Below are 108,726 nucleotides of genomic sequence, written 5' to 3' on the forward strand. Positions count from 1 at the left end.
CTATATGCCACCTTCAGAACGAAACGTTGAGCACGTTCAGCAGCTATCATGAAACTAACTCCAGCACCGCCCCACACTACTATGCAATACGTTAAGATGGATTGAACTAAAGCAGTATACGTTAGCCTGATAAGGTCTTTGTTTGCTATCATTTTAAGTTGCTTGAAGCAGAAAGTAAGCTTTCGTATCCGTCCTCGCACTGCCTCAATTTGTTTGTCCCAGACGAGTCTATCATCCAGCACCACACCCAGGTATTTTAAGTAGGAGACTCTTTCTAGTTGAGGGCAATTGCAAGGCGATCCGGCTCTGTCGCGGCTACATTGGTGGATTTTAATTTTTATGGTTTTAGTAGGGGCTGTCCTCTCTGTTATGTGAAAAGCTAGGTATTTGGTCTTGGTGGCATTGAGTGTCAGCAGGTTACACTGAAGCCAAGTTGCAATCCGTCGCATACCCAATTCAGCCAAGGCAACGACATCTTCCCATGAGTGACTATGAAATATTACAGCCGTGTCGTCAGCAAATGAAAATGTTGTAGCATTGGGAAGACTGATTTGGTTGAGGTCGTTTATGTAGAGGAGGAAAAGAGTTGGACCTAGCACACTGCCCTGTGGCACTCCAAAACCTATCGTTTTAAGTTCGCTGAAGGTGCCACTTATCCCGATTCTTTGCTTCCTATCCGAGAGGTATGATCTGAACCAGTCCAGTGCTAAACCTTTAATTCCATATGATTCCATTTTTTTTAGTAGAATTGGTCGAGACACAGTGTCGAATGCCTTGGCGAGATCAAGGAAGACGCCGACGCACCTTTCACCTGAGTCCAGTTTCTTAGCGACATGATCTACTAGGTTGGCTACAGCGTCTTCCGTTGACCTTCCTCGACGGAACCCAAATTGGTGATCATGTAGGAGTGATTCTCCTTCTAGAAACTTCAGCAACTGGTTGTTAACGACTTTCTCGAGTATTTTAGACAAAGACGTAAGTAGAGAAATCGGCCTATAATTGGTCACATCATTTTTGTCTCCGGACTTATAAATTGGGCATACGTTGGCCATCTTTAAATTAGCAGGCACCACACCAGTAGAGATACTGAGGTTTATTATGAAAGCTATTGGTCTAGACAAATAACATGAACCAACTATACAATACAATATCACTATGTGTTGCAAAAATGTTAGAGTAAGCGCATAGGGGATGATTCAGGGGTCACTATAAACAACTGTATTAAAAAGAGATATCTCTGATGAATATAAAAAAAAATATTATGGCGATCTCCCTCAAAATTTATATGAGAACGTTAAATTGGAGACTGGAAGTGGACATGTGAGGGGAAATTTTAAACGGACATAAAAAAGTATATCGCGGGTTATGAATTATACCTCCGAACCTCCAGAATTGAGCTCCCCTATATTCAGGTTTCTAATAATCTTGTAACTTAAGATGTTTGCAACCCAGTTAAGGAGGCAAGGACGCAACCACTATCAGGCGTCACTAGCACCGTCCTGAAGGTTTCAGACGCTTTTAAAAAGCGATTGGGCGATAATTGGCATCCTAAACCGTTGTGAAATATGGCTAAGGACAGAGCCTCTATAGTCTATTTTTGACAAACGAGTATTAAACTAATAAACTAAACGAGTTCACTACGGTGCTATTGGTCCTAACAATGACCTATTATATATCACTCTGTCAATCTCGGAAATGTGCAAGAAAGCTGATACTCAGTAAGTTCTCGTTTGTTAAAAGTATATACAATAGTGCCCTTCTTGCAACATCCTGATTATAGGGATAGGGTTGACTGAAACTAGACTACCGCACAATGAGACCGCCGTGGGTTTAGTCTCGTGATGAGAACAAATGACTGCCTGGCCACGTGACCAAGTATCCTTGTCATTGACAGCTGGTGACGTCACAAACGATACTAACGTACTGGCCCTAGTCTAGACTAAAAATGCAATTGCAAAGGTTCTTCGATGATAACTTTTATTTTTGGCTAGTTGACTAAGTAAACTCTTTATGCAATTTGATTACACATACTTACAGCAAAGAATAGAATAAAGTACATTCTTTATAAACTTTACCTTATAAATCAAAATTTAAAAAATATATAACTCATTAAAGATAAAATTGTGAGTGATTACTAAAAATATAGGTGGGGTTGTGGACCTAGTAGGTCTCAAAGAAGAAAATAATACTCCTCACCTATCTCCAAACACCCTGTATATACTTATAAGAAACATATTAATTTACATAATATTTAAAAGCTTCGTCAGATATTGGTACTAACTCGAGGTTGCAAGTGAAACATATTGCCCGTGAACTTATCAATCCGCTTAGCTCACGTGGCGTTGGCCATCCCTAGGCCACGTGACCGACGACTACAAAGCTAAATATGGTTCCTAGTTACATACACAGTAACACAAACAAATTATGAAAATATAAATATGCCACTTATTGAGATCACACTTTGATGTATGGCGAACGTAATGGTAGAATAAAATCGATTTCTCGATTTTTTGAGTTGTGACACTACTGGAGCGTACCATCATCGTAGGCCTAAACTAGGTACAGTGCTCCAAAATTGATAATGCGCATAGAAATCTTTGACAGATCGGTAGTTTTCGATTATGTGACACATGATATTGACTCCTATTTCTTTCGAACAAGGTGCAAAATGCAAGTTTTTTTTAAAGGCTCTTACGATTTAATGATTCGGGTGTGAAGATCTGCATGTGCATTATTAATTTTGGACAAGTGTATGTACACGCACTCACGCCTTGTACTAATGTACTCCCTTGCGGGGTAGGCAGAGGTGCATTGCTGCACCCACTTTTCGCCAGAGTGTTATGTTGGTCCCAATGTAATAGGGGGCGGGCCTATTGCCATTTTACGGGCACATCCAAGACCCGAGAACAAATATCTGTGTTTAAACAAATATCTGCCCCAGCCGGGAATCGAACCCGGGACCATCGGCTCAGTAGTCAGGGTCACTAACCACTACGCCATTCGGTCGTCAGTGTATGTCAGTTTAGAATAAGCCTTAATTTTACATGTAGTGTACACCTATAATTACCAGTGCATTTAGTTTTAAGTCTAGTTTTAAAACAGCGATTGTATAATTTAACTGATGTTGGTGAACCTAATAAATAAATAAATAAACCTTTCCTTCACGCTGCACTAAGCTGGAGCAAGACCAAAAGTACAGCCGAAGATAGGCGGAAGTGGCGGACGTTAGTTGAGACCCTCTGCACCTCTGGGGTGCCATAGGACTGCAACAACAGGTCAATGTACCCGAAATTCTGAGCAATATGAATTAAAATAAGAGCTGCTCCAGTTAGAGCTTAATAATGATGATATTACCAATTATATCACCGAGATCTAAAAATAACGACAAAACAACTCATGTAAGAGTTACGCAATAAATAAATTGGTTTATTATTCATGTAAGAAGAGGAAAGATACTTGCAATCAGGGCAGCGTGTGGGCGACGAAAGTAATTCGTCTCTGATACAGTGTCTATTCTGGGCAGTCACATGGCCAGTCGATATGAGTGGGTGTCTCGCGCTTGTGAGGAAATTACTTATTCTTTGTTTAGCTTTTACGCTTTTTAACACCGAATATAATATGTGGAAATGGAGCCCAATTTTACTTTGAAAGTAAATATATACCTAAACAACGGTCGCCTCCAGGTACCTAGGTCCATACTTGTAGACCTAGGCACAAATTGCCATATAAAGATAAAATATCAAAAACACTCTTATAAAAATCTGTTTTGCAACCGAAATGCAGTATAAATTTGATGAAAAAGGAAAAACCAAATCTAGAAAATAGAAGCGTATAACAGATGAAAACACAAAAAGAGCTTGGCAGCGGTGGGATTCGAACCCACGCCTCCGAAGAGACTGGTGCCTTAAACCAGCGCCTTAGACCGCTCGGCCACGCTACCACTTGGTGACAAGTGTGAAATTTGATTACATGTACTACTGACCTATAAATGTAGGAGAGATAACAAAATTCTTCTTTGATTGGATATCGAACCTAGGTCACGTCGTCGTAGAAAAATGAATGTCGATGTCGTAACTATGACCTACGTAATGTGCTGATTTTTTTTTTAATTTATTTATTAGACGGTAAAAAAAATACTTAGGTAAGTAAGTATAACGTTCTTATTTTTTTTAATTTATTGCTTTCCTGCAACTTTACTAAAACATTATTTTTATAAAATGTTTTTATTTATTGGAAGGAGACCCGTGCCCCAGCAGTGGGGACGTAATGGGTCGTGATGGAAGTAGCAATTACATATTTCTAGCGCCATCCTTACAACGGTTTACAAAAACTATATGACAGATTTTAGTTAACCTAGGTACCTACTTATTCCATTTGCATGAACGTGTCCCACAGTGCCACTGCAGTTTTCCCTGGGTCTTCCACTCCTATTTCTTGCTAAAATGTATGGCTGAAGGTTATCCTGTCATCTTAGTACTTACCTAAGTACTTCTTTAGGACAATCTGGGCATACATCCATTGGGTGGCATTTTAACCTATCTCCCCATCTCTAAGTACTTAAGTATATCATAATATAAGTTACAGTTTTATTTCAGCAAAATGTGATATTCTACATAAGTTTCTGCATAACTTTTTTTTGCAAGTCCATACGCGTGCCACCTTGGTTCCTTCATTTTTCAAAGAGTTGAGTGCACGTGAAGGCTTTTCCCTTTTATAAAAGACCTAGGTAGCTAAGTAAGTACATTAATAATCTTCTTGTCGTTGCAAAAGGGAAACCTCACAAGCCAATAAGAAACAAAAAACAAAACACCTTTACGCTCCAGTTTTACGCTATACTTACTACACATTTCCATTTGTAACTGCGCATAGATACAAAGAAAATAATATGAAAACATCCCCTAGTCTCCTCTACACACACATACACAAGCCCCACTCACACATACACAGGCCAAGCCCAGACAGGACATCGAGCCGGCTGCGGGAGCGGGAAAGCACGCAACCGTCGAAAGTTAGAAAGGGATAGAGAAAGTGATATTGACCTTGCTCGCTATGACGTCATTGGCGACCTAGCTTGCAGCTTCCAGGTGTCCTCTGTATCTATGCGAAGTGTGTCTATGTGTGCGTGATCCAGACCCTGAAAATGTTCGCGCTTGCGTTCTGTATGTGTGTGTGTGTGGGTGAAGTGGTGTGTGTGTGCGTTTGTGTGGTATGCAACAGGCAGGGTGGGTGACATTGATTTCCGTTAGTAGGAAGTAACTGGCATTGTTAACTTTTGTTACATTGTAGCTTTATTTGTTATGTAAAATGTTAATTGGTTTTTGAGGATTAAGTAATCACTGTGCGTGGACTTAAAGTTCATTTTCATTTGGTACTTACCTACATCCCGGGAAATTAGAGAAAATTCAAATCTAGTGTGTCTGGGTTACCAATGGGTCACCGGGACGTCAGTGGTTAATATTTTAATAATTATAATGTATGTATCGTGTGATTCGTGTGTGTAAGTACCTATGTTGTATAGGTACCTACTATGATTTCGTACATACATTTCCACTTCATCTAACTTTGCTTTACAAATCTTGTAGTTTTATGGGGAATGGATATTATGTCTAATAATCTCTAAACGGCTCTAAGCTCTTACTAAGCTATCTAGACGAGTTTTTATTTTAATTAACGTATTTAACTAGAAAGTGTTCGAGAAGATTTACTATAATTGCATTAGTATCTATACAGGGTGTTGCAAAAAGGGTATGTGCAGCATGTTATTTCGGGCTCATAAATTTCGGGCTTAGATAATATATAACATGCTGAACATGCTAGTTTCGGCTTAATGCTTATATACCCTTTTTGCAACATTCTGTAGAAAAACGGTTTCAACGGAACAAAATCATTTTGGACATTCTCAAGTAAATGTTGGCGCGGAGCTAGTGTAGTGCATATACCGACCGCTAGGTGGCGACTCTACCGCGCCATATAAATTCACGTTTACTCGCCACTACACGACTCGAACGGTATAAAAACTCACACTCCCCATGCTGAAACTTTGGAAATCTTCTTTATGCAGTGACGAGGCTGAAGTAGGTACCTTAAGTAAAAATAACATGGACAACAAATATGTATAATAAAGATATTTTATTTAGGTTTAATACGCTAAAACAAATCAAATTAACTATTTACATACAAAACTTATAATAACTACATTCTAAGATAACTGACAAGTTGTAAGGTAAAAACAATATTTTAGGTTAAAATAATTATTTTTATTTTGTGATCAAGATTTTAGTTATCTAAATAAAGAAATTCTTTGTGTAGATAGGTATATCACATAAGTGTACGGATTTATTTCTGTTGCTAGATCAATATTAAATAAGTTTTGCTTCAGTGAAGTATCTACCTGTTTCCTATTTCATTTTAATTTTGTACTTAATACTTAATTAAGTACATACAAAACTTATAAAAATAAGTAGGTACCTAAATATAATATTTAACTTAAGCTAATCAAATATTGCAACTAATTTATGGCATTTTATGATGAAACTTAAGGCTAAATTATAAAATTAAGTAAATATTTAAGTATGCCAAAAAATTTGTACAAAATCGAGGGGGACGAACATCTTTAAGCTAAAAAAGCATTGAGCATGTTAGTAAAAATATTGGATTCTAATTGAGCTATCAGTTAAAATTTAAAGGTTCTTTTCTACGATGTGATATCTTCTATTCTCTATAGAAGGGAAACTATACTAATCCTATAAATGTCTAGATTACTTTTAATAACCACAATCTGAATTTTCCATTTTTTCCTGAGACATAGATCTATACTGATGATGATTTATCAAATCATGGTCAGGGCTATGTCAGATGCTAAAATTTTAGTAACCGTAAGTATACACTGTAAGTAAACTCATTATAATTTTCACATAAATGGTAGATACTGACCATAAGTGCTTAATGTTTGCTACGGATTTCGTAGAACTTGCAATATCATTTAAGTAAAATTGTAAATAAGTTAGTTACTAATAAAATTAGGTTTTCACAGTAAGTACACGCGACGTTTTCCAGTTGGTACATTTCTTTAACTAGGTTACGTCTAGATAAAAAACGTATGCTCTTCTTTTCTTGTGTCTTGTTCTCTTCTATCATTGTTTAAAATTCAGTTAATTTAAGATAAATAAGAAATTAATGTAATCTTTCAACCACAAAAAATTAACATGTTAAAAAAATATGAATTTTCGTATTAAAAGATAATAAGTATAAAAAGTAAATCTAATGCGAATCTAAAAGCTAGCGCCCAATTTATTTTTGAATATATCAAAAACATAAAGGAAAAGAAAATTGCTAAAATGATACCGCCCTAATTTCAATTTGGAAACTATTCCTAATTCAAAACGAAGAATTACTAATCCACCAACCCCTAAACTTCCTGCCAACGATTTTTCTTCTTTTCAATACAATACCGCAGATTTACGTTCCAAAACTCAGCAGCAGGCATCGCACCGTATCAGGCCGACTTCGTCGCAGTTCATGCATTTGAGAGCCACGAATTCCGCGGTGAAATGGTTCCTGTGCAGGCTCTTCTTCGACCCCTTGCAGATTCGGCACGGCAGCAGGCGGAACCCCCCGCATACTTGGCACGTGTTGCACGCGTCTAGACTCTGGAAGTTCAGAGAGAAGGTAGGTAATTATAGGTTAAAGGTACAAAAGCCTTTATGTTTTAATGTCTTTATGAAAAAAAAATAAAAAACCAAATACGAAAAATCTTAAAGTTATGAAGATGTATAAGCGATTTCAATTAATATGACAGTTACGGGAGGGTTTACCCTAATTAATTTAATAACGTAAAGATGGTAGAAATGTTTGTTTACAGTTTAGCGATCACGAACGATTTGAAACTCCATTCAAAGGTTCGTTTCGAATCCAACAAACGTCATGCGTATGAGTTATTTAGTGTCGCTACTGAACGCTAGGGGAGCTGAAATCGTATTTTCATACAAGCGATAGATTCAAGAAATTGTTAAAGGTAATAAGTTATTTAGGTTAATGCCTGCGCCACAGTCAAATTTTTCAATATTGCAGAAACTTAAATCCATGCAATTTATCGAAGAAGCTTAAAATCATACGGACATTAGAGTTTTTCCAACGGTTAAGAAGTGAAAGCTAAACACAAATTTATAATTACGTGACGTTTTCTCACATACAAAGTGGCGCCTCTAGCGAAAACTATCATGCAACTTTTGACAGATATTTTACATGACAGAAGAAAACCAAACTTTTTTCGTTTTCGTAACTTACAAAACCCGTACCGTAGGTCCATACTCTAAATATCACGTGGCAAACACGCGTACGTATTTACGACACAAGCACAACAATAGTATCATCGATGGAACGTCTAATAATAGAGCTGTCTGTTGGCGGAGCAGGAAGCCGGGTTCCGTTTGTGCCACAGAATGCGCGGGACAAGTGACAGCCCGAGTGTAGCTGGAGGACGGTGGATTGGCCAAATGGGTTTTAAAAAGATTTCCATTTGTTTTTTTTTTTTGTATTCTTATTACGAGCCATCACGTCTCCACTGCTGGGGCTCGGGTATCCATGCTGTCGGATGGGCATGTAAAGCAGTCGGTCCAGCGCCTAGCTCTCTCCAGTCGTGTCGGTCAATCCGTCCCATTGGGCTATGAGAGTGATGGAACAGAGAGTGCTCCTGTGTACTGCGCACACACTTGGGCACTATAATCTACTCCTGCGTAGATGGCTGATCTCAAACGAGATTGGCCGCCGTAGTCGAAATTCGGCTAGGAGGACATTATTACAATGAAGGAAGGGTTTTAAGCCAAGCCCAATGCGGTTTGGTGAACCTCAACACAATTGCTTGTGTTGGAAGAGTCGTAGGGTAAGTTGTCAACCCGACTGTCAGATCTTCTTAAGCTGGCCGAGATGGCCTCTCTGCGTCAGTATCGTCAAAGCCGCGCCGCTCGAAAGTGTACTCTTAAGCTTGCTTCAAGCCGTTATTCGGTATTTATAGGAATAACACAAAAAAAAACTTTTACTTAAATTATGCCAATACACCTCAAACATCTTTTAATCAGTGAAAACGAAGCAGGAAGGAAGGGAAAGACTTTTTGAAACGAACCGCGTTACATTGCTTGCAATATTCTCTTTTAACCCTTATTATGAGAGTCATAAAGACTATAAAAGACATTGCAGTTGACAAAGGCGAAATATATGTTTCAGTCTACACGCGTGACCCTTTCAGGCTTTTCGAGAGAGAACCTTGAGTTTTCAGTTACGTAATCAAAACGAGAAAAATAATTCATGATTAAAGTAAAATTAATGTGTCCTTTGCCGTCTGACATTCTTTTGACAATTAAATAAAGCTCGAGCAATTTTTAGGTTTTTCTCTATTTTATCAGGACAGATAGCTTTGAAATGGGCAAAAAGGGAACTTATTTTAGAGAAAAACTCTAGTACAAATTTTAAAATGTTCAACGCAGAGCTTTAAAACGAAATGCATTTCAAAGGCCGATATTTTAAACATTTTCAACCAACGTTGCCACATCTTCGGTATTAATAGTCTTTTCATTTCCCAAAGATGCGTGTCTTTCACCAAACCAGCATTTTATCCTTCACCTCTCCTGATTTCGCACACACTACCAGCTTTTCATAATCCTTGCCATTTAATATTTCCGGTCTTCACGGAAATCAAAGGCTATGGGATCGGATATAATATTCACATTCATTTCTGCGCATTCAAAGGCGTTGTGAGCGGCAGGGGTGCTCTTTGGGACCGACTAAAAAGAGACGTTGGACGAAAATTAATCTGAAACGCGCACTGGGTGAATTTGAAAGCGCTTCTTGTACTATTTGGCCAAAAAAGAGCTGAATATGAAGGGTGACTTGCACCAAACATTTAAGTAAACGAAATTAAATATATTATATTGCTTTTCTGCTTTGTTAGTAATAGGGAATATGCATAAAAAAAAATTATACTTTTATTGGATAGTTGTACCTACATCACTTTATTATAGTAAAAAAAAATTCAACGCCAAAATAAGCAATTTAAGGTATTTTAAAGAAAGTTAAAAAATTACAACCATCACGACCACTTTGAAATTCCCGTCCGGATGGCGGGCTGGTGTGACGTCATAATCTTTTAATTTCACGGCTCAGAATAATGAGTCCCGTCAGTCGGCATAGATTTTTTACCTAATCAAGTAATCACAGAGTACTTTTGTATTTTCAACAAACCAATGTTGTCATGGTAACAAACGAAAAAGGAAGTGTATAAAGTGTGATCAGTGGCTGTTTTGTAATGGTAATAAAGTGTGACCAGTGGCTGTTTTGTAATGGGAGCTCGTAAATAGCTACTAGTAGCTCTTTTGAAATGGGAGCGCGCAAACCAGAGGACCTTTGTACACAATATTACGCTATTATGGCAATATGAATATAAAGTAATATTTGTATTGTATGTAAGTACTTACTGTAACTTTGGTTCTCAGTAAGAGAGACTAGGGTTAGTTCTATTCTATTATCTATGGGGGTGTAAGAACCTGCACCTGGCTCTCTTGAATGGAACCATTGTGCATATCTCAAAGGTCTAAACCCCCTTCCTAAGCTTGGACCATTTCCCACCACGCTGGTCCACTGCGGATTGGTGGGTTCACATATCTAAATGTGCTTAATCTAAATATTGAGGTTTCCTCACGATGTTTTCTTTCACATGCTACATGATTATCCCCGAATTTAATTGTTCATGTCATAATACTTACAATACAAATTTAATTTTATTGTGTTGCAATATGGAGCATATTTGAGTGGCTCGTTGACTAGCGAATGGCTGTTTACGCCTCATTACAATAGAACAACTAGTGGCAGCCCATACTTTACCAACAAAAATATAAAAAGTCCTAAACTTTGCAAACAAACAAGCATATCAAACAAGAAGTGGAGAGGTTATAGGAGGCTAGGATCTATTGGAAGAATTTTTATCTGATCACAACGAGCATCACAAACACTCGGTGACATTAACATTTCTTTGTTTACATTTGACATTTATTTAACTTCCGCCGTAAACGCAAAGAAGTTATTATTCTGAGATTGATATATAAAGAATTTTGACGTCACATCCGCCCTAAGAAAATGGGTGACGTTTCTCTGAAGTTAGAATTTACTGAAGTTTTTTTGTACTTTTCAACTTCATTTACTTGCTCAAAAATAAATTATATTCAAAAATATTGATGGAGTCGTAGTTATGAAATAACAAAGTTTATTATTAATAATATTTGACCTTTATTTGAACCACTTGCATATTCCCTATTAGTGTACTGTCAAACCAAGAGAGCTTTAATAATTTTAATTTATAATTTCGTTTAATTGTTTGGTGCAAGTTACTCGATGTGCTTATGTTGGTTATCATTGATCAAAAGATCCATAGATCCGTATCAGATGATTAAAACTGTTTTTTACTATGAAGAACTGCCTATATTTTTTTATAAGGAGTTCGTCTTTTATCTTTTACCTACACTTTTGATTGACAAAGCTTTTGATGTGGCCGATCACTCCATCGTCACGGCCAAACTGGAGCACTATGGGGTCAGGGGACCTGCCCTCAATCTCCTTAGCGACTTCATGTCAGATAGACAACAAGTTGTGGTGGGAGAGAGAGGGCTGGTTAGGTCACTCGAGATGGGAACTGAGATCGGGGTTCCGCAAGGTTCGTCGGTCTCCAACATTATATTTTCCCTACTGATGAATGACCTACCTGATTCCATACCTGACGCTCACGTGACGATGTATGCTGACGACGTTGCAGCGACTGTCACTGGAAGCTCAGTCGAAGACCTGGAGGAGCGGCTGTGTGTAGTTGCCGGGCAGCTTGCTAAATGGTTTCGGATCAATGGCTTAGCCTTAAATCCGAAGAAAACTCACCTGCTGCACTTTAACCTGGCAGGTAGGCGCGGTCGCCCACTCCAGGTGACACTTGAGAACGAGACCTTGTCGCAAGTCAATGAGACCTGCTTTCTAGGGTTCAGACTGGACAGCGGCCTGTTCTGGGATGCGCACATCGACTGGCTGTGCGGCCGACTCGGGGGCGCGTGCTTCGCGTTGTCGCGGCTCGCAGCCACCGTCCCGAGTGAGGTGGTGAGATCGTGCTACTTTGCCACGATCCAGTCTCTCCTCACATATGGGATCGAGCTGTGGGGCCGCGCGGCTGACTGGCACAGGGTATTCGTCATGCAGAAAAGAGCAGTGCGTGCTATAGCCCGAGTTCGATGCGATGAGTCGGCACGTGACCATTTCATCGCGCTCAATCTGCTGACGGTACCCTCCTTGTACATACTGCAGGTAGCCTTGTTTGTCAGGAAAAATCTGCAGTTGTACAAGCAAAGCCAAAGAGCCAGACGCGCGGGGCAGCTGCTCGCCGTCCAGCACCGGCTGGCGAGGTGCGCGCAGTCCGTGCACGTGTGTGGCCCGGAGGTCTACAACGCTTTACCTACTGAGATCAAGGATGCGCCGTCACTGCCAGCTTTTAAACAATGTCTAAAAAGGTGGCTTGTCCAGCACGCCTTCTACACTGTGGGTGAATTCATTAACAGGAAGACTTAAATTATATTTGATTTTTTGTATTCTTTCTTATAACTACTGACATGTATATTCTTTTAAATTTTTTATTCCTGACATTTTATTATTGTATAATTTACCATTGACTATCTATTATATTATTTATCTTGACATTTTATTATTGTATAATTTACCATTGACTATCTATTAGTATTTGAATTTTTGTACTACTACGTACATTTAAATGTTATTTTAGTATTTAATTTTAGTTTAGGTATGACTTAATTTTTTATGTTATTATTATTTTATTTATTTTTTCCCTGACATGTAATGAATATTATGAATAATAAATACAATACAATACAATACAATACGATGTCTTGGGCGGATAAAGAGGGGCGGCGCTTCACTTCGGCCCTTTGCAAATACGACATATTAGCTCTATAAAACAAGGACGCTGCATGCAAAGGATACCCTCGAATGATCCACACACAGGAGCTTGAAGCATCCAAGAATAGCCCCCAATGTCTTACAGCCCCCGCCCCCGGTTGACGACGCCTGGAGGGTTACTCTATACTGACGAAAAACGAACGAACGAGAGCTGTCTTGCAAATGGCACGTTTAATACAAATAGAAAGGGTTGTGGGTCGCGCAGCGCCGCTCCAAAACTTAGGTTTTCGTGATATAGAGTGACCCCCTGGCCGAGGCCATTACCGCATCGATTAATCTTCATTAGGCCGCAAATAAATGCGTTATTAAAATGCAGCCTCTTTCTTTAGATCGTGAGGGTTTTATAGAGATCACTGGAGGATGTAAGTACAGTGGTGTAGTGCCAAAGAGCGTGTTTCGATTCCCGGCCGGGGAAAATGTTTAAAGGTCTTGAATGTTCTATGCACAGAAGGGCTATCTCAATGCTAGACAAAATAGAGAGTTTTGGAGAGTTACTACGCTGCAACGATTTTATCTCGTTGTGTTGAACGTAACTATTGCAGGACTAGATATAGTTTTATGGCAGAGTTACCACACCATATGGCATGATGATACTAATGGAAATGCCCCAAAGGTAGCTACATAAAATAAATCCGAAATTGCGTTTCCGAAATCGGAGGTAGTTTACCTAAAAAGTTAGCCAATCACAACCGCGTTGGCGGGACGAAGTAGAAAAAAAAAGGACTTGTCATTAACGAGGTAACTCTCCTTGTGTTTGTTTTAGAGTTACCGAGTTGTTCACTTCGCTAATTAGTTTAATTACTAGTCTTGCTTTGTGAAATGTCCTTTAGATATCCGAGGCGAGCTGCCTCAAGCACTGGCTAGGTTAGTTACATGTAAGTATAAGTAAATTAACTATTTTTGTACTACCGACTGAAAAAATAGTGTTGTTTTGTTATGAAATAGGTCTAAAATGCAGAATCGGATTTAGACATGTTTTTTGTAAGGCAGCTTTCATTATATTATCTATGTATCGTGTATATATATCACGTGAAGTTCACCCTTTTATTTTAAGTAATTCTTTTGTATCCGTGCATTTGCCTTGGTTACACTAAATATTAGGTTAATGGTTGCTAATAAATGCTTATACTATATACTTAACTAATTACTTTGCTTACGGGATCATAGGTACTCACTGAGGGCGAGCACAGGTGAGCGGTTAAACGTAAATCTATATTAGGTTCTCAAAATAATTATATAATACTAGCTGCTCCCACGAGCTTTGCTTCGCCTTAAAAAGTTTTTCCATGGGAATTCCGGGCAAAAAAGTAGCCTATGTTCTTTCCCAGGGTCTATACCGTATGTATACCAAATTTCATTCAAATCCGTTCAGTAGTTTAGGCGTGAAAGAGTAACAGACAGACAGACAGATGGATAGATAGACAGACACAATTACTTTCGCATTAGTTAGGATTAGGATTAGGATGTCTTACTTTGTAAGGTTTCAACATTTTCCGCAGGTCTCCGCTCTCGTTCAGTTTCTCCACCGTGTCTGCATCCTGAAAACGAGAAAAATACATTTAATTAACTTATAAAACTATCAACAGCTTTTGCAATATACTAAAAGGAATAAAATTCATACTTTCTGAAGCGTGACAGTCCCCGCGCAATATTAAATTCTCAATTTATTATGCAAAATGTTCAAATCGAAACAGGGAAAATAAGAAATTAAAACCAAATCTGGTTATATTGAAAGAAAAATAAATTATTTTGTGTATATTTCAGTGCGGCTACTGGCACTGTCAATCCAAGTTTTTTAAGTTAGAAATTAAAATTATTTTACAATATCCTTACGGATTCCGGCCATCTTAGCGATTGCACTGCGATACTGAATAACTTATGCATTAGGTAATAAGCGGGAAACTACTTTCATATTCAACATCAAAACACGAGCGATGGTGTACGGTCAGCTTCAAAAGTAGCTAGCTATACACTTGTGTACCTTGTCAAACTGACGAACCGCCAAAGTTTCAATGAATGAATGTAGGAGTAGGAACATAGAGTTGGTAATAGAAGTAGGTATTGACTATGGTCTGTTTCCTTTTATGAATGGTGCTCTTGTAAATATGGCGTGTAGCAGGAAAGATTGTTTTTTCATATTGGGTATAAATTGAATAAATAAAGATTGTTTAAGTGCATCGGCGGCTTTTATTTTCATCCCACAACTTTTGGGGGCTCGTCCGGGATGGAAATAGGCCAAAGGTGCTGAAGATGTATATAATGGTGTAAATAGTTGTAAATATGGGGTCCGTGTTGGTGAAGGAGTTCACACACGTCAAAGATGGCGGCGTACTAATGGTGAAAATTCTAAATTATTAAGGGGAAATAAACTAAAGGTGAAGAATGTGAAGGTGATACATTATAAGGTGATTTTTATTATAAAATAAAGACAACATGATGATGACGGCGGCGACAATCCCGACGTTTTCGGGAGCGGACCCGGCGTACCCGGCGGCAAGGTGGGTGGAGGACTTCAGCGACAATGCGGAAGTGTGCGGCTGGTCACCTCCACAAAAACTGCTGATAGCGCGACGTGTTCTGACTGGTGTGGCAGGTCTGTGGCTCCGCACGGAGAATAAATTCATGAGCTTTGAGGAACTGCAGCGGGCACTGCTGGAGGAATTTCCTGACAAGGTTGATACGAAGCACATTCACGAGCTGATGACGGACCGTAAAAAGAAGATGACAGCATTAGCTAAGGAGGAGACGATAGGCGAACGACCGACTTATGTGTCGGTAAAGCAGGATCCTGGTCAGCGACAGAGCAGAGGATACAGATGTCAGTCAGAGATGTCGGTAAAGCAGCACTCGATGTTCGGAGTCAGGACGGACGAGGCGAACGATTATTCGAAGGAAAAGGAAGTGACATCCATAAAGACTAAGGAGAATGAATACGAGAAATGTCAACGTCAACGTCAGACGGAAGTTGTTGTTTTACAGAATAAAAAGGAGGAACTATTCAAAGAGGCGCCAATCGAGCTGAATAGTATTAAGGAGATTTTTGAACCAAAAATTGAAGAGGTAAAGAGTCAGATAAAGATTGTGGAAGAAAAAGGTGAAAAGGTGGTTGAAAAAGAGCATTTATCAGGCGAGGTTCTTTGTGTGTTGAAGAAGAAGAAAAGGAGAAAAGTCGATAACAGGGTACTTAATAAGAAGGTGTATGAAAAAAGATGTTTAGAAGAATGTAGACAGAATCAAGATAGTTTGATAGAGAATCAAATATCTTACAAAGGAAATGAGGAGAACATTAAGAAGAAAGAAATCGCGAAGAGGGTACAAGAGAGTTGTAATTTCTCTGATAGGATTATGAAAGACGCAATGGAAAAAGACTATCACATTTTACGCTAAATACTTACATGAAGCCATTGCCTAGATTTATAGGACTCTGAAGAAGGTCTAGGTGATTTCTATGTTTTTATTTGATGATTAGGGTAAACTACCCTATTGTTGACACCCCTCCATTTATTGACACAGCGCGGAATAATTAAAGAAAACAAGACAACGCTTCGTTCTATTTAGTGATATTTATCTTTGAACGCAGCAGTAATAGTTATTCTGTAATAGTAACACTCGGCAGTCCTTTTTACAGCAATGGCTGACCAATAAAACATAGACAATTCGTGCCTCTCCGTTGCTTCTTCAAATTCCGCCATCTTGGATCGCTTTTTGCAAAGGACAGTGGCTACTTTAACAAGAAATTTGCTAGTATTTCTTTTAAAAAAATATAAATTTGTTATTTGGACTGAAAAGTGAACAAAATTCCTTTTCCATTTCTTACCTCAAAAACCACTTATTTTCGGTTATAACTTCGAATTTAGGTGGTGTCAATTATAGGTAGCACTTTCGCTATATTTTCCTAATATTGACATATTGGGTCAATAATTGGAAGGAATGTTTTTTGTTTTCATGTTAATATTTTTGCTTTTTCCGGTAGTATATCCTATAATGATCATGTTAACACTATTTAATCATTTATCCCACAAGAAATTCCAATTCATGACACAGTGTCAATACAGTGAAATCCAATTATCGACATAGTGTCAGTAATCTATTTCCCTATTATTGACATGTCTATATATAGGCAAAGTGTCAATAATTAGTCTCATAAACGATAAATATTTTTATGGGAGCTTACTATACTATGACACTCAAAAAATAACTTTTCCTGCTTCACTTCTCACTGCCTTCCTGCAACTGAAGTCGTCTGACTATCAGTGGCAGGTGGCCTGCCAACTGCTCTACGTCCACCTGTCATCATTTTGCCTGTCCAAAAGTGTCCTGCACACTTCCCACCCAGCTGAATCCACCTCGTAATCTATTAAAACTGGGATTCTGACCCGGCGGGTAAACAATGATCAAGATAGGTGTTAAGATTCACAAAATTGAATGATATCCAGCGGTATCGTTCGTTTCGATTGGGACACTGGACATTACCTTAGTCTTGAACATGTTTATCTACAGGCCAACCCTCAAGGATGCTACGTGTAGTTCTGCGAGCATAAACTGGAGATATCAGAGGCATATTCATGATTCATGATGTCTTCATCAATACAGATGTGACAAAGCTACACCACACTTTTTCTTTGGGCTTTCTCTTCCAGCAGCTACTTACCAGGTACATGTCTAAGATCAGCCTTGGTCCTGATGGCCAAAAGGCGTGCTATGTCACGCTTGCCTGTTCGTTACCTCCACTCGAGAACTCGATTACTCCAACTGTCTTTCTTCTTGGGTGGCTGGCCTATTGGCATCTCACATTGGTTCTCTGATGGATTGATTACCCCATTTCAGTCCGCATTACGACTTTATATCAGTGGACCTGTTAGCCCAGCCGTGACCACGTTTCTGAACCATATGGCATCAGCAGCAGGACGCACTAGCTGGAACCTTTGAGAAATGCCCAGGAGATCATGAGACGATGCAGCCTAACTCAGTGGGACTAGTCTGCTAGCATCAGTATTAGATGCAGTACATATGGTATGTCAGATAACTAGCTGACGACTTATGGTATGTGACACTTATGGTGTTTCAATATATCACCGTGATATAGGTTTAATTCCTGTTAAAAACGGTTTTTATTACCTAATATTAAGCATGTCAATAATTGGTACAGGAGGTGTCATAAATTGGAAAACGCGTGTCAATAATTGGGAAATAGGGGTTCTTTCAAATTTATAGCTGATAATAAAAAACTAAGACTATAGGGTCATTGTTTTGTCAAAAATATTATAAATGAATATACACCTGAAACCGCTACAGAAAAAAATACCACAATACTAATATTTTATGCGTATTTATGGCCAGTTTTGCAGACAACTCGTCTTAAAGTGTCAATAATTGGGTAGTTTACCCTATGATGAATGTGTGACGAAGAATGAGTGTGTTTTAATTACGGTGGCATTTTTATTTCAATAGGAGTTAAGTTGGTTGTGTATATTTGTTTGTTATAATAAGTTTATATTGTAGTTTTACTGTGTTACTAAATGATGTTTTAAGGCAGAGGCAGTAAAGTTTTATGTAATTTGTGTTTCATAGTCTGAGGGCAGACTATCTGCAGGATGGCCGGGTTGTAGGAGTAGGAACATAGAGTTGGTAATAGAAGTAGGTATTGACTATGGTCTGTTTCCTTTTATGAATGGTGCTCTTGTAAATATGGCGTGTAGCAGGAAAGATTGTTTTTTCATATTGGGTATAAATTGAATAAATAAAGATTGTTTAAGTGCATCGGCGGCTTTTATTTTCATCCCACATGAATAGGCATTTTGTGAATTTGACAAGTTACAAAGGTGTATACCTACTTATGCAGCTGACTGTACATTGTACAAGTATACAGTCAGCATAACTCATAGTATACCTATACACTTTTTACTTGGTTAACCTACTCACCATCGGCCAATCTATAAATTATTTTGAATGCATTTTTGTGTTACTTTATGACTATAACAAAAGTACACTCTAATACGATTTCAGATTCACATTAAAATCGCTGCATCGTTCAGAATAGAACACCCTCGTAAATGTATTTGTTCGTTGTTCTAACGAAGCTGCAACGAAAAGGAAACGCTTCCCTTTAGAAAAACCGGGGGAAAGTGAACACAACCGAACGCTATGTCTGTGTCTATGTGTCTGTCACTCGAGGCTGGGAACTGTTCACAATGAGACCATCCCTATTGTTCAAGATTTCCACTTGCACTTACTCCAGTAACATTTATCTGGGTAGCTTCTACAGTCCACAGTATAAAGGTCATAGTTGAATGGAAATGTAACGACTTTTACCGCCAGAAACGCGAGGAAAAACGCTGTGGCTTCGTTTGTGTCGGAAGATGTTATATTTCATTAATAGCAAAGGCAAAAAGCAGCCTTTTTTCTATTCATGGTATTGGCTGAAACTCATACAACTCGGCATTCTAAGCAACTTCATATTTCGTCATTATAAGGTCGTAGATGCAGGTAGGTACTTTGTAGGTAATGTCCAGCGTTTGAATAGGCAAGTTGGCTCGTAATAACCGAGACTTCTAGAGGCTTTTAGTGCTCCATTCAAAACTACGCGACCGGGACTAGTGTGCACATAGCCGAAGAATCTCACCGTGGAATCGGCTAAATATATGCAAATTTGACCTTAAGTAGGAACTAGATTATTATAATATAATAATAATAATATGTGGGGACATCTCACACACGGCCATCCGACCCCAAGCTAGGTAGAACCTGTGTTATGGGTGTCGGACAGCTGATATATCTACACAAATACATAGATAGATAGATACTAAATATAAATATCAACACCCAAGACCCGAGAACAAATATCTGTGTTTAAACAAATATCTGCCCCAGCCGGGAATCGAACCCGGGACCTTCGGCTCAGTAGTCAGGGTCACTAACCACTACGCCATTCGGTCGTCAATATTATTAAGAAAGGTTGTCTGGTAGAGATTGCTATAAGCAATAAGGCCGCCTTTTTGTACTGTTTAATTTTTTAAGTTTTGTTTGTTTTTTTGTGATTTTTGTTCTTGGTGCAAATAAAGTGTATTGTATTGTGTAATGTAGATTTACCACGGTGATGTCACATAAACGGGAGCGTTAAATATATTTTTTAGGTTTTTACTGAAAGGAGACTTTATTTCAGTTTTAAATACAATACAAACTGCATTCATTTGATCTAAAAGGCCCGGGAAATTAAACCCTCGAAATTTTAATTGAGAAAACGTTGTGATACATTTTTTTACTGTACCAAGCGATACAATTTATGATTTTTTTTTTACCATAATGGAGAGTTATTGAACCGTCAGCAGCCGCTGCACAGGTTCGCTATCGACGTAGATAAACGTCACTTTATCGCAAGTAGCTATAAATACGGCGCTCGTAGATAAACTAGTTTATCGAGGTCAATAAAGAACCCGTGTCTTGAATGAAGTGGCCTTTGGTAAATCCTAACTAATCCTAATCCTAACTAATATTATAAATGCGAAAGTAACTGTGTCTGTCTGTCTGTCTATCTGTCTGTCTGTCTGTTACTCTTTCACGCCAAAACTACTGAACGGATCTGAATGAAATTTGGTATACATACGGTCTAGACCCTGGGAAAGAACATAGGCTACTTTTTATCCCGGAATTCCCACGGGATAACTTTTTAAGGCGTAGCGAAGCTCGCGGGAACAGCTAGTTAAAAATAAATACAAGCCGAAATTTCCCCGCTCCAACATAGAACTCTAGTAGAAAGGCAGGGCAGAAATGACCGCTATATTCTGTCCAGACCAGAGTGACTCAAAACAGCAGAACCCGGAGGCATGTCAGAATTATACTGGCTTTCTACTCAACTAGCTTTTGAGTAAAATTCCCCCGCATTTCTCAAAGAAAAGCTTTGAGAACGTAAAATTAACAATTTATTTCTATTAGTTTTTTCTCTGATACGGTTTAAGATGAATAAACTGCTAACAGTGGGCGTCATTTTAAACTATTGAGGATTGCTGTATACGTAAGCCTAATTATATTGAACTAGCTGTTCCCGCGCGCTTCGCTTCGCCTTAAAAAGTTTTCCCGTGGGAATTCCGGGATAAAAAGTAGCCTATGTTCTTTCCCAGGGTCTAGACCGTATGTATACCAAATTTCATTCAAATCCGTTCAGTAGTTTTGGCGTGAAAGAGTAACAGACAGACAGACAGACAGACAGACAGACACAGTTACTTTCGCATTTATAATATTAGTTAGGAAGTTAGGATATGTTTTTTTCTAATAATTGTTAATGGTCGTTCTTATTGTAATTCCTAAGTTTTTGAGGTTTTTACTACTTTAATGTTTTAAGTTATATTTGGGACACCTGTATAACGACTTTTTATAGTGACTGTCGATATTTAAGTTGTAGTACTATGGGTGTGGAAATAAAAAATCACGAATGTTTCTCACATTACGCGCTTAGATTAATGTAGAATGTCCATTGTTTACGATATCATATTCGGAAAACTCTATGGTTTCATTAAGGTTGTTGCACAATACTTAGTAGTGTTGGATTTATTGTAAAACAAAGTATTAACATTTATTATTATATTATATTTGTTAACCAACATAGATTACAATTCATTTCATGATAAATTAAATTAAAAAAATCATAAACATCAATATTGTCTTTCTAATGATAAACGCATCTTCAAATTATAGGCAAATATTGGTATTGGTCCACCCACAAAGTGACTCACACATAGTCAAATACACACATCAAACTTATGACAGTTTTATTTTGCAATCGTGTTCAACACTTTTTGTAAATTAATGTATAAACGCCCTTACTAGATCGGAATCTTTGAAAGAGCTGTGTTGTATTGTTTGCTTTAAGTTGCCCCACTCAGCGCAATACTAAGAAAAACACTTTTCATCATCATCATGTTTCAAAGAAATACAAAAAAATGTCACGGCAATTTAGTCTGGCAATTAAATACGTTGTCTTGTCTCTGTTTTAACAAAAAGTACTATAGTACTTAATATGGCTCTTATAACAAAGAAATTTAGATTTTTTTCATTTGCGATAAATTTTGTATAATTTATAGTTTCTAAATGTAATGAATATACCTATTTGTCTCCGTAATATCAGATTTTAAGGCACATTTTGTTTCCTCTAGCTTAGTTGTTATACAAGAAATATGATTTCAGTATTTAAGGTCTATGTTCCTGGAAATTCAGTTGGGTCTAATTATTATCAAAAGATAGCAACTGAGGTAAGACTGTAAAGTGGTTTTAGTGAGAACAGAGAAAATTAATATTAATTTACAGCAATATTGTATTGATAGAAGATGTGAAAAACTTTTTCGCACAAATTATAATTCAAAGATAAGTTTTTTTTTGAGTATTATATCTTTTAGTAAGCAAAAAATATTAAATTAGTACCTACTTACCATCAATAAAACTGCTATTTTCCGAATAATGATACATTATTACAAATTGTATCTCAGTAGTTCAAGTTCAAACTTAATTTTAATGATAAGTAGATGAGAAAATTTAAAAATAACATAGATTTAAATAACTTTAAAACTTGTTATTAATATGTTATTACTTATTCGTTAAAGATGGGGGCTAACGTATTGGAGAGCTTAAGTTTCCAATTTAGAAAATTCCCAAAGAAATTGAAGTTGCCGACATTTACTTACATCAACTTTCAGGCTTCACAAAATGTGTATAAAAACACTCACCTACTTTCTTAAAGAAGTGCATATTACTCAAGAAAATTCTCGAAGAAAATTATGGTCCGGTTTTAAGCGATCTTCACCCTTACCTTATTGCCTTAGTGGCTGCTTTCGCGGGGCAAAAAAGTTAATGACAAAACACGTTAGTTTCATTTCTAGTGGGTCAACAGATAGTTATTATAAAGTGTTTAAATAGTCGGGGATATTAAGATAGAGGTTGTTAGTTGATTTTATTACATTTGAGCTGTCTTTGATACTAGGTATAGTTAATAATATAGGTACAGTGACCAGCAAAACTGGTTACCTATCATACATCGGCAAATTAGTTTTAGGTCGTTATGTAATGGGTAGGTATTTGTTAAAAAAATTGCTTACATAGTTTGTTGGTAACGTGATACTACCTACGTAAACGTTCTTGTTCAAGATGTCAAGATTTTTATAATAATTTTTTTCGTGACAACATAATATAAGTATTTATGTATATGATTTGACATCTCTTAACTTAAATTGTACCTAACATAAAGTTAATTCGTTTTATTTTAGAGCTTATGTATTACTTATTCAAACAATAAGCTGAAACATGAACTCGCGAGCAAAGTAAGCCAAAAGAAGATAGAAATTAGAAGTCATTAACACATTATGAAAGAGGATTTAAAGGTAACATATAGGTATCTTAAACGTCTTAGAATATATCCGAACTTTAAGATAAGAAACAGATTTTTAAGTCGGTACTATCGAGGAATTTAAAATAAGAGAGATATAATTTTACAACGGTAAATGCAATACTTTAAAACTATATGTATATTTTCTAGTTACGAATAGGTACTACTACCAAGAGTTTTTTTTAATGACAACAATCATTATTTTATTATAATTTTATAATCATTAACAATTGAACTGTTGCTGTCTTTCTTAACTAGCTACGCCTATTTATGGTTATGACATTACCAATGTATCAATCAGCAATTTCAAAAAACCTTACACACAACTCTTATACAATTTCCATGCTGACTGTACAATGACCAATGTCCAATTTCCATTGTACAATTTAAAATAACTTGCTAAAGTCGCGGCACGCTTTTGCAGCTAGTGCACTTTCGAAAGTGGCTGGCAATTATCGCCTTTATGTCTGAGGTCAAACAGCCGTATATCGAACAGCAGGTGGCAAGCACGTAAACATATTATATACATAGCTATTACATAACACGACCTTCGCACAGCAATCGATAAATAAAGACAAGTGTTCGTTGATTGGGTACACAAAAACTATTTTGTCATCAGTTTTTTTAAGAAATTTTGTCATAGTAATGTGAAAATTTGGTGACCTCAAAAATTTGGATGTGTGGCAGGTTAGCTTCGAATGAACGTGAATTTTTATATTGCCAACACAGCAGCCGTAGCATAAGGGTGCTTTTCCACCAGAGATGTGCTATGCTACGATGCTATGGATGCGTTTGATATCCACCAATCATATTATTGGTGCACATAGCTTAGCACTGGTGGAAACGGATTCAACTAAGATATGTTTTTTGTATGGAATGATGCGTGCTATGGATGTGTGCTATGGATGCGTGCTATGGATATGTGCTATGGACCATCGCGAGTGGTGTAGCTATGTATGTGCAGAGGAGACCTACAGTATGCCCGCGTTTTTCACTGAAAGTAGACATGCCATCGTGGAAGCAAATGCGCATCTTTCTCGCACAGCTACTTTGCGGCGGCGCATCTTCGTAGCGCATCTTCCTCGCACAGCTACCTAGCGTAGTATTGGTGGAAACGGTCACATATTTTCGTAGCGTAGATATCACATCTTCGCAGCATAGCTGCATAGCACATCTCTGGTGGAAAAGCACCCTAATTCGGTTCAAACAACTTGGTTGTGCTGAAGTTAATAATATGTAATAATATGTGGGGACATCTCTGACACGGCCAGTCGACCATCCGACCCCAAGCTAGGCAGAGCCTGTTTTATGGGTATCGGACAGCTGATATATCTACACAAATACATTTGCTAGCATCATGGGCACATTTTCGTCGGTTAAGTCTCGGGGCGGTTTATTGACTTAGTAGGTATGTAAGCTTAGTTAATTTTATTTTGCCTGTTAGTTTTAGTTTTGTTTTGTATTTATTAATTGTAAATTGTATGGAAATGATGAACAAATACATAGATAGATACATATTAAATATAAATATCAACACCCAAGACCCGAGTAGAAATATCTGTCTGTAAACAAATATCTACCCCAGCCGGGAATCGAACCCGGGACCTTCGGCATAGTAGTCAGGGCCACTAACCACTACGCCATTCGACCGTCAAAGTCAAAGTTGACAGCGAATGCAATTTTGTACCTTGTCAAACTAACAAACCGCCTATTCTTCATCTCATCATCTATTCATTTGTTCACAAATTGACAGTTGGTTAGTTTTGAAAAGCAAAGAAGTGTAATCGTAGCCAAATTCAGGAAGTGTTCAGGAACTATAAATTTGTTTTGACAGCAGGTCTAGTACAGGTTTGATAGTTTGTCGAAAACTATAAAAGTTTACGTTTTCTCGCAAACTAAGTGGCGCCTCTAATGGAAACTATCATGAAACTTTTGACAGATAATGTATGCAGATGACAGGAAAAAACGTAAACTTTTTTAGTTTTCATACATACCTTAATAGCAAAACCCGTACTAGAGGGTCTGAACTGAACTGGATAATACTGATTTGATCTTTAGCGGAGTAGGCAACAGGTGCCCATCAGCACCAAATAAATGCATAGGGATTAAGCTAGTGTTTCTTTTTCGAGAATATTCAAATTTTCATGAAAAACAAATTATCTCTATTACCTACATTAAAAAATGGGCGGCCCAGCCACAGGGCGATTCCCGAAATTTCTGAACTTTATTCAGTAAACAACCGTTGCTAAACTAAATGATACCTTACAGCGATCAAGTGGCTTACACTCTGTTTCACAATGTATGAATAAAAGTTACTTGAATGATAAACATAATGCTGTCTTTTTCATTAACACCATTTCAGAGACTTTCATGGTGATTTTTATCCCACAGATAACATATATCCTGGCATTGTGAAACGGGCTTTTGAATTCCACCAAAAATAAGGAACATGTGGAATTTCCAATGATTAAGCAATCTCCATTATCCAGTTGGTATTCTGGTTTGTTTCATCGAAATTCGAATTCAACCGAACACCGCAACAATTTGAATTTGCTACATCAAGTAAGCAAATTCTTAAATTTATATGATCCCTTTCATATAACACTCACTTGCAATGAAAAAGTTCCACTCAAATACTGACACCAAACCAAAAGACATAAATTTTTTCCAACATTTCATTTAAAATTTGAACAAAATATTACCGTTTTTAGTTGGTAATACCCCGATGCTCTGTTAAATGTACTTCAATATTGCAGAAGGCGTCATTAAGCTAGCCTTTTCAGTTTAGGAGTAATTTTGTGCTTTTCTCAGTGGAACCTTTTCATTGCCCGTGAGTGTATAATACGCAAGTACAGAATTTTATGTATTTTATCAACCTACTGTACCTACTCATCATTAAAATCTATTGTAATAGTCTCTGTGCAGGTGTAAGTACCTGCACCTGGTTCTCTCAAATGGAACGTTTCTGCGCCTCCCAAGGTCTAACTGCCTCCCTAAGCTTGGACTGATTATAAACAATAATTAAAAAAATTGCCTTAAAACTATTTATTTACAATGTGCATCGTATTACGTGCAATCAAACGAAAGTTATGCGATTCTATTCTGAAGTTAAAAAGTCGAACGTTCCAGAATCAGCCCCCAGACCCGGACGAGCCCATAGAATACAATACACGTGTATCAGGATGCAACAACGTCATACGAGAAGGCTCCATGAGTATTTAAATATTTTATTTAATTAAACTGTATTCGTTTTAATAAGTAGCTACCCTAATTATGTCTCTTTTAGCGAGCTATAAGACCGCCTTTTGTATACCCTATAAAATATAGAATGTAAAAAATATATATTTCTTGGTGTACAAATAAAAAGTTATCTATTGTAGTGGTTGAAAAAGCATGGTCAGATGTTACAACCATAAGTTATTGATAAAATGATGTAATTATAAATTCTAAGCAAAAGTCGGAAGTGAACATGTGAACGAAATATGATAAATGTATGCGGATCCAGCGAAAGTGTTGACGGAAAAGTAGATTATTGCTGTATAAAAAAATGTGATACGTACGTTTGACTGGTTTGGATTAGGTATTAAGATTAAAAGAAAGTAGCTCAGCTGTAATTTATTCATACCGTATCTACTTATTTATTACTATCGGTCGAAGATATTTTTACGACCGTAAATACATATACTTAACATTTGAACTTCCCTACATCTTTAACTAAGTATTAGTTAGGTAGAGTATTTTTTATTTAATGGATTTTAAAATATAATTTTAATAATTTTCCAAATATAAAATCAATCATGCCGCTTAATTAATTATACTCGTACCGATAGAAGGATACCAAAAGTAATTCAATAAAACAATGCATATCGGTGTGGTTCTAATTAAATACGATTCGCAGGTTTGTTTATATAAATGGCTGTTACAATCTCGCATACACTCATCCCTCATTCCCGATATCTAGCGAAGCCCAAGTAAATATGCTCGTAGTAGTCGCTGCATGAAAATGATCTACCGGGTAATTTGTAGTTGGCTATTCGGCGCCGGTTTCAGTGTGATGCGACTGAAACTTGCGATTTTGCGACCGAATATATTTGTCAGTTTAGCGGCGGTCGGTGCTGATGCAAACATAGGATATGACCTGTTAATTTTTTTCCGGAGCTGGGTTCCATCCCAAAACAGTAGTTTATTTTATATATAAATAAAAACCTTTCCTCTATACTATAATGTTTCTTACGAATACAGACAAATACTGCGATCTTATTTATTACTGCATACAGACTTATTATAATAATAATCCTTAATCTAGTTAATTATGTGTTTAAAGATATTACTACTCGCTTGTCCTGTGTGATCACTTGAAAATTTTAAATTACAACCAGTTTTATTAGCAGTTATTTAATACATTTTTATACTTGTGTCGCAAGTGTCTGAAGCCGACTGCAATGTACCAAACAGGGTGAAGCAGCGATGCACCGTCGTGTATGAGTAATACAGATGTGCTCCAAAGCTCCTTCACTGACGGCCGTCCACCGTAATGAAAAACCGGAAAGTAATAAAAAAACACAGTGTATTTTCAGGTCAGCTACGTTTTTTTAAAACCATGCGGAGAACCCGATGTAACTCTAATGTACTGTGATACTGTCAGCAAAAGAAATAAAAACATTTTTTTTTTCTCCGAGAGAAAATTCACAGGCCGACGAAAATACCGGATGATATTCAATCTATATTTGTATGCAGGTATAAGATACCTTGGGTCTTGATTATTTTGTTGACTGTACCATCGGGAAAATTCATGTTGTCTGGCTTTAAAATGTGTTTGTAGGGAACACGCAGGCAGTTTGAAGGTATACTGAGCTCTAGTTTAGGGACCTACCGATTCCCCGATAGTACCTACAATAAAACCAAAGCAAGATAATATTATGATGATACAATTTTGTGTCCCTATACGTATTGGTATGCTTAATGCTTACTATGGAAAATTGCGACGGCGAGTTCATGGCTGATCTAAAATAGAATCACACACTTTTTGCCACTCGTGTGGTGTTGCTATTTTGCTGATCATTGTACATTGATATAAGTATTTTACCACCTCAATTAACCAAATATACAAAAAACTAGCATTAGAAAAAATCGTTAAGTATAGGTATTTCAAAAACTGATATTATGTTTTTCTTATATTCCATAATTTTAAAAGCGATATCATTAATCCGTTCCGACAGAATAATTCGTAGTATTTATGTGTCTGTGTGACAGGTATGTTCAAATATTTAAATGGAAGAAGTATTTTTCGAAAGATGGTAAAGATAAGTTATCTGGAAACGAGTTAAGAGCCCGATTAAAGTTGATGAAAGTTTACGCAACCCCGCTCCGTCGGTGGTCCAAGAAAAAGTGAAAAACGGTTCAGTAATTACGTTTATGTAAGCTGAAAACTGGATTTTCCTTATTTATTTATTTAATAAGGCACATCAATAGTACCTACGTATTATCATTACAGACAATACATACAAAAATAAGTACACAGAGGCGATTTGAGTACCTCCCTTTGACCTCGTCATGAAGCTTAATGATCATGATTTTTGTACAGACAAAATGACATAGCTGCTCCAATTTTTTATTTAAAGCGTTGTATTAGTGCATAATTATTATTTTAAATCCGCTGAAATTATTAATCACTAATATCTATTTATTACCCACTTTTGCCAATTATTATATAAAAATAATACTTATAATACTTTGTAATATACCGACAAAGCTAACAGAAACATTATATACATAATTCAAAGAAAATTATTTAGTCATTCCGTGTTCTAGTCTAGATACATTCTCATTGGTTTTGAATCTTAGACCAACACCCAAAATAAGTGTCTCAAATATATCAGAGTTTGTCGAAATCGCTTTCTCCATGTCTTTTAATTTATTTTATCGTTTTCGTGTAACCCAGCTAGTTTTTGAACTTGTCACTTAATCTTTGATTCGTTTATTTATATGGGTATTTACTAACAAGTTTTATTTAAGTATGTAATATCTTTAAGTTATGAAATCACTATTTGGAACCTGTATTGACCACATAAAATTCTTGGATTAAGTAAACATAATGTATAATTACTACTACTACCTACCTACAATTTTAATATGGTTAAATCTGTAGCTATGTCGCTATCTCATCTTAATTCGTAGATATATTTATTCTCAGTTTTCAACTGAAATTTCAGAAAAGTTTTCTTCCTTACTGAAAATGTGAATTTATTACTGAAGATCAATCAATACGACATAGTCGGTGAAGAAAAACAATGGAAAAACATGCAGTTAGCAACAGAAAAGTTATTACACGAAACATTTACCGATATTAAACGCCACACAAATGTAACCCCTATTGACTCACACTGTTTACACTGTAAAGTGAGCTTATTGCGTCTGTGTGGGTGCTGTAGGGATAGAAGGAGATTCTGTCAATGTAAGGGTGAATAATATTTGTGCTAAGGTGGGGTTTGTTTGTATTTGTGCGTCGATTATAGCATGAAACGGAGTAGCGATGCCACTGCTTACATGTAAAGTTATTGTACTTAACATAAATATACAAATTCGCCTGGATTATGTTACTGAGGACAGACCACAACTCCTTTTAGAAATCACTTATTGGATAAAGTGAAAATAGAGTTGACATTATGTAGGCAGCTACACTGTTTTGCCAATGAATAATGATGAGCTACTTGCATTTTATGAATATTATTCAACATCCATGAGTCTTTTTTGTCTTTAACCATTGTCCTACAACAGCACACCATAACCTTACGTCCACCACACCAGCCTTCAATCTTCAATCAACAGACACCTACAACTAAAAACTGCCATCACTCCAATTCCCATTCCACCCACCCTTCCATCTATGTGTGCGTGTGCCATCCGTATCCCCACTACAATTACACCTTTAGTTAACGTCTCTGTGTGCGTGGAACGAGCCCCTGGCTGCGTGTGTGTGCGTGAGCGCGTGGCGGCCAACAGGTGGAGGGCCCGTTCGCTTATCGATTTGGGCCTTGGACGGGGCCGCGGCCGCAGTCGATTGCAGTGCAACAGATTCAGGGTCAAATGCTGCGGTGGAGATGGAGTTCGTGTATTGTAATGTGGGTTTTCAGCGGGACGGGAAGGGTTTGAAATTTTGGTACGTTTAGAAATTGCATTGATTGGGTGTGGAAAGCTGTAGTGTAGATGCAGTGAAGTGCTTTGGGGGTCCTACGTCCAGCAGTGGCCTGCTTTAGGCCGATGATGATGAGAACTTGCTGAGGAGGTTATAGCAAACCCTAGTTCAGCTGCCGACGCGCTAAGAAGAGGTTGTTTGATCAAACAATTCATACACCATCAAGCATACTAACAGTAGGTTCAGCAGCAATGCTATTTTGCCTTTTTTCAGCACTGATTTTAAGGCTTTATTCATAGTTTATTACCTACTATAACTTATGGATTAATCAGTCGTTATCGTAATCAGACTGTTACTATCCACTGTTAATATAAAGCACTTCACTGAAAATAAGCAATACCACATTAACAAAAAACCTAACTCCAGTATGATTCCAATACCTATCAGGCAAAATTACATACGTATTCGAAAAATTGGTGGGAATTCAACTCAACATTCCTCTCTAGGTCTTTTCCAATAGGTCCCAAATTGGCTAACATCCAACCTTCGATTGCACAGTTAGGTTTGAATTTTACGGCTCCAGTTTTAAGTGTGATTATTGAATGGCACGCGCGAGTAAGCTGTAAAAGGATGGCGTTCTGAGCGGATGTGTGTGGCTGCATTTTATGAGGTACCTTATTCTACTAACTTGTGGGAGATATACAGGGCCTTACCACAAAAACTTAGACAGTATTTAACAAGTGTTTAGCGCCTGTCAAACGCCTACAAAATCTGTCATATTTCGCTTTAAAAACTTGTTGAACAGTGTTTAAAAATTTTTGTGGTAGTACAGAGAGTGTCCACCAACCCGCACTAGGCCAGCGTGGTGAGCTAGGCCTAAAACATCATTTCATTGGAAGGAAACCCGTGCCTTATCAGTGGGGACGTGAAGGGTCGTGATGATGATGATGATGATGATACAGGGTGGTGCAAAAAGGGCCGTAGAGCTTAGTCGTCCATTTTCTTCTTATCTTATAGGTGAGAAACACAATAGATATACCAGTGTTTGTCACAGTGATGAAAGGATCGATCAGAAGGGCTAGTACGGCGGGGCGCATTTAAGACGTGACAAGAGTTTTGCATCGCGCTCACTCACAACGCGCAGCCTCAAGAGCGAGCGCGACGGAGAACTCTTGTCATGTCTTAGCGCCATGTGCTACAGGGCCAGAAAATAGCGTTAGTCGCTGACTGCCCAGGGTGCATCAGGTACAGTCGTTTTGACAACGGATTTCAGATTAAAAATGTATTGAATTTAACTCTAATTACTTCGTTAATCTTACTTCGTTTTGACTTCACGATAACCTAACAGAGTGACGTTACTCAAGGGGTCCTTTCGTGCACCCTGTGTATATTAACGAACGCTAAAAATCGTCAATGCTGACCTAATAATCACCTATTTCACTGCTCAATACTGTGGGGTTACCGCCACCTCAGCGTTGCTCGCTCGACAAATCTGACTAATTTCAGGCGAGCGGGACGCTGTTAGTTGGTCTATGCGCTGTTAGAAGGATTGTAACGGTTGTGGTACCACGGTGTTTGGCTCCATTCTATTTTTCCTATTTTCGTGCATACTCTATTTCTGTTGTAAATAAGTGAGTGGAATAGGCCCCGAGGTGTCCGCTAGTGGCACTCGACGGAATGTCGGTATGTGGTGTCCGTAACTATCCCGGCGTTATTACTACCTCCCTGCACTCCGCTATACAACGACTTTTGAGATAAAGAAGCGAAGAATTTTTACGCGTATGACTCGCATGGCCTGGAGGCCTATCGCGAAGTCATAACGAAGTAACATTTATGAAATGATTACTGTAAATTTTAAAACAATTTGAATCCGAAAATCTTTGTTAAAAAAAGTTCACGATAGATGAGCCTAACTATTTTCTTCGCAACAACATTCTTTCAGATGAAATACTCCCGATGTCTGTTAATAATTGTAAAATCCTGTCATCTTAAAAAAATATTGTTGCTGTGGTTTTAATGTAAAGAACTCACAGAAGAAGGTTATTTTCTGTGACCAAATAGGTAGGTTTTTCTATGCCGGTAGTCGTTGGATACTACCACAGCAAGGAGACACAAGTACCTCATATATAAAGTTTTGATGATACGCTCCCAACTTGCGTGCAAGTAGTAACATGGGGACTAACACAGGTAGATTTAGCAAAACAAATAAACGCACTATGGAGGAATCCCGAGATAAAGGAAAGTACCCAAAAGATAACATAAAGACTTATCAGAGGTTTAGCTGAACAGCACTGGTCCAACTGTAGCTACTATATACCCTCATACCTTAATTAGAGCTTAAAGATGCGAATTGGCCGCTAACACATATATACACCTCATTCCTTGACTGGACTAATAGGAATAATAACCGTGTTCTTTTCAAGAACAATTTTCTTTCTATTTAGGTACTTACCTACAAAAGGTAACGAATAACCGAAAATAGGTGTACTCCATAGTCCTTGGGTTTGCAAATATCACACAAACCTTGAACTTGGGTTGGATATCCGAAGTCCAAGCTTTGTAATATTTGCACTCTCAAGGAGTAAAATTCCCTGGTCGCCCCGGACAATCTTCAACAGAACTCAATATCAGAACCGAGACTTTATACATGGGAGGAGTAGACGGAATATTGAAGTTGTGCTTCCAAAGGGCCTCGGTGTAGGTTTTTCTAAACCGTTCGAGCAGTGAAAATCGACGTAAATTTGTATGGCGTGGTTCTAGTGCAGCGCGACTACCGCTGATGACTACTAGGTGACGACTCTCCCTCGCAATACAGATTCGCGTTTACTCGCCACTACTCGTATACATAATTGATAACATAGAAACTTGATTCGCAAAAGCACCTTAAAATATAGTGCTCTTTCAGTGACGGATAATTAAAATACTTACACAATTTAGCAAGTTATCGTTACCTTTGGGCTTTGACTTAGGTGACTTTGAATTTATCATTATGGCAATGGAATAACGCATCTTCAGTAATATCTACGGCTAGTTTCAATAAAATAGATGTTTACACAAGCAACTTGGAATTGAAATATCATGTTTGTTTGTACACAATGCCGATGAAATGAAATCCCAATTCACTATATAATAATATTCGAGGTCGGGTAAAAATTGCGAGCGGTATAGGTAGTTTCAATTTTGAAGCGTTAAAACAAAAGCAATATTCACAGACAGAATAGGTAGGTAGAGAAAGAACCCTGGATTGCCCACTACAATTTTTATGATGGAGCTATTTTATTCTATTCTATTCTGAGGAGACGTGAATCTCCTGTACGTCTCGAGTAAAACCTTTGTACATATCCACCTAATTTCAGCTCAGCTAGCTTAGCTCCCGAGTAAACTGGAGCAGCAAGCGTGGATGTTGCAAAAGCTCTGTAGGTCCGATAATAGATAATCTCGTTTCTGTAGTAGATGGACATACCATTCTATTATTTGTGGTAGTGTTTACTAACGGGCATGTTTCAAATAAATCTTTGTTAATTTGCTGTTACTTACTTATAAATTTTTCAATAAGTAAGTACTTACTTATATATGTGTGAACCCTATACTTTTTTGTACCTACAGAGCTAGGTTAAGTTTTTGGTACTTTTGGCGGTGAGTTGATATATTCATCGCATTCATAGGTATGTAGTCTCGATTTAAAATCAAATCTGGGACCCTCTAAGACCCATTAAGAATGACTAACTATAGCGCCATCTATTAATAGGACCTTTAACATTATCAACCCTCTATTTTCCAAAAATATAGAAACCCATTTCAGCGCCATCTAGTCATCATAACATGAACTATTCAGCGCCATCTAGCCGCCATAAACTAAAACAACAACTCACCCCAACATGCTGCCCGTCGATGAACAGTTGCGGCACAAGAATCTGGTCCGACTTCATCCTATCCCGGATCTCGTCCTGGTATTCTGTGCTCATGAAGACGTCCCTCTCTTCGTACTTGACCAGCAAGTTCCTCAGTATCTTCTTCACCAGGACACAGCGCTGGTATGTGGCCCGGACGATGCCCATGGTCGTCGTGTAGATTACCACTTTGCCCGCGTCTTTTTCTTTGTAGCTCTGTGGGAGATGAAAATTTTAGGTTGAGTCAGGTATTTTTTGTATTATGAAATCAAGGGAGCAGAATAATATTATTTTGCAAAAAAATTTACAACGCCATCTTTTATCAAGACTGTGAACTTCTAAAGGCCTTTAATCTCCTGAAAAAGAGTAACCCCCTTATTCATAGAAAAGTTACAAAACGTTTTAACTAATAAACTGTTTTGTCCCTCTCTGTCAAAGAACAAATTGTTCTTTGTTGGAGAGGGACAAAACAGTTTATTAGTTAAAACGTTTTGTAACTTTTCTATGAATAAGGGGGTAAGTTTCTGGGATAACAATTTAATCGTGAAACGATGCTGGTCATTTTTATCCGACTCATAATTGTCATTTTGAATTAAAAAGGCCAAGTACGAGTAGGACTCGTACACGAAGGGTTCCGTAGGCCGCAGCTCAACATTTCATACCTAATACCTACCTATTTATATTGTCTCTTAACTTTAACAGAGAAAAACGAACCTTCAGTCCATTTGTTTAAGGATCGTACACGTAGTAATCCAGCTGACCATCTAAATTGTGCCCTTTGACCTCTATAAAGCCTAGCACTTCCCAGGTCATCGCGAGTCATCCCTAGACCTAGCTTTCTAATTTTAGCTCTACGTGAAGACTGCATGTATTGTTAGATGAAGGCTTTATTAAGATTCTAGATTCCATCATTCACAGTGCTATGTACAGGCAAAAATTCTAATTGTAGCGCTGTCAAAACAATAAATTATTTGTTTATAATTCTACTCTTTTAATGATTTTGACAATATTATTTTCTACTGGAAAAATTGTCATCGCTAAAATGAAAATGTGTGCCTTCAGAATCGACATCATTGGCAGTTGTAAAAAAGAAAATATTTTCAAATCCATTCGTGGATTCGTAATAGAAACATCTTCTGACTTACAACAATACGCAATTAATGACACACCTAACTTGCAATAGCAAAACAAACAGGTTCACCAGATAGCCTTGGTACAGAAGATCAGGAGATGGCATCGCGACTTCAAGGTCATAGGTTCTATTCTCTAATAGCTAAGTAGGTATAACGTTTCCGTGACAAGATAACTTCATTATTGTATTCTTAATGACAAGTGTGAGACGTTTCTTTTGTACTGAGGGTCTAGTACAGGTTTGTTAAATTGTCGGAAACTATAAAAGTTTACGTTTTCTCACATACTAAGTCGCGCCTTTAGCGGAAACTATCATGCAACTTTTGACATATAATGTATGCAGATGACAGAAGAAAACGTAAACTTTTATAGTTTTAAAAATTGTTAAACCTGTACTAGACGTACTGAGACTCCATCGCGTTCGTATATTGTAAATCTAAGATGCAGTTACTTGAAATCTTTCTGGTCTGCGATGTTCGTACCGCTCCTACATTCCTGCGGCTGTATTTTGTAACACGCCGGCAGCCTGTGAGCTATGGCATGTTGTAAGGTTTTTTTTTTTCTGTGGGTAAGGACGGCCGAATGGCGTAGTGGTTAGTGACCCTGACTACTGAGCCGATGGTCCCGGGTTCGATTCCCGGCCGGGGCAGATATTTGTTTAAACACAGATATTTGTTCTCGGGTCTTGGATGTGCCCGTAAAATGGCAAAAGGCCCGCCCCCTATTACATTGGGACTAACATAACACTCTGGCGAAAAGTGGGTGCAGCAATGCACCTCTGCCTACCCCGCAAGGGAGTACATTAGTACAAGGCGTGAGTGCGTGTGTGTGTGTGTGTGTGTGTGTGTGTGTGTGTGTGTGTGTGTGTGTGGGTAAGGAGCAACGAAAAAGCTCCACTTACAAAATGCCTATACTAAATAACTTTATTTTTTTAAACATTTAATTTAGAATTTGAAAGCCATATTATTCTGATGCGCAGTCAAATGTACTTTTATATTGCTGCAGCGACATAATGATAACCTTTTCCGTTAGGATTAACACTCACGGGCAATGAAAAGGTTCCACTGAGAAAAGCACTAAATTACTTCTCAACTGAAAAAGGCTAGCTTAATGCTCCTATTTATCCTGATGCTCTGGTAAATGTACTTCAATCTTCTGCAACATTGAAGTACATTTACCAGAGCATCAGGATATTAAAATGGGTAATATTTTGTTCCAATTTTAAGTTAAATCTTTGAAAAAATTGTGGTCGTTTGTTGTCGGAATTTTGTGAGTGGAACTTTTTCATTGCTCGTGAGTAGGTATAAATAAAACTACCTATTTACATTCTTACATACTTCGAGTGCCCACCGCTCAATCCCTGGGTCATTGCGAAACTGACCGCAACTGGTTTCGGCTTTAACCTCTTTGCTGGAACCTGCTAACTACCTTCACAACCTTCGGCGATTTGCAGTGATTTCACATCATTATGGATGTACCGTCAGCAACACACACACACACACACACACACAATACTTACACTTTATTTGCACCAAGAACAAAAATTACAATAAATAAAACAGTAAGTACAAAGAGGCGGCCTTATTGCTTCTAGCAATCTCTACCAGACAACCTTTGGATGGAAGGGAGTGAGTCTATATGATTGTGAGGTAGTTGTGGTGCAAGTTATACATAAAAATATATATTACTTAAACAGTACGTTTACACTAAATAAATAAAACAACAAATAAATCCTAACTAATCCTAACTTAATACTATAAATGCGAAAGTAACTATGTCTCAAAACTACGGAACGGATTTGAACTAAATTTGGTATACATACGGTCTAGACCCTGGAAAAGAACATAGGCTACTTTTTATCCCGGAATTCCCACGGGAGAACTTTTTAAGGCGAAGCGAAGCGCGCGGGAACAGCTAGTATCTAATAACTATATATATCTAGATGAAATAGATATGTCTGCCACTCCATCGCAGACAGTGGGTGGGAGGTAGATGAATCAAATAATACATACGATCAATTAAAAAGACACCAAATTCCCAGATGTTCATCGTATAGGACTAATGTAGTGCTTTTCCACAGCTTTTTCACTGAAACTTTTTCATTTGTCATGACGTTAAGGTAGCAATTTGTCAACGTTAGCGAAAGGATAATTATAAGATGATTTTCATTTGTTTTCACTTGATTACAGCTGAAAACTGAAAACACAAAAACCTAAGCTTAATACATATTTTCATCCTTTTCTAAAAAACATTCAAGTACACTCGTTAGTATTAATTGGATAAATAAATAAAAAAATACAGTAAACTTAATAAGGCCATAAGATTAAAGGTTATGAATAGTGATACTTATATATCAAATATTTGGAAACATAATCACTTTAACCTTAAACGGGACTTTCTCACAAGCACAGTTTCTTATGTGATCTTACGAAATAAATTCAACATTCCTATGGATTAATAAATAAACTACATTTAATAAAATAGCCCTTACAGCGAATACGAATGAATACCAAATGTCTTGTTATTAATGGAAAAAAATACTTATTCGCGTCACAAACACGATTCTGTTGCGATAGTGTATCAACATAAAACAAGATATCTATACAATAATAAGTCTCGTTTAGTGATTGGACAATAAAATAACTACATACTTTTTACTTAAATGTCCCTTATATCATCTAGTCCAGTTGATAATAACGATTGATTTTATCATTTTTAATGTATTTTTTGGCGTTTCTTAGTCGCCTAAAATTTTCATATACCATACACCAAACTAAACTTAACAAGTAACAACATAACAGCGTCTACCGACCTACGCAGAATATTGACAGCTAGCACAAGCCAACAATTTGAATAACGGTATAAAAACGTACCGGTCTTTCTTTGCGGGTACCGGTTGTGAACCGGAACGTACTCTAACTGGACTGGCCGTGTAAACACGCTTATGATTAATTAGTAGTAGGTATCCATTGGAAATGGTCAGGTAACTTCAAAGAAAGGTTACGAAGTAGGTTAAGTACGAGAGAAACCGCCGCTATTTGAATATGGCGCCGTCAATAGGTAGCCATCAAAATAATTAGGTACGGATTGAATAAGTATAAATTCTTGAGGAAGACACAAGAAATGTAACATTCTAGAAAACTAGAGAGCTAAACAATTGTGAGCAATCAGGGGTCTCCATTTACTAAAACATGTTAAGTAATTGTTGCAAACAACGACTAATCCCAGAAACATAGCAATGATATAGGAAACAGCCGTATATCCCGGAAAATACAAGGAATACCTGTAATTAGCATTGCTCCTAACCTATTGTGTTCAAAACTTCTTTATCTATTGAAGCATGCAGTCGTTCCAACAAAGACTAGGAAGGAAATGCCGATCATGCGAAATAAAAAACGATTCTCATCGGCTCGTCTGGTGGATATGTTAAATAGGTAACACTTCCTAACAATTGCGTGTCAGCAACAAGTGGAACATAGTAGAGTGGTAGAAAGAGTGGCTAAATAGTAAAGGATGAGATTTTTGTGACTCGATCTTGTGGAATAGTCGGTTTTCGTCGAATAATTCTGTGTCTCTACCTCGTTTCAGCTAAGATGATTCCTGTGACAGTTCACAATTTTTCGTTTTATGCAGAGATACTACCCCGAAATTATGTGTCAATTAATTACATTTCATTGAATTTGTAAGGGATATAGAATTATGATATTTTTAAATAAGTTAAATGTTACCCAAATCAACAACTTAAGTCGTGTTTAATATCAATTTAGCAAATAACACCACTGTATGTCTTGGTTAAGTTCTGCATTGGCAGTGAAAATGAACAGTGAATATTATTACTATCTATCACAAGCCCACTTGAAGACTCAAATACATTATGCACCTAAACTAATTCATAGCTGATTATAGAAATTTATTACATTATGATTAGGTGGCTTTCTATAGCTGCATAATTAATTCGAAAACACACAATTTATTATATCTAGTAAAGATACACATTATTTGTCGATCTAATGGAAATGTAAAAGTGGGTCTCAGTAATTCACACGGATGTACTAAACAAATAAGAGTGAGCACACATATCAATCAAGTTTAATGAGTTGGGCGCTAAACATAGCTAGTTTAAGTCTTCTGTACTCTTTCTTACTAAAGTTAACCCTTAATTCACTTCCTGAGTCCCTGGGACTCACATAAAAATTTCAAAATTCAATAATTGTAACGTTTGAGCGGCTAGTTTCCCTCCCGTCTCAGTACCTTCCTGAAGGGTCACGGACTCCGCGGTGGCGAGAGGACGTGCGCCGGCGATGCGTATTTAGTAAGTTATTGCGTCGAGTGAGTCCCACGGACTCATACAAGTGAATTATGCTATATTTTTTTATTCAATTCAATTTTCGAATGTTGCTTATTTGTCGTTATTATTTATATAAATCATATTTTTTTATATGCTTATAAGATATATTTTTATGGATTGGCAAAATGAATCGAAAACCAGTTAATATTAATGAATCTAAGGACACGCTGCACATAACTCGTCTGCCACATAACGTTCGCTGCTCGATTTCATCTATCATGAAAAAAGACATTCCTGAAGATGCGAGCCACCCTGAATCTGAAGATATGTAATAAAATAAAGTACTGCTGTCTGATCCATTACAAAAAGACAGTATAAACTGCATTTCTATGTACCAAATGTACAAAACCCATATGTTTGGCCTGCTCAAAAAAGGTATGCTGACGTTGCCTGCAAGCAGTGGCAAAACCCATTGCACGTTTTTAATTTTTGTATTAGAGCATACTTTTCTGTTTTTTTATTTTTAGTTTGTATGTCTTTAAGAGTCAAAAAAACGTAAAAACATATATTTATTACGAATATTTGATATTTTTGTAGAGGTTTTAAAATACCTCTGTTTTTTTAGGCTCATAAAATTAGTTTCTTTAATTTTGGAGAGGATCTCAGAAGTCTGTCCAGTTTCGTTGCTTTTTTCTAGTGCATTAATAAGTACTGAATAAAATTATCACATATTTATTTGAAAAAAATATGTTTTATTTGAGTAACCCACGCTTACAAAATATATGAGTCCCAGGGACTCATACAAGTGAATTACGTTAGTAAATTTCACGAAGTGAATTAAGGGTTAAAATAAAACTGAATAAACGTGTAATGACGTAGAAAACGATCATTTTATGAACTGAAATCTTTATTTTGGTAGTAAAACCAATTCGATACATTTTGAATCCGAAAATCTTTATCAAAACAAGTTCACGATAAGTATCTACACTGGCCCTAAGAGTTCAGATAAAAAACCGCAGTCAAATTCATAGCGACTAACAGCACACACATAGGTCTTCACGGCCCTAAACCCGTTTGCCTCACAAGGTCGGGCAGCAGCTCGTGATCACCCATACAGTTATACCTTTAGCACTGTTTGTGTAGCTCTTCGGTACGTACGTTCTAGAAGACTGCGGATTCCTTCTGGTATGTAGGTAGCTTGATTCAGTATAGCGATTTGAGGAGGGATTTTACCAAACGCTAAATGTGTTTAATCGCCTGTCAAACGTTTGTTAGTTAGTACAAAATGTATTATAAAATAAGTAGTATGATTTTATTTAATATGTTTAGCATTTAATAAAATTTACCCTGTGTGTATCACGTGGACGTTGTAAACCGTCGCCTTTTCTAGATACTACCTACATTATAACAAAATAATACGTAAGTAATAAATCTAGTATTTTTGACTATAAAAAGTTGAAAATCGTGTTTCTTGCGTTAGACCTATGTAAGCTCTGTAAATACTGGTAATGATTCGACCTTAAAAGCTTTTGGGAAACTAAATAAAATACTTTATTAATAAAAAAAATACATTGGCAGAGCATCATAATCGTAAAATAACATGAACACATTGAATTCCATTACCAACAAATTATAGTTAATGAAGTAATGAAAATATACTATTTAATAACAGTGAATGCAAGGGCATATATAACACGTCACGTTACGAATACCGTTACCCAATTATACATGATACACTAAAAATTCAAAGTTAATACCAAGTTGATACTAAATACCAAGTTGATACTTTTGTAATAGTTTGTTTATGAAGGTCAAGTACGAAATTAATACCAAATGAAACTATACTATACTTATTAGTAATGTGATCTAGAAACCTGCCGACTAATATTATGGTGAGTTGTCGAATTTCCATTGTTGTGACTTGGGACATAATGTTAGATGCCTGAAAAAAACATTGAACAAAACTAAAATCGGTTCCGCCATTTGGTAGCATCACACAGACTCACAAAAACACACACACTTTAAACTCACAACGACCATCTTTTCCGTAATGGGTTAAAAATTGGGCACTTGGAACAACTTAGCAGTTGACCCTATCGCGTAGCTAGATTAAGCTAGCTGAGAGCTTGAAGATATTATTGTATTCCAATAATTTTGTCATGGTCGTTGCCGCAGACACCAGCATAGAATCGAAAGTGAAACATAATAAAACCAACTCAATCATTGTAGTAACTAATTATACAAATAGGTGACTTAAAGCCAATTGCATTCTCTGCCAATCAACTGTGAATTAATATTCAATTACTGATCGCGCAAATTGGTTTGTGCACGCACCATGCGTTGACTGCTGCGGAGCTGAGAGGGACAGGTTATATTTTATAATAATAATAATATCACATTATTTACTGTAGGATAATACCCATATTATGGTGTTACATTAACATTATTATGGTAGAACCTATACAGGTGTTGCAAAAAGGGTATACTAAGCCGAAACCTACATGTGCAGCATGTTATATCTAAGCCCAAAAATTAAATCAGAATTTAAAAATTCGGGATAAAAATATCATTTGGCATAGAAACTTTGTAAGTCACGTGACTTTTTACTATGCGAAATGTAATTTTTTTCGCGAATTATGAAATTCTGATTTTATTTCATTTGGATTTTGACCTTACTCTGGTAAAACATCGATCACAGACCTTCAAAGACTACGATGAGAAAGTAGTGATAGAACACGTAATTGAAACTTATACCTACTTTAGATCTACAGTGTTTTCATAACCACAAACCATAAAATCGATTTGAAAATCTAGATTTTCCATTACAGCGTTCTTTCCCAATCACAACAAGCGAATTTCATCAGAAACATTTAGACAGTTGCAGTAAAGAGCCGTTTTCACAAGTGAACAATTAAGAATCTAGCGAGTAGATTGACGTTTATAAAAGAAGACAATGGCTAAATGGCCTTCCCACGCTTTCGTGAGTGGAAATAGTATGAATTGCCACCGAGTGTACGCATGCGCGTGGCAGATTGAAGAACTGACGAATGGATTGTACTAGGAGCATAGGAAGAACCTAGATCGACATGTGTTCTTCTCAAGTATAAAGATAAAATACTCTTTATTGCACACAAACAGAAACATTTTCACAAACATAGAAAAGAAAAGAAATATGTAGTACAATCGGCGGCCTGATTACTAAAAGTAATCTCTTCCTGACAACCACATAGATTAGAAATAGACATAGCAGTGCTCTTAAACCTATATATATATATATATATATATATATATATATATATATATATATATATATATATATATATATATATATATATAGGTTTAAGAGCACTGCATATATTATTAAGAAATGTTATAAATAAATGAACAATAAACAAACAAAACAATATAGAATATAGATAGAATACGCTTTTTACATACATACTCACGACTGTAATCCCCGAAGAAGTAGTCAGAGGTGGCTCGTAAGTGAGCTACCTGCTTTTCGCTGTACATTTGTTCTCACTTGGTATATAAATGATTATTATTGTATAGGTCGCGAGTCAAATCGCCGTTAGTGAATGAGTAAAATGCACTTAGGGTACACATCTAATATGTGCAGGTTTCTTCACGGTGTTTTCCTTCACCGTCAAAGTACGAGGTATAATTATACTTAAATTCCTGGTTACTAAATAACTCATGGGTAAGTACATGGCAGGGTTCGAACCCACGGCTTTACGAATGAGAGCCGAGATATCCGTTACACCACCACGACTCCATAAGTCAAGTAATTACAATACCTACATTTGAAAACCAATTTAATATGTCTGTATTCGACAAATACTAAATTAGCTTCCAAATTCAAAATTGAAATGTCAAAACTGTTAAAACAAAAAGAGAACAAGGTTGTAACAATTTTACAAATTGCCTGTAAAGCGCAATCAATATCTCTATTGCGCATAATTAAAACCTGCTTACCAATACGAGACATTATGGCTGACTGTATGTCTCTATTTACCAATTGCAATTTAGCTTGAGGAAATAATCAATTGTCAGACTTTTCTTAATTAATGGATGAATAATATAAAATGAAAGAGCCCCTCATCCGAACGGAGAGTAGTTTGAAAAAAATTACGTTCATCAGAAAATTTTATATTTAGGTAAGTACCTATATGATGAATAAAAACATTTGACTTTGACTATAAATGATATTATGTTTTAAAAAGTAACGGGTTGTGCTAAACATTTTTTTTAATCATGTAACCTGTTAAGCTGTTTTGTATGTATTGTAGATATTTTTCATTAGGTATATTTGTTAACTCTATAAAAAATATGCAATTTAATAGGTAACGATATTAAATAATATATAACAGTTTTCAATATCCCAAAATCTATCATTATTCATATAAAAACATTGCCAGATATTAATATTTTCACTTTATATAAATGTTATTGCCACAAAAAGACCACTTAATAGGCGAATCTAACGGAACTGTCCATATTCTATTACAAAGGTTAAAAATAATAACGAATAATTAATCATTCGACCAAATAACCTGCTAGAACAATTTGACAGTCGGCGCAAAAAGTGAGACAAATTGGTGCGCTCGCGCCGCCGGTACCAACAGCAAAATAATTGATTGCTCGCAGCCACGTGAGGTTAAAATGAAAAATACATCAGAGTAAATACAAATAATGTAAAAAAATGCATAATTTGCAGAACATGAGTGTTTCTTTTTTAAAATTGTATTGAAAGAAAGAACACCCAGAGAATTATTATTGAAACACCCAGATATGATACTTTAAGATCAATGAAGCAACATATATTTGGAGTATAAAACAAGACAAAACACCGATCAGAGAAAGTAATTTTCCTTGCACTAAACTGTGGCAATTTTTATGCAAACGTGGGCTTTCGAATAATAAGTATGTTTAAAAAAAAAAAAAAAACACGCACTCACGCCTTGTACTAATGTACTCCCTTGCGGGGTAGGCAGAGGTGCATTGCTGCACCCACTTTTCGCCAGAGTGTATGTTAGTCCCAATGTAATAGGGGGCGGGCCTATTGCCATTTTACGGGCACATCCAAGACCCGAGAACAAATATCTGTGTTTAAACAAATATCTGCCCCAGCCGGGAATCGAACCCGGGACCATCGGCTCAGTAGTCAGGGTCACTAACCACTACGCCATTCGGTCGTATGTTTAAAACCAATAATAATTGACAGTTTGATCATTTTTAAATCCAAACACCTAGATTCATTTCAAGTAGCCCTTTTTATATCAAGAGTATTAATGATTCACTTTTTGTTTGCGTTTGTTGGTATCATTGTCTATGGACACAGTGATGGTAAGTGTAATCCTATTTGAGCTTCAATTAATTTTGCCACACGCGATCGCAATCTACTATAATAGAATTTAGAAGATCATTTGTAATAAGATATTGATTGGATGTTGATTCAGGGGGGCAATCTCCAATCACACTAAATTTCACACTGGTACACGACACGACATATATCGAAAATTAAGTGAAATATTGTGTATAGCCTTCGAGTTATGTCGAGTGTAGAGGTGATGTTGAAGGAGCAAAAATCTAGGGCCTGGCCAATGTCAAGTCATAGAAAATTGCCCCCCTGAAAGCACAAAATTTAAGTTTAATCATGTCCAACTATACATTACGTTACGTTAGTTTTGAGTTTATTTGTTACAAACAACATAAGTACATATATCAGACAACTGTTTTCTAACTTACATTATTAGGTATGTACTTACTGCATTGATCATTACATACGATCTGTACTGAAATCTATAATATTAACCTCGCAAGCATACAGCCAAGACATTCATTACTTTATATTACATGCCATCACGCTTCACTGCTTTATTTAAATGATCTGTCTTTTTTCTATTAATATTAAAAGTTGCATGTACAATATACAAAGACGAGTGCTCATAGATAAGTTTTTGTAATGTTTTTAATTATCAACTATGGAAGAAGATGATCATTATCATAGTGATATTAAAAAAATATAGAAAGATGTATATGGTGGGAGTAAAGAATAAAATAAAAACTACCTACTATCTGAACCTATTAAAAAAATATTTTATCTTGCAATGCTGCTTTATTTATTTATTAATACCTAATTTTATTGCATAAATTAAAAAAGTAGATGTACAATCACTGCACTTAAAGCTAAGGACATTCTCCACCAGTCAATCTGCAGCAGGTTCAGGAGCAGAAAGTATTCCTGACATCCCAGAACTTGCCACTATGTGAGCTGACCCACAATAGTATATGGAACTTCTTTAGGCTATATTTTATCCCAGAATTCTAAGAAAGTATTATGAAGCGACTTTATATTTATTTTTGGTCCGCACTCTAAGATAAGGACCACAGGATTTCCAATCGACTACAGTGGGCAAACTGTTCGCCCGTTACTAGGAAAATTGTAAACACTCAGCATACTAAACCGATAACTCATTCGGCAGCGAATAGTTTGCCTACTTTAGACGCAGCCTATCATAGAACTTCTATTTTCATTTTACAAGCGATCAGTCGGCCAAGGAGTTATTAGGTAATAAAGAAAAGATAAATCTCTCAGCTGCTCAGCTATTCCTTTACTGTCAGTTACGTCTCGTTACAGTCTCAATAAACCAAATTAAACCCTAAAGGTATCACTCTAAAGCCCTTTACAACTGCATTCTGAGAACTTTACGCTATGCAGGAATTTGCGGTGCGGTGTGAAGGAAAATAGGTATTATGTGGATGAGTTAGAGTTGCTATGGTTTGTTGTGGTAAATGTGCCAATATAAGTTATGTTGGACACGCGGTCTGCCTTGGCATCAGCCTACAACGCGCCTACAGGCCCGATTCGATCCACGTAGAGGATGTTTGAATGTGTTTTGGAGGAGGTAAATTGTGCTTAATTTGATGTCCTCAGTTGTGAAGCCGTATACGTATGCGAAAGTGTGAAGTTATAAGAAATAAGAGCATTGGTTTTTAAGTAACGATATAAAATAAAACTGCAGAATTGCAGGTTTGAACAATCATTCATGTAAATAAATTATACAGAATAATAATAAATATCACAGTTTAGTATACTCAGTAAATATTTTCACACGGTGGTTATACTTACTCATAATTTATTAGCGTATTATCTTCTACTGAATCGAAAGTAACCACAAATAGAATCATAATGTCAGACCTTGTGACACAGAGACAACCGCAGGTGCGTATCGGAGCCGCACTCACATTACCCAGACATATTGTCTAAGACATTACCTTATCCATTAAGCATCTAGGTTTTCCAACCTCAGCGGCTTTACAAAACAGGTGGTCTGAACGGAGTAAATCATGTTATCTATATCTAGTTCAATGGCATTCTTGTTGCTTTTCTCATCACAATTTTCACCTATCGAATTGAAGTTTCTTCTCCAGTGACAGAGCCTTGTGTAATGATGGTAGAGAATTATTATTACTGTCGACCACAGAACAGCAGACTGAAATTAGTAGGATGATTGCCAACCTTCGCTAGGAGACGACACTAGAAGAAGAAGAAGAATAGAACAACGCAGACTCGTTTGTACCCTCTACTCAATGCTATCGACAAAACATTGTAAAATTTTACGTCGAATAAACAACATTTCATTTTATTTGAATTGATTTATTGGGTATAAAGGAAATCATTACGCCACAATATCTGTAATAAGTACTTATTCAAAATCATTAAAATACAATTAAGTATATTTTTTACTAGATTTTGAAGACCCAATATTTAAAAACGTTTATATTGAGGTAATCTATGTATAATTTTCCTTTTAATTTCACTAACGAATTCCATAAATGGAACGTTTCTTAACTGTATTTAATGGGATTTTAATAAGGTATTTAATAAATACCACAAAAATTGTACATTCCTTAATTTATTTCTCTCAAGGCCGCGAGATGTGAGTGAGCGCAACGCAAAACTTTTGTCACGTCTTGAAGTGCGCGTCTTGCGCCCCATGCTAGGCTTCTGAAAGGCTTTTGCTGTAGGACCTTTAAAAGTTCATTATTATCAGTAGTTTAATTTAATACTTTAAACCACAGTGAACGTGTACAAAAGCGCATCTATCAGCTTTTGGTAGTTTGAAATGAAAATTTGAATTTACGTTTCATTTTAATTAAACCAATCAACCAAACTTTCTTTTATGTCCAAAACAGATCAAAGTTATGTTTAAAAAAAACCGACCAATCAGAAACTTTTATCGTTTGAAAGTTAACAACCAAATGTGGTAGGTACTTACGATAATAATAAACTGTTAATTTCACACACAGAGGCAATGTATGTACATTTTCGTATACCTACTACACTCACGAGCAATGAAAAAGCTCCAGTAACATAGAACCAAATTACTTACTGCTAAACGGAAAGAAAAAACTGATGATGTCCTCCTAGCCGAATTTCGACCACGGCGGCCAATCTCAATTGAGATCAGCCATCTACGCAGGAGTAGATTATAGTGCCCAAGTGTGTGCGCAGTACACAGGAGCACTCTCTGTTCCATCACCCTCATAACCCAATGGGACGGATTGACCGACACGACTGGAGAGAGCTAGGCGCAGGACCGACTGCTTTACATGCCCATCCGATAGCATGGATCGTTACACTGTTTCGGACATCAGGTGATCAGCCTTTCTATGTCCTAACCAAACTTAGAACCACAATTTAGAAACACAAATTGATGGTCCCACCCGGGAATCGAACCCGGGACCTCTGGGTCATGAAGCGAAGCTTCTACCACTAGACCACAGAGGCAGTTAAGCGTAATGCCGTCTGCAATATTGAACTATAGGTACTTCATATGTATAACAGCGCACCAGAATAGGGGGTCATTATCTAATTGTAAATGTGTTTTTTATGATTTATAAATACATTGAAACTAAACTGAAAACTGAATACCAACTAAAAACGTGAATATAATTTTAAAATTTTAAATTAAATAACCTGAATTTTTAAGACATTTAAAGTAAAAATAACAAACTCAACCAACAACAATCAAAGATCACCTTATGTAATTAACATGTTGCCGTTTAGGTAATAATTAACGCACATACTATAAGGTGCATTTTACCTTGACACTGGTGAACTAATTACCCACTGATTGTAAGCAGCAAACGTGTAGATATATGCTACTTATGTGCCACTGAGCAAGTAGGTTGCTGCCAAATAAAATGAATATTTTAATGTAACTCTTATGTAGCAAGAATTTAGAGTAACAAGTTAATCAAAGACTAAATTTGTTACTGTTAGGTACAGTCAGCAAAATATATATACAGAAATGGTATGGCAGAGATTGCTATAAGCAATAAGGCCGCCTCTTTTTACTGTTTTCTCTTATAATGTTTTGTTTTGTATTTAATTTTAGCTCTTGGTGCAAATATAGAATTGTATTGTATTGATATGTGAACAGATCGTTTGTAGGTATGTAGGTACCTATCGATAAAATAAAATATATTACACATTACTTTGATTGACCTCACTTACATTATGAGTTTGGACCAAACTGATTGCGCTGGGGTGGCATATATATACATATATTTATTTAACTGACTGTACCTACATATACCTACCTATATAATAAAATCTCAGTGAGAATAGTTCCAAAGGCATGTTAGTAGGTGAATGGAGTTATTATTATAATGTTATGATATCTCGAAGCTTTCAGTCTGTTAATTAAGAAAGTGGCCCACGGACCACAGTTCAAGCGAGATTTGAGTTTAGTATCTAAACTGACCTCGTTAGGGTTAGGCATTCGAGTGTACTCGCGAGCAATAAAAAAAATTCCAGTGACAATACCTCCTAACTATTCCTAAACGGAAAAGACTACCTTAATACTCCAATATTGAAGTATATTTAACAGTGCATCAGAACAGTCCCAACTAAAAACGCAAATATACACTCAGGGGTAATGAAAAAGTTCCACTCACAAAATACCAATCAACCCCAATTTTTTCGAAGACTTAATTTAAAATTTGAACAAAATATTAACGTTCTTACTTGGTAATATCCTGATGCTTTGTTAAATGTACTTCAATGTTATGCATAATTAAGCTAGTCAGAGGACTAAGGTTACCGACATAGCTGTCAAAATATGCAAGCTGAAGTGGCAGTGGGATGGTCATATCTGCCGAAGAACCGATAACCGTTGGGGTAGACGAGTTCTCGAGTGGAGACCACGAACAGGCAAACGCAGCGTGGGACGCCCTCCTGCCCGCTGGACTGACGACCTTAGGCGGGTGGCGGGTAGTGGTTGGATGAGGAAGGCCGAGGACCGAGTGTTGTGGCGCTCTTTGGGAGAGGCCTATGTCCAGCAGTGGATGATTATTGGCTGATGATGATGAAGCTAGCCTTTTCCGTATAGGAGTAATTTGGTTCGTTTCTCAATGGAACTGTTTCATTGCCCGTGAGTGTATTTTTTTTTGGCTATTCACTGACGGCATTTTGTGCGTGGACTTTTTCATTGCGCGAGAGTATAAGTATACCTGTTGCAGACTCTCACTGCATAAACGGACAGCCATTTTATATTGCGTTTAGTACTGTCAGCTGCATAAGTAGATGTATACTTTTGTACCTTGTCAAACCCAAAAAGTGCCTTTTAAAATAATTTTATCAGTTTGTTATGTAGCTAGATTGACAAGGAACAAAAGTGTATGGCTACTTATGCAGCTGACCGTACCTATTGCCGCGGCTTATACCTACTAAAGCTGAATTCATAAGAGTAATTTGCATTGACAAACTTGAAAGCCTATTTTTGATTATTGGTATGCGTGAAAAAGTCAAGGTTATCAACCTACCTTTTATTATTATGTAAAGTACCTACGTGTCATGTTAATTGAGTGTTCGGAGGTCGGCTCAATGGTAGTTGCCTACCCACTGAGGTAACAAAAATAGGTATGCTGCATACCGTATGCACCTATAAATATTAAACTACGCGGTAAGCTTTTATAGCGGGTAGGCAGACTCGAATTGTTGTACTCTCCTGGCAGGTAGGCAGGCGTTATTGATGTAATTATTTGCATATATTATTATTATGTTATGTTACTAATAACTTATTTTATTCTGTATGTGTTATGTAAAGAAGGATAAAAACTGAAAGTATTATGCATAGCATTGCATAGACATAAGAAGCGGTGAAATAGATTGGTGAGCATTATTTCATTTTGTTTTGTTCATGTTTCATTTTATTACATTATCCACTCAAAATGTTTCTCATAATACCCTACTTTGTTTTTTGGACCTAATTTATAAGTAACACAAATATAACTCTGATACCGATGCAGAATGTAACACCAGTGCAGATAACCTTTTAAGTCACACTAGTTAGTAAAACAATAATGTAAAGTATTAAATAAATAAAATAAATAAATCTCAGTAATTAGGGGAATTAGTCTTGTAAATAGGAGAAAATGCTGCTAGCATTTCAATTTCAATTTACTTTGTGCAATAAAGAATTTAATAAAAGTACTACTACTGTTATCGTATATCACAATCGTCCACTTATTGACATACAACCGGAACACTGCAACATACTAGCGCAGTTTTAGACCTAGAACGGTTAATTAACTATTCATACAAGGAAGCATATTTACAATGTAATTACAATTTCGTGTGATAACTTGTACTTAGTTACAAAACCGTCAATATACCGATCAACAATGTTAATTTAAAAAAAAAGTAAATGGATGAGGGTGTAAAATCCTGCGGAAGTTGGAAAAGTGAATGTACTAGTTAGTAATAAACTAATAACTCATTGGAAAGATGACAGTTATCATTATTTTATGCTGTAGTTATACCGAGCTTCAAAGGGTAATCCACAAAGCGTTTGCTTCCTGCATACCTAGCACGGGACGCAAGACCCGTACTTTTTTACGTCGTCACAATATTATAGATATGGTTTTTATGGTAGTGGAGACCCCGTGTCGGCAAACGGCGTGTCGGTCGCCCCCCAACCCGTTGGTCTGATGATCTGCGGAAGGTAGCGGGAAGCCGCTGGATGCAGATGGCGGGTGACCGTTTGGGGTGGCGATCGTTAGGAGAGGCCTATGTCCAACAGTGGACTACGGAAGGCTGAGAGAGAGAGAGAGGTTTTTATGGTTTAAAATATGTACTATGAATATAAGCCGTTTACCGACGAATAACAGTTCAAAGACTTCATAGGGGAAATAGAGGAAGACCTAAGGTGAATGAAAGTGTCACAACGGAATTATGTTTAATTATATTCCCACCGTGTCTCATCCATCGCTCAAGAACTCAGATCCACTTCCGAGACACATTTCTTAACGTGAGATAGAAACGAATGAATACAAAAAATGGGGAAGAGGATTATTAACCGCTTTCATTTCAATCTGTACTTTGTTATAAATCATGAGCCGTAGGACGTTTAGTTATTATTATTAAATTCTTTATTGCACAATAATAAATATGAACATAGGCGAACTTAATGCTAATAGCATTCTCTTCCAGCTAACCTTGGGTGTTATGGAGAAAGTGGTAGTGCAATAGACTCAGGGGAAAAACATAATTTATTGACAGATATATGTTTATGCCTGGTAAATAAAATTCGTTATCCATTGAAAACTACAAATGATATATTAAATGTATTGATTTCAAAGCTGTCTTATTAGTACTCATGATATACCTACTTTACAAGATATTACAGTACTTAACTCATGTATAGTGACAGTATTAGAATACGGGTGCGGATTGTTCAGTGTATTCTTGCACTTCCCCCATATTTCCTGTTCTAAACGTGGGACCTTTTCTACGGAAATAAGTTTTACTTTAATTGTGGGTGTAAATACAGACACTTAACATTATTCTGCTGAGAGTTAACTGCTGCCATTAATGACTGACCTATTCCGTGTTTAATTAGAAGTTAAACTTATAAATGACAGAGTTTGGTTTTATGGACTTTTGCTGGCATAGATAGATACAAAACTACTTAATGAATACTTAGATAGTTAAGTTTTTTTAATGATCATTCAAAGTACCTATGTCTATGAAACTAAACCTATAAAAATGTTTGTAAAGAAGTTCTTAACAATATTTTATTTACCTACCTACTAGAAGTTTTCGCCACCATGTTTTGTCATTCCCAACACGTAACGAAATCGTGACATTGTGTCAAAACTAATAACAATAACACCACCTCAACACTAGTTTATCTGTTACAAATAGGTAAATACTATTAGTTCGTTCACCATTTTGAATTTATAATAATAAAATTAGGAACGTAAATTTTAAAAGTTCTTCCGCTAACTAAAATCTATTGTTTTCACGAATCAACTGCCATGAAGGTTTAGTGGCTAATATAATGTATTCATTATGTCTGGCCTTCCGAATTCCACTCTACCACTTATTAGCACCTTTCATAGACTACATTCTATCATATTATTTTATTTTTTTTTATAATGTCAGTTTACATTTCGTATTATTAATAAAATTATTTTTTTCTTATTTTCTTAGTGTGGTTAGTATATTCGATCTGTTAAGATTGCAAGTAACATAATACACTTAGACATACCTATATGCAATAATATGCATGTGTAAATAAGTTGCAACATCAATTCAAAACATGCCGGCTAACCAACTACCTATGATATTCAAGTAACTTTTCCTCGTCACAACATTCTACCTACTTTGAATTCACGATAAGATACGTGCTCCCAAGTTTTACTTTCGAACACATTTAAAATGACCTCCAAAGCCGAGATCGTGTGTGACAAGTGAGTGGTGGCGTTGTCGCAAAGAAACCAAAAGTTTTCCTTAAAAAACCACCAGACGGTGACATTTAGATTGTGTGATATACGCGCTAATAAAAACAAAGTGGACCAGTTAATAAAACTAGAGTTTTTCCGACAATGTAGAGAGACACCTAAAATAAATATACCTACAGTAATATACAGAAGATATTTTAGCGTATACAATTATTATAATACATACCTTTGTTGTGCTCTGTATCTGCAAGAAGGTCGCGATTCCTGCGCGCACTCTGTTCTTGACCCCTCGAATGGTGCCCTTCGAACTCCTTATCGTCGAGGGAACCTCCTCACTCTTATAGTCTTTCACACCTGCAAAGTACTCCACTTCCTCCACACTAACACCTTTAGCACTCACACCACTGATACGTTTCACCGACTTCTCCTCATCAAACTGTTTCTCGTTCAAATGAAAGTCGTAATACTTGTCTGCGTCGAAGTAGTTGCTGCTATAACAGATTCGCTGCTGCCTCGCCTGATCTTTCTTGCGCTCTTCATACGTGCTCTCACTTATAATCGGCGATTTACTGCCATTAGTGGGCGAGGCGTCTGTGTGTCTCGTGTCGTTATTAAACTGCGTTACAAGACGAAATGAGGTGAGTTCAGCACTTTCTTTCGAAATATTAGCATTTGCATTAATATTCTGGTTCGCTTCCTCGACGCTTGCGTCGTCATTCTTCAAATCGCTTTCAGTTTCAACCGTATTGAGCTTGACCGAGCGGTCTCTAATGTCTTGCAGGAGACCTCGGGGTAGAAAGCTGCTGTCTACTGTGTCTGTGTCGTCGGAGTCAGCGGCGAACGCGGGCATGGCCGGCGCGGTCGGCGCGTCTTCCTCAATCTTTTCCTTTTTGTTGACTTCATCGCAATGACTTTCATCTGTGTGCACGCTTCCGTTTAATTCACTACTGTTTAGAGAGTCGCACGATATGTTTGAGTCGTTGTCTTCGAAATCCACTTCCCCATTCGAGGCGTTCCCATTTGTCGTGGGGCTAATTAGTGTTACAGTTACGGCCTTTTTGTTTGCACTTGATTTGGTGGTTTTCTTTTTTGGTAGCGGCGGCGGCGGCGTGCTGTCGAGGTCACTGCAGGTGCCGGAGTCCAGGGTGTCGCTCGGGGAGCACTGTCCACTCGACATCACCATATTCGCCATTGAGCTCAGAGAATACGAGTTGCAGTAAATGTACGGTGGCTTGTCCTTATCTGCTTTCTGCAGTTCATTGTGCTCGACGATTTTTGGCAGACTCTCGTCGACGTTCAGTCTGACTAAGCTGCTGTTTTTCTTGTTGAGCTCGTTGTATTTGAGGTCAAAGTCGGTTTCGCTTTTGAGGTGCACGCTGGAGATTTTGGGTGCGTTGGATTTCTGCGCGTCCGTGTTGATCCTGATGGTGACGACGTGGCGGGCCGGCGCGGCGGGCGCGGGCACTGGGGCCGCGTCCCTCTCGGCTTGCGTTGCCGCTACGAATACCGTTGTTGGCGACTTGGAATTAAGGACGAGCGGGTGCATCGAACTTAGACTGCGATCTAGACCATCGCTAAACCCGCTAATGTTCAACCTGGGGTCCGCATCGCTGCCTATGTGAGTGAACGTGGTCGAGCTCTTTTGTTTGATTTTCGGAGGCAGCGGCGGAGGCATGTACTCCACACTGGGTCGGTGCGCCACTTCTTCCATCATGGTGTCCTTTTGCACCGACTAATAAATAAGCATAATTACTCTATAACGGTTTTCGAGTTGCAATGCAAGTCGGGTACGGTTTAGATAGTGGTCGATGTATAAGGCATAATATATCCGGTGGCCGGTCGAGTGTGGGTCAGAAATCCGCAACGCGACAATGTTTTTCTATCGCTCGCTGTCGATACCTGTAAAGAAAACATTCCATCGTCAGTGGGTATAAATACAGCGGATATTACGATTTAAGGTATACAGTTTAACGATTTGGAAATGTTTACGTAAACCTCAAAATATTGAATAAAACCAGACCCGTGCTGGCATCCGTTCGAACGTAAAATTTTGAACGAGTGCCACATTTTGTTACACAACAAAACAAGGCAGTTTTCATCGAAGTTTCCCTTCGGTCGCCGCAATATCGGAAATGAAGTGAATGCGTTAACAGTGGAAATTATTGCCGTAAATAATTTCATGTTGCAAAATCTGTTACGGTCTATGTTTTATCAAAAATATCAGTTTTCGATTAATTTGTATGTATTATATATGTACATAAGTACCAAATTTGACGTTTTTCGGCTATTATTTAATTATTTTAAATGTAATTATTAGGCATATCGTAGAGCTGACTTTATAAATCCTGTAATTTTATTTATATTTTGTGTTTAAGTATTAAAAAATACTTATTACTAATATATAATTATGTCAATGCTTATTACATAATAGTAAATCACCGCGGAAGACGACAGTACGATAAATCACATACCAAATCAATTTACCGTCAACATTTTCTTTTCATAATTAGTTTTTAATCGATTTTGTCAAGCTAATTAAGCATTTAGCCACAAGCCTCGTAATCGAATACTTCAGAAATACGTAATAATAGATACAATCGAGCAAAATAGTTTAAAACACTTTCGCTTGGACAATCGAGACGAATCGAATTTTCTAGTGAATTCTTACAATGCGATGATACAAGTTACTAATTGTAGCTCTTGGCTGTGCGAATGTAATTTATTGGATATTGTTAAATAATCGAATAAAGTAGGCACTTATGTGATAACTTTTTGAACAGAAACTTTGATTATATTATTCAGATTTTGGGAAAAAGGTGTTAGATATGAACCAAAATCATTATTCAGCATTGGTACCTACTTACTTATTTTAAAAAACCTAAAGTACGTAAGTAAGTAGTAAAAAACATAGGATATGTTTGTGTGTATATGTTTTTTTAAATACTTATTTTATACAAAAAAAGACTAAACAATTGAGGACGCGTGACTTATGGTCAGTTTTTGGCCGTATTTACAGTTGCATAAAGACAATTAATTACATAACTAAACTATTAAGTTGTAAACGCGCCCAGCCGTAGCGTTATCGTTCACATTTAGGCACACTTCATGGCATTTAATTTTTAATAGTGGAACAATCACTGTTGGTTCCAATGAATGAACACTTCATGATTATACTGATTTACTTATTGAATATTATAGATATGTATTTCCTAAATAAAACGTGTTCTAGAGTGGAGACCGCGACTAGGCAAACGTAGTGTGGAAACGCCCTCCGGCTAGATGGGGTGACGACTTGCGAAAGGTGGCTAGTTATGATTGGATGCGGAAAGCTAAAGATCGCATCCAGTGGCGTGCTTTGGGAGAGGCCTTCGTCCAGCAGTGGACTGCTATAGGCTGATGATGATGATGATTTCCTAAATGATATTTCAAAGTTGTGATATATCCCATTTTCCAATAAAACTATTGCATTGAATTTGATAATCTGAGAATGGCGTATATTTGTAACGGTACGCTCGAGTTAACAAAGAATTAAGTAACAATGATTTATATTTTTCTTCAAGAATCGTTACAGAGTAACTGATCTATGATTGTTTGTAAGAATCTAGTAAATATTTTGACGCTCATCTTATTCAGTGGGTATCATTATTCATTTTTTTCTATTGTTTTAGTTGTAAATTACAGATAATGCTATATCTTACCATTTTATAATCATAATTCTATTTTGTTTTTTTCTTAGATTTTTGTAAATTACAAAGTTAATTACTTAGAAACGAAATTACAAGCACAGATAATTGAAAAATTAACCTTTTATGCCCAATCGTTGGCAATACTCTTGCTTCCGAGCTATACATGTTTATAATGTAGTGATACTATACAATAATAGATAATGTATATACCTAGTACTTATGTACCTAATGACTATATGTTTTCTATCTTCAAAAACTTTCGCGTTTCACAGTCAACAACGAATTTCTTTGCAGAAAACAATAGAATGGTCTCTCAATTATGCATTAGCAAACGAAACTACATACGAAATCCATTAGCTTGTGACAATCACTGGCAAGACGCTAGGTGGAAACACTACATGATGGCAAACTGATTCTGTTCTACAGGATGTTTAAAATACACACACACACACACACACACACACACACTCACGCCTTGTGCTAATGTACTCCCTTGCGGGGTAGGCAGAGGTGCATTGCTGCACCCACTTTTCGCCAGAGCGTTATGTTAGTCCCAATGTAATAGGGGGCGGGCCTATTGCCATTTTATGGGCACATCCAAGACCCGAGAACAAATATCTGTGTTTAAACAAATATCTGCCCCAGCCGGGAATCGAACCCGGGACCATCGGCTCAGTAGTCAGGGTCACTAACCAATACGCCATTCGGTCGTGTTTAAAAAAAAAATAAGACAAAAGAGGAAAAAAAAATTTAAATTGATGACAAGAACTTTTTCTTCTCCATAGTTTTTTTATGGTGAGTATTTTTTTCAAGACTTAATTTACTATTTCAACAGCCTGTATATTCACTCGGTAAATAAGTAATATGTCGGGTAAATTAACTGTCAATTGAAATAGCCAAATCAAAACGACATTAACTCTCAGCTAAATCAATTTGAATTTAAATCAAATATATTTTTGGCGTGAGTACCTATTCCTGCTTATGTACGTTTGTTTTCGGCCACAGATAATATGATGATGCGATATAATATACCATAACTCCACAATTTTGACCGTAATCCCCCGTAAATAATAAATATTAATAATATGTGGGGACGTCTTACACACGGCTATCCGACCCCAAACAAGGCAGATTTTGCAATATAATATGGGTCCTATCGGACAGCTGACATATCTATACAGATCTAAGAACCAAAAAAAATATCTATCTTTAAACAAATCTAATTAGCCCGGCCGGGAATCGAACCCGGGACCTATGGCAAAGTAGTCAGGTTCACTAACCACTACACCATTTGGTCGTCAAATTTTCCGCAAGTAGGCCTCACATACCGTCACGTGGGTCAACCACCGGTCTTTACCTTTTGAGGTCATCTGCCCAGGTGTAGCCGGCTCGTTATCCGATTTACGTAACGGATAACAATTCGCCGGACCGATGTTGACAAAAGTCACTTTCACTCTTGTCAGGTGTTGCTTTTGCGGCTTTAGGAGGTATTCTTTAACTGCTAAGCCGTTAGTAAGGCTCCGAAAACGGCGAACCTAGAAAACCCAAGAACCCAAGACTTAGGTCAGAGGTTTTTGGTTTTTCGTTTGTAACCCTTTTAGGTTCGCCGTTTTCGGTGGAACCCTAGCTTGCACCTTGAACATAATTATATGATACACCTGTTTACGGTAAAAGTGCTTGATTTTAGCATTCTTGAATTTTCGCTGCCTGGGCTCCGCGTAACATAAATAAGTTATAAGTAATCCGAAACCGCTGCTGTAGAGCTAGGCAAATAACACTTTTCCTAGGAAAAATATTAAAGGTACTTCGATAAATCTCTGCCCTACATAACATGTAGCGAGCGCTAAGCGGTACCACTTCATTAATTTATTGACATTTCCATTTTATTTATACACACTTGGAGTCGTAAAATGTCTACTTTATATTCAAATGGGAAAGTAAAATAAATTTGTCAGCGTTTCAAATACATACAGACAGAACACGCAACGTATAAACTATGTATTCAAGTCATGTTCAAATATACATATTGACGAGACTATAAAGTTGATGAGAGGAGTTTTAAAGGTGTAAATATTTACTCATAACCCCCTGCTTTTTAAATGTTAGATAGGCAAAAATCATTTTACTCACACTTAGGTACAATCCGTGTGTTAATTCTGAGATAATTATGAAAGCTAGTTAATTGAGTTAATTCTGAAATAATAATAATAATTATTATTATTATCCCTACATATGACCAAATCCAATCGGTGCAGCTATTAATAAGTAGTCCATATAGGGACTATGAACACAAATAAAAAAATTGCTCAATAGATATAAACCATATTATGTATTTTCAGGTTGCATAATTAGATCATGAATGTGCTTAAAGAAAAAAATGTAGAGTTTAAAATCTAAGTTAGGTAGGTATTTAATTTATTGCTGTATTTAAAGTACATTTTCTTTAATCACCGGATTAAGGTTATTTAGCAATTATTTGCTACTTTAGTCCATTCAACATTGCATAGCTTAGCTTTACTTAACCCTGTAAGCATGCATAAGTCTTAATACGATAGAGTTAAAGCATACATTAGCTTGCTATCCGTATGCAGTTGGTGTTTTAAAATAAATATATCTTCGTTGAATATGTGCTTCGAAGTACCTAATTCTAAGCGTTTTTCTCGTAATGATGTCATGTTGATGCAATATATCTGCAAACATTAGCATCTAAATACATAATACCTAACTGTATATTTTTTGTTAAATCCTCTTCTACACTGAGCTAGGTACGTGTATGTAGGCATAATAATATATTATGTATAAATAGTAAAGCTATAGAGGATTATTACTACACGAAGCGCTGTAAAATTATTATGGAAAATTTTCCATCATAAACGCATTAAATAGGAGAATAATATTTATATCGCCTATGGTTTATGATTGTGAAACTCCCTATTATAAACCAAAGAGATCCGCTGACTCAAACACATAATTCACATTTTATTTCTCTGTTCATTACTATAAGAGGATCGTCTAATTACTAGTTAAGTACATTAGCTATACTTAATAGCCATCTATCATTGATTCCTATTAAAACATTCCGACTCAGCATGTGATAATAAGGTTGAGAATAGGATTATTATGATATTATGAGGCCCTAATGGCTGAGGCCTTTCAAATTATAGTAGATCCGACATTTGCCGCGGGAACCAAAAGTCATTCTGTCAAGGATGCGCAGGCGCATCTACTAGCGGGGGTAATGCTAGCTTACGAATAACCTAAGGCATATTTTATCGAAATCGGTTTAGCCGTTCAAAAGTTATGCGACTTTTACTGTGCTACCACAAAATAATTTAAACACTGTTTAACTAGTGTTTAAAACTTTTAGCACATCTAGATATGTGAACCCACCAACCCGCAGTGGACCAGCGTGGTGGGAAATGGTCCAAGCTTGGGAAGGCAGTTTATACCTTGGGGATATGCACAAAGGTTCCACTCGAGAGAGCCAGGTGCAGGTACTAAACCCCTCCAGAGAATAAAATAGATTAGAATAGTGTTTTAAACAAAACTTGACAGATTTTGTAGGCGTTTCATAGCGCTAAATATCTGTTAAATACTGTCTAAGTTATTGTGTTAAGGCAATCAGTGTTGAATGGCGAAGGTTTTTACTTTGGTTAGGCAGTATACAAAAGACAGCTGTAAACTTATAAGCTGTATGTAGGATATCTCTTATTAGTTTTACGCAAAGATAGAAGCGTCCGTAGTCGAGCGGGCCTCAGTGATCGTAACTGATCACTGAGGTTAAGCAATAAGCCAGTCATTGGATGGGTGACCAATTTCAAGTGGTGCTTTTGTGGACGCTTCCATGCTTCGGACGGCACGTTAAGCCGTGGGTCCCGGTTGCTGCTTCGGCAGCAGTCGTTAAGCCTAGTCAGAGGCCTTCGGGCGGCTTGAAAACATCTGACAGTCGGGTTGCCCACTTACCCGACAACTCTCTCAGCACAAGCTAGCTTGTGTTGGGGTCCACCAACCCGCACTAGGCCAGCGTGGTGGACTAGGCCTAAAACCCTTCCTTCATTGGAAGTAGACCCGTGCCCCAGCAGTGGGGACGTGATGGGTCGTGATGATGAAAGATAACATGTAAAGATAGAGTAACCCATAGAACAACGACTCGGGTGTATCATACTCAATGGAGTAACCCCCCGCAGGCAAAAGACGCACCCGCACGAAGCAACAAGCAGTGACGTAAGTAATCTGTCTTTTATTATTATTATTAAATTCTTTCTTGCACATAAATCAATTTGTACATAGGCGAACTTAATGCTAAAAGTATTCTCTTCCAGTTAACCTTGGGCGTTGTGGAGAAAGTGATAGGTAGTGCGAAAGACAATGAGGACAGTTTAATTTTGTTTTAGATTTTATAAGATGAGATTACCGGTATGGTGATTTCTTGTATAGGTAATATTATGTTACCTATTCGCGATCTTCGTGCTTACACCTTTTAATAAAATAATAATTTACGTAATTAAAAATAGAGACCTTGTACTTAACTCTCAACATAAATAAACTATGCGTCGGATGGTTTTTTTTTTAAATTAATCTGATATCTACGATTATAATGCATCAGAACAGCATTTGTTTTTGGTAAGTGTTCCCTTAATAGCATTAGATAAAACAAAATGTCATTAAAAAGTAGGAATTTAAAAGTGCTGTTTAAGAGCACTTAGAAACCTTCGAAACTGTTATCGTACCGATTACTAAACGCACTATACAAAAACGGTCAAGTGAGAGTCGGACTCACGCAAGAATGGTACCGTATTGATATTTATAAATTGTACTACCAATGATATTCAGGAAAGCAACTGCTTTTTTACAGCCTCAAGGAGGAGTTTAGACCTTAATATAATACCTACATATGGTTTAAATAGGGTATTGACGGACAGATAGACATCAAACTTATTATTTAAAGGCTGGATGAGGAAGGCCGAGGACAGAGTGTTTTTGAGCTCCTTGGAAGAAGCCTATATGTCTGGCAGTGAACCATAAGGAGTTGATGATGTTGAATATAATAGGATCTAGTTTTTTATTTACTTGTACCAATGAATATTTGTGTATTTAAAATTATCAAAAGTAGCACACATAAATTAGTCAACTTAATGTGCAACATAAATATTAATAATACATTAATCTTTTTAATTAAAAATCAACACATGTTATGATTGAATATTCCACAGTCGTAAACATTTTATGTAACCAATTATTTGCATCAGTTGATACAAATTTCCATCAAATATGTCGCATCGCATTGCTTTTTAACTTCCTTTGAATAATTGTTTTCATTCTATATAATACAGTTATGTAACGTCCCGCAAACTGATCAATTAGTAAATCAATTCTTTACTACCTATCAAACATAATAATTAATTTATAATAATATTATGTTCTATGCTTCCGCTGTATCACATAATTAATTACTTTTGCGAAAAAAACAAGAGTAGGAACTAATAAATTTAGATTTTTGATAAGATGCATTCAAAATATATACTTACGTCTATCTCCCAGAGGGGTAGGCAGATACTATGGACCTCAACGTGCCACGATCCTGATACACTTTTTTCGATTTCTCTACATTCGCGCTCTTTTTAACAGACTTCGATAAAAGGAGGAGGTTAACAATGCGTCTATATGTTATTTTTAATAAGATAAAGATTCAAAATAGGATCTTACAGAATACTAGCACTAAGTATACGTATAGTTTATACATTTATATAGTGTTGATGTTGACACTAGACATACCAATGCATGTTTTCACTATATCCGATATCTTAGGGCGTGAGCACACCTGAACGTGTTTACATTGTTAAGGCGTGTGCGCATTGCGGTCAAAAGAAAGCTGATGGACTCGACTTGTCAATACAGATGACCAATTTACGATTGCTAGTGTGAAATGACCTTTATACACTTGTTATTTAAGGTTACGTCTTAAGTGTGGGGTTAAAATGTGGTTGTGAAGCAACCTTGGAAATTAAGAGTGATATAAGAACTTTATGGAGAGGTAAGGTCGTAAAGGAATGTCTATTGATATAATTACAACTGCTTTTTGACACATCTACAACTAGAACATAGAAAAACAAGGGAGCGGCCAATCAAGGCGGGCTTAATGGTCAAAGTGAGTTATTCCAGACAACATTCGAATCCTACGATTGCTCTTTCATGAGTAAATCAATACTCTATCCATTATATTATTGGTTTTTAGACATTCGAAATCCCATAAATATTTGACGACTGCAAAGGAAAACCAACTTTACTTACCAGACATAAGGAAACGTCAAAAATACAATAACATAGTGGAAGCTCTATAGGTGATACACGATACAGCACCTATAGGAATACCTAACCATAACAAAGCTATCAAATTTCAACTCTAAATAAATAAATATGGCCTACATTCTTACAGATAAGTTTAAAGTAAAGTAAACGAAATTGATTTCGTGGATGAGAATGATAAAGATAAGAACGAATATTCACATGGGTCTAAACGATAAAATTCTTAAAAAGAAACGTACATGATCATTACATATTTCTAACTTTTCAATTTTAGAGCTCCATTTTGCGGCAAATTGTATAATTATAAGCGAGTAACATTTGTGGAGACAGAACACATGGATGATGTTTTTTTAAGGTAAGCATAATGATAGTAGGCTATTAAATATTTTTTTCTTTAAGAGAGTAGTTTGAAAAAAATTGACGTTCATCAGAAAATTTTATATTTATACGATGAATAAAAACATTTGACTTTGACTTTAAGCCCAAAGCTTCTTCAACCGTTGCAGGGATAGTAAGTTTTTTATTTGGCCCCTATCGCCTATTATTGCCTACCTGTTGTTATGTGCAGGTGTGTTGCTTATACGACCCTGGGCAGTGAACTTAAGTTAATAACATTCGTTGAGGCCACGGGAGGGAGCAACGAGTTTTTTAATACCATTTCCCTGTATCAATCAATTAAAATGAAAACCTGTATAAATCTATGATTTTTTTGTATCTTTTTTTATAGCACCATGTGCGAAATGGACTCTAAGCAGTGCAAATCTCAGAATATATAGACACACAATAAATATACATTTTTGTGATTCTTTTTAGTTCAGATTCTACTTTAATAATGAATTTATTACTAATATAATGTCAGTGGCTACAAGGTTTCTATAACAGGCATGAATATTTTTATAAAACAAAAAAGAAACTTATGTTACGAGTACTGTTACTTTTATAATTCCCATTAATTATTATTATTATTATTATTAAATTCTTTATTGCACATAAATCAATTTGTACATAGGCGAACTTAATGCTAAAAGCATTCTCTTCCAGTTAACCTTGGGCGTTGTGGAGAAAGTGATAGAAAGTGCGAAAGACAATGAGGACAGTTTAATTTTGTTTAAAATATATAGTTAAACACTAGAATATTTATGAATACTTACTTATACATAATATAATAATATTAAGGGGTCCACTGCCTGAGTACGAACGGGCTACAGTCAGTGCACTTACAATGCGCGGCGGCAGGTAGCAGTTTCCGGTCTGCTGCCCACACAAAGGTATCAGGAAGTTGAAAAAGACAGCGCCTAGTGGAAGGGTCTCCAATGAATTGGCAAGTTTCTAATACTAATAGTAGTAGTAGGTACTACGGGGTATGCGGTATGAGGTGAAACTGACACTTGGATTAACAATATGCGAAAAAGATGAAGTGTGCAAAATAAACGTATTGATAAATAAAAATAACACCCCAGTTTCCAGATTTGTGACCTTATTCATTTCTAAAATGGTTAAGATTAAAACGGTTTGACAGTAAAATAAATGCGGACATATTTTTTTTGCTTTGTTTTTGACTTCTTTATGTGACGCACCAGACAATCACCTGTCCAAACAAGGGTTGAAATGGCAAGCGAAGGGGAAGAGAAGGCCGGGCCGCCCCCGTACCACCTGGAGGCGGTCAGTTGAAAAGGAGGCTGCATCAACTGGTCTCGGCTGGGACGACCTGGAAGCGGCCGCGCAGGATCGGGAGAAGTGGAAATCCTTTCTTCGAGCCCTATGTCCCTGATGAGGGATAAGAGGATTTCATCATCATCATCATCATCATGTGACGCTCCATCTTGTTCGTATATTGTGAATCTATGACTTTACCTGAGATTTCGACGAACGTGAGAATTTCGCAATATGGTTTTGTGTGTGTGGTAATCTTATAGTAAGTTAAGGGTTTTAATGGGTAGGTATCCCATAGTATCTATGGGATACCTACCCATAGCCTCTTTAGATAAAAAAAGCTTAAGCCATTAAAAATAATCTTGGTCTTAGACCAGGTATAGGATACCAATATGGTAGGTAGGTACTTAGGTAGGTATACGGTAAATTTAGATTATGCCATAATAGTTCACATATATGCGAATAGATTAAAACAATGGTTAACATCGTATAAAGAAATGCGAAGAACGTAAACGTTCTTACAAAATGAATTTACATGGAAAATAATGAAGTAAACATTAAATAAAGATCAAACCAAGGTAAATTTCGTCATTAGTAAAAAATAACTTGACAAACGAGACACGAAATCCATATTAAATACTAAGGTTACATTTACAATAGAAATCATTCGATATGATATTAATCGAGTGACCCACATATCAGTATATCGATTGCATGTTCCGTACCAATGAATCGAGAACTGAGAATCGACAGACACGGTACCCATAACACCTGTGTGAATACTTTCACCACAGAATATACGTCCGATGGTCATAACTTGTAAGTTTTCAGTTACACAATGATAGAATCAAAATCTAAATCGCTAAACTAGGGAATCTTTGGTATAAAATGGCAAGTTAAAAAGGTTATTCTGGAGAGGCGACCGCGAACAAACGTAGTGTAGGTCGCCCTCCGGCTAGATGGGGTGACGACTTGCAAAAGGTGCTTGGTAATGATTGGATGCGGAAAGCTATAGATCGCATCCAGTGGCGTACTTTGGGAGAGGGCTACGTCCAGCAGTGGACTGCTATATAGGCTGACAATGATGAGGATGAAAGGCGTCCGCAGCCAATTTGCGCCTTATGTTTTATTTATTTCCATTAAAATATGAGAATAGTTGACATTGTCCGCAATATGTGTCGGTATGTGAAAGCATTTAGCCGTAAATGGAAGGAATTCGTTTTTGTGCCATTTGTTTCGGCTCATTGGGCTTATTATACCTATTATGTATTTACAATATACATTAGCGATTTTAATGTGATTGAAGAAGATATATCTAAAAACCAAAGCAGGTAGGTACTAATACATTCATAAGCAATGAAAAAGTTCTATTTACAAAATAACGACACCAAATGGACCCTATTTTGAAAACATTTCTTTTAAAATTTGAACACGTTTTTAGTTGGTTATATTCTAACACACTGTTAAATATACTTCTATATTTCAGAGGTCGTCATAAAGCTAGCTTCTTCCGTTTAGGAATATACATTATACAATTTTTATTTATTTAAATTAATACGAATGGCCTTCTCAGATCGTGCATATACAAGTGACAGGTACGTGTTTACAAACAGACAAACTGACGGCCTTATTATTATTTTATATATGGATGGTGTCTACCGTTCGCTTGGTTTAATTTGCTATTGACTACCTAGTCCAAGGTATAATAATTATTATGCCTTTAATTAGTGTTATTAAGTTAGCTTAAGTACTTAAATTACTCAGTATTGTGACATTGGAATAAGAATGATACCTAAGAGATTCACTCGACTGTCCATTGTCCAACTACTATACCACAACCGCACATTAGAAAATCAACAAAAGCACAATTTTTAAGAATTTGATAGCTGTTTGAAAAAAAAGGGATGTTTTGACGGCTGTTTGACAGGTAAGCAAGGGTGCACCATGTGTGCACCTGAGTTCACGTTGTTCTATGCTGTTTGGAGTGTTGGATGAAATAAATGATTGAGTATTGATTCATTGCCAATGTGTCGGTGGTGGTAAGGCACCAGAAGAACCCAATGAAGTAGTTTTTGTGAACAAAATATTATGTATTGTATGATTGACTACATACTACACAGGCGTCATTATCGCATTGTATCACATGAGGTGATCTAAACGACAGTTACCTCATAATTAACTGCACATAGTCACCCAAGATATACCTACTTACGCAAATAATGACCAGGCAATGAAGACAGAAATGATTAGCTCTTACATCACACACACCGACTCGCAAACACATAACCCGTCTTCACATCAGCAGTTAACCGATTACGCGTAAATCATCAAGAAAGTCGATAATAAATCCATACTCGCGATGGCCACCGTCGTAGGGTCGGTGACCTCAGGTTGTGACGTCACATGAAAGTGAAATACTGTTCGCGAAATTCAGAATGCACATTCGTCGTTTTATATGCCCCGTTTTGGCAACATGTTTAAATTCGCGGTTTTTATAACGTCGCTTCGTCATAGCGGAGTTGGAAATATCCGGGATGGATACAGTCATTTTGAAGGCACCAAATTTTATATTATACCTATAGCAATCAAAACGTTGGATCATTTGTTCGAAATTTCACTTTACAATTATTGGCTGATTTGATAAACAATATTGGCTTCGTAAATGGAAAATCATTTTTCATATTCCAATTTTAATTATTGACAGGTAGGATTTTTTGTGCATTCAGAATCAGCTAATCGAGATCCTTTTACATTTTGTGATTATCAAATTATCAATTTATAGCCAAACCAGGAATATAAAACCCTGTATTTAGGACGCCACATTCGCGTTGAGGACTGCAACACTAAGTGAATAACTAATGTGAATTGGCCATGCTCAAACTTACGGACTTTTCACCCATAAAGTGGTGGGTGGACGTAAACCTTACAGATATTAATTTTAATGTACGATTTCCAAAGAAATGAAGAGTCTATCAACTCCTTTATCTTCAAAAATTGCCTACGGAATGTACCTAAGTAATTTATTTTACCTTTAGGATGTAAGCAGTCGTCAGCAAAATGCGAAATACCTATTTATATTTCCATAATTTTGTTTTTTTAATAGGTACAATAAGTTTTTTTGTGAATGTGGAAAAAATGTCTTCATTTAAAGTGGAACATGCATCTCATTTCGTTATGCATTTGAATAACATATTTTTATAGTTCATGAGTTTATTAATTATAACTTTAAAAAATATTTTAGGTTAATGTTTACTTATTTGCATCCGATCAACATACAAGTCAATTAGGTAGGTAAATGAATCAATTTTTTTTAAATATTATTTTGATGTGTACCTATAACTGTACAGTAGGTAATGTAAAACCTTGTCAAGGTATCGAAATTGTTTGTAGGGATGCCTGTACAGTGTACAATCTACATTCATACCTAAACCGTTTTTAACAATCTATACGAATGACAAACAAGTCAAAACACAATGGCACAAACATTTAAACAAGTCAAAAACAAAACAAATGTACAGTTCTAGTTTTACGCTAACTAACCGAGGAGACGTTTAAAATGACAAACCAGACACTTTCACTAAAGTAAGAACGACTGAATAAATAAAGTAAAAAGAAAGAAAACCGCTTATGTCCAGCCATGCGTACTCTTACGTAGTAGCTACCGACGGGTATATTTTTTCCTTGATCTATACTTTTTTAAACTAGACATATACGAGACTTAATACATTAGAAATATTATCCTTACGCTTAGTATAAATTATGATAGTCGCAGCGAATTATGAAAAGGGTTGTATTACCTACTTGAATAAATTATAATACTCATGTTTATTAAAAAAAACTTAAAAAACTTTGTTTTTAAACAAAAAGAAACGGACCCTGCCCAAATTGCAAAACTCACACACATCGATGACGTCACCCCCCATCTGATTGGTGGAAAGCCGAAGCAGGTATTCAGATGTTTCGTGAACAGGTTACAGGTTCCGAAAGGTCAATAAACGCAGGCCTTAGGTCTTTCAATGGACACCTTGGGCGTGGAAAGTTTCCAGTGACCGCTCTTTACCAATGTCATTGGGGTATAGTGGGGATCTGGGTATACGTTACAGTTTGGGTTTTATTAAGTGCTAGGTCTTCGTGGTCAGAGTTGAATTTGACTGCCAGTGCACATTTGCACATTTTGCCTTGTATTAACAGTACTTAGGCAAATACATACTTTTGATGAAAAAAAAATTGTTTAAAAAAGTACTTACGAGGCTTTGTGAAGGTCGGTTGAAAGATTACTATCTTAGAAGTTTATATATTTTCACTTAGAAGATAAGAGAAGCTCGATTCATGTATTTTATAACCGCAACAATAAAATAACAACTCCAAATAAATCTACAGTTAGGTATTTAGTCCATTGCCATACTAGGAATAGGAAATCCTAGACGGTCCTAGATACTAATAGTTACCTCCTTATATAATAATTAAGTAACTGCATGTGTGTCAAAACTTAACACATGCATGATATTTTGTCTCTACATTGACGTGATCACAAGGCAGTGATTTTAATTTGTAAATTAAAATCTAAATAATGCAGATTTTTATGATGACATGCGTGTAAATCTCCCATTCCATGTTCCAAATTTCAGTTTGGACAACGTGTAAACAGTGGTACCACGTGGTACATTCTGAATCAGCTCCAATTGCTTGTTGAACGAGTAGAATCAAGGCCCTGGGGGTTACTCTATATCTCTAAAAACTAAGCTTCTGTGCGTTGTTTTTCGAACCCGACAAACTTTACGGGTGGATTCTACGAGTAATTTCATCGAGAAAACAACCCCATATGTGGGGTCAACTCACAACATTCTAGAAATGGCGGCCATTTTAAAGTTGCTTTGAACTTTTCTTATGTAACTTTTAAACAGTTGTGGATATTTTTATTGGATAAAAACATTTTATTTCATGTCCGTACAGCGTTTAAATCTCAAGATATTATTTTCTATAGAGAAGAAAATCTAATTTAAGTTACTTAGACCCCCACATATGGCGGTTTTTTCTCGATGAAATTACTCGTAGAATCCACCCTTAAAGTTTGTCGGGTCCGAAAAACAACACACTGTAGAGTAAGAACGCTTTTTTGTCACTCACTCACGCATAAAAATCATCGACAATGTTCGAACCATGTCATAGTACGACAGTACACGACTGTATACAATGCTCGCGTATTGGGTAACACATTGTTAACAGTAATAACAGAAGTGGGTGTGACAAAGTACGAATTTCGACAATGATGTGCTTGATCGACTGAGACATGTTGAATGGTACATTTGAATCTACAAATATATGAGTACATTCACAAGCAGTAGGATGACTGTATAATTTTTTTTCGGTCTGATTCTTTCTGTAACTTGATAACATGTGCATTAAAGGTTAGGTGGTGTTTCTGAAATTGGCTTTGTCCTTGGCTGCCCAAGAGCGAGTCACAGGACCTGCCCAAGAACTGGTTCAGAAAGCCATAACTTTGAGAACCGACGCCGAAGATACGAAAATATGAATAAACTGGATGCGGCATACGTTATTATCATGAAGCCAATTATTCCACAGATCCTTACATTCTTCTCGCTATGTCTGCAGGCCTGGTACTTTAGGCATAGGGATTTTCAAAGTAAATGAGCTGCTCTCTTAATACTTTGGACTTTTTGTTTTATCTGCATGCCCAGTAATAGTAGATACCTTTATATGATGCGTTATACCTATATCTAAACAATTTACTTACTAATTGTTTTCTTTGTGTTTTATAAATAAATATATCAGTTCATCAACAGTTTCAAGTAATTGACTAAGGTATTTAAAAACCATCAATGGTCACGTTATAGAATAAAAGTAGCATGTTTTGATATGTTGCGTAATCAAATATATTACCCAGGATATATTAGCCAGCTGTAGTGCATCTATCTTCATTGTATTTTTGTAATAGTGAAGTAAGAGTATCTCGAAACTAAATATTTTTACCAATATCGTAAATAAAATGTACTAATCATCACACGATCACGTAACTTTCATAGAGAAAGAAAGTAGTTTTTTATAGCAATCAATTTCACTAAAACGGATGAGCAATGACCGACGACTTTGAATTTAAATGCAAATAATATTAACATTACATAAGATAACGTCAAATGCTTAAAACACATAATACGAGTGAATGATTCATTTAAACGGAAAACGTAATAAATTAAAACAGGTAATAGGTGTATTTAAGATGATAATGACGAAATATTATGGATGTTTTTACCATGTTATCGAATGATCAGAGTGGTTTTACTTGTAATTAGATATAAATTAGCTTTAGATCTTAGATTAATTACATTTTAATGCTGAACTGACAACACATCTAGAAAAAGTAGTCAAATAATGTAATCTGCCTAAAGCTGCGGCTCCACATTTTTATCATTTCCGTGTATCGTTTCATTTGTATAATTGCCGTTGATTGTATGGCCTCTTTGCGTATTATGATCGCAGGTATGGACAAAATGAGACAAATGTGGACCCAGCTTTATGTTTGCTAGGCAGAGAAGCGATGTTATATAATTATGTAACTATTTTACTCCTAAACCTGTATATTAAAGGTAAATAGAAGCCTAATATGCCATATCCATCGCCCAACCGCAATCAAGTGTGTGAAGGGCGGCGAAGCGAATCCTTTAGTTTTACTTTCTTTTTTAAATTTCTTATGAAACCGTACCTCGGGAGCTGGGAGCCGCGGTGCTATTGACCTTTTTTTAATTGGACTCCTTCGAAGAATGTAAGGAGGTTTGGTCCGGACTGGCCACTAAGACCACTTGACAGTTGATGGATTTTTTTTTTTTAATATGGAATCTTCCACCATTTTAAGTAAGTAAGTAGGTATGTTGATAAATTTAGTTTGTTAGGGTTAGCGTATAACAGAAAATATCAAAAAGTAAACGTATTGAGTATTACATTAACGCTACTAGTGTTCCAGTTTTAATACTTAAACAAATTAAATAATTAACATAAATTCACATTATAAATGCAGGAATAGACACGACAGAAACAAATACGCCTTGATTCCAAACAGGTTTTCGAAAAAGGAACAAATTATCTCCACAGAGGTCCAAATTCGAAGCAAGGTCGACGCACACATCCGCGTGTGACTGGCCACTAGCAACTCAGTAAAAAAATAAGACAAAATTATTCAAATCGCAGCCGTTAAGGCCACTTTCCAACATAACAAGTTTTTTTTTTAATAGCGGCCAGTTATAGAGAATTTCACACAGCATTTTTTACTTATTCAGGGCAGATTGACGTTTGAAAAAGAATTTTAAAAAACTTTTAATAAAGATCAACAAACATTTTTTTCGATATTTAATGTCCTAATAATAACTTTTACTATAATAGTAAACTAAGTACAATAAGGTCTGGTTATATTGTACACTACACTGTGCACTGTAACGAGAGTAAAGTAAAAATCACCTATGTCGTGGAAACCCTTGATTTTCATACAAAAATGGATTCCATAAAACAATTTCTAAACTATTCCCTATAAAAATAAACAAGGTATCTTTACCTTCAAAACCACAACACACAAACTACCACTGAAATATGATACTAATGATCTGCTACTGGTCACATTGATGGTTCTTTCTATTATATCAAGCTATACAGTATAAGTACCTTACCAGCTTGTCCCATTTATAAAGTTCCGTCTACTTTTGACGGTCGAATGGCGTAGTGGTTAGTGACCCTGACTGCTATGCCGAAGGTCCCGGGTTCGATTCCCGGCCGGGGCAGATATTTGTTTAAAGACAAATATTTGTACTCGGGTCTTGGGTGTTGATATTTATATTTAGTATGTATCTATCTATGTATTTGTGTAGATATATCAGCTGCCCGATACCCATAACACAGGCTCTGCCTAGCTTGGGGTCGGATGGCCGTGTGTGAGATGTCCCCACATATTATCATTATCATTATCACTTTTAGACCGAACTATATTTTAGACGCATTATTTTAGTTATTCCTTTAGAATTCTTTAGTATACTTGACCCCTCTTTAAAATCAAAATATCCTCCATCGAAAAAATCGCTTTAAGCGATAAGACCGCCATTGTTGTACTTTGTGTTAGTATTTAAGTTATGTACCTAAGTTTATTTTATGTGTGTGTACAAATAAAGAATATTCTATATAATCTATCTATATTTCGGATTCTAAATGCAGTTATGTAAGAAACTTATTATCAGAAAACAGGAATATATTGGGAATATAATGGCCACTTGACTCGCAGGGTTGTGGCGTGAGAGCATCTAGGTACATTTCCTCCAAATCGGTTCAGCAGTTGGCGTTGATAAATTATGAAATGTCTATGAATATAATTGCGTACTTATTCAATTGCGTAGCATAAAAGCATAAATACCTACATTTATTTAGCTAATCATAACATGACCGCAACTTAATTCGACGAATAAAATTAATCTTTGAAATAGCTGCAATGCCTTTCATAATTGTCTATTATATCATCCACATATTTGAGCGAAATTAGTGTCGGAATATTCCGCCAGTGTCCACTTTATTGCTATGTACTTATTGCATTTGAGTAGAGTCGAGATTCGCGTGTACAGTCAACGCTATTAACACGTACAGTTTATTATGTAGGTACCTTTTGAAGTATAAATTATTATTATTTTATTGGTTGTTTCTGAAGTTCGTTTTTGACAAGGTAAAAAAGTTAGAGAGGTGTGGGTGACTTAGCTCGTCATTTTGGTCAAATTTTGTTCTATGACATTTATTAGCATTACCTTACTATGGTTTTTGGTACCAAACTTTATAGTTTGATAGCGTTAAATAAGATTTTCTGCCTTCAGAATAACTACCAATGTCTATGTATAAACGCCATTTTTAAAAAGTTATTAGATTTATGCCCCCCTTTCTCACCTCAACCCGGCTTAATACATAAATCGACTTTTCATAGCACTCTATACATGTTAATGTAGTTGACTGTACCTGTTTTGTTTGATCATTTGTGCTGAGCTCACCTAAGTATAGTGTCAAGTGTGGACTTCTCAATATAAATCCAAACTGTACTTTGAACTTTGTCTCCACGTATGTTGTTTACTGTTATATTTAGTTAGATATAGTATTATTTGACTGTCAGCGGGAATGAGAGAAAGCCACAAAATCAGACTAGTTGTGTGTGTCTTGTATTAAATAGGTATAAGTGTAATAAATTTAATACACCATCAATTATTCCCTCTTTATAATAGTAGAATAATAAGATTGTTTAAAACTTAGTATGTAAAATCATCAAAGTACTTTTAATGAATAAAATCATCAATTGCCAAGTTATTTTTATATTCAACAATACAACCTGTAGCTGTCAATAACTCTAAAAGATTAAGGTCGCAGGTGGCATCTTAAAAACATTCCCATATTGGATCTTAAGATAAGAGAAATAGGATTCAACTTCGTAGCAGTGTCGGATTGGTATGTGATTTACCGTGGAGGTGAGAATGTAATTTGCTATTGAGATGACCTTAAGATAGGTTAATTTCCATTCTTGTTCTGTCGACGTCAATGTAAACATATTTATCGATATTATTAAGTAAGAACCTACATAGCTTAGCTTTTCAGCGCGGTATTCTGGTAACAGCTCTTTGGCACATGGATAGTTAAATATCTAATCCTAATCCTAACTAATATTATAAATGCGAAAGTAACTGTGTCTGTCTGTCTGTCTGTCTGTTACTCTTTCACGCAAAAAATACTGAACGGATTTGAATGAAATTTGGTATGCATACGGTCTAGACCCTGGGAAAGAACATAGGCTACTTTTTATCCCAGAATTCCCACGGGAAAACTTTATAAGGCGAAGCGAAGCGCGCGGGAACAGCTAGTATTTTATATGGCTATAAGATATTTCACACCTAATGATTTAGCTACAGTAACAAGACGACCTTCACGCAAAATTCCTATGAAATCTGTGACGGTAAAAAATACATGCAAGCAAAATAGCTCCTTACAAATAAAAATAGCACTAATTAACTGCACCATTGCAAAACTTACCAGAATACGTGAGAAAACATCCAACCTTCGAATAAACAAGATCTGGCAACACCACCGACTGTCATTAACAGCAGACAGTTATCAATGTCACAACACTGGCCGCACAAATTAGAACACACTATAACTGCAAAAAGTCGCTCGCGAAAAGAAATCAAACGCGCGATCGGACGTGATTGGCCGGCGCCGTTGAGAACGTTCGAAATCGAAATTCAAACCGACGAATGACGTGACACTCACGTGCGCAAGCACCGACGGACTGGCGTCGACTGGAGCGGTTTCTCAAATGACTGGTTGGAGAGCCTTCTCCATTCACATCAACAAGTTTATTACAAAATTGTACACGACAAGTTGCTACTTAATGCCTTCGTTACAAAGACGGTAGTCGTTTGCTCGTAAACGCTAGTTATGACGTTTGGTGAACAGCTGCGTTACTGCCACTTTAGCTGCGCACGAGTCGATTTTTTGCAGTGTCTTGTTTTATTTTCATACTTTTCCTGTTTTGTTATTAGCAGTTTTGAAAATGATATTTTTAAATCTATTTGGTACCTAGATGGCTATTGATGAAAGTGTCTTATATTTTTTTGATAGAACTTTCTTTTCTGGGCAACGCGTTGATGTCTAATACTCCAGAGTTTTGTATTTAACGGATTTAGCACAAATGCCCATACCATCAAACATAAAACATCGAAACCGTCGACCGAATGGCGTAGTGGTTAGTGACCCTGACTACTGAGCCGATGGTCCCGGGTTCGATTCCCGGCTGGGGCAGATATTTGTTTAAACACAGATATTTGTTCTCGGGTCTTGGATGTGCCCGTAAAATGGCAATAGGCCCGCCCCCTATTACATTGGGACTAACATAACACTCTGGCGAAAAGTGGGTGCAGCAATGCACCTCTGCCTACCCCGCAAGGGAGTACATTAGTACAAGGCGTGAGTGCGTGTGTATTGTATATTTTTATAAAACATCGAAAATCTATTTTAAAGTTAAATTTTATATCCTACATCTAGATCCTATGCATATGGGTATGCCTATTTTTTATTTATTTTTCGTTTATTATTATTTTATATTATTAATGAAGAAAAATTTGACACATTATTTATTCTCAGCCACTAAAGTACCTACATACCTCTATATCTAGCTAAGTATATATTACGTATCTTAACAACAAAATACTTATAATTAAAAGTTAAAAAGAAAAAAATCGGCGTGCAGGCATAATTTAAGATGAAAAAAAGTCAACAAAAGTATTAAAGAACAAGTTTTGGCCAAACAAGTTTCTGGGAAAAACACAGGTTTGCGATTATCATACGAATCCTTTTATCAATATTTATTCTTCATCCACATATCTTACAGTCTCCTGATTCGGTTTATTAAAATAATTATATTATAATCTAAAGATAATGTTAAAGACCTTTCTTTAAAGATAAAGACCTTTATATTTTACTAGCACGTGGGGATGTAGGGAAAAAGAGAGGTCAAAATTTAGTTTTGTAAATTCGAAAAGCCTCACTAGCCAAGACCACTAAGTGCAGTCTTACTTTTGGAAGTTCATCCAAAAGCGTCCATTTAACTTTATAAAAACAAACGGAGTTTCATAAATGTATAGAGAAAAGGCGTCGGCAATTCCGATGAAATGGACGCACTTATGTGAATTTCTACACAAAGAATACTGAATGCGATGCGTCCGTTGCGTGCGTTGCCGAAAGGTGGATGCTTACCTTAAGGGGCACGCCCGGACGACCTACCAAGCTATGTGGAGGTCACCCAACAACATTCCAAATTGATGATGAGTATTTTTAGTAATTTGCCAATTCCAACTCGAATCTCGAAGATAACTAAAGGGGTATAAAAACATATGAATGTTTGTATGTTCCACTTTCGTTGTTCTCAGGGACAGTTAAGTTAAATTAAAATAAAGTTACTTTTATCGACTTTATTTGTTACTCACATCTACACACTTCTTATAAATAATAACACGTATAGTTAACAAAACAAATAAGTCACTATCCACTCTTAGCGCAAACAAATTGATAGGTACTCTCAGTCTATCGCACTACCTAGTATCTAGATATTATGCTTCATTACATGTATTATGTTTATCACTCGTCAGTAGATCAAGGGGTGGATACGTGCTTATCTCTTTTGTTTACTGTACAAGAGACATCTTAAAAACGTAAACATCAATAGAAATCTTTGGTCAAATTAGGTAACGAGAGAATAAAATTATAACGATAAACAGTAGAGTAATAAACTAATAACTATACAATACAATATAACTTTAGAAACACATCAGATAATTTTGCAAGTAAGAGTAAGCACGACTGTGCTTACAATTACTATTATAATAAGCACATCAGGTATACAGCTATTTAATTATATACTATGATAAATTGATTTTGAAATATGATTTCAAGGCTCTTCACTTATTAAAAAACTAAAAAATACTAACAATACAATATGGATGAATAGCTATCCTACACACCGACTACATTGATATTTAAAGCTATTTTTGGAGACAAAATACATTACTTAGGTAAGTACCTGAGATAGGAAATTTATAGGCCTCACTACTATTTAAAATAAATATCAATACAATAAATTATTTCATTGGCCATAAAACTTTTTTAAATGTATTTTTACTAACAGCTCTACCATCTTGCTTTACTGAAGAAAATCTATGAAATTATTAAATAAACGGAGTTTTTTTTTGTGAATATACAGAATGTGTTTTTTTTTGTAAATACATATATAGGATGTGTTTGCTATAGTGAGCTAAAAATGGAAGCTCATTCAGAATAACTATTATAAATGACGAGTGGAATCTGTATAAATAAAACGTGTACCAAACATGAAATTACATGACAATATAATTACGTGATACTGATACAACATTCATAAAAGTGATTTTCATAATATTTAATTATGTTTGTAACTAAAGTAGGCAGATAATATTAACTAGTGGAGTGGAAACCGGGACTAGGCAAACGTACTGTAGGTTGCCCTACGGCATCTAGCCCGACTAGGATGACGACTTGCGCAAGATGGCTGGTAATTGGATGCGGAAACTACAGATTCTTATATCTCGTATAGCTACTATTATCCAGTACTGTGTTTTCAGAGAGGCCAACGTCCAGCAGTGGACTCCTATAGGCTGATGAAGATGGTCCTATGTGCCTGAAATGACTCGCCACTCTACTCGGTAGGTGTAATCAGGGCCCTGAGTGCGAGTTTTTCCATCGTTCTAGAAGCGGCGAGTAAACGTAATTTTTTATGGCGCGGGCGAAATGCCACCTAGCGGTAAGTATATGTACTAGCTCCTCTACAATTTTGCGTTAGGTGTCACTGCTCGTTCGGTATTGAAAAACTCACACTTGAGCTGCAGGGTATAAGAAGAGTCCACCAACCCACACTACCAGCAAGCGTGGTGGACTGGGCCTAAAACCTTTCCTTCATTGAAAGGAGACCCGTGCCCCAGCAGTGGGGACGTGATGGGTCGTGATGTTTATGAGAAGTGGTTTAAATCTTCTTCCTGGTGAGGAACCAGGTCTGCATCGGCTCCGCTTTTCCCTTCATGGAGACGTGGCCGCGGTACGTCAGCTCGAACTGAGGGTCGAAGTTGTCTTCAGTCATGAGACAGCTGGAATGGGAAAGTGGTAAAATTAATAAGTATATTTTTGACTAAGCGCAGTTTTGAGTCTGGGGTAAAGAAATCTGATCGCTCACGGATATCCCTAGATTATACATAAAGCACCTTTGCAGTGATATAGTACATACCTATCAAGTTAAATTAGTGAAATATTGTATGTAAAACGCAAGATAAGTCGTATGTTGATAAGGTGTCAGGAGAGCGACATTTTGATGCAAGGATCGAGTGTTTTGTAAAATCTGGTGCTGGGAGTCTAATTTGGGACCTTTGAGTGTTGAATCGAAGCATCTACCACTTGACCATTACCATTCGGTTTTATGTAGGTCTAGCTATATACTCGTAATAGACACAACCAAAAGGTGCAACAAAAATAGTTGTGGGGCTTCTTAAACCAACAGTAAGTAGATTATAGCACTTTGAGGCTTTCATATAGGCAAGTAGGGGGACGAAGTTAGTGATTTTCAACTATTGTAGTTTTAACTATCAAGGAGGCCACATGTAGATTACATTTTTGATTTGAAGTTTTAAAATACTCTGTGTAAAACTATCAATACAAAAAAATATATAAAAAATCAAACTTAAGGCTGTCACTAAAGCTGGAAGAAAATCAGAATCTGTCAAATCTAGTGAGGGGGGGTTGAGGTATGCGGGGCGTTCTACGGACAATGACATGAAATTTTAACATAGTACTCGAAAACATAAAAGTGAAGACATGCCACTTTGTTAAAAATATTATACTAAGTAAGTAATATTGTTTTGTGATACGAAAATATTTATTTTTATTTGAAAGTATTTTTAATATTTAATAATTAATTATATATAAAGTCGTACCCGTGCCGATATTTATACAGGTTGTTGCAAAAAGGGTTTAATACTATGCCGAAACCTACGTGTGCAGCATGTTATTGATGTTATTTCTAAGCCAGGAAATGAAATCAGAATGTAAAAAAATCGCGAAAATATTATCAGAGTTTAATAGTTCAGGGTGTTGTATTAAACTCTGCCCCCGTGTAATAAAAAAAGTATAGTTAGCCGAAAGGGCGTTACTCAGGCGTCACTCTGAAAAACTTTTATCCTACGTAATTTTTTATATTCATGAAAAACGCTTCTTCATATAATTTTTTTTTGGTCACGTGACCTTTTAGTTAGACGACCTGTTTTTTTTTGGTGTTTCAAAAGCAGAACAGTAGTTTGCAGAACTCAGCATATACAGGGTGTCACAAAAGGTTACGTAGCTGGCAAAGGGATATGGGGAGGTCACCAGAAAAATAATAACATGTAAGTACCCCCGCAAGGGAGTACATTAGTACAAGGCGAGAGTGTGTATTTTTTTTTAAGTACTTATGTGTATTTGGGATATGATAGAAATAATATTTTTGTTTCTTAAAAACAAAAAAATTTACACCTTGCTGCGCTCTTTTGCTCACTGTAAGTACACCTACAAATATTGCTGTATTAAAAAAAACGGTTTTGTTATAACGATTATAAAAAAAAAGTTATTTTCATGTCAAGGAGTCATTTACCTAATTACGATTTCACTCACAGCAGGTGAACTGAAAAAATAAGTTCTAGTTCTATCATCACTTTAGATCGCAAACATTGTAACTCCACTTTTCTCGGCGAAAAGTACTCTTTGGTGTCAATAGAAACGTTTTTTGAATTCACATGTTTTCCTCTTTATTCGAAAAAAAAAACTGTATTCCGCATTTTACCATTTGTTTTCCTCTAAACCCCAAACCGTGATTTTTAAACAAGAAAACTTAGTAATTATACCCTTTATTCTCATATACAACGTGCGATGTAGGCGAACGTGAACGAAAACTATGCAATAAGCCTTTGTTTTTATTACTACTTTAGTAAATTACAATAACATACTCAACAATGTTAATTTTTTTTTGAAATGTTATGTTGTTAAATTAAGATCTAATATTTTATTAACATGAAGTTACTTTCAACTTTTTTTTGCATCTATGCGTCGAATCACAGCATGACGGCTGCTGCAGCTTCCTGCTGTCCTGTCCTCCAACCAATCCCACCAGTACTGCAGGTTGCGTCGAATACGAGCCATTCTCTTCGACTTGACAAGACAGGTGCTCCCGGAAGGATCATAGATCGCACGGAACCCGTACCGTATAGAGGCAACGGACTCCTTTGCAACAGCCCCCCAGATTCGGAAGTAGCCCATGCACTGCATGGCGAGCACAGCTGCAGCAATTTTTTCGTAATGAATCATTGGGATGTCATCCCCGAAGGAGGCTCTCAGCCTACCTCACGACCTGTGTGACATTAGAAAAATGCACTGTGCTAACGCCGTTTGCGAGCTTGATTTGCAGGACCGCGTTGTATGCCAAGTTCCACAGCAGAGGGGTCCAAGACCTACCGCTGTGGAACTCCGCAACTGAACTTCTTCAGTGAAAACAAACCCTCTCTTTTCGCATCCTTAATGTACTTGTTAGACACGTATGACCTCTGTCAATTTTCTGCAGATAAGAAGACAAGTGATGGTATACAAGAGCCGCCCTAAAGGTTCGCCCTCTAGGGGATAGAGTTGAACGCGGTTACTATTTTTAAGCAAACAGCCAGCGCAACAACTCGCCCGTGGTTCTTATCCTGCTCCGACAGTGAACGAACGCAAAGTATTGTACCCACTATTCGAATCCGCATTTCGAATGCCAAACTGACTGTCCGAAAGGTCGAAACCGTACCACCACAGAGGTATGACTCGTTCGAAGAGCTTATCAGGCTCTTACAGCAATCAGATGTGTCGGTACACTGAAAGATAATCTACAGGCCTGCTTTATTTATTTAGGAGCACTAATGGCCTCCTTTCAGTCATTGAGTCACTGGCACTCAGGCTGCGGTTGAACAGGAAGATAGACTGTCTAAACAAATCATTTTTAGGCTAGTTAAAAAAAACTTTAGGTGGGTAGTATGCCAACTAGAACTACAAATAAAACAGTATTTTTGTCTCCTCTAAAATTTGGTCACGAGGAGTTACGATGATTACGATCTAAGGTGACGCTGACGATATTTTATACAAGGTATTGAAAAAAGGGTATAAAGCTTAGCCAAAAGTGGATTTAGGTGCCATTCTGATCCACTTTTCTTCTACAATTTTGAAAATTCACGTAACAAAACCTTTTACATAGAAACTTATTCGATCACGTGACTTTTTACTATAGAGACCGAATTTATTTTTCGAGAATTTCCAAAACTTGGAGAACAAAAGTTGTTCAGAATAACCCCTGAGTCAAACCCTTTCGGCACAGTATACCCTTTTTGCAACATCCTGTATAGGTAATATCAGGTTTATAAAAGACCTGGGCCTGTAGAGTGAGACTCGGCATGGGGAGTCATAATTTATAGATCTTTTAGGTTGCAGTGGCGAATGGGCACTGGTAGCCCTGCCCTTTTCTATAACTATAACTATAGGTAATTTTATGGCAATTTAAAAATGGTATAACATTTATCTATTTGAAAAAATCATTAAAAATATACATTACCTATCACCCTAATTTAAAAAAAAAATTCAGCCCTTACTTTAAACTTATAACACCCCTCTATTTCCTTCAGGGAAAAAACCTGTGTATTTAAAATTTTCTTATGAGTTTTTTTTTAAAAACTAGGCTCTTACATAGTTGTACATAATATTATGCGGTATTTTATTCCACTTGTAACGCATAAAATTCATAGCTACAGTAAACATTTCATTTTTTTCATGGCGAGATACAGTCGCACTTAACCGCTTTTTTGCAAAGCTTGTTAAATAGATTTAAAAAATTATGTAAATTTTAGATCTTCAATTTTTAAAAATACTTACTTATTTTTAACAACCTGTAGTGTACAGACTACCACATCTTAAAATATATATATTTTTAATTAACTACGGTTTTTGGTTTCAAATAAAACAAATTATGAACTTACTTTTCAACACCCTGTATATTGTGTAGCTTACCTACCATACACAACCGTTAAAAAAAAAAAAAATACCCCTCAGAATATAAACAGGCTCGCGCTTTGGCATACTGCATTGACCGTATAGTTCTTATTCGGAGAATCTAATAAGTGTCATTATGTGCAATGTTTACCTTTATCTATGCATCTGTAACTCTATAGTAAAAAATGTAAACAAATCGAAAAGGCGAAATGTTTTCTAAGAATTTTCGGCTTTTCTGCATCTAAAATGATTAGTAAATTAACTTTCCATAGCAAATGCATATGTATTATAATACTTGTAGTCATAATTTGTTGATTTAATCAGTTTTTGTGAAATATTTGATAAAAAATAAAATGGCGTGGGTATCGCTCCTAACAGGCCGCCACCAGGGCGACGACTGAAGAAATCTGAAATCTGTCACGGTGTCATCATTTTTAAACCGGAATTTATTAGTTTTTTGCAAAAAAAGTTGACTTCTGGTCCATTAAATCCAACTCTTTAAGGTAACTTTGTTAAGAATTTAATTACCTACACATACATATAAGATTCCATGAAAATGGGCCCTCTGATTTCGAGGGTTTTTTCATAATAAGTCAAAAAATGGCAAAAGACATGGTGTGTTTACAATTTTTTTTAACATACTTATTATAATCCTGCACCAATTTATAAGCAACTAACATGTTCAGTATACCCTCTGCTACAAAATATATTTTTATCAATGTGATAGAAGCCACAGTTTTTCCAATCTAATCAAGTATATCAAGCCGACTTTAGCATTTTAGCTTTAGGGATCCCCTTAAAAGTCAACATTAACAAACAACGTTGCTCAAAATTACGTGAAAATTTAGTTTATTTAAATTTCGAGTAAAAATTTACACCTGTGACAATGGATTCGTTCATGGAATATTATTTCGACGAAGTGTTCAATAATTTACAGAGGGATTGTTTGAGTGAAAGGTATAAGAGACGTGAACTAGTGCAATATTTCAGTACTGTTATAGCTGGATGTGCCAAAGGTTTGTTTTCTTTTCAGCCAGTGCTAAATGTGATGAATACCTAAACATAAACCCCATTTACAAACGCCTTATTTGCTAACGATTATAAAGGCCGTGTAAGTAAGTTGTAACTTAAAAATGTGGGCAAACTGTTAGCGGCGAGATACGAGTACTGAGATAGTCAGCGCGCGTGACGCTGCAAACTGCGTACTAAACTAGCAGACTGTGGACACTCCATTTGAAATATATGGAAGAGCGTACTAAATCGATACGCCGCAAACTACGTTGGTCGCTAACAGTTTGCCTACTGGGGACACGGTCTAAGTATTTAGATGAGTTTTCCTAATGCCTGATATTATTTTAGTATGTCAGTTAAATATGTAGGGATTAATAGCCAATCATAATGTTTTGTTTCTATTCGTTTTTTTTTTAAATTTCCTAGCTTGTACCATCCAACATGTAGTAGGTCTAGATGCCCACGATCACATTGTTTTCCTTTACTAAATAAGCTATGGTATTCCTAGTATGTACCTACATACATTCCAAAGAACTCATTGTTACAGTCACTGCAAGGTATTGAAATCACATATAGTTAACTAAGCTACCATCGCTTTAACACAAATGACTTCCTCACTTAAATCCAGACTAAAAATATGAGGCTCTATAAAACATCTCCTCATATTTTCCAGGCCACAACCTTTCAGACAACGTGACTTGCCGCCATTTTGTCCGCGCTACTCTCCGCTACCACAACTCTTGCAAGACCAAAAATGGAGACGTTTGCCTCATGGGGAAATACCACAACCTGCTCTATATATCCATGAAACTAGCCTTCGACTGGAGCCTTCAGGATAATGGGACTGTTGCCAGTTTGTTGGACGAACTGTACGCTTGTGAGAAGACCTTTGAACGGATATTTTTAGGTAAGAAGAATGGAATGATGTATAGAGTTAACAAAGTATCATAATAGAGAAGGAGATATAAATTAAGTGCACAATTGCGTCGTATAGAACTTATATAGGTACTTTTATTAAATTATCAGTGAATAAGCAATAAGCAGGCTGAGACTCCTTGTGAAAAAAAGTGATGTGTCGGTTCTATAACCGAAACTTATGCATCTCAGGAAATAATAACGTGCTCTAAATATGTTATTATTAACGTCTCAATTTTGCAAATGGTTTCAGGTGCAATCTTTGGAACATCAGCTCCCCATTTCCTGGCTGGTTGGAAGTCAGACTTTGCTGACAAAGAAGAAAATATTCACGCACTAGTTTTCTTCCTCGACCACGCAACAAATGCTAACCTCGAATATACTGACGGCATCAATACATACCGGTTCATTGACGTACCTCTAGAGAGCTGTGGGAAGGCATCTCCAGTCAGAGTCGTCATCCAAATGGGTGCAGCCGAAATGCTCATGATTTTGTTGAGATTCGGAGCCAGAATTACAATAGAATCAGCCTCAACCCATCCCATAGAGACAATACTGGACAGACTTAACGAATACAATAGAAAATATCCTTACGAGCTGGTATCTTGTCTGAAACTCATAATGAGAGCCGTCCCAAGCGTGATAATAAATGTAGATAAAAGCGCCTTCAAACATTTAGATTTGCCAGATGACTATAATTACCAAAGAAAAGTAGCACTTCAAAAGTACGGAGATATAATAGAAGATCATTTGATTCCGTCGACCCGATGTGGCTTAAGACCGGCGGAGTTGAAGCATCTTTGCCGATGTTCGATCAGAGAACGTCTTTGGATGAACTTTCAATTGCCGTTCGGAATACAAAAACTACCTATACCCGAGACATTGAAGAAGTATCTAGATTTGATGGAAGATTAATACCTACCTATTGTTCAATAAAAAACGATTCGAATTTGGTGTTTATTTTATTTGTGTATTCCATATATGTTCCATACCAATGTAAATTGTACCTTACTACGTCTAGCAAACCCTGAGCAGTCAGAAACTAACGACTAATTTGACTGGCTAATCCTTTCACCACGGTAACAAACGCAAGTGCATCTGTAGCGTTTGTAGTAGAAAGAGGTACGGATAAATAATGCTGACAACTCATTTGTATCCTCACTAACATTGATGATAGGTAATAATTGATGGTGCCACGGACGGAGGCCGTCACATCTAGTAGTAGTAGACATTATCCAATAGACAAACAGCTATTCTAATAAACATAATGACGACCACTCACCAACACGCACTAGGCGAGCGTGGTGGACTACGAGTAGGCCTAAAACCCTTCCTTCATTGTAAGGAGAGCCGTGCCCGTGCCACACAGCAGTGGGGATGCAAGGGGTTTAATGATGATGATGACTTACTTGTAAGTATCCTCGCTGACGTTGATAGTGCCAGGCACGCCAGTGGTCTCGCAGCGGCTGGTCAGGTTGACGGTGTTCCCGAACAGACAGTACCGCGGCATGCGGTGCCCGATCACGCCCGTCACCACCTCGCCTGAGTGTATGCCGATGGTTATACCCTGGAAAGGAGTTGTGCTCTTTATTCTTTGGGTTATTAGACAGAGGTGAGCAAGCTCTGTGGGTAGAAGGGGGAAGTCGTGACTCCGCAATATAAGATAATGGACGGGAGTGGCCAGCGTAGAACAGCTGTTGCGCTTGGCGAAGAAAAAAGAGGTGTATGCAGAACTGACCGCCAACCTAATTGAGAGGCACTACGGTAAGAAGAAGAATAATTCCTCGGATTGGACAATGAGAAGATGAGGTTTGAAAGATTAAATAGCCTTAATGTTGTGGGAACAGTAAATCAGGGTGCAGGATGTTTCCTCCGTTATATTATCTCAACCTTTGTTATGATGGAAAGGTAACGTTATTAGATCAAATAACAGACACATGAATCTGCATGTTACATAAATATTTCTAGCCATACTTATACCTATTGTGTGATCTTACCACGGGTTCGCCATCAACAGTGACAGTTTTGGACAGATCCATCATCTCCAGGGCCAACAGTGAGATATGCTTGGCGTGACCCACTTTGTACTCCGGCAAGCCTGACACCGCCATGTATTTGTCTCCAACTGTCTCCACCTGAAAATGGTCCATTTTCAAACATTCGTCGTCAATCACCACCGCTTCTTCATGTTCCGAGTGTTTTTTAAGGTCTTTTCAATTATATTTTATGTTATGATAAAAACCAGCAGACATGAACTTGTAGAATAAACGGCTTTACCGCTAAAAGCTATATCTTCAGACAACCCATACACATTTGACGTAAACAAAGACTTATTATCTTTATCTTATAACCACTTTACCTTATAAACATTCGGGTTCCGTTTCTGATCAGTCAACACGTCAAAAGCCGTGTAGATGTCGTTGAGCATCCTCACAATCTTCATAGCTCCCTTGTGGTCATTGTTCCTGGCACAATAGTTGGCAAAGCCCACAATTCCACTGAAGAGTAAGGTAACCGGGTCATACCGACGGGCCGGGACAGGGCGCTGGTGACGAAGCTCTGTAGCCACGCTTTCTGGCAACACTGAGTAGAGGAGCCTGGAATTGTGAAGAGGTTACGGTAGTGATGTCAAGTCTTGGAGAAGAGGTAGTGAGTGAAGGCATGATGATGTTGTAGTGGCACAGAATTCTGTCCTCAGCCTTCCCTTTTCTAACACTACCAGCTTTCTAAGGAATGCTGGAGGATATTCCACGCTTAACCACTCGATGACTCGTCTACTTTAATGATTATTCGGCAGCGGCGGAAAGCTATAGATCGCATCCGGTGACGTGCTTTTGGATACCTACGTCCAGCAGTGAACTGCTATAGGCTGATGATGACCGGCCCACTGCCACTTCAGGTTATATTATGTTAAGAGTTATGACGTTAACCTTAATTTTGTGATGAGTCACTTAATTTTAAATGGCATATTTAATGATACTAACTATATTTACTATTTTGCTTATGTAACTATGTACCTATCAGTCTTCTGCTTCTCCGAGTCCAGCTCGCGGAAGGTCTGCTGCAGCTTGTCAGTCAGCACCTCGAGGTTCTGCGTGAGCTTGTAGTCCGCCTCGAACTGCTCCGACATGAGCACCAGGTCGCGGGTGGCGTCGTGCAGCGGGATGTCCGAGATGCAGAGGCCTCGGCTGTGGGTGAGGAGGAATTGTGTAAAGGGGGGGATAGGCACATAGGTTCCACTCAAGTGTGTCAGGTTCAGAGGGGTCACTCTCTAAATAGACGTAAGAACAAGAATTGTAGCGCATACAGTTAAAGGTCCATATTTGTTGTTCCGAAGTTTCGGAGCGCTGCACTAATAGGCACGAACCACGGCTCTGTTCGTTTTAATTTTTAATTGAAATCGTGCTTAGGCACCAAAAAGGTAACTCCCGAAGGGGTAGTCAGGGATATAAAGTAAAAATAATTAAGATTAAGAAGAAGTAATTACCGAGTCAAGTCATCCAGATTAGTGACGCTGGGGTAGCACTGGAACACCACAACGTCTGTCTCCGGAATGTACAACATTTGGCCCTGGAAAAATAGGAAAAAGTACTTAGTTAGTACTCAAAATGCTATCGATCAATAGTCTCCCACAGAATGTATTGCTAAACATTGTGTTTAAGGCGCTATACAAAATTTTAAATGAGCTTGCTTCTCGTTGCAGTTTAATCGGGATAAATGGCATCTGGTTTGTGGTCTCCACTCGATAAACTCCTTGTTATTGTTATTTCCGCTTGCTTGTACCTAAGTTTTTAATTCTCCACTGCAAATATGTTGTAATTTCTAGCCTGTAGATACACGGTTTGTCATCGTCATGAAAGGATTTGCCAGTCAGGTTAGGGTAGATAATGTAGATATGGATAGTCATGAAGTGTCCGTATTCGAGCTAGCTTCAGTAACAGATCACCGAGGTTAAGCAAAACATGGCACGGTCAGCCATTTTATGCGTGACCTACTCACCCGTCAACTCTCAAGCTAGCTTGTGTTGGGGTCCACCAGGCCAGCATGGTGGACTAGGCCTAAAACCCTTCCTTCATTGGAAGGAGACCCGTGCCCCAGCAGTGGGGACGTATTGGACTATTGGACGACTGGTGAAGTGGTTAGTGAACATGACTGCTATGCCGAAGGTCCCGGGTTCGATTCAAATGTACCTTCAGCCGCAGCGGCGCGATGTCCTCGCTGGGGTCGGCGACGCTCATCTCCTCGGGCCGCGTCTTCAGCACGTACACCGTGTTGATGTGCGCCAGCACGTTCGCGAACGTCATCTCCAGGTGGGGACGCACCTTTAGAAATAGGACAAGTTGGTGTTAGTTGAAAGGAGGTAGATGTAAAGACTATTGAGCAGTGGCGGCGCATTATCTACAGGGTATTAATATTATTATTATTATTTATTTATTAAACAATGCAGTGTTATGAACATGAGGTGTAAGGGGAACACACGGCAGAACGCGGACGGACTGACCTTTCTTTTTTCTGCGACTTTTGGAAATTTCGCTATGTGTATACAGGATGTTGCAAAAAGGGTATACTATAAAACCACAAAGCAGAAAAAAACTCATTCTCCATAGTAAAAAGTCACGTGACCAACAAAGTTTCTATGGGAAATGTTTTTTTTTCGCTAGTTTTGAAATTCAGATTAGTATACCCTTTTTGCAACACCCTGTATATAAACTGTAAACTCACAGTATCAACAGCATCTACCTGTTTATAAACTCACAGTATCAACAGCATCACCCTGTATAAGAACTCAAAGTATCCAGCATTTAACAACAGCATCACCCTGTATGTAAACAGCATCAGTCTGTATAAGAACTTATGGTGTCCAGCATGTAACAACAGCACCACCCTGTACAAGAACTCACGGTGTCCAGCATGTAACAACAGCATCACCCTGTACAAGAACTCACGGTGTCCAGCATGTAACAACAGCACCACCCTGTACAAGAACTCACGGTGTCCAGCATGTAACAACGGCACCACCCTGTACAAGAACTCACGGTGTCCAGCACGTCGGTGATGCGGCACTTGGGCCGGGCGACGCGCGGCAGCAGCCGGGACACCGCGCGGCCCGCCTGGATGATGACCAGCTGCCGGTTGAACATCAGGTGGAAGGGGAACACGCGGCAGAAGGTAGAAGGGCTGACTTTTGGCTCTGGAATGGAATTTGTTTACTACTAGTTGAGACCCTGAAGGTCTAGTACGGAGCGTAAGACGAGCACGTTTCGATGTGACAGAAGCTTTCCGTCTCGCTCTCAAAGCCGCGCCATGGGAATGAGCGCGACGCTAAACTTTTGTCACGTCTTGGCGTGCGCAACTTGCGCCCTCTGCTAGTGCTAGGCATTCAGATTAACCTCAAAAAAAGTTATACAATTAGTAACGTTTAAGCAAGGGCACGAAAGAAGCCTGCCCGAGAGACTATCAACTGTTCCTTAGAATTACATCCAGCATACGTTGAACATGATCGAAAGCCGCTAAAAAACATTAACGCCGCAATGTAGGAATATGCAATATCAAATACAGTGCCATCTAGCGTCACAAACACAAACCTAGCGACAAAGTCTCGATCTCGGCGATCTCCGGTGCGGAAACTCTTCCTGAAGTGGAGGTTTCTGTGATGAGGAACTGGACGTGGTCGCACTCCTCCTTGGTCTTCAGGATTTCCACCTTCACCTCGGTGTTGTGGAGCTTGCTGGCCACCGTCTGGAAATTACATAACATTCAGGTGAACTTCATGAAGATTGTGAAGGTTTTAACAATAATAAACATACAATAAGTATCAGCTTTTTGATTGATGAAAGCGCCTCTTTCCTCACATCAAACGTTTTTTTTGTACATAGGTAGGTACTAATTCTTCTTCACTTCACAACCCATCACGCCCCCAATACTGCTGCTGCGGCATGGGTCCCCTTCAAAGGAAGGGTTTTTGGTCAAGTTGGCGGGTTGGTGGTTTGGCCAAGCAAGCTTGAGAGAGTTGTCGGGTAAGTGTCATAATGATTCTCTTCATATTCTTCAATCCCGCTATCTCCTCCGAGGAGTCTGGGGCTGACACCTGGCGCTTCCATCCTTCTCTGTCGTGGGCCAGCAAGTTGAGCTCTGGCCATGACTTCCCTTTCTCTTAGGCCTCGCTGAATATATAATAATAATATATGATTTGATTTGAGGTGATTTGAGGTGTTTTAATGTAGCTGTAAACCTCCCTGGGATTATTCTACATAATACTAGAGAAGTGTTTAGTATTATGATTACCTCGCAAACTGGGTACCTGTGTTTATTTAATATCACTGATAGATTGAAATTAGGCCCAGTCCGTATTACTATGTTTTTTTTAATAACGTTTCATATTTTATGCCTCAGGCAGGTAGCCATCAAATCCTTCCTATATTCAAGTGCTTATTCTAGTGTTAAACCATCTAATTTTAATGACTAATTTATCAATTTACCACCAAAACGCCCGAGGGCTACGAACCAAAACTGCTATTTTTAAACAGCAAGTGAGACTTAACGATTTTGATGTCATAACAATTACCGAATCTTGGTTGCTGGACTCAATATCCGACTATGAGCTGTTCGATGAGAGATACAGCGTGTGGCGCCGCGACCGTGACTACGCCGCCACCGGGCAGACCCGCGGCGGGGGCGTCATGATCGCGGTGAAGAGCGGGCTCCGCGCTCGCCGGCGCGCGGACTGGCAGTCCACCGCTGAGGACATCTGGCTCTCACTCACCTCTCAAGGACCGCGCGCGGGCCGTGCCGCCTCACTGCATATATGTACACTTTACTTGTGTAGTGACAACAAACTACTAACATTCGCGATGCAACTGCAAAATTTTATTAACAAAATATCTGACATTATAACTGACAGCAAAGATACCTACTTGATACTAGGGGACTTTAATATGAGCGCCATTACGTGGAGTCCTTCCACTGATTGTCTACTACCGAGTAATTTAACCAGCGACTACATGGTTGATTTTATCGACGCTCTTAACATATGTAATCTCCATCAATTTAATAATGTACCGAACCAGTACGGCCGTATACTCGACCTCATCCTGTGCACCGCGCCCGCCTCGGTGCGCGCGTGCCCCGACCCGCTCGTGCCCGAGGACCCGCACCACCCGGCGCTGCTCATTGACTTGGATGTTGCTAATTTCAAACCTCTCAGGCTGGCTCCGCAGAGGCGTTTCGCTTTTAACCGCGGCGATTATACATCGATAAAAAAATGCATCCGCGATACAAACTGGTGCACAATACTACGTGCTCACAACTTAAATGACTGCATCGAACGATTCTATAAAATTATTTATGAATTTCGGGATACTTTTATACCTATTCATAGCCCATCCACATTCAAATTTCCACCTTGGTATAACTCTTGTCTTGTCAAAATGATTAAAGAAAAAAACAAATATTTCCGGAAATACAAATTGTATGGTAATTTATCAGACAAATCTTCATTTATTTTGATTAGAGATCGGGTTTGTAAGGCAGAACGCCAATGCTATAATATATATATAAACCGTATTGAAAATAGTATTGCCAGTAACCCCAAAGCGTTTTGGAGTTTCGTTAAGAGTAGTAAGGGTAGGGGTAACTTTCCTGCAGAAATGTCCTACGCTGGACACTCGTCGGATACAGGTCAGGGCATAAGCGAACTTTTTTCCACTTATTTTCACTCCACTTTTTTGAATAATAGTAATACGACTACTATTCTCCCAAACGACACAGTTTCAGATCGTTCTAACTGCGATATTGGATCAATCGAGATTGACACAAAGGTAATCGAAAAGTTACTTAAATCACTTGACCTAAGCAAGTCCGCGGGGCCCGACTCCTTACCGGCCATCTTCCTCGTCAATTGTGCCGAGGAACTCAGTATACCACTTTCCATTTTATTTAAGCGCTGTGTTGACGAGGGAGTTATGCCTTCCATTTGGAAATCTGCTTACATTTCCCCGATCCACAAAAAGGGCCCTAAAGAATGTGTTGATAATTATAGACCAATATCCAAGCTCTGCTTAGTGTCCAAAATTTTAGAGCGAGTGGTTTACAATCAGCTCTATAACACACTTAGGCATACATTCAGTCCTGCTCAGCATGGCTTCCTTAAATGTCGGTCTACGGTATCAAACTTGCTGCTATTCAGCGACTTTATTTCAGACCACCTAGCTAGAGGGGACCAAGTTGATGCAATTTACACGGACTACAGCAAGGCGTTCGACCGTATCGACCATACTCTACTTCTGAAAAAACTACATATTCAGGGCATACGGGACAACCTTCTAAAGTGGTTTCACTCCTATTTATCAAATCGTTCTCAGGCTGTTGTCCTTAACGGGTTCACCTCGACCTGGAAAGACATTCCCTCTGGGGTGCCTCAGGGATCCCTGTTAGGGCCGCTACTCTTCATCGTTTTTATTGGTGACATAGACTCCTGCTTCGCGAATTCCTCCCATCTTCTATTTGCAGACGACATGAAGATCTACAAATCTGTCAACAATGCAGCGGACGCAACTTCACTTCAAGAAGATCTACTTAGATTGGACGCATATTGTGCTGTCAACAAACTAGACCTGAACGTATTCAAGTGCTTGATGATTTCATTTAGTAGGAAAAGGTCACCATACGAATTTGACTACCGAATCCGAAGTCAGAAATTAGCGAGGGTTTATTCAACCCGTGACCTTGGCGTAATTTTGGACAGCAGGTTAACTTTTGACGAGCACATTGATAGTGTGGTAGGTAAAGCATGTAAGGCACTTGGCTTTGTTATGCGATCGTCTAAGCCATTCAAGAGTATGAAAACGGTGAAGTTGCTCTTCTGTGCTTACGTGCGGAGTCACCTGGAATATGCCAGTCAGGTCTGGAACCCTCGATATGCAGTTTGCATCAACAGAATAGAGCGGATCCAGAGAAAATTTACACGGTATCTCGGTTTCAAGTTTAAGGTCCCCTATAGGCCCTATGAGCACCGGTGCGAGCGATTTCACCTTTTACCTCTTGAACTTCGGCGATCTGTGGCAGACGCTATATTTGTGCTTAAGGTCGCCAGAGGTGAAATAGACTGCCCCCAGTTGTTGCAGCTCATTAAACTTAGAGTTCCAGAGAGATTGACGCGTAAAAAAGACATCTTGCATGTGCTTCAATGCAGTACGAACTACAGGCAGAACTCTTTTGTAGTAAGGGCTAGTATCATGGTCAATAGGTTGTGCGAGTCCAACGATATCGATATCTTTCACAGCAGTTTCGAGGCTGTTAGGGCGGCATTCGTTCGTAATTTCGTGGCATCACTGGCTTAGTGGCAACGGTTATGGTAGAGGATATATCACAATGTTAAGGTTAAGTTAACTACGAAGCATTCTCTTAGTTTTTTAAATTATATAACTTAATTTAATTTTAGATGTAGGTATGTATTCTTATATTGGTCTGTTTCTTTGTGTTTATGTATGTGTAACTCCAAGACAAATTTATATTGTATTTTATTGTGTACTAGTGAAAACTTGTAATTGGCTCTCTGTTGTCTATTATAAATAAGTGTTTTTGTCAAAATAGCTGTAAGTTTTCCATTTAAAATAAAATAAAATAAATAAAATAAAATAAAATAAATAATATGGATCGCTTCCAGGTATGAGCTGGTCGACCGGGTCGCCTTGAATCGCCCTGGGGTTTCCATTGTAGGGCCACTTTCGGTATAAAATATGATCATAAGGTCTTCGCAGTGTGTGGCCCAGCCATCGCCATTTTCGCTCTTGGATGTCTATATTATGCAAAATACGTGTGTATTCCATAAACTGTATAAGTAAATAAACAAAAAATTCCTAACCACAAACATTCAATAAGCCACACAACCACCCCAAAAACAACAAAACACGAAGGTAAAATAGCAAAACTATCCTGGCGGGTTGCCAAAAAGCCACTTACCTTAACAATGCCAATCACGATATGCTCAAGGCCGGGTCTGTCCGAGTAGTAGTGCAGGACTAAAGCGCCATCTTCAGGCCGTTCGGTACACCTGAAGGACGGGGATCGCATCCCGGGGTATAGCGTCCCGAGGTGGTCGTGAAGACCATCGAGGTTCTGGAAAATAAGGATTAATGTTATGAGAAGACGGAATGGTAACCAACATTAGGGCTGGATTAGGGTTTGAAGCGTATGTAGTCGAACAAGCTTCAGTGATTGTAACTCATCATTGAAGTTAAGCACTACATATTGGCACGGTCAGTCATTGGATGGGTGACCGATTTTACCTAATTTCATGTGGCTTCTTTTCTGGGCGCTCCTAAGCGGAGATATTTTGTAATTCTCCGCCACAGAGTAAATAATACTAGTGTGTGCTGTTCTGCTCGTTCCGCCCTCTGGCATTGTAGAACGATATTTGGCACATAGACATAACTACAAGTATTATAATAATATACATACCTGTAAAAAGTCCCGTGGCGTAGCCCCAAGTACTTGCAAGATCTTGTCGTATCCAGAATCTTGACAAAATTCAAAGAAAGTCTTTCCAAACAACTCCAAAATAGCATCTGCCGGTATTTCTGAAAATAAACAGATTATTATGATACAAACACAGATATATGCATAATATTTATATAGGTAGACCGTACCTACTCTACCTACTATCCCTATATATATTTATAGATAAACTAAAACTTACGTTAACACAATAATCGCTGATGGTCCCGAAAAAAACCTGCGGCATACTCCACATGATGTAATACCTACATGTTACCAGTAGGTCAAAGATAAAGTAAAAGGTAAACTCACTGATTAAATTCCACCTATATTCGGGATATACATTTATAGCCTTTCAATTTTCCTTTGTATTAGGTAGGTACTATGCTATGACTCACGCAGTATCTCGACGGCAGCTGTGATGAGGTTGTAAGTTATTTCATCTTCGTATATCTGTCGGACCAGGAACGAACCCTCCATAGCAACATCTGCTTTTTTCCTAAAACATTGTTAAGTAAGTATTGAGTAAAGATCGTCAACTTTTGTCCAAAGATTTTGTTTTATTTATGAAATATGTATGGCACTTTTGATGACATTAAAAAAACGCATTTGAATTGATCAGACGGCGTGGACAGCTGTCTCACAAACTTCAACAATATAACTCCAGTAGTTTTTGGAATACATACATAAACATAAATTATTATTATGAAAACATTTTCACTTACTTGATTTTCTCCCATGTTTCTTCACCGTAAGTTTTAAGAACCAACAGTTCCAAGGCGTAGTTTACGAAGCCGTACTGTAAAATTAACGAAAATTTAACTGTTAGTAGGTACCTACACTAATGGCTACATAAATATTTTGTATGCACAATAATGTTGAATATTCATTTTGTTATTTTTCAACAGCAGAGTTACTAAACTCACCATGATTGGAGCTCAATAACTTTGGACCTGTAACAAAAACTAAGTTAGGTAGGTACTTATAATTATTATTTTTAACCGAATTCGAAAAAATGAGGTTCTGAATTCGTCTGTATGTTATTTAAATTTAAACGTATGTCCTTACATTTACACTAATATTTTACATGATCACCCGGCCGTACTTACAACTACTAAGCTACAAATTTATCATTACGACACCTGTTTTACAGCCCTTTAATAAAGGCACTTTACTTACTACAATGCTGCCTTCACAATTCACCACAAAGACATTTAAGTATTTATTTAACGGTGGCGTAGAAAAATTCATTTTCCTTTGTAAAGTAATCTCACAATCACTTTGCACTCAAGACAAAGGGGATTCCGAGCTTTTTTATTTTAATTTTCCTCTCGAGAGAGCTCTTCGGACGACTGAGGAAATATATTGTCAAGAAAACGAACAATACTCTGCAGCCCCACTATTATTATTTTATTACCAATAATGAATTAAACCGTCTATTCTATTCTCTGTGGAGGTGTAAGTTCTGAATTTAAACCAACTGAATACTTTTAACTTCAAAAAAGCTGTGAATAAATATTTGTTGTCCCTGGATTATGAGCAAACTGAATGTTTGTTAACAACTTTAAAATGAATAACTTTTTACATAAATAACTATATTGATCAACATGTATACTTACATAAAAACCACCTACAATGTTATATTAGTGTGATAATACACCTTATTTTAAGTTTAACTATTTTTATTGTTTACTCGTTTGTTAATTATAATGCATGTCTTAAAAAGCATTACCGCGGGTACGCAAACCTGCCGGCTACACACAATGTTCCAACATGTTCTTAATTAAATGTGTATTGATATTTTTTATCAAGAATGTTTGAGAGGAGGTCACTGATGCCTATCTTACAGGTTCTACCTAGTTTAGGTGTCAGAGGATTACCCTGTTATATAAACTCACACTATTAATGCATATTGCTCATTTGTTAGATTCTTATAATTATATAACTAAGCAACTTTATTATTGTACCTACTAAGTACTATTTTTTGGCAAATAAAGATGATTATTATTTATTTATTTAAGTACCTGCACCTGGCTCTCTCGGATGGAACCTTTATGCATATCACCAAGGTCTAAACTGCCTTCCTAAGCTTGGAAAATTACCCACCACGCTGGTCCACTGCGGGTTGGCGGCATTCGAATCTCTGGTGTGAGAAGCGGGTTCCTAATTTAGAATGACAAAGGCCAGCACCCGCCTTGGTGGTTTCGGGATAACGATTTCGGAGACGGAAGTTATGATTTTTTTAAACTGCCGGCGCTAGTTCTGCCTATAAAGTACAGTCAGCTGCATAAGTAGCTGTACACTTTTGTACCTTGTGGAACTCACAAACTGCCTATTAAAACATTTACAGTTTGTTATGTAGCTAGTTTGACAAGGAACAAAAGTGTATAGCTACTTATGCAGCTGACCGTACGATAAAATACAATAATGTTACAAAAAAATTGTCGGTTCATGTGCCGAACATCCTGTATTATCTGTGGTTGGGACTATGACTGACAGGGCCACCTTGTGTGTGGTCAAACGCCATCTATATTAGTTTTTGGTACTATTATAAATGCTGCTCGTCAGCAGATGGCGTTGAAACAGTTTATTTAAAATACAAACGTACAGCGTTACTACCCGTTAATAGATGGCACTACAATCGTTTTATTTATACTTTGATCTAATCTAATTTGTTTTTTGTATAGGAATGCAAGCTGGGTAACAAAACAGGTAATAACTAACTAGATCAATGTAAATAATTACCACTGTCAAATAGAAAATTATCTACTTACTACAAATATTAATTATAATTGTTATTAAAGTAAAAGTTTTAAGCAAAATATTTATAAAATTACACTGGATGTTACGGCTATAAATTTGAGCATAAATAGGTACTTAAATTTACTATAAAAATTAAATGTTGAAAATCAACGTTATTATTTGTTTGATTTACTATCTAACAAACTGGGATCCTAATAAGTATTGTGTAAAAAAATATATCAAACCCTGAAGCGGTGATTTTCGCAACTCTCACCTCTTTCTCAGGAAATTAGGTCGTTTTGTCGTTCCCAAACTCCACACACATGTCTCCACTACACGTATTTGTTCGGATTTATCACAATTCCACACAAATTCACCCTCCGTAGCACCACTCGGGCCAAGTTATTGGCGCACACTGACGCAAAAGGCGGAGAGCCGAGGCAACATTTTGTGTGAACGTACACAGTACAAAGAATATTACTTAGGTGCTGTCATAGAATTCACTCACTTTAAAAGATTCTTTATTATATTTTTGATTTGTTGCTGTTAGAATAAAAGTTTAATTTGTGAAATACAGCCATTTCACAAAATATTTTAGTAGAGTACTTATTTTCTGTGATTGACCGACCCGCCATCTGTATCGGCTTTTCCGAAACGTAGCTTTTCTTTGTATGCTATCGGCTAACAGATGGCGTATCGGTCGGGAAAATTTTATTTAAGTAGGTACTGTATTTAAATAGAAATACCTACATTATACATCGTTGTGCTTATGATTTTATTATAATTATTATTCTTAATACAGTGAAACCTGGATAAGTAAGATTCCAATGGACCAACATTTATATTCCACTTATAGAGGCATTCCACTAAAGAGTTAATTAAAACATAGTTATTGTCTCAGCTATAGAGGTAAATACACTAGCTTTCTCAATTATAGAGGTAACATTACCATTCAAATATATCATAGGAGTCCCATTTAAAGAGGTTTGCTTTGTCTCACTAACACAGGTGATCAAGTGCTAAAGTGCCGGGACCTCAGCACGAGACCCAGATATGGAGGTTTCCCACTTATCCAGGTCCCATTTATCCAGGTCCCATTTATCCAGGTCCCATTTATCCAGGTTTCACTGTATAAATACTGGCAGTTTGTAAAAATTAAAAGAAGTGTAATGTGTAATTTTGATGTACTTACTTAGTATTAGTAGTTAAAGCCTATTAACTGGTAACTTTGCAGTACCGATAAATGAATCTTTTATAGGCACTGCAAAGTTACGTACTTTTTCGTGGAAGAGAAAACAATTAAATATTTTATAATAAGGTTAGGTACCAGCAAAATTTGTTTTACTGCTGTAAATGAAGATGTAATATTGCGTAGGCAAGCTAACACCGGCAAATGTTAAAATAATTTATTGTTTTCATTTTCATTTCACCCGAAGGGAATATTTTTATAGGCCCCAAAACAACTTGTCACTTTTTACACGTTCCAAAGACATTTACAATGGGTACGCTTTTATAGGCCCATAACCCGTTTAACGGGGCCATATAAAGTTTGACATCGGTAAATCAAATTGCAAAAATGTTGCATCGTATTGACTGGAGGGCCTAGAGTACAACAAAGCTAACTTTGCAACATAAACAAGTGCCATAACCAAAATACGTTTGCCAGGGCAAAAAAAAATTCATTGTTATTTCTGAGACTGTCTTGTTACGTCTTTATCTTTTTAATTCAAACAATTTGCCTACACAAAAATTCTTGTGTTATTATATTTTTAAATAAGGTACTGAGGGCTCTTAGGAGTCTATTTCAAGAAGTGTATGGCATCTATCCCATTGACGGTAACCGCAAGATACAAAGTGTAAACTGCAACGCATATATCGACTTTGACCTCCGCACAAAGTGTAATTTACTCCGTCAGCTATAAACAAGATCTATCGTGTAATAAACCGACAGAATAGTGGATGAGGGTTCGGACTCAGGATGAGACTGTGCCAGGCTACAACTATACTTGTCCGAATTGATTCAATACGAAACCTGTGATTGTAAACGCAGACGTCTTGACCAAAAGTTAGTAACAAAAGATACTCGTACTAACTTTTCTCTTCCATCCCCTCTTTTCTGTGACAAATGACCTAAAACTTTAAAACCACGTTAACATTTCAAACCGGGTTTAACGGCCGCCTGACATGCATGACAATTTTACAAGTGTCTTGTCTTTGAGGTAAGAGACCGAATTATGTAAATATGTATGTAAAAGTTACAGCTAAATATGGAGTAAAATAAATAGAATAATATCATAAATTAGAAACACGCATAATTAACTCTTCTCATTTATCGTTTCGCAGCTCTGACTAAATGGTTTATTAGTTTATTTAAAATCGCGAATGTGTATTGAATGGATGTGGTTGATAGGTTAATTAAAAACATACTTTACTTCGTACTTGTTTTATTTTTATTTAGTTTATAAACCTACAGATAAATTAACCAGCAGTTTACTCTACATAAATAGAGTGCTGAAAAGTGGTAGAATCTGTATAATACAATCACGAGTATTAAGTATAAGTACTTAAGTAAGTTGTATAGAATGAATAAAATAACACCATTGTACCTACCTTATTTTGAGAAATATTATCATCACGACCCATCACGTCCCCACTGCTGGGGCACGGGTCTCCTTCCAATGAAGGAAGCATTTTAGGCCTAGATCACCACCACCACCACACTGGTGGGTTGGTGGAACCCAATACAAGCAAGCTTTAGCATAAGCTTGCTTGGTAGTTGTCGAGTAAGTGGGAAACCCGACTGTCAGATGTTTTCAAGTTGCCCGACGGCCTCTGACGAGGATTAACAACTGCTGCCGAAGCAGGAAATAGTTGTTGTATAGAACGAACAAAATAACACCATTCTACCTTATTTTGAGAAACATAAATGCGTCAAAATTAAATTTGCCCTTTTGACCTGGATACGGTCTAGCATTCCTGGCTCACGCGAGCGGCACCCAGACAATGCCTTCATAATTAATGCTGCTAAGAGAAAATGCGATAGCTCTCCCACGGAGACGTTGGACGAGGTGTGCATTTCAAATGAGCAAGGTAGGCGTCTAGTACATTCACAGTAGGGCTGTCAGATAAACATGCTGTGCTGTGTGTGCTATCTGATGAAATCAGATTTCTTTTCATCTTGAAGGCGTTTTAATGAATATAACATAGCACGATAGATCTTAGCGACATACATTTATCCGACATAACTATTTCCAATTTTTAAAGATAAATGTTATTGGCAATATCTGGTTTTAGATAAATTAGCTAACCAAATAACCGGATATGTAATTATGTATAATATAAGAGCTTAACGGCAACCCTACTTTTTACGAAAACTGTGGTTTGCTATCTAGCTCCGCCGCCGTCGCCGATATTGGAATAGTTTGAACACCCCTGAGGAAATACACGTACTTATACCTAGGTACCTGCACACCATAATATACAAGAACGACTATGAGATACCTGACTTCTACTCTTCAAAGTTTCCGTTTTCTATAACGAGAGCATATTATAGTTCACAAAGTAACTACCTACTGTAACAAGTGAGATAAAATTTACAAAATTACAAGAATTTTTTGATGATTTGATATTTTAAATTAGTATCATTAATTTTTTTCATGTTAGAATTCATTGTGAAAAACCTTTACAGACTAACTGAGAACCTACTCCTTTTTTGGAAGTCGGTAATTCATATAACTTATTAAAACCTACATAGTTGTTTTCGTGTCCCAACTCACGATTATTTTACAACAACTTGCAATGGAATGTTATGTATTATACTCGTATATTATTTTCATGTTGTAAATTTATTGTAAAACTGTAATACTAAAGTTCATATTATTATTTGTCCACGAAGGCTGCATAGTAAGGGCAGGACCCCATTGGTGCGTTGCGTCGTTGCAACGTGTACGCTGCCATAATGATATAGGGCAACGCGACGCAACGTACTAATGGGGCCTCACCCTAAAGTAGGTATGACGACCGACTTTTCAGAGGCAGAGCCGCGGAAATGTTGGCAAAATTTTGCTGAATTTTCATTGAAAGTTACGTGAGGATATTGTTACAAATATTTTGTTTTAATGATTCTGGTAACATTATTCTTGTTTCCTGTGGCATACACTGAAACTTGTTTGGTTACAAATTACAAGAGTTTGGATGGAAAAGTGTTTTAATGTTGACTTTTTAATTGGATGACAACGGAAATTTTATTTAAATAGGATTTTGGTGTATTTATATTTTGCTACTACTTCATAATTATAATAACAGAAAAACAATTTATAATAAACATAATTTGTAATTGATAAGGCATGTAGCAAATTTATTTCTTATGAGATTTTATTTTAATTTTAATAAATTTGGGGACATCTCACACACAAGCTAGGCAGAGTCTGTGTTATGGATATCGGACAGCTGATATATCTACACAAATACATAGATAGATACATATGAAATATAAAGATTCATATCATACTTAACCCACTGATGGACACTGACTGCATTTGACGTCCTCAACACTTATTGAAAAAAATCGCAACGTCGAATGCAGTCCCCGCTCTTTTTCTAATTATTTCAACAACGGTCAATGCAGTCCTGTTTTACCTAGAGTTTGTATGAAGACCATTTTGTTGTGCTTTATTTGGCAGGATTTCAAAGTTATATGTGCACCCAGAGTACCTTTTTTTCACACAGAAATAAGTTTTCATACAGAAAAAAGCGCACGCACACAACCGTCACCGACGTCGTGTTTTCTTTACTGCAAGCAAGCAGTGTGCCGGCATGTGCGCCAGCAAACCATCACTCAACTCCCATACAATTTTTTAGTGCTTTTTTATGAGTTTCGTTAATCTAGTTTCCATCAATGCGTAACGTGACTGAAAAACTTTCCTATATGGTATACTTCATATTACTCGTATATATTTTTACAAACACAAGCGCTATACGAATCCTGGGTATACATCTAAGATTAACGCAAAAAGTTTTTTTTGTAAACTAAATTAGTTCTGTAGATTATTTTAATTATTTCATTTTCCTGTTCATTATAAAGACACGGTTTTTAATTAAATTAAAGCAGCCTCGGTGTCGGCCATGCTGCAGGTAGATAAGTAATTAGTCTTTTATTAAATCTTGCCGGAAAAATGGCACGAAACCTTAGCTGTAGCAGGGAAGGAAGAAATTGGACAAAAAATTAAATAGCCACTTGAGATTATTTTTTGAACCCAATATAAATTAAATAATGCATAAGCAACAGAAAAATACCTACATATTGAATCTTTCATTGACTCATTACTTAAGCTAAATACTGATTTAAAGGCTGAATGAGTTATCCACTAGTGGATTACTATGGGCTGATTATAACGTATTTTATGAATATACAACAACTCATAAATACCGCGATAAACGGCTCGCTACCTATCACGTGAGAAAAGCTGGTGGCTCGTTTGCGAGTCACTTCCACTTGGGGAATTTCAGTTATGAATATGTACAGGCTGTTGCAATAAGAATAAAGCACAAACCTACATGTGCAGCATGTGCAATACTGTTTCATTTTCGGGCTTAGATACAACATGTAGGTTTCGGCTTAGTATACCATTTTTGCAACATCATGTATTATATAATATGTATTTATGTATATTTTACGACAAATCCAAAAAATCATTCAAATACTTATTACGTTTAGTTGCTTGTAAAGCTTTTATACTTAGGTAAGGCCTCTAAAAGTTAATTGTTGTAGCTATGTTACGTTTATTGAGACACGAGCAGTGAGCAGAATAAAATCCGGAGTTTCTCGTAATTAAAAACTGCCGATCTCTTTTCCAACAACGCAAATACCTTCTTTGAAGACAATAATAGGCTTTGAGGGAAACTCTTTGCAGTCTCGATGTAAGAAGAAAGTTAATAATTGTAGGTTTATTCTCTTAAACTTTATCGATCATTACATTATTCACTTCTGACGCAAAAAGGGTGGTGTTATAAATTTTACGTGTCTGTGGAGGCGAGATCCCAAACCTTTTGGCCCATTTTGGTTTAGATTTTCGGATTATAGATAAACCCCGAGTGTTCTTAGCCATATTTTATCAAAATTGGCATAGCCGTTCAAAAGTTATGAGACTTTTATTGTTGAATATCGTGAGCATTTAATAGTTAAATGGTGTTGAGCAAAAAAATCAAATCTGGGAACGCTACAATATTTTATCATCATTGTGGGAACCTCATTTTGTCAACTGAAAGAAATGAAGAATATAAGAAGTATTAACGTTACATAAGCCATCCTTATGTATGTTTCAAAAAGAGGCAAATGACGACGGGGATCAGGGGGATCAGTACGGAAATGTAATGTCTGTCATGCAATCGGCATGCTTAATGCAAAGAGATAGTCTTGGTTAGCTCACCGCACCAGCCAACCACGTCTCTATCTCGTTTCATTAACTGCCAGTTTCAATAACTCTGTCTACCGATGACTGGTAGTTACTTTCATACTATTTTGACGCATCAAAAGTTAGGCCGGGGTCTCCTATTTCTCGTCGTAGGTTGCGTCCAGCGTCACGCTGTAGGCCGCGTCACGATGCTCACTACATCTACGCGCCAACGTCGGCGTGTGAGGGAGACCGCATCAGTACATTTCTATAGTGAGCATCGTGACGCGGCCTACGGCGTGACGCTGGACATGACCTGCGGCGTAAATAGGAGACCCAGGCCTTACAACCTGTCAAAATCATATGAAAGTAACTACCAGTCATCGGTAGAGAGAGTTATTGAAACTGGCAGTAAGTGACAACCCTCGTTCATTCATTCGTTCGATTTCTATAGGAGCCCCCACTGTCTCATTGGAGAAGCGGAAAATATAAAGATACATTCCTCAGGAGCTTTTTAGATTATGTTATTATGTTTTGCCTGAATATTTCCTGCTCGTATTTTACTATCGCTATACAGGGTGTTGCGAAAAAAAAAACATTCTCCATAGTAAAAAGTCAAGTGACCTACTAAGTTTCTATGGAAAATGAATATTTTTTTTTTTGAATTTTGAAATTCTGATTTCAGTTTCGGGCTTAGTTATAACATGCTGCACATGCTGGTTTCGGCTTAGTATACCATTTTTGCGACACCCTGTATTTTATCATAATCAGTAATAAAAACGTTATTATGATAGATAGGTAAATAAATATACATTGGTAAAATGATATTCTATTTGTGTTCATAAGTATTTATAGATCGTTTAATGATTTAGTGATCAGTAATTTTTTTTTAAGAAATACGATAATTATGATTAAATTTGTTAACTGTACACTCTCTGACTTTTCCCCAGTATTTTTTTTTGGGAGCTCATGCAGATATCTGCGTGACATGTTAAACTTGCCTATTGACAAGAAGATCAAAAAAATATTTATAGACTATTGTATACACAAAACATGCACAAAGGTTTAGAGCTTTATTGTATACGGAAAAAGTAAGAAGTACACAAAGGCAGGCTCATTGCCAAGAAGCTATTTCTTCCAGCCAACCCTTGGTTGAAAAATAGGTATAAAAACAGTCAAGAGAGGCATGCAGGTCGTTGGTACCTAGCTCTCCCGAAATACCTATCGATTTGCCGAAGTGTGTCGTTCCGTTCGTCTGCCTTCAAACGGGAAACCGAGGGATTACTCCAACTTGAGGGAAGTTTTGAAACGCTGGTGAATTAACCGCAACTCTATCACTTTGCATTTAATAATAATAATAATATGTGGGGACATCTCACACACCAGCCATCCGACCCCAAGCTATACAGAGCCTGTGTTATGGTATCGGGCATCTGACATATCTACACAGATAAGAAAATTTATACATTTATTAAATATAAATATCAACACCCAAGACCCGAGTACAAATATCTGTCTTTAAACAAATATCTGCCCCAGCCGGGAATCGAACCTGGGACCTTCGGCATAGCAGTCAGCACTTTGCTTCATAACTTTGTACTTTATTGTATTTCATATAGCTGAAGTCTCAAGTTGTTAGTGCATCATCTACCCAAAATTTCATATTTCGATAGATATTAATAATACTAGGCCTTATTTTCCGCTGGCACTTATATACCCAAGGTACCTTAGTCCATTGCAGTATGTGTCTTTAATTGTATTTAGATAAATAGATAGTTAGAAAATTATTTATTTCTACACACAGATAAAATAAACTTACTTAAATTAAATACACATACTTATGTACAAAAATGGCGCTTAAACCAATTTTTTCAAGACAACCTTAGGGTGGAAGGATATTTATGATATTAAGCTTATTTTAATCCGTTTATTTCACTTACCCGTTTAATTCAACTAAAGTTCCTAGTTTTATGTCCATAACACGCCACTGCGACCTCCAAAAGTCACACCCTGTTCACCGCAAGTAATCAGGTTAAGAATATTCCAAAACGGTCAACTTGTTTAAAACTATAATAACTTTGAAAATTGAACGATACTCGTAAGCGATGAATAAATTCCACCCACAAAATGAAAAAAACAAGAAATGGCCCCAATTCATATTTCAAAATTTTTATACAATATTAACGTATTCGGTCTGTAATAATATACTGTAAAAAATGTACTTACTTCAATATTACAACGGCATCATTGTGCGAATACCCAGTTCAAATATCGCTTTATTTGCCAATATTTCTGATTATGACCACACTTTTGTATAAACCTATTATTACATAGGAGGTTTTGTCTTTAAGGTTATCTAGATCCCACACTAAATTCATACAGTTTGAGACTAGGCAATTAAAATAAATACTACAATATGTATTCGTCAGGAATAGCCCGGCTACAAAACAAAGGGACAATTAGACATATCTAGCACCTATTATTTTCCTATCTCTATTATACATAGTGTACAAGCTTTGTCGACGTTCTCTATTTCATTTGTTGACTTTGATAAACAATACGAACTAGATGGAACACATACAAAAATAAAGCTAAATACTGTCCGCATTTTTTTAAAGTATTGTCAAGCTGACATAGTAACGTGGTATATTCTATATACTTTAATTTGTCAATTTAATGTTTTCTGACTCTTGAAAATCTGCCCTAAATTATATGCAAATTGTTGTTACCTGTCAAATAAATTATGGCGTATTTGTTATTTGAAGCGTGTCAGCACGTTGACACTTAGCGCAGAATTAGGAAAACAACGTGGGTAAACAACACTTCCTGGTTAACCTGAATTAACACCTAAATCATGTAATTAAGGCTCACTTTTCTTTAATAATTTAATCGAAGGCATAAAAGAATACCGCGATATAATTGAGGCAATATCCATTAAGATATTGGATTGTCAGTAATTATTTTTATGGAAACAGTGGATTCTGCTTTGGTTTTTTTAGTTTGAAACAAAAAAGTTTTCGTCCGCTGTGTAGATGCCCTATTGCTGGATAATCTTTCAAAAATATGCGACTTTTCGTATTGAATGTCAGGGGTTTTACGTTGGTTATGTTATTATTATTAGTTAAAGCTGTCCCCGCGCGCTTCGCATCGCCTTAAAAAGTTTTCCCGTGGGAATTCCGGGATAAGAAGTAGCCTATGTTCTTTCCCAGGTTCTTCATGTTTTGGCGTGAAAGAGTAAGAGACAGACAGGCACAGTTACTTTCGCATTTATAATAATAATAATATAATATAATATGTGGGGACATCTCACACATGGCCATCCGACCCCAAGCTAGGCAGAGCCTGTGTTATGGGTGTCGGACAGCTGATATATCTACACAAATACATAGATAGATAAATATTAAATATAAATATCAACACCCAAGACCCGAGTACAAATATCTGTCATTAAACAAATATCTGCCCCAGCCGGGAATCGAACCCAGGACCTTCGGCATAGCAGTCAGGGTCACTAACCACTACGCCATTCGACCGTCTATTTATAATATTAGTAAGGATTACATCGACGTAGAGTCATGGTCAGCGAACAACGCGATGTAACGCTCCGTAACGTCTTATTTTTTTTGTAATGATAGAGTAACCCGCCTGCTGAAACACCAAGACCACTCATGGCGGCTCATTCAGTGCACTCCATAATACTAATAATTGATATATACTTTATGTTATGTTTTTAGGCGACCGAATGGCGTAGTGGTTAGTGACCTGACTACTGAGCCGATGGTCCCGGGTTCGATTCCCGGCTGGGGCAGATATTTGTTTAAACACAGATATTTGTTCTTGGGTCTTGGATGTGCCCGAAAAATGGCAATAGGCCCACCCCCTATTACATTGGGACTAACATAACACTCTGGCGAAAAGTGGGTGCAGCAATGCACCTCTGCCTACCCCGCAAGGGAGTACATTAGTACAAGGCGTGAGTGCGTGTTTTTTTTTTAATGTTTTTATATCTATCCTAAAACATGTTTTTAAACATCCTTCTTTCACCTCATACAAAATGTAAAGCCCAGGATTGCCAGTCTGAAAATTTGTTTAGCTCTGCAACGTCATGTTTCAGGAATGAAGATGGAGGAATTACGCAAGACCCGTACAGCCTTATTAGAGTCAAAACAAAATGACATTACATTGTAAGTACTTATATACGTGCACACAGCATATCAAAGAAAATTCCACTTATTCATAATTTAAGAAGCATTCTGTATTCACATAACATTATTTTTGCATATTTTTTTTGTACACAATCACTATTATTAGCTA

General features: G+C 37.1%; 3 protein-coding genes and 1 non-coding gene across 4 annotated transcripts; 1 reads left to right on the plus strand and 3 right to left on the minus strand.

The window, feature by feature from the left end:
- Positions 1-3,858: 3,858 nt before the first annotated feature.
- On the minus strand, positions 3,859-3,940 carry Trnal-aag. Its single transcript has one exon. It is a non-coding gene; the product is annotated as a tRNA-Leu (tRNA).
- Positions 3,941-6,669: 2,729 nt separating this feature from the next.
- LOC105383487 (glutaredoxin domain-containing cysteine-rich protein CG31559) lies at positions 6,670-75,560 on the minus strand. The gene is made up of 5 exons (XM_011553535.3): positions 75,272-75,560; positions 53,797-55,469; positions 34,379-34,612; positions 14,472-14,537; positions 6,670-7,649 (listed from the first exon to the last, which is right to left on the minus strand). Exons 2-5 carry the CDS (start codon positions 55,282-55,284, stop codon positions 7,473-7,475), a joined length of 1,965 nt encoding a protein of 654 aa, XP_011551837.3. The 5' UTR covers positions 55,285-55,469; positions 75,272-75,560; the 3' UTR covers positions 6,670-7,472.
- Positions 75,561-78,369: 2,809 nt separating this feature from the next.
- LOC105383490 (guanylate cyclase soluble subunit beta-1) lies at positions 78,370-98,449 on the minus strand. The gene is made up of 15 exons (XM_048625513.1): positions 98,295-98,449; positions 96,205-96,231; positions 96,004-96,077; positions 95,677-95,777; positions 95,243-95,361; positions 94,745-94,900; positions 90,370-90,523; positions 89,821-89,975; positions 88,975-89,106; positions 88,272-88,354; positions 87,802-87,972; positions 87,144-87,381; positions 86,782-86,919; positions 86,194-86,351; positions 78,370-78,912 (listed from the first exon to the last, which is right to left on the minus strand). Exons 2-15 carry the CDS (start codon positions 96,205-96,207, stop codon positions 78,792-78,794), a joined length of 1,803 nt encoding a protein of 600 aa, XP_048481470.1. The 5' UTR covers positions 96,208-96,231; positions 98,295-98,449; the 3' UTR covers positions 78,370-78,791.
- LOC105383488 lies at positions 83,661-85,701 on the plus strand. Its single transcript, XM_038120636.2, has 3 exons — positions 83,661-83,874; positions 84,543-84,776; positions 85,038-85,701. The coding sequence occupies exons 1-3, from the start codon at positions 83,745-83,747 to the stop codon at positions 85,697-85,699; spliced, it is 1,026 nt and encodes a 341-aa protein (XP_037976564.2). The 5' UTR covers positions 83,661-83,744; the 3' UTR covers positions 85,700-85,701.
- Positions 98,450-108,726: the final 10,277 nt, after the last annotated feature.

Source organism: Plutella xylostella, chromosome 14 (genome assembly GCF_932276165.1).
Source record: "Plutella xylostella chromosome 14, ilPluXylo3.1, whole genome shotgun sequence".
In the NCBI taxonomy this organism is placed as follows: Eukaryota; Metazoa; Arthropoda; class Insecta; order Lepidoptera; family Plutellidae; genus Plutella; species Plutella xylostella.

What these genes read in the sequence shown, in the direction of transcription:
- LOC105383487 (XM_011553535.3), bottom strand. Translation starts at nt 55,284, where the DNA reads ATGATGGAAGAAGTGGCGCACCGACCCAGTGTGGAGTACATGCCTCCG. An exon ending in TCGACGGGCAGCATGTTGGG is followed by an intron (nt 14,538 to 34,378) that starts GTGAGTTGTTGT and finishes TCTCGTTTTCAG; the next exon opens with GATGCAGACACGGTGGAGAA. An exon ending in AAATGTTGAAACCTTACAAA is followed by an intron (nt 7,650 to 14,471) that starts GTAAGACATCCT and finishes CTGAACTTCCAG; the next exon opens with AGTCTAGACGCGTGCAACAC.
- LOC105383488 (XM_038120636.2), top strand. Translation starts at nt 83,745, where the DNA reads ATGGATTCGTTCATGGAATATTATTTCGACGAAGTGTTCAATAATTTA. An exon ending in TATAGCTGGATGTGCCAAAG is followed by an intron (nt 83,875 to 84,542) that starts GTTTGTTTTCTT and finishes CATATTTTCCAG; the next exon opens with GCCACAACCTTTCAGACAAC. An exon ending in CTTTGAACGGATATTTTTAG is followed by an intron (nt 84,777 to 85,037) that starts GTAAGAAGAATG and finishes AAATGGTTTCAG; the next exon opens with GTGCAATCTTTGGAACATCA.
- LOC105383490 (XM_048625513.1), bottom strand. An exon ending in TCACCGACGTGCTGGACACC is followed by an intron (nt 89,107 to 89,820) that starts GTGAGTTCTTGT and finishes CTATTTCTAAAG; the next exon opens with GTGCGTCCCCACCTGGAGAT. An exon ending in CTGTTGATGGCGAACCCGTG is followed by an intron (nt 86,352 to 86,781) that starts GTAAGATCACAC and finishes ACTCCTTTCCAG; the next exon opens with GGTATAACCATCGGCATACA.